Raw genomic sequence first — 137416 nt, forward strand, 5'->3', positions numbered from 1 at the left:
GTTTTCTCACATCCCCCCACCCCCATACACACACAAACTCACTCTCCTGCTGGTAATAGCTCATCCAAACTGACCACTCTTCAAGTTTAAATCCAAGTTAAACCAGAACATCGGGGGGGGGGGGTAGGAAAAAACAAGAGGAAACAGGCTACCCTGCATAATGACGTAGCCACTCCCAGTCTCTATTTAAGCCTAAATTAACACGGTTGTTACTCTGAAACCTGTTCTTAGTATAGTAGCAGGTTTCAGAGTAACAGCCGTGTTAGTCTGTATTCGCAAAAAGAAAAGGAGGACTTGTGGCACCTTAGAGACTAACCAATTTATTAGAGCATAAGCTTTCGTGAGCTACAGCTCACTTCCTCAGATGAGGAAGTGAGCTGTAGCTCACGAAAGCTTATGCTCTAATAAATTGGTTAGTCTCTAAGGTGCCACAAGTCCTCCTTTTCTTTTTAGTATAGTAGCTACTTCCTGTAGAATGGTAAAGGCTGCAGATATTATATCACTTCCTTTTCCATTTATTTATGCTTTCTTTTCTCAGACAGTCTGCAAGAAGAGCTCAAGCCAGTCACAACTAACAATCTACAACTTTAAACAAGGTAATTAAATTCCTTCTTTCTAGTCTGATTTGAATGCCTCACAATGCTCACTTGATCTTCTGAACCACAGTGTTACACTTTTGTTATTTTAACACCCAGGGGACCAGGTCCTGATCCTACTTACACTGGCATAAATCTAGAGTAACTCCCATGAATTCAGTTGAGTTACTGTGGATTTCCCATATGTTAGTGCAAGGGAGAGTGGGTGCTGGCTCAAGAAGGGTGTTGGTGACTGTGAGAGGAGAGAGGAGAGGCTTGAACGCCAGACCCCTGTGAAAGTAAGAGAATTGGGGACTCTCTCTAAGGGCCCTTGGTCTGGTTTAATCTGTTCCTCCCCATTGTTCAAAAATAGAGCCAAATGGGCTCCATTAGAAGTCTGTTGTTATTTTAAATATTTGATAAAGCTAAACTCACTTGTGGTAGGACAGTGTTTCTTCCTAGCTTGCTTCTGGGTCCCCTACTTAAACCTAAGAATCACTAAGAGTTGGGTAAAATCTCAAAAGACTGACCTGCAGAGAGGCAGTTAGAAGTGGCGAGCAGGTAGCTAGTGAGCAGGAGGCTGGCAGGGCCAGAGAGGAATGAACAGCTGGTGGGGCAGCTAGCAAGCAAGATGTCTTCTTCCCTGGGTGGGAGTGAACTCACACAGATGCACCTCTGACCCCTGCAACCTTACTGACCAAGGACAACCACTGTGAGTGGGGTGTGGTGAGGGAGCACAGAGGGGCACAGTAAAGGAACTTTTGGTTGTAGAACTCAGAAATGTGAGGCAGAAGGCAGTGCCCCATGCCCTCTGGGGTGGGTGTCCTGCTCACCGTTTTATGATTATGAATCCCGATTGTGGCATTTTTCCTAATTAATGTCCGGTGATTTCCCTCCTTTCATAAAAAGTTTTTTTTCTATACTCAGACTCTGTGCTTGTGAGTGGGGAAATATTGCCTCTCAGAGGCGCCCAGGAGGTGGTGTGTAATTTTCCCAGGTTCCTGGGTGGGGGCTCATGCGGGTTCTCTGTTGTATTATTGAAAAGGAACCCCTAGATATTGAACCCAGCCCTGGTTGCTGCCGGTTCCACCTGGCAGAAAGTTTACACTAGAAAGGTCTGTTAAATCAGGATGCAGGAAAAAGATAATCAAACCATTTAAAGCATCTCACAATTCCATTGATGGTAACTTGGCCTAAAATCAGGCCTTTGCTAGATTTTAATGCAAGAATACATGATTGAAGTGTGAGCTATTTCGTTGTATCATTACCTTATAACTTCTAAGCAAAAGAATATCAAAATTGCATATTCAGGGACCATAATCAGACCTTGGGGCACCCTAAGGGGCTTGTAATCTAAGTATAAGACAAGAGACAACAGAGGGAAACAGATAGACAAGGAAACAATGAGACAATACTGGTCAGCATGACTGGCAGTGGTCTCAGCGCGTTAGCAGCCTAACCATAGTCAGGTTTGTTATAGGGATCATGGCTGTCATAAATATAAAGGGAAGGGTAAACACCTTTAAAATCCCTCCTGGCCAGAGGAAAAACCCTTTCACCTGTAAAGGGTTAAGAAGCTAGGATAACCTTGCTGGCACCTGACCAAAATGACCAATGAGGAGACAAGATACTTTCAAAGCTGGAGGGGGGAGAAACAAAGGTTCTCTCTGTCTGTGTATTATTTTTGCCAGGAACAGAAAAGGAATGGAGTCTTAGAACTTAGTAAGTAATCTAGTTAGGTATGCGTTAGATTCTGTTTTGTTTAAATGGCTGATAAAATAAACTGTGCTGAATGGAATGTATAGTCCTATTTTTGTGTCTTTTTGTAACTTATGGTTTTGCCTAGAGGGATTCTCTATGTTTTGAATCTGATTACCCTGTAGGGTATTTACCATCCTGATTTTACAGCGGTGATTCTTTTACTTTTTCTTCAGTTAAAATTCTTCTTTTAAGAACCTGATTGCTTTTTCATTGTTCTTAAGATCCAAGGGTTTGGGTCTGTGTTCACCTATGCAAATTGGTGAGGATTTTTATCAAGCCTTCCCCAGGAAAGGGGGTGTAGGGTTTGGGAGGATTTGGGGGGGAAAGCCGTTTCCAAGCAGGCTCTTTCCCTGTTATATATTTGTTAGATGCCTGGTGGTGGCAGCAATAAAGTCCAAGGGCAAAAGGTAAAATAGTTTGTACCTTGGGGAAGTTTTAACCTAAGCTGGTAAAAATAAGCTTAGGGGGTTTTCATGCAGGTCCCCACATCTGTACCCTAGAGTTCAGAGTGGGGAAGGAACCTTGACAATGGTGAAGGAGAGTTTTGCAGAGGGATTTGGAGGAGGATAATGAGTGACTTTTGCAGATGTTTATGGGGAGCACTGCCCAGGCATAAGGGAGTGGTATGGGAGAAAGCACAGAAGTGCTTGTTTGAAAACGTGGCAAGTGGGCAGTGGAGGCTGGGATCATGGTCCAATCAGAGGTGAACATCAGCAGCTTGATAGTGAATGAGAGATGATAGATAAAGGTGAGGATTCACCATAAAGGACCTTGAAAGTGAAGATAAGCAGCTATGTTTGATGTGACAGAGAAGGAGGAGCCAGTGGAGGGACCCCTATCTATGATGCACACTAGTATTGTTTCATTATCTGCTTATACTGCCCTGGTCTGTTTGTAGCCATCTGTTATCTCTTGTCTCATATTTAGATTGTATCTCTTTGGGGCAGGGACTGTCTTGTTCTGTGTCTGTTCAGCGCCTAGCACAATGAGGTTCTGGTCCACAACTAGGGCTCCTAGGTGCTATGTTAATACAAGTAAATTATAATGATGATGAAGAGAGAAAGATGTTATGCAGACAAAACTACACAGCATCATTTCAGGGGACAAGGCAAAGATGCCACGTTTATTATGATAACAATTTATGATGATAACAATAGCCAATAGTTAATACCTATATACACACACATGCACACCCCAAATGTTCTGCAGCTGCTCTATAGTTACCAGTCCTGAATGTAGCTTGAGTCTGTGGCTTGATTTCGCAGCTTGGGTTCTTTGCTTGTGGCGGCTAACTGGCCAGGAAAGCTGGGCACAAGGAAGGGCTGGGTCTCTTTCAGGCACACCCTGATGCCCCTCGATGTTGGCAGCAGAACATCACCCAAAGTCTTTCATCTCACCCAGCCTTTTTTATAGGCTTTTAGTTTGAATCAATAGTCTATAGGTCTTGCTGTATCATGCTGTCTCTGGGTTTGGTGTGATTGATCACCTGTCAATTGCAGATGTGACTTTCAGCCTCAGACTTGGCTTTGATCTTCCTTCAGTTGCACCTTTGTTCTTTTCTTTTAGGATGGACTCTTCTTATTTTGTCAGGGCTGTTGTCTGCATCTTCAGCCATTGGTGTTTGCACTTAACTTTATCAGGACAGGCTGGGGCTGGAGGTTGATTCCATCATCCATGCATACCTCATTCACACATCTGAACTAAACTAATAAGGTTACCGTAGGGTTTTGCAAAATGAAGGTTACAGCAGGGTTTACAAAATGGAGTGAGCATTTTAAAATGGAGTTCGAATTACAATATGGAGTCTTATTAATAATAGTAATTAAAGAAAAGAAACGATTTCAGTGTGGGGCATACAGCCCGGGAATGGCCGAGACACACTCCAACCCCGATGGGCTGCATGTATTTGGGGAAATTAGGTCATAGACAAAAGAAACAGGTTACTCAGAGCTTTGAAAAGAAATGGAAAGGCCCCTAAACCTCTTGTGGCTTAAATTACAAGAAAGAGTATATGAGTCATCCTGAAACCAGGAAATAATACACTAGAGTAGCATGTGATTGCTCTAAAAACATTTGTTAAAAGGTTTCAGAGGGGTAGCGATGTTAGTCTGTATCAGCAAAAACAACTAGGAGTCCTTGTGGCACCTTAAAGACTAACACATTTATTTGGGTATAAGCTTTTGTGGGGTATAACCCACTTCATCAGATGCATGGAGTGAAAATACAGTAGGCAGGTATAAATATAAAGCACATGAAAAGATGGGAGTTGCCTTACCAATTGGGGGGGGGGTCAGTGCTAACGAGGCTAATTCAATCAAGGTGGATGTGACCTATTCCCAACAGTTGACAAGAAAGGGTGAGTATCAACAGAGGGGAAATTACTTTTTGTAGTGACCCAGCCACTCCCAGTCTTTATTCAGGCCTAATTTGATGGTGTCAAGTTTACAAATTAATTCCAGTTCTACAGTTTCTAGCTGAAGTCTGTTTTTGAAGTTTTTTTGTTGAAGAATGGCCACTTTTAAGTCTGCTATTGAGTGTCCAGGGAGATTGAAGTGCTCTCCTACTGGTTTTTGAATGTTACAATTCTTGATGTCTGATTTGTGCCATTTATTCTTTTGCTTAGAGAATGGCCAATGTACATGGCAGAAGGGCATTGCTGGCACATGATGGCATATATCACATTGGTAGGTGTGCAGGTGAACGAGCCTCTGATGGTGTGGCTGATGTGGTTATGTCCTATGTCCATGTGGTTATGTCCCTTGAATAGATATGCGGACAGAGTTGGCAATGGGGTTTGTTACAGGGATTGGTTCCTGGGTTAGTGTTTTTGTTGTATGATGCGTAGTTGTGGGTGAGTATTTGCTTCAGGTTGGGGGGCTGTCTGTAAGTGAGGACTGGCCTGTCTCCCAAGGTCTGTGAGAGTGAGGGATTGTCCTTCAGATCCTTGATGATGCGCTGGAGAGGTTTTAGTTGGGGGCTGTAGGTGATGGCTAGTGGCGTTCTGTTACTTTCTTTGTAGGGCCTGTCCTGTAGTAGGTGGCTTCTGGGTACCCTTCTGGCTCTGTCAATCTGTTTCTTCAGTTCCCCAGGTGGGTATTGTAGTTTTAAGATGCTTGATAGAGATCCTGTAGGTGTTCGCCTCTGTCTGAGGGATTGGAGCAAATGCGGTTGTATTTTAGGGCTTGGCTCTAGACAATGGATTGTGTGATGTGGTCTGGATGAAAGCTGGAGGCATGTAGGTAAGTATAGTGGTTGGTAGGTTTCCGGTATAGGGTGGTGTTTATGTGACCATCTCTTATTTGCACTGTAGTGTCCAGATAGTGGATCTCTTGTGTGGATTGGTCCAGGCTGAGGTTGATGGTGGGGTGGAAATCTTTGAAATCCTGGTGGAATTCCTCAAGGGCCTCCTTCCCCTTGGTCCAGATGATGATGTCACCAATGTAGCGCAAGTAGAGTAGGGGCGCTAGGGGACGAGAGTTGAGGAAGCGTTGTTCTAAGCCAGCTATAAAAATGTTGGCATATTGTGGGGCCATGCGGGTACCCATAGCAGTGCCACTGACTTGAAGGTATAAATCGTCCCCAAATCTGAAATGTGTCTTCACCCACTTGGTAAGGCAACTCCCATCTTTTCATGTGCTTTATATTTATACCTGCCTACTGTATTTCCACTCCATGCATCTGATGAAGTGGGTTATACCCCACGAAAGCTTTTGCCAAAATAAATTTGTTAGTCTTTAGGGTGCCACAAGGACTGCTACATGTTTTCGTTGTTAAAAGGTAAGTTTTATGGCAGCACTAGCTCACACGGGTTAAGTGATCCATTAATCTGTCAATTTGGGATCTATTAGAAATCAAACTACAATTAGGATTCTCCTGCCCCTACTTACATCCAGCTGATACATGCTCTCCTCACAGCCACCCTCCCCAAAACCCCTCCAAGCTTATCAGTGGCATGGAGTGGCAGGGTGGAGTGGGGGTGTGTGGGTCAGAGCAGTATGTATTTTCCTGACCGGGAAAACCGAGAAGTCTGCTGCTTGCCGGGGGCTAAGATTCGCGATGTGACGGAGAGACTGCCGAGACTCATCAAGCCCTCGGATCGCTACCCCTTCCTGCTTCTCCATGTGGGCACCAATGATACTGCCAAGAATGACCTTGAGCGGATCACTGCGGAGTACGTGGCTCTGGGAAGAAGGATAAAGGAGTTTGAGGCGCAAGTGGTGTTCTCGTCCATCCTCCCCGTGGAAGGAAAAGGCCTGGGTAGGGACCGTCGAATCGTGAAAGTCAACGAATGGCTACGCAGGTGGTGTCGGAGAGAAGGCTTTGGATTCTTTGACCATGGGATGGTGTTCAATGAAGGAGGAGTGCTGGGCAGAGACGGGCTCCACCTTACGAAGAGAGGGAAGAGCATCTTTGCGAGCAGGCTGGCTAACCTAGTGAGGAGGGCTTTAAACTAGGTTCACCGGGGGAAGGAGACCAAATCCCTGAGGTAAGTGGGAAAGCGGGATACTGGGAGGAAACGCAGGCAGGAATGTCTGTGAGGGGAGGGCTCCTGCCTCATACTGAGAATGAGGGGCGATCAGCAGGTTATCTCAAGTGCTTATATACGAATGCACAAAGCCTTGGAAACAAGCAAGGAGAACTGGAGGTCCTGGTGATGTCAAGGAATTATGACATAATTGGAATAACAGAGACTTGGTGGGATAACTCACATGACTGGAGTACTGTCATGGATGGTTATAAACTGTTCAGGAAGGACAGGCAGGGCAGAAAAGGTGGGGGAGTAGCACTGTATGTAAGGGAGCAGTATGACTGCTCAGAGCTCCGGTACAAAACTGCAGAAAAACCTGAGTGTCTCTGGATTAAGTTTAGAAGTGTTAGCAACAAGAGTGATGTAGTGGTGGGAGTCTGCTATAGACCACCGGACCAGGGGGATGAGGTGGATGAGGCTTTCTTCCGGCAGCTTGCAGAAGCTACTAGATCGCACGCCCTGGTTCTCATGGGTGACTTTAATTTTCCTGATATCTGCTGGGAGAGCAATACAGCGGTGCATAGACAATCCAGGAAGTTTTTGGAAAGCGTAGGGGACAATTTCCTGGTGCAAGTGCTAGAGGAGCCAACTGGGGGGGAGCTTTTCTTGACCTGCTGCTCACAAACCGGGAAGAATTAGTAGGGGAAGCAAAAGTGGATGGGAATCTGGGAGGCAGTGACCATGAGTTGGTTGAGTTCAGGATCCTGACACAGGGAAGGAAGGTAAGCAGCAGGATACGGACCCTGGACTTCAGGAAAGCAGACTTCGACTCCCTCAGGGAATGGATGGGTAGGATCCCCTGGGGGACTAACATGAAGGGGAAAGGAGTCCAGGAGAGCTGGCTGTATTTCAAGGAATCCCTGTTGAGGTTACAGGGACAAACCATCCCGATGTGTCGAAAGAATAGTAAATATGGCAGGTGACCAGCTTGGCTTAACGGTGAAATCCTAGCGGATCTTAAACATAAAAAAGAAGCTTACAAGAAGTGGAAGGTTGGACATATGACCAGGGAAGAGTATAAAAATATTGCTCGGGCATGTAGGAATGAAATCAGGAGGGCCAAATCACACCTGGAGTTGCAGCTAGCGAGAGATGTTAAGAGTAACAAGAAGGGTTTCTTCAGGTATGTTGGCAACAAGAAGAAAGCCAAGGAAAGTGTGGGCCCCTTAATGAATGAGGGAGGCAACCTAATGACGGAGGATGTAGAAAAAGCTAATGTACTCAATGCTTTTTTTGCCTCTGTCTTCACTAACAAGGTCAGCTCCCAGACTGCTGCGCTGGGCATCACAACATGGGGAATAGATGACCAGCCCTCTGTGCAGAAAGAGGTGGTTAGGGACTATTTAGAAAAACTGGACGTGCACAAGTCCATGGGGCCGGACGAGTTGCATCCGAGAGTGCTAAAGGAATTGGTGGCTGTGATTGCAGAGCCATTGGCCATTATCTTTGAAAGCTCGTGGTGAATGGGGGAAGTCCCGGATGACTGGAAAAAGGCTAATGTAGTGCCAATCTTTAAAAAAGGGAAGAAGGAGGATCCTGGGAACTACAGGCCAGTCAGCCTCACCTCAGTCCCCGGAAAAATCATGGAGCAGGTCCTCAAAGAATCAATCCTGAAGCACTTACATGAGAGGAAAGTGATCAGGAACAGTCAGCATGGATTCACCAAGGGAAGGTCATGCCTGACTAATCTAATCGCCTTCTGTGATGAGATTACTGGTTCTGTGGATGAAGGGAAAGCAGTGGATGTATTGTTTCTTGACTTTAGCAAAGCTTTTGACACGGTCTCCCACAGTATTCTTGTCAGCAAGTTAAAGAAGTATGGGCTGGATGAATGCACTATAAGGTGGGTAGAAAGTTGGCTAGATTGTCGGGCTCAACGGGTAGTGATCAATGGCTCCATGTCTAGATGGCAGCCAGTGTCAAGTGGAGTGCCCCAGGGGTCGGTCCTGGGGCCGGTTTTGTTCAATATCTTCATAAATGATCTGGAGGATGGTGTGTATTGCACTCTCAGCAAATTTGCGGGTGATACTAAACTGGGAGGAGTGGTAGATACGTTGAAGGGCAGGGATAGGATACAGAGGGACCTAGACAAATTGGAGGATTGGGCCAAAAGAAATCTGATGAGGTTCAATAAGGATAAATGCAGGGTCCTGCGCTTAGGATGGAAGAACCCAATGCACAGCTACAGACTAGGGACCGAATGGCTAGGCAGCAGTTCTGCGGAAAAGGACCTAGGGGTGACAGTGGGCGAGAAGCTGGATATGAGTCAGCAATGTGCCCTTGTTGCCAAGAAGGCCAATGGCATTTTGGGATGTATAAGTAGGGGCATAGCGAGCAGATCGAGGGATGTGATCGTCCCCCTCTATTCGACATTGGTGAGGCCTCATCTGGAGTACTGTGTCCAGTTTTGGGTCCCACGCTACAAGAAGGATGTGGATAAATTGGAGAGAGTCCAGCAAAGGGCAACAAAAATGATGAGGGGTCTGGAACACATGGCTTATGAGGAGAGGCTGAGGGAACTGGGATTGTTTAGTCTGCAGAAGAGAAGAATGAGGGGGGATTTGATAGCTGCTTTCAACTACCTAAGAGGTGGTTCCAGAGAGGATGGTTCTAGACTATTCTCAGTGGTAACTGATGACAGGACAAGGAGTAACGGTCTCAAGTTGCAGTGGGGGAGGTTTAGGTTGGATATTAGGAAAAACTTTTTCACTAGGAGGGTGGTGAAACACTGGAATGCGTTACCTAGGGAGGTGGTAGAATCTCCTTCCTTAGAAGTTTTTAAGGTCAGGCTTGACAAAGCCCTGGCTGGGATGATTTAATTGGGGATTGGTCCTGCTTTGAACAGGGGGTTGGACTAGATGACCTCTTGAGGTCCCTTCCAACCCTGATATTCTATGATTCTATGTGGGCAGGGGGCTTGGGGAAGCCATGAGGTGGTTAGGGTGGGATTGATTAAAGCAATGGGTGTGATGGAGGGAATGCTGAAGGAGTTGAAGCAGTGGTGGGGAAAGGGAGGAAGTTGGGGGATTGGAGCAATGAAGGGGAATACTGGGGGTGCTGGAGATGGGCAAGGAAGAGTGGGGTGGAAGGACTGGGTCAGAACTGTGTAATGAGGGATGTTGGGGGGTTCCAGCTCTGCCTCCCCCAGGTGCAATGCATCCAGACTTGTCATTTCTGTCCCCCCTTCAACGCATGTCCCTGCATCCTCTCTCTAGTTCCTTAGCTTGCAGAGCGCACTCCCATGTCCACCCCTGCGGGTGGGGGATGACGACTGGGGAGTGAGGACCAGGCTGTGCTGGACAGACAGACAGGAGAGGAGGAGATGGTGCAGAGGCAGTGAAGGGACTAACATGGTTAAGGTTGCAGTCCGGGGGTGGCATGCACCTTACTCTTCGTTTCCTGGTTTTCAGAGTTTTGAGTGTCACTGAATTTAATGTTCTGGAGAGGCACCACTGGGCAACCTTAACTCTGCATTGACCAAGTTTTTGGGCAGTTCATATAGTGCAATGGAAGCTGGGCTGTATCGTACCCAGGACCCTTCCCATGGACGCAGTGTACTTAGTGGGCCTTACAGTTTCTGTTAACTTAATGTTGTGGTTCACTGGATTTAATAAACAAAGTTTATGACTGTTTAACAGGGGACCCAGCTGTCTAGTGAAGTAAGCTTGATTTTAGAGCTATAAATACTGGAATGTTTGTGTCAGCACTGGAAAGGGTCACTTAGGGTGCAAAAAGTAAGAATAAGGAACCTCGGGGTTACAGAACAATCTTAGAATAGCCTGTGCTATGAGAATGTTTGACAAGGCTTGTTTTTTCTCAAGTATATACCCCACTTCCCAGCAGGAAACCAGCCCCGCCCCGAAGAAGAAAGGAGAACCTAGGGGGAAACAGCAGATAGTAAGAGAAAGAATGTAGGGTGGGAGTCAAGGGGTGGGAACTGGGGAAAAGGGAACAGAAACAGTTAGTAAATAATGTTGTATGTTTCAATAGAGAAGTTTATTTGGCATAGTTGACCTATAAACATAATCCAGTATATCACATCAGTTGTGAGATGAAGGAACAGAAGTCTGTCTCAGCCTAAACTGGTGCAGCAATTAGAAGAGGGAACAGCAAGAGGCAACAGCGATACACAGTGCGAAAATTAAGTGGTGAGACTGAACGTTAAAGCACGCTCCATTGATGTGCATGGTGCGTTAATGTCCAACGCAAAGAAAGTAAGTGAATTGTCAAAGGCAAGGCCAGACATTGTATTTGTCCAGAAAACCCATTATTAAAAAAAAAAAAAAGTTAAGACTCTAAACTAGAATCCAATAATTCTTTCCCTCAGATAAAATAAAGGTAGTAATTTTAATATCAAAGAATCTGCCAGCGCTTAAAAAAAGGAATTAGGTCATTTGTAGATTTATATTTGTCAGGGGCACGGTCTCCAGCGAAGGTTCTACACTAGCCCCAGTCTATTCCTCTAAATCCTGGCAGGAATTGTTTGCTGATGAATTTTTGGCTAATATTGTAAACTTTGCAATAAGCAAAATCATAACTGGAGAAGACCTCAATATGCCATTAAATCACTTCATGGATAAATCAGCTAATAAAAATTGGAAAAGCCATTACAGAAGAGCAAAAGTCAAGGGAAAATGTAATTAAGCTGGGCTTCCTGACACCTGAAGGCACCAGCACCCATCTCAGAGAAATTGTCTTTTTTTCTAACTCTGTAAATTAATGCACCAAGATCAGTTACATCCTGGTCTCCCCATCTTTAGTAACAGACATTATGGAGTCAGATACCATGCCCCCAAGTATGGATATTTCAGATCAATTATGGTGATGCTATAGGAAAGCCTTGGAAGCAAAATTACTGCTTAATGAAAGACTGTTATTTTGGATACTATCAAAAGAGAAACTAAGTCCTATTTTGATACTAATCATAATGGTTAAACATCTAAAAATATTGTTGGGGATGCATGAAAGCAGTAATAAGAAGCAAATTAATTAGCCTGCTGTCCCAGAAAGGAAGCAGAAAAAGTAAAATTAACATAGAAGACTGAAAACCTGTGAACCTTGCATAAAAGAAGTCTATATTAAATGCCTCTCCTTCCTCGAGGGCAACTAACTGCCATACAGAGAAAACTGAAAGGGCTGTCAGCCAGCTGAAATAGAGATATTATTAAGGGAATAAGGCTAATAAACTCCTTGCCTATCAATTATGAGACTAAAAGAATCAAATACAGGCAATAAATGCATCTGCCCTCCTCCCTCCCCTACATAAACACAGTAAAATTTAAGACCAGACAGATTGTTGAAGAATCTAGGAAACTTTTATATAAATCTTCAGGCCTCCAATTATAAAGAGGCTCTGGAGAAAATGAGGGAATGTATTAATGAGGCAGCATGCCCAGGTTAGCTCAGGAACAGTTGATAGGCTTAGAAAGACCAATGCAGGAAGAGGATTTCAGGGGGGGCGAATAAATCAATGCCATCACAAAAATCCCTAAGACTAGATGAGCTCTCAATAGGGTTTTATAAGATGACATGAGATATCACTGCAGGTAAACTAGCCACTCTAATGAATTTGTTAGAGAGTAAAGACAGATTCCCCATACAGTGAAAGACATAGCAGTAATAGCCAATTCACAAAACGACAAGATACTATGTCTCATACAGGCCAATCTTCTTTCTTAATGTATAGATGAAAATATTTTCAAAGACCCTGCCAGAAGAATAAAAGCAGGCAGTTAATACACGTTGGTCAAACAGGTTTCAGACATAATACACAGAACGATAACACTAGACAAATCATAGAAACAATTCATAACATGCAGATAATAATAACGATAATAAGTCTACTGCTGTCCCTAGACACTGAGAAGGGCTTTGATAGAGAAGCGTGGACTTCTATAAAAAGGACTTCCTTGGGTGGGTTTTGAAGACAATATGAAGATTTGGATGAATATATTATATGATTGCTAGGATGAAAGTGAATGGGATACACTTAAGTGAATTTCAGCTACAAAGAGGAACCAGAGAAGGCTGTCCTCTACCCTGCCTCTTTATTTGCCCTCTTTATGGCATTCTGGGCCCGCACACACACAAGTCAGAACAGTAGCATAACAGGTGTTACAATGAATAAAACAGAATATAAAATTGTGCTGTGTGTAGATGATGTGATACGAATGTTACCAATCCGGTGTGATCTATGAGGTGCATTCTGATATCAATTAATGAATTCAGTAGTATGTCTGGCTATGCAATTAATTATATGAAATCTGAAATATTAAATCTAGGGTTGGCAGAATCTATGATTAAGCTGCTGCAAGAGATGTTTGAATTTGCAAGGTCTGGTACTTTGAGATTAGGAGAAATATTAACTCCTGTCAGTTATATGAAATTAATTTTCCTCCCATATTTCAGAACTGAAAACTTGTATGTTTGATTGAAATAAAGTACATGTGTCTTGGCTGTCTAGCTGCGGTTAAAATGAATTTGTTCCAAAATCTTAGTTTCAGGCCCTATCAATGTAGTTACCAAGAAGAATGAGGTCATTCAAAGAGGAATTATTAAGTTGGTATGGGACAAGAAGTTCCTTAGAGTAAAGAAGAAAACTCTCCATAGACCCGCTGTGGGTTTATAAAGTATAAAAAAGGAATATTAAATTCTAGAGAGGATGTACAGGAATAGGGAAAAGAAATAAAAACACTAAGTGTAATTTTCATTCAGGATTGATATTAGTTTTTCATTTTTGTCTTTACAGATGGGCAGCAGTTCATCTAAGGTAAGCAGAAGAGGATTCACTTGGCTTTCCTTCTGTCCATCTAACCTGATTAAGAGTGCCATCTACTAGCTTTTAAGAATATATAGAATGATTTGTAAGTTTGTAGGTTCTATAAAGTTGTTGATCTGCACGGCAAAAGGCTTTCTGAATGCAGCTCTTAACATGGGGTTAGTTGTAAGCAGTGTTGCCAATGCCTGTATTTTTATTGTGATAGTTGGAGTTTTACTTAAACCCCCATCTTCTGGAAGCAAATGGTTATTTGGGAATTTCAGCTCTTTTTTTTTTATTTATTTTTAAAGCAAGTTTCTAACTCTTGCAAGTCTGGAGAAAAGCATGAAAAGATGACTTAAGTGCCCCAAAGGCAAATAAAAAGAATCAAAAATCTATTATTTAAATCTCAGTCTCATGATTTTTTAATGCTTGGAGTTGGCAATACTGAAATACTTACTGCTGTAATTCTTTGTTGATCAGAGGCATTGAGTCATTTCAGCAACGGCTGGGAGCAACATTCCCCTCCTTGCTAAAATGCAAATGTATGGTGGTGGAGAGGTGAAAACTGGAGCTGCTTCAGGGTTGCATAGGCAGACTAGAAGTGGCTGCCATTATCAGGTAAAGAAAGCATGGCAACCAGAGGGGGCCCATTGTTTCCTGGGTTGTCACCATTGACAGTGAGCAGAAGTAGAAAGGAAATTCTAACCAAAATCTTAGTCATTAGAAAAATATGCTGCACCTAAAAGAAATGTAATATAAGAGATGTGTTAAATCTATCGCCCACTGTGCTGTGGTCTCTCTCCATCTCCCTGCTTCTAACTTTGAGATCTTTGGACTGTAAAATAATTTCTCAAGAGAAGTGATAGGAATCCCATTGCCTGAATAATTTAAAACTAGACAGGTCAAAGCCCTGGAAAATACAGCATAAGGTAAGGAGCAATGCCAGGCTAATTCTACAAATAGAGTATCAGGGGGCCCAGCTGGCAGAGCATTCTGGGAGCTCAGCAGCAAAAGAACAGAGCCTGTGATTGTAAACGCTAGGTCTAATCCAAAGTAAAAGAGAAGAATATTCATTGCAGTGGGGAGGAGTAATCATAATGCAAATGGAAAGTCCTCCACCCCAACACCAGTACCCAAACGATCATCACTGGTGATTTTCATGAAAATACAAACACTGTAACATGACCACCATAGTATGTCGCGTCAGAAGAGAACAGTGCAATATTCAATGGAGCTAGATCTCTGCTAGGAACATAGGACCCACAAGACTGGATAACAACCAATGTCCATGTAGCCCAGTGTCCTGTCTCTGGCAGTGGCCAGCACCAAATGCTTTAGGGGCAGGAAAGAATCCTGGAGTAGCAGATGTGGGAAATCTCTGCACCCCCCCCCCCCCATTGATCTCTACTATTTAGAGATTGGCTTTAAGCCTTACAGCAAAAGATTTAATGTCCCTTCCAAAAAAATTTTAGTATTAACTATGACTCTGTATAGCCTTGTTGTTGATAGAAATGTCCAGTCCCTTTTTGAATCTTGTTAAGTTCTTGGCCTTAGTAGCTTCCTATGGCAGTGAGTTCTACAGTTAAATTGCACACTGCACGATAAAGTTTCCTTTTAGCTGTTATAAATTTGCCACCTTTTAATTTCATTGAATGCCCCTATTTCTTGTGTTAGGAGACAGGGAGAACAGAAGCTCCCACTCTACCCTTCTCTAGACCAGTGAGTATTTTATAGACTTTCTTCATGTCCCTGCTTTTTCATCTACTTTCTAAGGTAACAATCTCAGTCTTTTCAATCTCTTTCCCTAGGAGAGCATTTCTAGGCCTCTGACCATTATCAGCCTTCTCTGAACCCCACTAGCTCTGCATTATCCTTCTGGAGATGGCATGCCCCATGTTGCACACAGTATCTAGATGAGGCCAGACCATTTATATAAAGGCATTTGAATATTTACTATGTTATTCTCCATCCCATTCCTTATGCATCTTAACATTATGTTTGCTCTTTTGATGGCAGCTGCGCATTGCAAAGAGGTTTTCATTGAGCTGTCCACAGTGACGCCCAGAGCTTTCTTGGGTTCATACTGTTAACTCAGAACCCGGAAAGGTGTATGTGGAGAGAAAAATGTGAGCTACCCAATGTCCATTACTTTGCATCAATTAACACTGAATTTCATCTGCCATCATGTCACCCATTCACTTAAGTGGGTTAAGTCTCTCTGAAATTCCTCACAGACTTCCATGGTCTTTACTAACCTAAACAATTGTGTGTCTTCTGCAAACTTTGTCACCCCACTTCACATTCAATTTCCAGATCATTAGTAAATATAAAAATTTTATTAAAGCTAATGTTAAAGTTATATAATACACAGGTTAAGGAAAGAGTGTCTGCACATCTGAGTATAGTGCTTAGGTTATCCACAAATACAACGTTTGTTTTAAAAGTCATAAGAGACGACCTAGCCCAGAACTTTGAGGAGACTAGGAGCATCCTAGCCACACACCGAAGGAGGTAATTGTCTCACCACAAGAGCATGCTCCTCAGCCACCCCTCAATTTCCAAACCCAACTCAAAAGTATGATCTAAAGTATGATCTCCAAGCAATAAACCTACAGTAATCCCAGAAAAGAGAGAGAGGTAGATAGCTGCATCTCAATGAACTCATACCATCCGACAATGACTTCAGCTCTGCTTGTGGCTTGAGCACATGCACAGCCTGACTATAGATTGCCCCCTAGTGTGCAGTTTCTTCCATTGCTAATGCTTCATCTGGTATGTGCAGGCCAGATGCTGACTGGAGCTTGGCAAATGCTGCTGCAAATATTTACTGTATTTTTAAAAACAACTTCAATTTGCAGTCTTAGCTCTTCACTTTTCATGAACTTTTGGGCAGGAACTTCACTGACAAGAATGATAGACTCAAGGAGTGCAAGCTATTTAGCTTCACAGAGAGAAAGTTAAGGGGTAATTTGATCAGTCTGTAAGCGCCTACGTAGGGAACAAATATTTGAAAATGGGCTCTTCAGTGTATCAGACAAAGGTAGAACAAGATCCAGTGGCTAGAAACTGAAGTCAGACAAATTCAGACTGAAAATAAAACAAATCTGTGAGGGTAATTCACATTGGAGCAGTTTACCAAGGTTGTGATAGATCGGTCACTGGCAATTTTAAAACCAAGATTGGATGTTTTTCTAAATGATCTGCTGTAGTTCAAACAAAAATTATTTTGGGGAAGTTCTCAGGCCTGTGTTATGCAGGAGACCAGAGTAGATGATCACAATGGTTCCTACTGTCCTTGGAATTTATGAATCTGCTAATATTTGCTGCTTACAAGGATATTAATAAATATTTGAGGCAGGCAAAAAACACTGCCTGAAAATCTCCAGCTAATGGGGTGTGAGCCTTTATTTCTTCTAATTTTCATTTCAATTTTTTCTATTTTAGAAAAGCCAGAGAGTGATGTCACCAATATCATTTACCCTGAAAGCTACATTAAATTATTTGTTTTGCTTCTTTGAAACTGTGCCTAAAGAAAACATACAGCTGGGAGATATCATCTTATTTCCTATGGCCACCTCCCTACAGTCTAGCATCTGGAAGCACGTTGGTGTTTACTGTGGAAACAAGGAAGTTGTACACTTTGACGGTAAGTTAGTAGAGTATTATTACTATCAGTTATTTCTTAGCACGCAAAAGTGTGCTAGATGCATCAGAAAAACATTTAGACAGCTGGACCATGCCCCAAAAAGCTTTCAGACTAAATTAAAATGTGACAAAACAAGTGAAGATGACAAACAAACTAAGGGGATGGTTAGGACAAAGATTACAGTAATACAGAGTTAGTCAGTTAAACTGCTTCTTAAAAAGACTGTTCCAGGGACTCCAAAGTTATCTTCAACCCTAACACCATGAAGTACTGTGTGCTGTAGAAAGCACTTGGAATGACAGTTAGATATGATAAATTGTGTTGTAGGTGGAAGATTCACTTCAGTTGTCAGCACAGTTCAGATATGTCCTTCCCTGTTGGCTTGGTGAGTTCTGAGCTGGGTATGCCACTTCTGGTCTTCCAGGTGATTTCTAGATTTGGGATTCCCCTGCAAATCTACTGGTTACTTTGGGTTTTTCATTAGCTGAACAGTTCATTTGGAAAGAGCCACCACAGGGATGAGTGTTATAAATACCTTTTAATAACAATTAGCACCAAATATGTTTTTTTTAAATATAACAAATGGAAAATGGGGATGATGGTAGCAATGAGTACAAATTGGCAGTTAGGCAATGCAGACAATTGATAAGGGAAGCTGAAGATATGAATGAAAAAAGTCTACGGCCAGTAGGGTTAAGGACAAGAAGAAGGAATTATTTAAATATATCAAGTCCAAGTGAAATCCTAGTATAGGATTTTGGTATAGATCCGATTCTAGACAAAGCTGATAAAATTCCCAGTCATGATACAAAAGAGGCAAAAGTATTCCCTAAATATTTCTGTTCTGTGTTTTGCAAAAAGCAGGATGATGTGTTCATATCTTAAAGTAATAAGATGTACTTTCTATTCCATCAGTAACTAAGGAAAATGTTAAACAGCAACTACTAAAGTTTTATTTAAAAAATGCTAACTCAGCAAGACCCACTAACGTGCACTCGAGTATTAAAAGAAATTGTTTCAGGGGCTCTCTGAACCAGTCATGGTGATTTTTAACAAATCTTGGAACACCTGGGAAATTCCAGAGGACTGGAGGGAAAAAAAGCTAACTGTGCCAGTATTTTGAAAGGTAAATAGGATGACTTGGGTAACTATAGGCTTGCTAGCCTGACATTGATCCTGGACAAAAGTCATGGAAAGGCCTGCACATGATGCAATCTGTAGAGAATTAAAGGATGGCAGCATAATTAAGCCAATCAAAAAAGTTTTATGGAAAATAGAACTTATCAAGTAAACATGAGACAGTTTGTTTGGTTTTTAATGAGACTACAAGTTTGGCTGATAAAAGTAACTGTGTGGACATAATATACCATGACAAAGTTGCTCCTCTGCCTTGGTGGGTCCTGCGCTTATTGGCGGATTTGCTCGCCTCAGAGATTCATGGCAGCCCTCACTTTGGCCACTTTTGCTAGTGGCTCAAACCTGTTAACCTCATTCAGCTAACCTCATCACTGGCCAGCGTGGGGAAAAGGAAGGAGAACAATCCCCGCAGTCTCTGCTTATCCACCTAGTGGGTTGGGGGACAGGCCAGGGACCTTCCCCTCTAGTGGGACCCACAGTCCAGCTCAACTCCTCCTGTATCCAATATGGAGTTGGGGGAATGTGGGGAACCCGGGCCAGCCCTCTACTCCAGGTTCCAGCCTAGGGCCCTGTGGATCACAGCTGTCTACAGTGCTTTGAGTAACACCTGTGTGGCAGCTACAACTCCCTGGGCTACTTCCCCATGGTCTCCTCCCAACACCTTCTTTATCCTCACCACAGGACCTTCCTCCTGATGCCAGATAGCATTTGTACTCCTCAGTCCTCCAGCAGCATGCCCTCTCGCTCTCAGCTCCTTGCATGCCCCTCACTGACTGGAGTGAGGTCCTTTTTTAAACCAGGTGCCCTGATTAGCCTACCTGTCTTAATGGATTCTAGCAGCTTCTTAATTGGCTCCAGGTATCCTAATTAGCCTGCCTGCCTTAATTGGTTCCAGCAAGTTCCTGATTGTTCTGGAACCGCCCAGGGGAAAGGAACCTGCTTAATCTGGGGCTAATATATCTCCCTTTGATCACTTTCCTCTAGCCATCTGGGCCGACCCTGTCACAATACTTAAACTTCTATAAGACATTTCATAGTGGTTAAGGCCAGAAGGGACCACGAGAGCACCCATTCTGACCTCCGATATATCACAAGCCACTAAATACCACCCAGCCACTCCCATCCCAAGCCCAACAACCAGAATTAGAGCAAACTATTTTAGCCCTCTAGAGACTAGACTATGATGTTACCCAAGCAGAGAATAGGAGGGACCAAGATGCACCAATGCACAAAAAATATTGGTGGAGTAGTAAATAATGATGATCACTTGGTAAAATGGGCTCATTTGAACAAGTGTTTTTAATACAGCCAAATGCTAAGTCCGATATCTAGGAACAAAGAATGAGGGGTTTCACAGACTAGGGGACAGTATCCTGGAAAGACATGACACTGAAAATGACTAAGGGGTCAGGACAGAAAACCAATTCACCAAGTTCAAGTGTGATGCTGTAGCTAAGAGGGCAGATGGGCCTTAATCTCTAGTTTTGCTTGGCTCGATAGAGAGCCTTGAGCCCAAATTCCAAGGCTTCTTTGGTTTGATTGACGATCTTAATTTATTTTTCAAGAAAGATATTGAGACTAGCCAGATATATAATACAGGGTGAGAGTTTCAAAGCTGCGTTGGGCATCCAAATCCCCTAAGGTAATGGGATCTGGGCATCCAAATCCCTTAAGCAGCTTTGGAAATTTCAGCCATAATGCATGCTAGGTTTTATTTTAAGGAGGATCCCTATTGTCTAGACACAGTTTTGAACAGATAAAGGTGGGAGGATGGGGAAAGGCCAAGTGAGCAATCAGGATGGCTTTTCTCTAGGTTGGCATCATGTGACTCACCACAACAATGGAAATAGGAGAGGTCCAGAGTTATGTAGTGTCCCACTTTGTCCTGCAGGCCATCTGCTGGGTTTTACTTACTGGATTTCATATTTTGTTTCAGAAGTGCGGTTTTGTTGTGCACATTGAGCGCCAATCCTGCCAGTGATCCTATCTCTCCTATTAGAGTTACGAGATAGCAACTGTGAAAAAACGGGACAGGGGCGGAGGGTAATAGGTGCCTATATAAGAAAAACTCCCCCCCCCCCCCAAAAAAAACCTGTCCCTTTAAAAACGGGGACAGATGGTCACTCTACCTCATATGATATTGGATCTGTACCTCTTAGGAAGGCAAATGCACACATTTCCGTCTCTCTCATATTTGTCTCCTGTCACGTCACAGAGAATGTTAACAGGCCACTGAATGCTATTGGTTCTTTTAAAGGAATCGTCCACAAACAAGGAATCAAAGCTATGGAAAGAGAGAGGGGGGAATATCAGATTTTGAGACTTAAACGAAGAATCAATAAAGACGCTTTCCAGAAGAAGGTAGAGGACATGCTGAATGCTGAGACAACATACCACTGTCTCACAAACAACTGCATCCATTTTGCATTTTCCCTTTTGGATATGGAAAAGTTTTACCATAAAATAGTAAGTACATTAATGGGGCAAACCAAGTGGAGTCGGAGGGGTTGTGAGCTTCATCCACTTTTCTGTTGAAGTGCTGCTGGGAGCCTCTGCAGTCCAGAGAGCAGACTGACATTCAGAGGGCACAAAGTGGTTTAAGACTGCCTTAGGACCCCATCTGCCTGGGCTGAGGGGTCTGAGCTGCACCCCTTGTAGGCACAGCACAGCAACCCCTCTCTAGCATTTAGCCTCTCTCATAATATTTAGTTGTCCTGATGAATTCTCAGGCTCAAGCTTAGAAACAGCCTCCTGAAAACAGCCTCTGGTTGGTGTGGGGATGAGTGGGATTGAGTTTATTCTCTTTGCTTTGTGTCTTACTAGCTAATGCTGATGGCACATGACTGTACCTCTGTGTGATCTCTTTTAGCATCATAAGCACAGGCACCGACTCCATGGGTGCTCCAGAGCTGGAGCACCCACAGGGAAAAAATAGTAGGTGCTCAGCACCCACCAGCAGCCCTCCCATCAGCTCCTCCCCTCTCCCCAGGGCCGCCCACCCCCTGCAGATCAGCTGTTCAGCATGCAGGAGGCACTGGAGGGTGGGGGAGAAGCGAAGGCAGGGCACACTTGGGGGAGTGGGTGGCAGTGGAACGGGATGGGAAGAGGCAGGGCAGAGCGGCAGCAGGAAGAGGTAGGGTGGGGATGGGGGCTTAAAGGAAGGGGTGGAGTGGGGACGGGGCCTGGGGCGGAGTGGGGGTTGAGCACTCCCCGGCAACTCAAAGATGGCGCCTCTGGTCATAAGCACATTGTGAGGACCAACCTAAGATATTGCTTCCCACTCCCACTGCTGAGCAGCAGCCATTTGCACTTTGGTGAGCACTACACAAGGACTTGCATGAACCAAGTCACCATCGCCGTGTGCGTTGTGGGCTGGCCGCTGTATACCTTCTCACTAGCAGCTTGTTCTGTCTCATTCTTTAACACTGGAGCTTGCCCAGCTTCCATGGGGGGAGTCAATCTCAGTGTGAGACATCTATAAATACAACTAGAGCTGGTCATTGTTCTAGCACATCCTTACCAGAACTGCCCTGTACAGGAATTTGGCCAGGGCTCGTCCCTCTCTGGGGTGGCAGGGAACCACACCGCCTCGGTACTTCCTTTCGGTTGTTGACAGGGAATTAGCCTGGCCGCAGGAGTCTCTCACCGTGGCAGCAGTAGAGGCAAACACAAACAGTTATTCACGCCCGGCCCGCGATCGGCAGGCAATAGTGAGTCACGAGCTCAGGACCTCAGGCAGGAGCCGAGCAACTATTATATAATTAGCAGGCCCCGTTCCTGGGTCAGGGCAGGGCAACAGAGCGTCAGTAGCTCAGAGTCTCAGGCAGGGGCTGAGCAAAGGCAGGTAAACAGCAAGCCCAGGCCCTTGGCTCAGAGGGGCCTGGGAGAGGGGGAGACTGCCACCCACAAGTTGGGTGGCGGGGGGATGTAGGCCCACCCACTCCACTGCGTTCCAGCCCGGGGCCTTAGCAGCGGCAGAAGGCCTGCTGCTGAGTCGGTGGGGATCCTGGCCACAACACACTGACATAGGCTCTGGCAGTGCTGCAGCCAGACTAGGGTCAGCTGCCCCTGGGCTACTTCCTAACTCCCTCTCTAGAGGTACCTGGGTCCGGACGATGTCCTCCGGGGGGTCAAATACCATGGGCTCCTCAGGGTAACTGGCAAGGGAGGCTTGACAGCTCCTCCGGGCTCTGGTCAGTGTCAGGTGTCACCAGGTCAGGCCAGTCTTTGGGTCCACCACCGGTTCTCGGGGTCTCCCAACCAGGAGCTAGGCCGCAGGCATCTGGCCTTTCAGGCGGCTGCTCTTCTAGTGAGCTCTGGAGTTAGGCTTTTATACTTCCTGTCCTGTGCCTTGACCTCTGGGGAGCAGGTGCAGGATTCGCTGGCTCTGCCCACTTTGGTATCCAGAGAGACTCATCCCTCTCCGGGGCGGTGGGGAACCACACAGGCTCGCTAAACGCCCCCATGCAGCAATATGCAGTGTTTTATCTCGTTTGTCTGTTTGCAGTCTCCAATACACAGTTATCAGAGAGTAATTTCATAATTTCACCTACAGAGTTGTTACAAACATTTCACAGTGAAATTAATGACCAGTGTGTCAGTAGATTTCAAACAATGTTACATGTCACCTTTTAAATAAGTATCTTGACACCAGTGCAAGCCTGCCTGGGGGGGGCAAGCGGGGCAATTTGCCCCAGGTCCCACAGAGTACAATAGTATTGCAACTTTTTTTTATGGAAGTGGCCCCCGAAATTGCTTTGTCCCAGCCCCCCTGAATCCTCTGGGTGGCACTGCACCAGTGTGAGGTGTAGTGAGTATGTCAGCCCTGACAAGAGGAGTGCACTGCAAAAAATAGCCTTTGTGTCACACCCCACTGGTCTTAGTTCCTTGACAGTCCTGGTTCCCCTTCCCTATGGAATTACAGACAAACCCTGGCCCATGGTGGTACATAAATACAGTGAGACTTAACTTAATTCAATCAGGTTTGCCCAGGATATTTAGGAAATGGGCATCTGTCGCAACCAGCCCTAAACAAAATGCCGAAAAAGAAAGATTCCCCCATGGCACCCAGTTAACAAGCGTCTTTCTTTTGCAGTTTACTCCTATAAAAGATGGCAATGGAAATGATGCAGGAGAACAGGTGAGTATTCCCCACTACCCTACATGCTACCAACCTAGAAAGAGTTACCATTAAATACAACATCACCACCAGTTAAGGCTACCTAAGTGACATAGATTCATAGATTTTAAGGTCAGAAGGGACCATTATGATCATCTAGTCTGACCTCCTGCACAATGCAGGCCACATAATCTTACCCACCCACTCCTGCAATAAATCTCCCACCTATGTCTGAGCTATTGAAGTCCTCAAATCATGGTTTAAAGACTTCAAGGTGCAGAGAATCCTCCAGCAAGTGACCCGTGCCCCATGCTACGGAGGAAGGTGAAAAACCCTCAGGGCCTTTTCCAATCTGCCTGGAGGAAAATTCCTTCCCGACCCCAAATATGGCGATCAGCTGAACTCTGAGCATGTGGGCAAGATTCACCAGCCAGATACCCAGGAAAGAATTCTCCATAGTAACTCAGATCCCACCCCATCTAACATCCCATCACAGGCCATTGGGCCTATTTACCATGAATAGTCAAAGATCAATTAATTGCCAAACTCATGTTATCCCATCATACCATCTCCTCCATAAACTTATTGAGTTTAATCTTGAAGCCAGATAGGTCTTTTGCCCCCACTGCTTCCCGTGGAAGGCTATTCCAGAACTTCACTCCTCTGATGGTTAGAAACCTTTGTCTAATTTCAAGTCTAAACTTCCCGATGGCCAGTTTATGTCCATTTGTTCTTGTGTCCACATTGGTACTGAGCTTAAATAATTCCTCTCCCTCTCCAGTATTTATCCCTCTGATATATTCATAGAGACCAATCATATCTCCCCTCAACCTTCTTTTGGTTAGGCTAAACGAGCCAAGCTCCTTGAGTCTCCATTCATAAGACAGGTTTTCCATTCCTCGGGTCATCCTAGTAGCCCTTCTCTGTACCTGTTCCAGTTTGAATTCATCCTTCTTAAACATGGGAGACCAGAACTGCACACAGTACTCCAGATGAGATCATAGAATCATAGAATATCAGGGTTGGAAGGGACCTCAAGAGGTCATCTAGTCCAACCCCCTGCTCAAAGCAGGACCGATCCCCAATTAAATCATCCCAGCCAGGGCTTTGTCAAGCCTGACCTTAAAAACTTCTAAGGAAGGAGATTCCACCACCTCCCTAGGTAACGCATTCCAGTGTTTCACCACCCTCCTAGTGAAAAAGTTTTTCCTAATATCCAACCTAAATCTCCCCCACTGCAACTTGAGACCATTACTCCTTGTTCTGTCATCTGCTACCACTGAGAACAGTCTAGAGCCATCCTCTTTGGAACCCCCTTTCAGGTAGTTGAAAGCAGCTATCAAATACCCCCTCATTCTTCCGTAGACTAAACATCCCCAGTTCCCTCAGCCTCTCCTCATAAGTCATGTGTTCCAGTCCCCTAATCATTTTTGTTGCCCTCCACTGGACTCCCTCCAATTTTTCCACATCCTTCTTGTAGTGTGGGGCCCAAAACTGGACACAGTACTCCAGATGAGGCCTCACCAGTGTCGAATAGAGGGGGACGATCACGTCCCTCGATCTGCTGGCAATGCCCCTACTTATACATCCCAAAATGCCATTGGCCTTCTTGGCAACAAGGGCACACTGTTGACTCATATCCAGCTTCTCGTCCACTGTAACCCCTAGGTCCTTTTCTGCAGAACTGCTGCCGAGCCATTCGGTCCCTAGTCTGTAGCGGTGCATGGGATTCTTCTGTCCTAAGTGCAGGACTCTGCACTTGTCCTTGTTGAACCTCATCAGATTTCTTTTGGCCCAATCCTCCAATTTGTCTAGGTCCCTCTGTATCCTTTCCCTACCCTTCAGCGTATTTACCTCTCCTCCCAGTGCCTTGTATAACAGTACTAACACCTCCTTATCTCTACTGGAAATACCTTGCCTGATGCATCCCAAGACCGCATTAGCTTTTTTCAAGGCCATATCACATTGGCAGCTCATAGTCATCCTGTGGTCAACCAATACTCCAAGGTCCTTCTCCTCCTCTGTTACTTCTAATTGATGCGTCCCCAGCTTATAACTAAAATTCTTGTTATTAATCCCTAAATGCATGACCTGACACTCCTCACTATTAATTTTCATCCTATTACTATTACTCCAGTTTACAAGGTCATCCAAATCCTCCTGTATGATATCCCGGTCCTTCTCTAAATTGGCAATACCTCCCAGCTTTGTATCATCCGCAAACTTTATTAGCACACTCCCACTTTTTGTGTCGAGGTCAGTAATAAAAAGATTGGACTCAAAACCAATCCCTGAGGAACTCCACTGGTAACCTCCCTCCAGCCTGACAGTTCACCTTTCAGTATGACCCGCTGTAGCCTCCCTTTTAACCAATTCCTTATCCACCTTTCAATTTTCATATTGATCACCATCTTTTCCAACTTAACTAATAATTCCCCATGTGGCACCATATCAAACACCTTACTGAAATCCAGGTAAATTAGATCCACTGGGTTTCCTTTGTCTAAAAAATCTGTTACTTTCTCAAAGAAGGGGATCAGGTTGGTTTGGCACAATCTAACTTTTGTAAAACCATGTTGTATTTTGTCCCATTTACCATTGACCTCAATGTCCTTAACTACTTTCTCCTTCAAAATTTTTTCCAAGACCTTGCATACTACAGATGTCAAATTAACAGGACTGTAGTTACCCGGATCATGTTTTTTTCCCTTTCTTAAAAATAGGAACTATGTTAGCAATTCTCCAGTCATATGGTACAACCCCTGAGTTTACAGATTCATTAAAAATTCTTGCTAATGGGCTTGCAATTTCATGTGCGAATTCCTTTAATATTCTTGGATGAAGATTATCTCGGCCCCCTGATTTAGTCCCATTAAGCTGTTCAAGTTTTTCGCTTCTACCTCAGATATGGTAATATCTACCTGCATATCCTCATTCCCATTTGTCATGCTACCATTATCCCTAAGATTCTCACTAGCCTTATTAAAGACTGAGGCAAAGTATTTGTTTAGATATTGGGCCATGCCTAGATTATCTTTAACCTCCACTCCATCCTCAGTGTTTAGCGGTCCCACTTATTCTTTCTTTGTTTTCTTCTTATTTATATGGCTATAGAACCTTTTACTATTGGTTTTAATTCCCTTTGCAAGGTCCAACTCTACTTGACTTTTAGCCCTTCTCACTTTATCCCTACATGTTCTGACCTCAGTAAGGTAGCTTTCCTTGCTGATCCCTCATGTACAAGTCCTTAAAAGCAGGCAAACAACCAGTGAAGGGAAACGTTGTTCACTTGTCATAAGAATCATCACTGCACTAACCTCTCTCTCACTGAGACTCCAGCCATCCACCGGGAAACTGGTGCACACACCAGTCCTGCAACTCACACTCTAATGCAGACTTTTTCAGACTTTATCTCTTATGTGTTGGAGAGAAATCACATATTCTGATGCTCAAGTCATTATATATTCAAATTACTGCAGTTGGCCTCAGGGTTCTGTGTTAGGGTGTCAGTTACAGGAATGGTGTGTGTTTGTCTAAACTGGGAGTTTCCTGGTGGACAGCTGGAATCTGTCAGTGAGAGTGGTTAGTGCAGTGATGGATGCTATGGACAGTGAACAATTTTTTCCCTGCCTTTAAGGGCTTGCATGTGTGGAGGTGTCATTTAGGCAGCCTTAACTGATGGCTGTGGATGTGTTTTGGTGGTAATTTCCTTGGTTTTTGGCATGCATGTGGCAGGGGGTGAGCGGGACTGTTCAGAAGATTTTGGAGAAGAGGGGTGGACTGGTTACACTTTTGTGGAAGGGGCTCACCTCACCAAGACAGATCCACAGCATCTGAGTGCCCGGGCTTGAAGGGAACAAAGTCCGACAGCGATAAAGAACTAGATCTTCATCGCTCAGAGGTGCCTCTCTTGGGGCATGGTAGCTCCACCTGCACTAAACAGAAGGCGGGGAAGGTTCCTGCGGTTCCTAGGGTTTGGGAGGCACAGGGATCATCAGGTAGGTAAATTGCTAAATCCTGTAACTTGCAGCCACAGATAAATGCTGGCACCGATTACAGTGTCCTTTCAAACTTGGGCCCTAATTGTTGTAGTAGAAATCACTGAAACTGACTAGCTTTAGATCAGCAGTGTCCATAGAAAATGAAAACCAGATAGCCAGGGCACATTGCTTAATGGGGTTGGTGGGGGTGGGGAATCTCATAGGCAGGTCCCAGCCTGTGAATGGCAGCTGGTTTTTCATTAGGGCCAGTTGTCAGAGGAGTTGGGCTGGGCTGGGAATGCAGTTCCTGGGGTAGCCTGAGAGTCAAAGCTTTGAAGGCCAGAATGGACTCTTATGACAATGTACCTGGACGTCCTACATCAGAGGCCAAAGAACCTCTCCTAGAGAACTTCCTCCCTCTGGTTTCCTGTTACCTTGACAACAGGGCAGGCAGTGTCTCTGAAGGGGCCTGAGGAGTCCAGTTTTCAATGTAGCCCCTCATGGTGTGTCTACACCACAATAAGACACCGGCAGCTGGCCTGTGCCAGTTGGGTTGGGCTAAGGAGCCATTTAACTGTGGTGTTGACATTCTGGCTCGGATTGGAGCCACAGCTCTAGCAGCCTGCGAGGGGGGAGGGCATAAAAGCAAATACAGTACAGTGCTGTGTTAAACGTAAACTACTAAAAAAATAAAGGGAATGTTTAAAAAAAAAAAAGATTTGACAAAGTAAAGAAACCCTTTCTGTGTGTGTTTCCTTTTAAATTAAGATGGTTAAAAGCATCATTTTTCTTCTTCATAGTAAAGTCTCAACGCTGTATTAAGTCAACGTTGAGTTGTAAACTTTTGAAAGAACCATAATGTTTTGTTCAGAGTTACGAACATTCTCCATTCCCGAGGTATCTGTAACTCTGAGGTGCTACTGGAGAGCATCCTGTGTCAGATGCACGACCAACAACTATAATTTGGCTGCTCATGCTGGGTACAGCACATATCATAGATATGATTAACCATTTGTGCTGTACCCAGCATGAGCAGCCAAATTAATCAAGTGGCAGCAGTTAAAGCTGCAGCAGTGCTAGCAACCCCAAAGTGGGCTTGTTTCTAGCAGAACTGTGCACCTCACGGTTTTATACTGCTGTCCCTCACCACAGCATCTGACCACCTTCCATGGAAAATCAATAGAAATAATGAAGTTTCTGGTGGACTTCACAGAATCTCTCATACTTCTCCTTTTGGGGTGAAAAAATAAACCCCAAAAAAGGGTATTTTAATTTTTAAATCTTATTCTTTTCCCTCTCTGCATACCAGCAAGAGAGCAGTGAGCGGGGCACGGGCTTCATCTTTTCCAAGGTGCAGAAAGGCCCTCTTCTCCCCCTAACATGTCTGGAGTATTCTGCCTCCAGGCACCCCAACATGGGCAATTCACCGCCTTATCCCCTCTGCTGTGCTGGTGTCCCTGAAGAAGCACTGTTGATGCCATAGTTTGTAAGGCACATGGGGAGCTTTCAGTATGAAAACTCTATACACAGCGATATTTTGCAGTATGCTGTACTTAATGTATTTTACTTATTGCATCAGTACTGCATGATGGGTAGTGGTCTGCAGAGTGAAGCCTCAGGCTTGGTTGGCCACTGCTTGTCCCTTGCATAGAGGTTATATCTTTTATTGGACCAACTTTGGTTGGTGAGAGAGACAAGCTTTCGATCTACACAGAGCTCATCCTTATGTCTGGGAAACGTACTTAGAGTGTCATAGCTAAATACAGGGTGGAACAGATTGTTTCGGATAAGTAGTTAATACATATTTCATGGGACCATTCAAGGTGAAGTGGCCCATTAACAAGTGAAGTGGCTGGTGAAGTGTCCCCTCCAGTCATAAGGAGGAAAGTAAAGGGGAGGAAACAGATGGGGAGTTGTTAATGGGTTATAGGTTGTTGTAATAAGCCATGAATGGACCAGTGTCTGTGTTCAGTCCATGGTTTTTAGTGTCTAGCAGAGTTATGAATTTAAGCTCCCAGGCTCCTCTTTCGAAAGTGGTGTGCAGGTTTCCTTTGAAGATGAGGCATGATAGGACAGATATGGAGTTATCGTTGTGTGAAAAGTGTTCACCCACAGGTGATAGGTTGTTGTCTTTTATCATTTTCCTGTGTGAGTTCATTCGAGAGCTTAGTGATTGTCCAGTTTCACCCACATAGTTGTTATTGGGGCATTTAATGCATTGGATGAGGTATGCTATATGTTGTGATAGGTATGTGTAGGACCCATAGATCTTGAACGTTGCATTGTGGGGGGTGTTGAACACTGTAGCAGTGGAGATATATTTGCAGGTTTTGCATCTGTTGTTCTGGCAGGTTTTGATGCTGCTTTGAGTTGATACGTCCTGGTCTGTGGGGAGCTTGCTTCTGCTGATGAGCTTGCAGAGGTTGTGAGGGGGTGTTTGAAGGCCAGAAGAGGGGGTTCAGGAAAAATTTATTTCAGGATGGGGTCCCCATTGAGGATGGGTTGTTGTTGTTTCATGATACCCTATATGGGCTCCACTGTGGGGTGGTAGGTGACAACTAGGGGTATGCAGTCAGAGCGGGTTTTATTTCTGTATTGAAGCAGGTTCTCTCGAGGCATTTGAGTGGCCAGTCCCATGTTGCAATCTACTTCTCTGGTGGTGTGTCCTTGTTTGGTGAAGGTGGTTTTGAGTTTAAGGTTTATATCCCAGACTTTCTCCTTGGCGCATAGTCTGAGGTATCTGAGTGGCTGACTGAAGAAAACAGACTTCTTGGTGTGTTTGGGGTGGTTACTGGATCTATGAAGGTTGGTGTGGTGATCCAGGGGTTTCTTATATGTATATGGTTGTCTGTTTGGATTCCATTGTTGAAGCTGATCGTGGTATCCAGGAAGTTGATGCTGGTGTGGGAGTATTCCAGAGAGAATTTAATGGATGGGTAATGATTGTTGAAATTGTGGTGGAAATCTACAAGGGAGTTTAAGTCATCTGTCCAGAGGATGAAAATGTCATCAATAAATTTCAGGTATTTCATTGGATTTGTGGTGCTTTTGTCAAGAAATTCTTCTTCAAGGTGGCCCATGAAGAGGTTGGTGTATTGGGGAGCTATCCTATGCCTCTTGCATAGTCATTCAGACAAGTGCAAAGTGGACATAAAAACTAGCAGTCTGACTTGTCAACAATTTACATCCACTTTACACTCAAGGAAAATACAGTGGAGATTCAGGACCATTATTCTGAGGTACAAGATGCTGGGAGAAGTTAGATATCTGAAGACTGTTCTACACTTAAAAGCTAAGTCAATCTAAAGTCACATCCTACAGTGCTGCAGTTAAAATGATCTAATCCCGAGTGTCGACATGGCTAGGTTGACAGAAGAATTCTATGCCCCACAGAGAGGTGGATTACCTACAAAAGCAGAAAAACCCTGTCTTTTGCTGTAGGGAGTGTCTATACCATGGCACTACAGTTGTATAGCACAGACAGAGGTGATGCGTGTGTTGGGGCACATGGAGTCATGTGTTTCCCCCCAGATTTCTGCCCTGGGGAGAGGCAGGAGCAGCTGGGAGATGGAGGGAGAGGAGACTGAGGGTAAGGGAGGACATGACTTGAGCTGTTCTGGGGGGCGGCCAAACCTTTAAATTGTGTCCCCCCACTATCAGCAGGTACAGGTCACCTCTGAGCACAGACATGACTCTAGAGAAGATTTCTATTACAAAGCAGCCCAGAGAATGAAAGCAGGGGAGAGCCACGAGTCCACTGCATTAGTGCTTCCCCTACAGCCATGGGGTTTCTTCTTCATAAATTTGTTGTTTTTTTTTAATTCTATTCTCTTCTAGGTGCCCCTGAACATGACAGGACAAATGGATCAGAATGAGTACAACAGAGCCGGAGAATTTCAGAACAACATGCCACAGAGAGAAATTCCCTTACGCAATATTTCATAAGGACATAAAAAATAATGTTTGGTGGGATATAGATATTCAGCTCTGTCTGTAAAGGCCTATACTTTAAGAATTTACATATATGTTTATCATTTAGCTAGTTATAGAGGTATAATCTGAGGCCCTCTTCTTACGCTAAGATCTCTGGCTAAGCAGCAGAGGTAGCCATAAGCTGGGAAGCAAATGGTCACATCCCCACATTCCAAACCAGTCATATTGAAATAAGGTGCTATTGGGCTGTTAGGCATTATCAGGACAGGATTGTATTCCTATCACCACCAGATAAAGAAAGTTAAAGAAAACTTAATTTGATAGCATCCTGTCTGGCAAAAAATCGTTTCTCAATAGTTGAGGTTGTGAAACCCTCATTTCTGTATATTTTATCTTTATGGCACCCACTTTTCTATTGTTAATTGTTTCTGTCTGCTGTATAATTAATTTTGCTAGGTGTAAGTTAATTAGGGTGGTGGGATATAATTGGTTAGAAAATTATGTTACAATATGATAGGATTGGTTAGGTAGATTTCAGTAAAATGATTGGTTGAGGTATAGCTGAGAATATTACCATATAAATTAGGGGCAAACAGGAAGTAAGTTGGGATTTGAAAATAAGGAAAAAGGAACTTGGATTTAAGCTTGCTGGAAATTCATCCCAATAAACATCTAATTGTTTGCACCTTCGGACTTCGGGTATTGTTGCTCTCTGTTTACGTGAGAAGGACCACAGAAGTGAGAAGGTGAAGGAATAAGCCCTCTAACAATGCTGTACAAAACAGTGTCTGAAGCAGAGGTTGCATGATAGGCTGCATGGTGTAGTAGGCAAGGCACAGTATGCCTAGGCAGTGGTGAGCTGGTTTGCACCGGTTCACTAGAACCGGTTGTTAAATTTAGAAGCCCTTTTAGAACCGGTTGTTCCACGAGGGACAACCAGTTCTAAAAGGGCTTCTAAATTTAACCGGCCAAAAGTGGCAACTTAGGCGCCAACTCCATGGGTGCTCCAGGGCTGGAGCACCCGAGGGGAAAACTTGGTTGGTGCAGAGCACCCACCGGCAGCTCCCCTGGCCCCAGCTCACCTCCGCTCCACCTCCACCTCCTCCCATGAACACGCCGTCCCGCTCTGCTTCTCCGCGCGCCCCCCCCCAAGGCTTCCCGTGAATCAGCTGTTCGCGTGGGAAGCCGGGGCGAGCTGAGAAGCAGGCGGTGGCTTCGCACTCAGGCCCAGGGAGGTGGAGGTGAGCTGGGGAGGGGGGTGAGGAGGGCCGCCCACACCGCAGCAGGTAACTTGGAGGGGGAAGGGGGAGCACGTAGGGGAACTGCTCCTTGCCTCAGCTCACCTCTGCCACCCTCGGCCTGAGTGTGAAGCTGCCGCCTGCTTCTCAGCACTCCCAGGCTTCCCGCCGAACAGCAGATTCACGGGAAGCTGGGGTGGGCGGAGAAGCAGAGTGGGATGGTGCGTTCAGGGGAGGAGGCGGAGCAGAGGTGAGTTGGGGCCGGGCGTGGGGTGGGGAGCTGCCGGTGGGGGCTCTGCACCCACCAAATTTTCCCCGTGGGTGCTCCAGCCCTGGAGCACCCATGGAGTCGGTGCCTAAGACACCACTTTTGATGTGATCAGTGCGGGGAGCGGCCATTCCCCCTGCTCCCCCACTAGCTACGCTCCCCCACCCCAGGAGCCAGAGGGACCTGCCAGATGCTTCCTGGGAGCTGCCCCAGGTAAGCACCTCTGGGACTCCCCACCTTGCCCCCTGAAAGGCGCCTCTGGCTCTTAAAGGTGAGGTGGGGTGGGCACCCACTACGGTGGCCCACGAGACCCTCCTGTCCAGTTCTGGGGGCAGTCAGGGGAGGGGGTGGATGGGGCAGGGGTCTTGGGGGGGCAGCACCAAGGAACATGGGGAGTTGGATGGGGCAGGAGTCCCGGGGGGCGGGGGTGGGCAATGACTCCCTCGTGTGGTGAGGAGGGAACCAGTTGTTAAGATTTTGGCAGCTCATCACTGTGCCTTGGTCTCTTCCCAACTCTGCCACTGAGCCTGTTTGGAGCCTCTAGGTGCTGCTTAACTCAATAAACAAACAAATAATAAATAACCTAGTGTTTCTCAGGAAACCTTGGCCTACGTGTGGTAGTTTGGGGCATTCCAGGGATTTTGTGTTGTGCTTTGTTTACAGTAAGTTGGACGGTGCTGGCTTTTTGTAGATTTAAAAGCCATACATAAATATTTAAAATCCTAATAACAAATTACATCTTGTAGCACCACCTACAATAAAAAAAAACAAAACTGTGTTACAGGTGGCAATTTTCTAAATATTTCACTATCCCTGCAGCCTCTGTGCTCAAGACAGTTCTATAATAATCTTTCCATTTTAGTAGCTTGTGCATCCATTGTCCACACTAAGGTTGAACTTCTCCGTAGTAATTCCCGTAACGGTTCAATGACAGAAGCATAAGTGTGAATAAATTTTGCATACCAGGAGGTAAGAACCAAGAAGGAATGTAAGGTTTGCAAATCTGTTGGAGGAGGAGCATTTGAAATTGCCAGGATATGATCTGGATCAGGTTTTAGTCCAGCCTGTGAAATTGTATGCCCCAGAAAGGAGAGTTCAGTTTGTCTAAATTTGTATTTGGACCTATTGAGCTGGAGGCCCGCTGTGCTGATACAGTTTAGTACAGACAGCAGGTTATTGTCATGCTCCTCAGAAGTATTTCCAAACACGATAATATCATCCAGATAACACTATACTCCATGTTGATTCTTCAGAATCAATGACATCATTTTTGAAAGGCACTTGGGGCAGATGCGAGACCGTATGGAACACGCTTAAAACGAAATAGTCCCTCATGTGTAATAAATGCTATGAGGTCTCTGCTATCTTCTTGCAACATAACCTGGTGGTATGCGCTCTAAAAATCAAGAGTAGAAAACATCTTTGCTCCACGGAGTTCTGCAAATACTTCTTCTATGTGAGGAAAAGGATGGCTGTCAATCACAATAGCTTTATTTGGCTCCCTTAAGTCCACACAAAGACAGATGCCTCCACCCTTCTTCTGCATCACTACTATATGTGAAACCCATTCTGAGGAGTCGATCTCTTCAATAATGTCCTTTTGAACAAGTTTTCTAAGTTTCTCTGAAACAGCTTCCCTGACTGAAAATGGTAAGCGCCGTAACTTCCGTCGTATAGGCATCACATTATTCTGCATTTTAACTTTATGCAGAAATCCATAAGCACAGCCAAGTTTCTCCTCAACTTGGTGTTGGGTCCCAGCTGAAACTGGTGTGTGTACCGCAAGAGTGCTTTGCTGAGGAAGATCAATTCATCCATTAACTACCCTGAGATTTAAAGCAGCCAATAAATCTCTGCCAAGGATAGGAGTGCCTTTGTGGACAATAAATCTCACCACTGTATTTTCCACTGAATGCATCCGATGAAGTGAGCTGTAGCTCATGAAAGCTTATGCTCAAATAAATTTGTTAGTCTCTAAGGTGCCACAAGTACTTCTTTTCTTTTCTTTTTGCAAATACAGACTAACACGGCTGCTACTCTGAAATTTGTGGACAATGTAGAACTCTGCAGTTACACAGCAATCACCAAAAGTAACTCTTACTGGTAGGTAGCCATGTACTGGAATATGTTTTTTCAAATAGCATACCAAGTGAAGTTTGGGTTCAGTAAGAGGCACATGTTTAAAGTAATGCAGATAGATGGAATCGGGTAGTATAGATACTGCTGAGCCAGTGTCCAACATTAGCTGAATAGAGTGTGGTTTTGCCTGAGGGTACGGCGGAAATGTTTACAGTGCACTTTATCTGTTCTAGAATATGTGCAGTAGTAATTTTGTCCATGCTCAGCACAGTAACATCTGGTATTGTAACTGCATGCACCTGTTGATTGAACTGGCTACTGCAACATACTTTAGGAAAATGTCCAATCTTTTTGTAATGATTGCACTGAGCTACTTTTGCTGGACATCCTGTGTAGCTTGCAAGGTGTTGTGGGGATCCACAGTGAAAACGTGCTTTTACTGTATTTTGAATTTGCTGATTTGGTGGTTTTTCATTAGTTTTCCTCTTGCAATTGTGTGTCTGCAGTGGTAGTGAACTTTTCTGCAAAGGAGTCACAGCCTGGACTGTGCCTCCTGTATCCATGCTCATTTTGGCTTCAGCTGTAGCTGACTCAATCTGAGTAGTAATGGTTATTGCTTTTTCTAGTGTAAATTGTGGTTCTAGAAGTAAGCATTCTCTTACATGAAGCATGGTTGTTTTCTCAATGAGCTGGTCTCTAATCATCTCATCTGCCATATTCCCAAAGTCACAAATTACAATCAGACTCCTCAGGGAAGCAATATACTGCATTATAGTTTCCCCTGGTTTCTGCTCATGCTGGCGAAATCTGTAGCGATTAGCTACTACATTCACTTTTGGCACAAAAATTCTTTAGTGCAGTCTCATATTTATCATCTGCAAGGGGAAAAATGTAAAATATACACTGCCCTTCTGCTCCAAGGCAGTGGATTAGCAGAGCATGCTTTCTTACTTCAGAAATCTCTGTAGCACTGATTGCAAGCAGATAAATCTCACACACATGGATCCAGGTAGTGAAAGTAATTGGAGGCTCACCTGGGCTTTGCAGAAAGGGTGCAGGTGGGTTCAGAGGCAGAAGATCCATCCTCGTCGCCAAAATGTTGTATCAACCAGGCAAGGTACTAATAAGCTTCAACAGGACTTTATTTTCAAAGTGGAAACCTCTTTACCAAGCTGCTGCTGCACCCTCTGTAGCTCTCTCCCAGCCTCTCAACTCCTCCCTGCTCCTTCCTGTTTCCTGTCCTTTCAGACTCCCAACAGCGAGTGCTCCCAATTCTAATAATTACAAGCAAGATCTAAACACCACAGGGAGCTTGAAGAGGGCCTCTTCCCTCAGGGACATGGAAGAGAAAAATTGTTGGCAATTGTGTGGGCTGAAATGTCACAGGAATTTCAGGCCAAGCAGTAAAAATCCTTTCTGGTGCTTCTGGGGTGGGGAGTGAGGAGGGGAGGAATGGGGAGTGTGGGGGACAAATGGTGGGGGTGTGTGTGTGTGTGTGAGAGAGAGAGAGTGAGTGAGTGTATGGGGCAGTGTATGTAGTTAAAGGGTTTCTTTAAATTCTGTCTGTCTGGTTACTCATCTCCTCTAGCAGCTATTCCAGCAGCAAGGAGTAGCCAGAGTACAACAGTGTTCCAGCCACACCTCCTTCTGCTGGGAACACCCCCCAGGAGTCATCTATGGTGGGGCAATCCCAGGCCGCTATGTTGCCTTTGCTCCCCAGGGCATTCCAGAGGGGCTGTAGCAGATCCCATGATCTAACTTCTAGACAATAAAGGAAACAAAAAGGGGAAAAAAAGAATCTGCCCCATTCTATCCCCATCCCTCCATGAAAAAAAAATCTTGGAAAGAACAAAGGAAAAGCAGTCCTGCAGGGACCTGGGCCTGCTGAGACAGCCTCCAGTTGGTTCCCTGCGGCAGCAGGAACTGCATGGTGAGAGGGTCTTTTAACTGTGCTCACTCAGGGTGTCTCTACACTGTTCTTAGATCAGGTTAGCTAACCTGTGTCAGCTATCTCAGGTTAAAATAGCCAAAGACATGGCAAGTCGTCTTTTGGGTTGGCAGCTTGAGTCAAAGCCTCTAGGGGAATCTGGGATTGAATTTGAGTAGCTCTGCAGTTAAAAGCAAAGTTGCTGGATCTTCACTGCTATTTTAAGTGTTAATAACGTAGCCTCATTTGTGTAGGTGGGGGAATGGTCCTGCTGTTGTGGGGACAGGTGGGCTGGAACAATTTTTATAGTGGGGGTGCTGAGAGCCATTTAACCAAGCTGTAAACCCTGTATATAATGGAAACCACCTCATAGAATATCAGGATTGGAAGGGACCTCAGGAGGTCATCTAGTCCAATCCCCTGCTCAAAGCAGGACCAATCCCCAATTAAATCATCCCAGCCAGGGCTTTGTCAAGCCTGACCTTAAAAACTTCTAAGGAAGGAGATTCCACCACCTCCCTAGGTAACGCATTCCAGTATTTCACCACCCTCATAGTGAAAAAGTTTTTCCTAATATCCAACCTAAATCTCCCCCACTGCAACTTGAGACCATTATTCCTTGTTCTGTCATCTGCTACCACTGAGAACAGTCTAGAGCCATCCTCTTTGGAACCCCCTTTCAGGTAGTTGAAAGCAGCTATCAAATCCTCCCTCATTCTTCTCTTCTGAAGACTAAACATCCCCAGTTCCCTCAGCCTCTCCTCATAAGTCATGTGTTCCAGTCCCCTAATCATTTTTGTTGCCCTCCACTGGACTCCCTCCAATTTTTCCACATCCTTCTTGTAGTGTGGGGCCCAAAACTGGACACAGTACTCCAGATGAGGCCTCACCAGTGTCGAATAGAGGGGAACGATAACATCCCTCGATCTGCTGGCAATGCCCCTACGTATACATCCCAAAATGCCATTGGCCTTCTTGGCTACAAGGGCACACTGTTGACTCATATCCAGCTTCTCGTCCACTGTAACCCCTAGGTCCTTTTCTGCAGAACTGCTGCCGAGCCATTCGGTCCCTAGTCTGTAGCTGTGCATTGGATTCTTCCGTCGTAAGTGCAGGACTCTGCACTTGTCCTTGTTGAACCTCATCAGATTTCTTTTGGCCCAATCCTCCAATTTGTCTAGGTCCCTCTGTATCCTATCCCTACCCTCCAGGGTATCTACCTCTCCTCCCAGTTTAGTGTCATCTGCAAACTTGCTGAGGGTGCAATCCACACCATCCTCCAGATCATTTATGAAGATATTGAACAAAACCGGCCCCAGGACCGACCCCTGGGGCACTCCACTTGATACCGGCTGCCAACTAGACATGGAGCCATTGATCACTACCCGTTGAGCCCAACAATCTAGCCAGCTTTCTATCTACCTTATAGTCCATTCATCCAGCCCATACTTCTTTAACTTGCTGGCAAGAATACTGTGGGAGACAGTGTCGAAAGCTTTGCTAAAGTCAAGGAACAACACGTCCACTGCTTTCCCTTCATCCACAGAGCCAGTTATGTCATCATAGAAGGCAATTAGATTAGTCAGGCATGACTTGCCCTTGGTGAATCCATGCTGACTGTTCCTGATCACTTTCCTCTCCTCTAAGTGCTTCAGAATTGATTCCTTGAGGACCTGCTCCATGATTTTTCTAGGGACTGAGGTGAGGCTGACTGGCCTGTAGTTCCCCGGATCCTCCTCCTTCCCTTTTTTAAAGATGGGCACTACATTAGCCTTTTTCCAGTCATCTGGGACCTCCCCCGATCGCAATGAGTTTTCAAAGATAATGGCCAATGGCTCTGCAATCACATCCGCCAACTTCTTTAGCACTCTCGGGTGCAACCCATCCGGCCCCATGGGCTTGTGCACGTCCAGCTTTTCTAAATAGTCCCGAACCACTTCTTTCTCCACAGAGGGCTGGTCACCTCCTCCCCATGCTGTGCTGCCCAGTGCAGTAGTCTGGAAGCTGACCTTGTTCGTGAAGACAGAGGCGAAAAAAGCATTGAGTACATTAGCTTTTTCCACATCCTCTGTCATTAGGTTGCCTCCCTCATTCAGTAAGGGGCCCACACTTTCCTTGGCTTTCTTCTTGTTGCTAACATACCTGAAGAAACCCTTCTTGTTACTCTTAACATCTCTTGCTAGCTGCAACTACAGGTGTGATTTGGCCCTCCTGATTTCACTCCTGCATGCCCGAGCAATATTTTTATACTCCTCCCTGGTCATTTGTCCAATCTTCCACTTCTTGTAAGCTTCTTTTTTGTATTTAAGATCAGCAAGGATTTCACTGTTAAGCCAAGCTGGTCGGCTGCCATATTTACTATTCTTTCTACACATCGGGATGGTTTGTCCCTGTAACCTCAATAAGGATTCTTTAAAATACAGCCAGCTCTCCTGGACTCCTTTCCCCCTCATGTTATTCTCCCAGGGGATCTTGCCCATCAGTTCCCTGAGGGAGTCGAAGTCTGCTTTTCTGAAGTCCTGGGTCCGTATTCTGCTACTTTCCTTTCTTCCTTGTGTCAGGATCCTGAACTCGACCATCTCATGGTCACTGCCTCCCAGGTTCCCATCCACTTTAGCTTCCCCTACTAATTCTTCCCGGTTTGTGAGCAGCAGGTCAAGAAGAGCTCTGTCCCTAGTTGGTTCCTCCAGCACTTGCACGAGGAAATTGTCCCCTACATATTCCAAGAACTTCCTGGATTGCCTGTGCACCGCTGTATTGCTCTCCCAGCAGATATCAGGGTGATAGAAGTCTCCCATGAGAACCAGGGCGTGCGATCTAGTAACTTCAGCGAGTTGCCGGAAGAAAGCCTCATCCCCCTGGTCCAGTGGTCTATAGTAGACTCCCACGACGACATCACCCTTGTTGCTCACACTTCTAAACTTAATCCAGAGACTCAGGTTTTTCTGCAGTTTCATACTTGAGCTCTGAGCAGTCATACTGATCTCTTACATACAGTACAACTCCCCCACCTTTTCTGCCCTGCCTGTCCTTCCTGAACAGCTTATATCTATCCATGACAGTACTCCAGTCATGTGAGTTATCCCACCAAGTCTCTGTTATTCCAATGACATCATAATTCCTTGACTGTGCCAGGACTTCCAGTTCTCCCTGCTTGTTTCCCAGGCTTCGTGCATTTGTGTAGAGGCACTTGAGATAACCTGCTGATCGCCCCTCTTTCTCAGTATGAGGCAGGAGCCCTCCCCTCTCATGCGCTCCTGCTCGTGCTTCTTCCTGGTATCTCACTTCCCCACTTACCTCAGGGCTTTGGTCTCCTTCCCCCGGTGAACCTAGTTTAAAGCCCTCCTCACTAGGTTAGCCAGCCTGCTTGCGAAGATGCTCTTCCCTCTCTTCGTTAGGTGGAGCCCGTCTCTGCCTAGCACTCCTCCTTCTTGGAACACCATCCCAAGGTCAAAGAATCCAAAGCCTTCTCTCCGACACCACCTGCATAGCCATTCGTTGACCTCAAGCCAGGGTGTGCAGCAACACCCCCAGCACCCTTAGTTCCAGCACCTATGTGTGGGGAACTTTCCTGGCTTCCGCACTACCCTGGAGAAATTGGCTAGTGACAGGATCTGAGTCCTCGCTCCCGCTCCCTTTTCCCAGAGGCGTGCCTGGCCTCAAGGACTCCCCTTCCACTCTGCCATGAGGTGGGGCCCTCGTCACCCCCACAAGGCTGGGCCCAGGATTCCTGGGGGGCTGAACCCCTGGCCTTGCTGTGGTCACTTAGGACAGGGGCTGGGGTGTCCCCACAGCAGGGTGCTCTCTCACAGCAGCTGCTTCCCTGGCCCAAACAGCTAAGAAAAATTAGGACAAACATGGGAAAGATGAAAGGAACAGGGACCCTGCCCTGTGGGTACAGGGACACCGCACACAGCTGGTTCCTCACCCGCCCCAGGCTGTGGTGACACCACGGGTCAGACCCTGCTCTGGCCACATGCCCTAAGGAGCTAGGGGACAGGACGCTTCTCCCCATCACCTCCCCACCCTTCATTGGGGCCACAATCCCACCCTGAGTCCGGCCTGCAAAGCTCTTGTCTGGCGATGTGTCCCTGCACTGAGCTTCTGCCCAGGGCCCCCTTGCTCTCCCCAGCCACTCACCGCACTTGGCTGCAGGGTTGTGTATGGCACAGCCGGCGCCCGCTGTCACGGTTCTGGCCCCATAGCTCCCCACTGCAGGACAGCCCTGGCTCCCTGTCAGAGCGGCTGGTCTGTGCTGCCCTGCCTCCAGAATAATCCAGCTTCCCAGCTCTACCTCTGGGCTGCTCCTCAGGCCCCTCTGCTTCGGACTGCTGCTGCTCTCCCCTTAGCTCTGCCCAGCTCTGGCTCCCCTCACATGGAGGATGGGACCCCGGGCTCCTGACTCCCTTATTGGTCTGCCTATCCTGTCAATTGGGATAGCCTACAGTGTTGGCTCCTCCTCATTGACCTCTGGGACAGTCTCAGGATCTTGACTTCTCTTCGGCCCTTCCCCTTTCTTTTGGTATTGGGAGAGGGCCAACCAAAAACTCAACTAAGTTTCAGTGAGGGGCCAACAGCCCTCTGGCATATGCAGCGTTGACATCCCTGGAAAATTTAGGGGGAGGCTTGTGGTTTGATCCTGATGGAAATGGCCCCCAGCGGGTCTCATGCAGCAGCCAACACTTCAGATCTCTACAAGTGTTGTACATATACCTACACAGAAAAAAAGCTGGCTTGAGATTCAAAGAAATGCATCAGTGCAATTTACCAATGGCTAGAAGTTGAAGCTAGACAAAAATGTATGTTATTTCCAGTCTGAATTAACAGTGCGGGGTAATTCAGCACTGGAACAATTTACCAAGGCTCATGATAGATTTGCCATCAATAGAGATTTTTAAATCACAATCGGATGTTTTTCCAAAAAGATCTGCTCTGGGATCATCCCCCCGCCCCCCCTTGTCTACAGTTGAAACACTGCAGTGCTTCAGTGAGGATGCTAACTACACCGATATGAGGGGTTCTCCCATTGGCACAGGTAATCCATCTCCCCAAGAGTCAGTAGCTTGGAGAATTCTCCCCCATTAACCTAGCACTCTCTGCACCAGGGTGAGGTTGGTGTAATTGTGTCACTCAGTTGTGTGGATTTTTCATACCCCTGAGCAATGTAGTTATACCAACCTAACTTCCTAGTGTAGACCAGGCCGTTATACATTCTGGGGGTGAAGGAAGGTGTGTGGGGATGGCAGGAAGGGATGAGTTAGCTGCCCTAGGAGAACAGGAAGTGGAGGGAAAGGGTAGGGGAAGAAAACGTTACAGGAGCACTCATCTCTAACAAGCGCATCTCTGTCAGTCTTAGGATCCTGCCTCCAAGTCCTGTTAAACTGTCCCCATTTTACAAACCAGCTCCCCAGTCCTCAACACAGGGAAAATACATCAGTGGTGAGACACTGAAACCCTCCTCTGGCTGGGCTGACTCTTGCAGATGATACTTCTTTCTCTCCCTGGCCTGGCTGGGGGTACCGAGGGTTCCTCAGTGATGTGCATGTGCACACACACACAGTGACAGCAGACTCATGGCGTGTCAAGAACAGGCTTACACTCAATGTGCATCAGACTCTTCATCCTTCTCTTAAGGGCCCCTGACAACTAAAAGCCAAGTCAGTTTTTAAAAAGTGAATTCAAAGTCATGTCGAGAGCTACACCCACCCGAGCCTCCCAGACAATCTTTGTGGTTCTCTTCCTATTTTTTAAATGTTTTTCTATCTATGTTCTTATCTGGCACCTGTCACTGCAGTATCAGAGACCCTTTGCGTGAAAGGCCCACACGAATGAGGGGGAATGGCGGACTAGCTGAACACTAAAACTGACTGTGCAAAAAGTTCTAGCACACTGAAAAGGAGAAAACGATTTCCTTCTCTCATCTCCTTCAGTTACACTCATCTAGGGCGTGTTTGGGACAACAGCCGGGATAACGTAACTCAGAAATGTGGCTTTGAAGGTGATGGAGCCTCTTGAAAATTGCAGATGATTTTGTCAAGGCAAAAGGTCAACTGAGATTAAACGTTGCATTGTCAATGAGGGCCTCAAGGTGGCAGCATCGTCTCACTTTGCAGGCAGCCTCTGGAGAGACAATACTGGCTGTCACTAACACAGGTTATTGCTCAGATGTGACATTCACAGCTCCCCTGTCCTGGCCACTAAACTCACATTGCTGCACAGCTCCTCCTTGGCACTCACACAAGCTGTGAAACTTGCAGTGCAGTGAAACAACAGTGACTGACAGGTGACACGGATACAGAGGACTGAGCAACCCTTCCGCTCTCATCCTCTTACAGTCACATACACTTGCTGGATTTCCAGGGTTTGCTAATGCTCAGGGACCTAGGCTCCCCAGAGCTGCCCTGAGGATGGGGCTGTGCATAGATGGACACAGGATACACATTGGGTTGCATCCTGACTCGCACCCACTGCCATGGAAATGGGGACTTCTGGCTTTCCCATGGGGCAAGAGCTATTCATAGCATTCCAGGCACTGCCTGTGTCCCAAAATCACCAGAAGAACCGCTGATAGGAAGGACTCTGAGATGAGGCAGGGATGGGAGCATCGTTTTTGTTCTGTTTGTGCAGCTCTTAGCACTGTTGGATCCTGCTCCCTGGCTCCAAGGTGCTACCACAATACAAATCATAAGCAATTCTGGAGGTGCTGATGGCAAGTCCAGGATTCAGGTGATTTTAGAAGTTGTCAGTTTAACAAGAGCTTTAACCCTTTATTTTGTAAAAACCTGCTTAAAGTAACAAAACAAAACCCCACAACCACCAAACCCTCAAACTGTGAACTTTGAGCACTATTAGAAATTTTCATGGTGTTTTGGTGAAAGCAGGGGTGATACAGAATACGGATGTAAATATCATTTTTAAAGGTACCTGTTTAAACTATTAAAATTATATCGGTTAACCGTTTAATCTTTAACAAGTTCACAATCTACCCCACCTGGCGGGGGCAGGGTCCAGGGTCTGGGGCTGCCACCTGGCCCCCACAGTGGGGTCCAGGGTCAGGGTTGCTGCCAATCTTTTTTAAACATTAACTGCAATATATTATTGGTAAGACTAATACTTATCGGTTAACTGTTTGTTTAATATTTTACATCCCTAATACAGAAAGAGCACTAAGGGTCCCAAATCACCCGTTTTTGAAGCCTCTCTCTAGATTGACTCACCTTTTCTCAGTCCCGTTTTGCAAGCGCTAGAAAAACACTCGCACTCCAGCACAAAACCATCACAGCAGCCTCAACACTGTTAAGTCAGACTAACTCCCCCAGTGCATGGACTGTGGGACAGGCAGATGTGCTGATCTGTTGATACAAGAGCACCTGGGGTCTCTGTCAAGGATTTGTGCTCCGGTGTGTGTCTGGTGAGGTTGGGGTAACATGTTGCTTTTCAGAATCTGCTGGAGGTAGAAGTGAAAGCCGTGTGGAATGAATTATGGACCCATTTTGTGAAAGCATGTGAAAGCAGCAAGGAGTGTAGGACACTCCTCCTTTCATTTAGTTCCCTGCTTTGAAGATTTTGCATGGGTAGGTGTGTTCTGATGCAGCCCTCACTCTCACTGAATTTGTGTGTTTATCACAGGTAGAGTTAAGGGTGCTGTGTGTCACTAGAGGGCACACTTTCCCAGCGAAAAAGCTTCTAGATGCTCCTTACAGGGCCCAGATCTGGCAGTAGCTTTGTCACTGACCTCAGTGCATATGGGAACAAGCCCCAGGCTGGGTTATAACCTTCACTGCAGGGACTGGACTGCAGGGGAGCCCAGCTCTCTGTGGCTCATTACATGGAGAAATTGGGAAGCAGGTATCCCAAAGAGCTGCGTGTTCCTGCCCGGACCATCCTGCAGATCTGAGCGGCGCTGCTGAGTTTCTCTGTATGGAGAGTCAGCTGGGAACTCCTGGCGCTGCTCCTGTTATGGGCATGGTTGTCTGTAGCTGGTGCAGGCTGAGCTGTGTTAGAGGTGACTGGAGGTGATCCTCACCAGCAGCAGTGCCCAGAGGCAGTCTCCTGTTCCCAGTGACCCTTTGGCAGAGTGGGGCACAAACACCCATCATTGCAGCCAATAGTAAGCCCTAGGAAGTCACCTCTTTTAAACATCGCAAGCAGTGGATCCCTCACCCCACATGCTGGTGCTGTCAGGAAGGGGAAGCAGGTGCCGGTGGGCAGGCCTCCAGGGGGGTTGACTAGCCCCCATTTGGCTGTATCCATATCAGCAAAGCATCCGCTAGTCTGACAGACATGCTGGTATCAGCACCTCTCTTGTGGTAGCCTATGGCCTGATGCTCTTCCCTGCAGGTGAGGAGCGCTGTGTCCAGCTGCCGCAGCGACCAATGCAGAGACTTTAGCCTGCATAAGAAGTCCAATTAACATACAATCCCCAGGCCTCTCCGGTAACTGGGCTATGGAGATGGCTGGTGCTGTTTCAGCCCCATGACCAGGTGTCCTCAAAGCACCCTAGAGATTGGGAGTAGGTCTCACCCCTCTTATCCTGCTTCTGTGCTTGCCACCCTGCTTCTGGGCTTACAGATGTACTGATCGCCATTGTCAATTAGTACGAGTGGCTGGCCGGCCAAGGAGGTATTGAGGAAGGTCCTCCGTGTTCTGGTCCTAACGCTGTGGCCTTCCTGGGGTGTGAATCGGTGAGAAAGTCTCAGCCCTGGGTTCCTGCTGTACACTTTTTCAAACAAGGATTCAGGGCAGATTTCCTTGTCACTCCGGAGGCCTCGCTCAAGGGCAGCTGGGTTAGGCTGGGGTGGCTCTAGGCAAGTGTAATGACACCCCGGCTGGCTGAGCTGTGGGGATCCAAGCCTGAGTCTCCTCTCCCTTCTCCACTGGCCTCCCTGAGTGACTCCTGCCTCACATCCATGTGAGAGTGAACACAGGCCCACGGTCACTATTTACATGACCACATATTAACATGGTTTTGCCTACATCGGAAGGGCTGTTGGAGGGTCTGACGAAGTGGGACTGTTCTTAATGTTTCCTCTCAATAGTGTGGGGGCGCCTCAGTTTCCCCTATGCAGTTCTTAAGTATCTAGGTGGTGGGATAAGGGTGTATGATCCTTGCAGAGCCCTAGAGGGCAGGTGTGTGCAGGGGTCTGGACGCAGAGAATGGCCGACACCCTGTTTCCTGGCAACTGATGGCAGGGCCCTTCCCCCCCTGCAAGGTGAGAGCTAAAGGGGTTGGAGAACAAAGGAATCAGGTGACCTCCTGGCCTGGGAAAGGAACAAAGCCCAGAGGAGGAGGGGCTGGAGGGAGTTTCAGTTTGATGCTGGCTGGGGATATGGAGTGAAGTGCAGACGGGGCTGTCTGGCTCACTGGCCCCCAAAATGGACCCAGCTGAGGGGTCCTGTTCTCTGCACCTACAAGCTCTGTGTTAGACCATGTTCCTGTCGTCTAATAAACCTTCTGTTTTACTGGCTGGCTGAGAGTCATGTCTGACTGTGGAGTTGGGGTGCAGGACCCTCTGGCTTCCCCAGGAGCCTGCCTGGGCGGACTCGCTGTGGGAAGCGCACGGAGGGGCAGAGGATGCTGAATGCTCCGAGGTCAGACCCAGGAAGGTGGAAGCTGTGTGAGCTGTGTGTCCTGCAAACAGTCTGCTCACAGAAAGAAGACTTCCCCAGAGTCCTGCCTGGCTTCGTAGGGAGCAGTTCCAGAGCATCGGCCGGGGACTCCGTGTCAGAGGGGGCCCTGGAGTGTGTCCAATATATTAGTGTCTGTTACGATAATCTTACAGTATAGTGTGCCTGTAGTAACCCAGGATCAGATGCTGCCTAGCAAAGGGGCGCCTCTAACACTGGTTGTCTTCTTCTGCTTTTGCTTTTTAGTTGTGTATCCACTAGACATCTCTCCCTCACCTCCTACCTCCTAGCTTGTTAATAAAGGACAAATAATACTTTGTCTTCGGATATGAAAACAAGGCTTCTGCCCCCAAAAGCTTAAATCTAAGAGTCCAAACATGCAGCTACCTACCCGCGTCACTCATGTCAGGCGTCTCATTGGGGCCAGTTCTCAACTCACATAAAGCAGGAGTGACTCCACTTAAATCACTGGTGTTACACTGCCATGAAACTGGCGAGAGGAGAGAATTGGACCCAACAGGACTAACTCATGAGTAAAATTACTCGTGGGTAAGTGGTTGCAAAACTGGGCCCTAATTGGAGAAAGGGGCAGAGGTGGGAGGTTATAGAAACTGTGAATGGCTTCCTCTCCTGTTCTCCTCAACTATGTTCATGTGGTTTGATTTTTAGACATCTATTTGCCTTTGTAACCCTTGGCCATTTTTCTGGCCACTGTTTTATTTCCCATAACTAGTGAACATGCATTTTTGGCACTCAGGTTTTTATACAAGGTGTGTTGGAAAATGATCTCTCTCCCTCCCCCCCCCCCCCACAGAAAAGTTAGGTGTTTTGTCAAACACCCTTCAACCCCAAAGGAGAAGTTTTCAGGTTTGGGGGGCCAAAAATCAAGAACCTTCCTGTGGGAAATGGCTGAAAACGGGACTCCCTAGTTTGTCACCCAGGCATCAGACAGGGTGGGGTATGCACACACACCCTGGGGACTGTCAGATTGGGGCAAAAGCCCCATTTTTAACTGGGAAAAGAAACTTGGCTGGAAAACTTGTGCCCTGCCCATGTATCGGAAAAGGGCCTAGCCTGATCCTCTGATCTGCCCCCTTCCAAAGACACTGGGTCCCTCCAGGGGGTGAGGATGGCTCTGATCCTGCATCTCCCCCTGGAGCCTTTCTATAGCCCCCTGCCCTGAGTCCCTTTGCCCCATCAGCCCCACCCCGGCATCCTCCATCCTGTGCTGGACAGCAGTCCAGCGCCAGCCACCTCCTGCCTCTTTAAGAGGAGGCTCCCCCTTCCTACCCTGCCTCTCCCGGCCGGGTGGGGGTTGGGGTTTCCCAGCCTACGTAAGCTGCGGCCACATGATGCTGACATCAGCTGCAGCATCCAGCCCTGCTGCAACCCGACCAGAGCATCCCTGATTTACAGGCGTGTGTGGCTTTAAGAGGCTCAGCATCGCCTTCCCCTGGTCGAATCCCCTGCTCCCAGCCATGTCGGCCAGCCCAGCCTACAGCGAGGAGAAAGGGGGCTCCTCCAGCCTGGGGGAGCCGGAGTATGGCCACGATCCGGCCAGCGGCGGCATCTTCTCCTCGGATTACAAACGGTAACTGAGCAGGGTCTGGGAGGGTGCCGGTGCCCAGGCTGCGGGGGCCTAGAAGGGCCAGCTCGGGTCAGCCTCTGCCCTGATTCCCAGGGCATGAGCTATTGGATGCATTTTCCCTTGTGCCCCCCCCCCCCACACACACACACACGCACACCTCCCATTTGGGGCAGCATTTGTTGGCGCTGAGAAAAGCACCAGCCAGGAGGGGCCTGTGGGGGAGGCCATTGCAGTGGCAGGGGCCTATAGCTTCCCTCGGAGGGGACTGGGGTAAAACGGGGACGCCTGGATTGTCTCTAGCCCCTGGGGTGGGGTGGCTGATTTCAGGGAGGCTTTGGCTGAAGGCTAAGAGCAGGGTGAGAATTAAAAATAAATTTTAAAAGATTCCCAGCTAAGCGTGTGATCGCACCTGGGGTTTGTTTGTTCTCAGCTACCAGATGATGTTTGTCTGAGACGCTTTGTGGCTAAACCTACAGCAGAAGGGCTCCTGGGGGGATGCTGGGGGCAGGGAGACACTCATGTTTCTGGCTCAGATTTCCCCTGTACCCTGTGCACTAGAGACGCACAGCGACTCTATAAATCTAGCCCTGCAGACACGCAGCAGCAGCAAATCTTTGGGCTGTATGTGACATCCACACGCAGGTGGAAGCTGGATTCCTAGAGCCCTCTGAACAGATTGCTGTATTTCTCTTACAAAGGCCAAACATCCCATCTTTGCTGCCCTGGTTTTTGCGTGGCATATTTAAGCCCCAGGGAGCTGAATTCACTGGCCAAGTCTTAAATTAAAGGAGAACCCTTCCAGCCCCTGATCTGAAACTGTGTTAAGCCATAAGCATATTTCATGGTTTTTCACCAACCCAAAGTGCACTTTGCAGTGTTTTGCAAGGACACAGTCAGGGCCCCCTGTGTGCTGCTGGGAGCATGATGAGATGATAAAATACACTGCTGGGCGTTGGTGGGAAGACACTCACCTTTAGAAATGAATTCTCTCTGCAAGCTGAGTTTTTTCTAGGAAATCCACAAAAGAACCATGCATATGGTATGCCTGCTTGTGTGTCGCTGTAACTGGAGACCACCAATATCTCATGAGACGGAGAGAAATTGCAAGGCTTTATTGCAAATCTAGTTTATGTGACATATCTTTAAACTCCTAGGGGGAAGTCTGGGCCACACAGAAGTCAAAGGCAAAACTGCCATTGACTGCAGTGGGGCCAGGATTTCACCCCAACTATGTTAGACGTTCCCGTGCAATCTATTCATTCCCACAAATGGGGACTCATGAGGCTGCCTATAGCTAGGGTTAGAAGGTAAGAACAATCTGTGCTAAGAAGCAAACTGGAAACACTACTCTGAACAAGGAATGAAATTAAAACCTTCAGGTGTCAGGATACCCTTACCTCCCCTTCTTGTGTCTAGTCATTGCAGCACATACAGGCCTTTATCATAGTGCTTTGCAATGGCACATCCCTAGGAAAGCAACGTTGGCAAGCAAAGGCTGTTTGTAAATTGCTGTCCATATCTGAGGCATCATCTCAAATCTAGAATTCCTATAGATAGGGTTGTTACTGAGTATGTTATACTGTTAGTGGCTCCGGGGGCCATTTCCTGTGTACTGGATCTGTATAGGGATCCAGTGAAACCGTTTGAAATGACCCCATGAGAAAAGACTAGAGGCCTGAGTCTCATCTCACTGTAAATCTGGATTAACTCCACTGGCTTCCTTGGAGGGATTGGATTTCTGCTGCTATGGCTAAGACTGGAATCTGGCTGTCTGCCTGGGGAAGAGGGGAAGGTGCCAATGGGACAAAGAAGGATTGTGATAGAAATCTGGCTTGCCAAAGGAGAGGTATTCTTACGTACTGCATCAAGGGCTGAATCAGCCAGAATTCCTACTGGGATTCCCACTGTACACTGGGCCTTAAAGCCATAGGCGCCGACTTCCCCGTTTTCCCCTGAGTGCTTGACCCCCTGCCTCTGCTCCCAGCCCTGCCCCCATTCCACCCCTTCCACGTGGCCCTGCCTCTTCCCACTCTGCCCCGCCCCCATTCCAACCCCTTCCCCAAAGTCCCCACCCCAACTCCACGCCCTCCCTGCCCCTATTCCAACCCCTTCCCCAAATCCCCGCGCCGCCCCTGCCTCTTCCCTGCTTCCCTCCCCTGAGCGCACCCCCTCCCTCCCAGCATGCTGCTAAACAGCTGTTTGGTGTCTGCCGGGGGGAAGCGCTGGGAGGAAGGCAAAGGAGTGGGGACGTGGCATGCTTGGGTGGGGAGGAGGAGGTGGGGCGGGGGATGAGTGGAGCTTGGCTGCACCCACTGATTTTTCCCCATGGATGCTCCAGCCCCAGAGCACCCACAGGGTTGTCGCCTATGCTTAAAGCCACAGTATGACCTAGATGCAGATTGCAGAAAGCTGCAGAGGCCTCTAAGGTAACACCCGTTGGAGGGAAGATGATCATATGTGTGCAGAAATACAAGTTCTGAGGACCTGGGTCCTGCTGTGACTAGCAAACTGCAGGGAATGTGATCATGGATGTTTGGGCCCCTACCCTTCTCCCTTATATGTTGGTGTAAATTGGGAGGAGCTCCATTAAAGTCAGGGGCACATTTACACTGATGTCAAATTGGTGTGAGTGAGAGAGCAATAGAGCCCATACGGTGTCATGAAGTACTTTCTCTTGGAGCGGGTGAGTGGATGTCTCATCCCCAGCAGCCAAAGGATCCCTTTAGTTAAAGGGGTTTACAAATCCCAACACCAATGACTAGAGAAGCATGGTCAGAGACTTTCTAAACAGCTGTTTGCTTGTTTATTACTCAAACCTTCCCGGGCAGTGTTGGGAACTCAAACAGCACAGCCCATGGCTAAGCGTTAGAACCAGGAAGTGAAATTAGCTCAGGCTGTAGTCCTGCCTTTGGATCCATCCGTGCAGACCCCTGCATGGCTACTGGGCTCTGAACGGACACCAGGGTCTCCCCAGGCAGATCTGATTGTGCATGTTGTTGTAGGAACCACAGAGTCCCAGTTTTCCACTGAATGCATCCAATGAAGTGAGCTGTAGCTCACAAAAGCTCATGCTCAAATAAATTTGTTAGTCTCTAAGGTGCCACAAGTCCTCCTTTTCTTTTTGAGAGTCACAGCTGGGTCTAAACCAACCATGTTACTAAGTCTACACAGACATGCCCGGCCTAGCTACACATACCCTGCTGCTCTGACGGGTGCTTGTTGGCTTCTTAAACCTAGAACATGGAGCAGGCTACTAGAGGGCTCACAAACTAATTAAAGGGACACTGCCTTATTCCTATGTACTACAGTAGGATTGGGACCTCTCAGTGAAACCCAGACATAACACATAGAAGAAGTGATGGGAGGCAAACGAGATGTGAAAAATCCTTTGCCATTAATAATGTATGGCAGCCTTGGAAAACACTGCAAATGTTTACTAGCCCAGGCACAAAATCAGCACTCTCTTGGGTATTTGTATGGCCCCCATTCCTTAGGATCAGAGAACCTCACAGGCCTGGATATAGTTAGTCTCACCACGTCCCTGTGAGGGAGGGAAGAGCTGTTATCCTGCGGCCCAGAGAGACTAAGGCCCAAATGAACTTCAGTGGGAGTGAGGCTTCTAAATCCCTTTGAGGATCTGGGACTCGTCTTGGACACTCAGGAAGCCTGTGTGGAGCCGGGAATTGAATGTAGGTTCCAGGCTGGCGCCATAACTACTGGGCCATCCTTCCTATCTGTTCTTCACCATGAGTCGGGAGAATGAAAAGCTAAGGAGATTTTCTCTTCATCTCAAAAACGTTACCTCAGGCCAATGGTTAAAATGGTGCCAGGCTGATCTAAAGGATAGGTTTGTTGTTTTTTTTTTAACCGGAGTGAAATGTTGGTAGCAGCTGTCTGAGTGCAACCCACGGTGCTGTTAGTTGGCTTGGTAAAGATGGATTTCTCCCCTGTGCAGAGGAATAGAATCCTGGGCACTACTGGGCGCCTGCATGGGGCTGGATTTCACCCTACCCAAATTTGAAGATACAGCTGCTCACCTTAAAAACCCTCCAGGAATGAGAGCCACGGACTCTCAGCCGAACTCACCAGCACTAGCCCGCTGCTAGCTCTGATCTTTCCAGTGCTGTTTTAACAAAGATCTTGATTTTATTTCCTTGTTTACTGGTAGCCCAGAGTGACAGACTAGCCCTTAAAAGCATGTGTGTGTGTGTGTGTAAATATTAATGAAAATAAAGTGCTGAGCCATCACACTTCCCGCAACACAAAGGTGCGGCAGGAGTTTTACCATCCCTGATTGTGTTGTGTCAGATCTTGGAAGACGACTAGGGCTGTGCTGGGGCAGGAGACCTGCGAGGGGACAATCTGGGTGCCAGCTACGGTCTTGCTGGTGACTCAGTAGGCAGCAATCTTCCTTATGAGTCAGTGCTGCAGTTAGGTGGCAGGGGTGCTGGAGGTGCCCCTTTTGGAATTAGCTGTTAAAGACAGGCTGGGAGCACCTCTGGTTTTTAAATTGTGGGTTCTAGGATGGGAGAGTTGATCCCTGGATTCTGTCAGATTCCAGTGGAGGGGTTTACATTCTGCCTCCCTCAGTTCCCTCGGCAGGATCAGTTGGACAGGATGGTGCTCTTTGCTTACTGCCCTGAACTTTCCTGGGATGTTCAGCTTCTGTGTCCTGCTCCAGAGGTGGCTGCATTTCAGTAGTTAGTGATAGGATTTTGGAGTATATTCTCTAGGTTTAGTACAGTGAGCTCCAGTAGAGCTCACTGCAGTTAAGGGTGGGGCTGTGAGATGTCTGGGTTAGAATGAGGAGCCAGGATCGACACGACTGAATGCCCTTGTCAGGGAATTAAATATAAGCCCCGGGCTTTGGGGTGAAAGCATGGAACTCAGATGCACAGAACCATCCTCAGTCTGCCACTGGCTGGGGGCAAGGGGGCTAGAGGGGTCTGCCTGAATGCAGGGCAGGAGGCGAGAGGCTGCCCGGGCACTGGAAGAAGACATGTCAATAGGAGGTGGTCTGTGTAGAATGCCAGGCAGCCTGTGCAGTGGGTGTGTGGTGCATACCCCAGTATGGAAGGGGAATGGGTGAATGCGGCTCACTGCTAATGCCGAAGGGGGATGTTTGTCTCAGGGCAGCGGGTGGCAGTACTGGGGCAGAGTTAACTGGGAGAGGCCTTTTGTTTGGGAATGTGTCTGATTTGATACAGCCAGCACCGCTTGTAACTGAGAAGGTGGCAGTCTTGCCATCTGCTGTTCGTTTTCTCACTGGAGGGAGAGCAGTGCTTCTGCTGTTTATCATGCTCCCTAGAATAAGTAACGGGAAGTACCCAAGGGTCCATCTCTGGCCTTTTGGAGGCCAACAATCTCCATGAGTTACATGTCCCAAATCCTCAGGGAGGAGGCTGCTCCCTGCTCCTCTGCTCACCTTGCCTTAGCTCAGCTGGTCTGGCTGCTTCTAACGCTCGGTGGCTCGCTCCTGATAGCTTGGATGCCATCAGCACTGACTCAGCGTTAGCATCTGACAAACCTTCTCATCAGGCAGGCAGGCAGCTCACCATGGGCTGGGGGTATGTTGCCGTTTATAAGTGAGGTGCCATTGATTAGGGGCAGAGTGTGGATGGGAATCCCCATCGGAGAACCAGGTGTCAAGGTTCCATATGTTAAGATTCAGCAGGTGGGATTCTCTCCTTTCCATGGCAAACCCCATTTTTCTTCGCATTTTTCTTTTCCCTGCTTGCAATCCAGGTGGGTTCTTACACTATCTCATCACCGTGGTATCTGAGCACCTTCCAGTCGAGCATTAAACAGCCAGACGCGTGGTTTGTACTTTCTCATCCTCTCCCCAGGGAGAGGGCTGTGTGTGAAGCTGATTTGTTTTGGTAGGATTTTGGTTTTGTGTCCGTGCTGCTCAGTGTGGAGTTAGAGAAGGCAGAACTATGTTTTGCCCTTGGAGTGCGAGTGGTATGTTTGGGATGGCCCTTGGTTCCTGGGGGAGGTCGGTCCGCGATCTGGTACTGGCCCCCTGAGAAGCTCTGTCTCTTGCACAGAGTTATTGGAGAGAGCTCCATGGTGCCAGAGATGTTGATCACAATCTTTGCCCTGGAGCATTAGAGGGTCTTTTAGATATGCTGGTTCCAGGCCATTGAGCGCTCTGAAGATCAGGATTGAGACCTGGAACTTGACTCTGTTCTCTATGGGAGACTGGTGTGGAGAGCAGAGGACAGGTTTGGTGTGTGCAGGGTAACTGGCCCAGGTTCCTTAGCATTGCTGGGGATTGCTACAGGCTGGCACCTGGCCTGAATGAACTCATGTGCCTCCCTCTGATTGCCCTGATCTCTTCAGTGGGAAGAGCGCCCTACTAGGATCGGCTTTCTCCCATCCCTGGGCATGGATCCATCGGTCCTCCCCAGCCCTGCTGGAGGGAACTGCTCCGGTACATTGGACAGCTCACTCCTGACCGCAGCCCCAGTGGTGTAGGCGCAGATTTGACTTCCTGACAGACGCCTGCTCAGATGGAAGCTGAGTTCCTGATACTGCTGCAGCCTGGTGCTGGGGTGGGACTGCAGGGACTGCCCCATCTGCCCGATTCCTTCCTCTCTGAGGGGTGTAACCCCCTGCGGGGACGTTGCTGACCCACCACTCGCCTGCCACCTGTCAGCAGCTGCCTGTCTGCCTGCCTGCAGCCAGACGGTGTGAAATGGCTGGACAGCAGCACTCTGCCAGTACCGGTTGGGACAGAGATGGTGCTGAGGATTCAGCAGGAGGTGCTGTTTCCCCAGCAGCACAACGCTGATGCTAATAGCTGGAAGGCGCCTTGCTGCTGGAGGTGCCAATTCTTGGATGAGACGTAAAACCGAGATCCTGCCCACTCATGTTCCTGTGCCACTCTTTGCTATGTCCTACAGCTGCTAACTCCCCCTACAGTCCCAGCTGTACATAGTGGTGTTCTTCACTTCCGGTCCTAAACTGTTGTGCAGAGTAGCTGTGTGCTTTATAACAGCAGCTGCATTCTACCCCAGAGGTGGCTGCATTTCAGTGGTGGGTAAAACAATCTCTGTGTATAGCAGCTTATTGGAATCCCCTGAGATGAAAGGGGATAGAGAGGGTTGGAGAAGCAGGATCCTGGCTGCCTGCTAGTTATCATGCTCCCACCAGAGCTTCCTGCTACCTTTGCCTCCCGCATGTGCAAGGCTCTGCTGCGTTTGGATTTTACATGCTGGCTGGCTGTTCTGCTGGAGAAGGTGGGTGTGGGGAGGACTCAGGGCTGGGGCTGCATCGCTCCAGCATTTGAATCACACAGCTGGGTCGTGTGTGTGTCTGGTGAGGGAAAGCATCCATGCCTTTCTCTCCCAGTTAGACCACTCCTACGCACTGTACGTAGGGCTGTCCTTGAAGGGCATCTGGCAGCTACATCTGGGGCAGGCTGCTGGGTCCCAGCCCCACTCAGCCCCGGTGTACTTCAAGGAGTCAGTTGCCATCCTCTGAGCAGGCTGGGGATGGCTCCTTCCCCCACGTACCATGGAGCACAGCTGAGTTCTGCCCAGGCTTCTCCTCTGCCAGCTTTCTAGACTTGCAGGCGGGGACCAGACCAATGTCCAGGGCTCTATGCAAGGTTTTGGGGCTTCAGAAGGCTTTTGCCCGTTCCCATGGGAGTCTCAACGCAGGTGGAAGGGGTTAGAGGGACTGGCACTGGGGAGGCTGAAATGATGGATCCTCAGAGCCTGCACAGCTGGGCAGCGACTGGCGAGCTCCTGCCCACCGCACCCACCAATAGGCCTCGGTCTGAGCGAGGAGAGGGGTAATTGGAGCCCCAGAGGCTGCCAAGCAGGGTGTAGATTGGTGCCTCTTGTGGTCCCCAGGCCTGTTTCACACAGGTCCCACAGGGAACTGCTCCGAGCCTGACCTGCTGGGCTCCCTGTGGTGGGCTTTGTGCCCCCACACTCTCACTGACTGTACCATGCCCGCTGGGCATGCTCGCTTGGGCAGACTATTTTGAATGGCTCTGTGGGAGTCAGACACTCCCGGTGATGGTCCAGCCGGGCGAGGCCTATGAACCCAAAACTGATGCCTGAGTCTTCTTGCTATGGCCACAGGCCTGCAACCATGGCAGGGGGTGGGAATAACGAGGGAACCCCAGCATGAGGGGTCTGGGACAGCCCCTCCGGGCTGACGCCACCAGGGTCTGTGCAGAGCTGCTGGGGCTGTAAATGAGCCACGTTGCCAGGCTGCCCACAGCAGAGGGGTAGGTACAGTGTGGACTGTGCTCTGCCCCATGCCTGCCTGAGCCCTATTGGGGGTATGGTGCCCCCCTGCTCACTCATCTCCGCTGCCCATCAGATCTAGGGCTGAGTGCTCTCCAGCGCCCCCTGCACTGGGACTGTGGCAAGGCAACCCAGCCAGCATCACTTCCAGGTCTGGAGGGGAGATGATTGGTGGGCCTCTGTCACGTGGATGTTTTAGGCCCCAGGCCCGCACCTTGGCCATCCACCATCACAGTTGAGCTGAGGCTCAGCTGGGAACATGGGGCTCTCCCTGAAACAGTCACGGCCTCCCGCTCCCACTGAGTCTTATTCCCAAATCCTGCACGTCTTCTAACAGGTGCCCCAGCCCCAGGAGGACACCGGATCCCCAGTATCGTTGGGAAAGCAGGGAATGGAGACTCTGCATGTTCCAGGCCCTTCTCCCAAACAGGAGCTTGCCCTGCCCAGGGCTCTGAGATAAACTTCAGGGTAAATGTAAGGGCTGGGAGCGTGGGGAGAGCCTGGCACGGTGCAGGTAGGAGCTGGGCCAGCTTCCAGTCAGCTCTGCCAGTGCCCCTCAATCCTGACCTGCAGCCCCCTGCTACTGCAGTCCTGCCCCCGTTCCCAAACAGCTCCACACAAGAATCCTGTCACTTTCACACTGCTGCTGCACCAGGGGCTTGATCAGTAGGGCAGGGATGGGAGCTATTCATGAGGCAGGGGACCCCTGGAAGCTGTGGGGTAGGTGGAATGGCAGAGAGACCCCCTACACGCACCCTTTTAGGGGGGAGAATAGCAAAGATCCCAGTAACGCTCCAGAGGGGTATGGGGGGCTAAAGTGTCATCTGCCCATTAGCCTTACAGCAGGATAGCTGCAGCCACTTAGTGCAGGCCCAGGATTAACCTTTGTGCAGAGCAATGCTGGGGATCTACGCAGTTCCCCGCTGTCCAGCAATGCTATCGATCAGCCCGTTCTACAGGGGCTGGGCTACGGGGATCTGCGGGAATCCTCACTGCTCAGAGACGGGAGCCAAACTAGCCATGGGCTCAGGGTGAGCTTGTAAATGCTCCCAGTGTCACCCCTGCATTGACTCCAGTGGGGATTCCACTTACAGGGTCGGGCCCAGGAACTACCAGGGTGAGTATTCCCCGCACCAACCACCCCCATGATTGGCACCTGAGTCGAGGGGCTGCTTGCTGGCAGCCCTGATGGGGACCAAGGACTAGCCTGGCCATGGAGACTGAGTGCCCATCTCGCCCCTACTAGCGGGCTCCCTACAGAAGGGGGGGGGGAAGGGGGGCAGTACCTCCCCTGAGGATTTCCTTCTCCAACACTGTCAAGCTGACAGCTGTCACCAGAATTTGGCTCCTCTTTCCACAGTTTCCCCTTCTGACGCCGTCTCTGAACTTTTCCTTCCCTGCTCTCTGTGAGTAACGTGAACCCGAAGGCAGGTTGGATTTCACTGGAGACGTTCTGATACCAGCCCAGAGGTACTGGGAGCGCCATCTACCCTGGTGTCAGGACAGCTTGGGTCCCCCGCACTCAATGGCCCTGTGGGCTAAGAAGGAGTCTGGATGAGTTGGCCTGGCCCTGGCTCAGCAGCACTTGCTGTGGCGCTGTGTGTACAGCGCAGACATGGCAGCCTGGGAAGGAGCTCGGCCGTCCATGGGGCTCCAGCTTCAGTGAAGCACTTTGGGCCTGCTCCTCCTGTCGAGTGCCCTGGGTAAGCCAGGAGGAACCCCACGGAAGCCAGTGCTGCTGCCCCAGGGTAAACCTGGTGTGAGATCACAATCCGGTCTGAACAGCCATCCACGTTTGGAATTTAGCACCTTAGTGCAAAATTCTGGGCTGGGGGAAGGGAGGCACAGGAATTGCCTGGCAGGGGGAGGGTGGGCTTCTGGTTGAGTTGCTGTGCTGGGATTCGGGAGTTAGGTTCTGGGCCTGACTCTGCCATAGACTCCCGGTGTGACCGGGGCAAATCCCTCAGCCCCCCATCCATAAAATAGGGCTAGTGTTGCTTTCTGTGTCTTAGTTATATTGTAAACACAGGGGCAGCCACTGCCTCTTAATACGTGTGTCTGTAACAAGCCCAGCACAACGGGGCACTACGGGCTCTCCTGGAATGCAAACAGAGCTACAGACACAAACAAGGGGGTAAAGCCCGGCTGGGAGGGCGATCATGCACAGAGGCTACTGGATGATGCCGTTTCCCCCCCCAACAGAACCAACCCCACTGGCATCTAAGTGGGGCTCTTGCCCCTCTGTCCCTCCCCTGGGCTGGCGTCTGGGGCGCGGCTCCAGAGGCTGTGACAGCTCCCCAGATGTGTGGTGTGTCCAGGCAGTCTGGGTCCGGGGGCGTCAAACGCCCACACGTCAGCTCAGCTCCCCGTGTCTGTGCTGCAGCCCAGCGTGAAGCTGCATGATGCGCTGGCTGTCGCAGACCCCAGCCCTGGTGACTCATCTGCAGTGCTGGCTGCCCTGACGCCTGTGTGCACGGCTCTGTCCCTGTGTGGCGCTGGCAGGGATGCACCAGGGGAGCACTGCACGGGACAGGGCCATGGATCCGGGCTTGTCCTCTCTCAGGGGTGTCCTGGATGTGATTACGCCTGCCAGAGGCCCCATGAGCCAGGCACTGTCCTCTCTCACTCCTTCACCCAGCCCCCTCTCACCTAGCAGCTTCCTGGGCTGCCTTTCCCTCTGGCCAGCACCTGGGAACCGCACCACAGCTGGCTCCTTCCCTGCCCTGCTTCCTCCTCCCGGAGCGGCTCCATGGCTCCCTTCTGTCCTAGTGCTGTGCCCACCTGCCTCGCAGCCCTTCCGTCTGGGGTGGCTGCCGTGCGTCGGGCCCTCGTGCACAGCGTGGGGAGCGGGAATCACTCCCCGTGACCCCAGCCTGCCCCTGCTGAAATGAATGGAAAATGAGAACAGTGAATTCCCTGCCTGCTCTCGGACAGCTTCGAGCCTGCAGCAAGGGGTTCTTGCTCTCGAAAACTCCTGTCGGGGGTGGCTCTCTGTGGGCTTAATGCATGATGTTCAGCTCTCTGTGCAGGGGATGTCGCTCTGGACCACTCCACAGGCTCCCCCCTAGCTCTGGTGAGGTCGTGGCTGGGTCTTTAGCCAAGAACAGCATCCCTGGCACTGAAGGGTTAAAGGCCAGTGGGTAGCTCAGGCCTCTTTGTCCTACAAAAGAGCTGACCAGGGCTGGAACAACTCTCTGGATGCCTGGAATGAGATCCTCTGGCAGCAGTAGGCATCCCTGTTAAATCCTCTGGGGGCTGCCTCAGTCCATGGCATATGCACAGCGGCATCGCTAGGCTGGAGCAGAACCAAGGTCCGTCTAGCCCAGTGTCTCATCTCTGCCAGTGGCCAGCACCAGATGCCTTAGGGAAAGGTGTAGGAACCCTGCAGTGGCAGATGTGGGGTGATCAGCCCCCATGAATGTCTCCCCTGAGCCCCTAAGACAGAGTAGCTGAAGCTCTGAAGCATGAGGGTTTATCTCACTTCCATTCTCCTTGGTAGCATGACTCTAGATATCCTCGATATCCCTCTCTGTGAGTCCCTCCCTGCACCTAGCTGAGTGCTTGCCAGCCCTGTCCTGCCTGTGCCCTGTGGATGGGAGCTGGTAGCCTGCAAGTGCCCACGGATGGCAGGTACAGTCACCCTCTGGGCCTGATGCTTGGAGGTGCTGAGCACTGGCAGCTAGCATGGACTTAGCTGGGGTCTGCCCTATGTCCCTGCGGGGCAGGGGATGGGTGGCGATCCCCAGGGGCAGAGGGGGGTGGTCGGGCTGGCTCACTCTGAGTGGCAGTTTGTGTGTGGCCAGCAGGAGGCGCTGCAAGCCAGGCGAGGAGCAAGGGCTCCTCTTCAGCTGCCTTCCAGCTGCTGCAGCATCAGATTTCAGCCCAGGGACAGGAGGGCGGGGGCTGTCAGGCGGAGGGGAGCTCGGAGAGGAGGGGAGCTGAGTCATAGAGCTGAGCCAGCTGACCTGCAAACGTGGCTGGGCTGTGCTGAGCGTCTGGCCGGGGGCAGGAGCTGGGGTGGTTGGGACAGCGCAGTGTGGGCACGAGGAGCCTCTCTAGCCTGCTGTGCCAGGGCCAGCCAAGCCCTCCGGGGAGCCCAGAAGCTGCTCCCCCATAGCCATGTGGGTGCTCCCCTCACAGGCAGCCAGCCCCAGCTCCTCGCTGCTGCCTTCCTTCCTCATGCCTTGAATCGCACCCACCAGCTCGGGATCTGGGATTCAGGATCAGAGACGACAACCCTGGGGGGTCCAGAGGGGGTGCCAGTGAGAGAGGGGGCAGGAAGCCCCCCAGCTGTGCTGGAACCCCACGGGGGAGCTTGGCAGAGCCAGGTTAACCCTTTGAGGGCTGGCACACTGACTGCAGAAGAATCAGTGTCCCTGTTGCTGAGGGGCCATCACCTCTCTCTACCTGTCGGCGACCCTTGCTCCCCTCCGCAGCTGCGATGAATCCGATGCAGAAGCTGCTGCAGCTGCCGGCCAGCGCGGTGAACCTGGTGAGGTTCCAGCAGGGGATGGCAAGTGAAGAGGCCAAGAGCCCAGTGCTGACACCTGATGGAGGGCAGCAGGTCTGGTACAATGCTATGCAGGCTGACGAGCTCCGTCTGCTCAAGTCGCCTGAGCAGGTGGCTGCCCCGGAAAACAGCACCAGTGGCAGCCAGACACAGCCACTACGGTAGGGCCACTGGTGGGGAGGGGGGCTCTTGTGAGTTTGGGAGGCAGGGAAGGGACGGGAGTGCTTGGAGGACACAAAACCATTCTCCCCTTAGGAATAAAATGCTAGCAACTTGGTCCTCTTAAGATCTCAACTGGATGGTGGCAGTAGTGGGATGAGATGGGAGGAGCCTCTTCCCAGAGAGACTCTGTCCCTGGGCTCCCCATTGTCAAATTGGGAGTGGGTTTCCTGGTCCTACAAGACCCTGATCCCCACTGAAAGGGAGGGAGAAGGGGAGTGGGTTCTCCACAACACTGCCCCATCACACACCCCATCAGAGTGATGTTAGGAGAGCTCTAGCCCCTTGGCTTTCCCTTCAAAACTCCACCCTGCATAACTCTTCCACTGTCCCCAGCATGGCCCATGGGGAATCTGGCCCTACTGGACTGTAACAGGAGTTGCTGGGTCTGTGTCTGAGACAGAGTCTCTCTAGGACACAAGGGCCTGCATTTCAGTGAGTGTCAAGCATGCTTCAAGTGGTGCTTGCTGGGTGATGGGGGCATGGGGAGGAGGCACAAGGGGCTGCAGGGGGCCATATGGCTACCTATGAGGTGAGCTTGGGATGCTGGGGTAATAGACAAGGGTACAGCTTTAATGACAGCTAGTAAAGCACCTCTGAGCCTTGAGGGCCCAGTGCCACCCTGCTGTGTCCATGGAGCTGTCCAAAGGGCCCATCTCTTTGAGGGTGCGGGTGAAGCTGGCCCAGTGGAATCTGTTTTCTGTGTCCCTCTTCGTCCAGCCCTGCCCCTGCATCCTCAGGGTCTCTCCGTACCAGTTGAGTGGCAACCCTGCCGCACCTTGTCTGCCTGGTGTTCCTGAAGTGGTGCCATCATTCTGTGAGTCCTTCGCTCACCCAGGCCTAGCTCTGGGGGCAAGGGAAGGAGAGGACACTGAGGATACTATAGCAGAACCTCAATACATAGTGCCTTGCTTCATGCTGGAGCTGTGAATCTCCCGCGCTGGGGGCTCCATGTCCGCTGAGCTCTTGACAGCACAAAATGGCAGTTTTGCTGTTCGTTGGAAAGGATTTAGCTCTGGCTTTCCCCAAATCTGCTCCCTTGGAGCCAGGATGAGTCCCTCCAAGTCCTGGAGCCCGGAACCTGTGACTGGGAATAGGGCGTTAGGAGGGAAAGCGGCCAGCTCAGCCTCACCTGTCGCCTGAGCATGGGGGTCCCCTAGGGGTAGCCTCACACTCTGTGACGTGGTCCCAGCTTCAATCGAAGTTTGGGGTTGCATCAGACGACCCCACAGCACGGGAGGTTTGGATGGAGGATTCCAGTTCGGCCTGCTCTAGAGACACTTGGGTCTGGACCAGTCTCCCTGTGCTGTGGGGGCTTGTCTCAGCCCCAACTGCAGATCTCATTGTTCCATTTCCGTCCTTAATACCTCTGTTCCTGGCCCTCTGGGAGCTGGGTACTCCTCCCCCACTGATTACCAGGGCAAGGGCTCCCATGTTGCTGCATGGGCCTTCCCTGTCCATGCTGTGGTGCTACGTTTTGGACAAGCTAGTATCTGTGGTGTGTTTATGGTTAATGGGGGGCCCCCCTCCCTATTTGCGGGGAGGTGCATCCTAGCTAGAAGGTGTGACTTCTTGTCCCCCCACTCCCAGCCCCAGCCCACCCTCCTCCCACTTAGCTCTGACTCAGCCCGGTCCTGCTCTGCAAGTCTTGAGGCTCGAACCTCAGAACACACTGAGAGAGTTCGCGCCAGCTCAGAGGCATCTGCCCTTGAATTGGAGATGTACTATTCCCTGGAAACTCTGGGGCTGCTTTTGGAAATGGTTTGGATTGTTTTGTCCCCATGTCACTTCTGTGCATTTAGGGAGCCTCAGGTGTGCCAACAAAGGGGCTGAACTCTTATAGGAAAGCCCCAGAGAATTGAATCGAGAGTTATACGCTACCTATAGCAGGGGTGGACAAACTTTTTGGCCCGAGGGCCACATCAGGGAATAGAAATTGTATGACAGGCTATGAATGCTCACAAAATTGGGGTTGGGGTGTGGGCTCTGGGGTGGGGCTGGGGATGAGGAGTTTGGGGGGCAGGAGGGTATTCCGGGCTGGGATCGAAGGGTTTGGAGAGCGGGAGGGGGATCAGGGCTGGGACAGGGGGTGGGGGCATGGGGAGAGGCTCAGGGGCTGCAGGCTCCAAGCGGTGCTTACTTCAAGCAGTTCCCGGAAGCAGTGGCATGTCCCTTCTCCGGCTCCTACATGGAGGTGCAGCCAGGTGGGTCTGCACGCTGCCCCATCTGCAGATACCGCCCCTGCAGCTCCCATTGGAGCACGTAGGAGCTGGAGTGGGGCCATGCCGCAGCTTCCGGGAGCTGCGCCCCGGCTGCAGCACAGCTAAGCTGCATGGTGCAGCCCCAACCCAGAGCCCCAGCCAGAGCACCGGAGCGGGGCTAAGCCGCGTGGTGCGGCCCCGCCCAGCACCCCGGCCAGAGTGCCAGAGCAGGGCCGAGCCATGCGGTGCGGCCCCGACCCAGCAACCCCGCTGGAGCGGGGCCGAGCTGCATGGTCTGGGCCCCGACCCAGTGCCCCAGCTGGTCCGGGGCCAAGCCATGTAGTGCGGCTCATGGGCCGGCTTAAAACAGCTTGCGGGCAGTAGTTTGCCCACCCCTGATCTTTAGGGTTTTGTTTAAAAGCACCCTCTAGAATGGAATATAGAATTCTATCCCTGCTACAGAAGTCTATGGAAAGGACGCTATCAAAAGCTGTGACCAGATTCTCAGCTGGTGTTAATTATTCGATCCATTGGAGCTCCACTGATTTACCCCAGCTGAGGCGCTGGCTGGTTTTTGTCCCTATTAAATGCCATCCAACTGGGGACGTGCACGTGGAGCTTCCAGTGACTCACAGGAAGCCCCCTGTGTGATGAGCTCAGACCCCGGAGTGCCCCCTTGCCATCACCGCCATGCATTTGGGTCGCGTTTGGGAGTTTCTGCCCTCGGGGCGGGGTGAAAGTGAGCCGGTACGGGCTGGTATGGCATACCAGTAAGAACCCGCACCAGCCTGGACCCAGCCCAGAGCTTTAATGTCCCTGCCCCTTTTGCCTCCCTTGTTGGCGGCCCTGCTGGTAGGGTCTGTACCGGCAGGGCCGCTGACGGGGCGTGGGGGGGAAGGGGCAGCAACGTTAAAGCGCTGCCGCGGCAAATAACCCTGCACCGTTTTAACGTCCCTGCCCCTTTTGTCCCCTCTCGGCCACCCGGGCCGGGGTGGGGAATTTAAAAGGGCTTGGGGCTCCAGACGCTGCTGCCGATTCTGCAGCAGCGGCATCCGGAGCCCTGGGTCCTTTAAATTGCCCCAGGTGGCACGGGCCAGGCGGCCTGGAAGGGCTGGATGGGGGATGCTGACCCCCCAATGCCGCCCCTTCCACCTGAGGCCCCATCCCTTCCAGGGGCTGGAGCCGGCCCCCGCCCCATACCGGTAAGTGTCCTGAGTTAATTTCACCCCTGCTCAGGGGTCACATTGTGAATGGGAGTTTTGCCCCAGGTGAAACTGAAAAAGAGACGTAGGGACTGGGTCAGTTCCTATTGATCGCCCCGTCAGGGACAGCCCAGGGGGCTGCAGGCTGGGCAGCCCGTACGCTAACCGGTGCTGATGTGTCCCAGCCCAGCTGAGGGTCGGGGGGGCTCTGCCTCTAATTGGCAAGAGTCTCAGTGGGGGCCTGAGTGTCCATTACAGAGAGCTCCTGCCCACTGTACTCAGACCCCCAGTATCCAGGTGGGGGGCGACAGGCCTGGGGGCATCCAGCTGGGGGCAGGAGGGGGATGTTCAGAAGAGATTTCATGTAGCAGAAGCTGGGGGCTTAGCTGAGGACCAGCAAACTCAGCCCATAAGGGACTCAGTGTCCTCCTGGCCCCAGAGGCTGCTGCGAGGAAGGCACCTTGCCTCCCCCCGCCGCCCCCCCGTAAGCGCCCCCACTGTGTGTGTAACCCCAGCTGCCCAGGGCCTGTGAATGGAATAGGTGTAAGAGAAGCCTGGCGTTGAGGTTGCCATGGTGCTGTCAGTGGATTCCTGACGGGATGAATATTTCACAGGTGGCTGCGGGTTGGGTTCCCTGGCCAAGGCAGGCAGCTCTGCAGCCTCCTGGGCCCTGCTCCTTGCAGACTCTGCAAGGGGGGTAGACCCCCCTGTCCACCTCCTCCTGGGCCCCTCAGCCTCTGTGGCTCGTGCTAAGCTGCCCAGCTGCGCCAGGTTCTGCAGCGTGGTGGCGGGGGGAGGGTTTGAGGGGTCTGCCCCACTGTTGGATGCAGAGCTGGGGCTGGGGGCTACTGGGGCTCAGTGAGAAGGGACAGGTTGGGAGGTGAGGGTGGAGGCTGGCCTTGTGTTTGGCACAGGCCTGGGCAGTTCTGACCCATTTCTGCCCCTTATTCACCATGTAGCCTTGGACAGAGGCCCTCCCACCATGCCTTAGCACACCCAGGTAGGGAACCTCACCATGGGCACCTCACCATGGGCAGCAAGACACTGCTGAGCTCCAGTAAGTGCCCCGAGCATCCCCCTGCCGTCCACAACCAAATGATCAACCAAGGCCTCCCCTCCCCCACCACAGCTGGGCCCTGTGCAGAGCCAGAGGTTACAACCAGGAGCCTCTCTTGTTTCCTGGGGTCTCCGGTTTCATTGCAGACTGAATTCATTAACAGAGCTGCGGGGCTGGCTTCCCCCTCCCCCCATTCCTCTCCCTGTGGGGTTGGCTCCTGGCCAGCCCCCTCCCCTGGCCTGGGCCCAGCTCTCTGGGAGCTGAGGGGGGGGCACACTGAAAGTCAGCCACCTCATCCATTCCCATGTGAGACTTGGCACTTGGGCCCTGAGTCCAGTGGTGAACTTCAGGGTTCAAAACTGAACCCCCGAGTGAAGTTCCTGGGGGATGAGGGATGCCAATCAAATCAAGACCCAGGGAATGGCTTTGCAGAGATGCTGTAAAACCAAGCAAACATGGTCTGTGCAGGAATAAGTTGCTCAGATATCTCTGGAAGTTTGTGCAATGTTTTTTATTTGCCTAGTTTAATCACACAACACCAGCCTGTTGTTTATTGCTGACAAGCGGGTAGGGGGGTGGGGGAGATGACTTGCTGCTATTTCCCTGGTGTGGCTGCTGTGCTGAATTATCTGAATGCCTCACTGATATCTACAGACTAGGGTGAAGGGCTCAAATGTGTCCTAGGCCCCACTCTGCTAATAGCAAAGGAAGATTCTCCTCTAGCTCTGGCACTGGGCTTTTAAATCAACAGAAGGTAGGAGCCTAAATACCTTTGAGGATCTGGGCTTAGGAGCCTATGCGTTTGGAGCAGGGGGCTCTAGGCTGTGTGACCAGGGACATGGTGGAAGTCCCATAGGATTGGAGTCCATCTGTGGCTGTATGTCAGGTGGGTCCTTGTTGCACCTGATCCATAGCACCTGTTGCCCTGTGTCTAGAGGATAATAGGGTTATAAAGAATAGCCAGCATGGATTTGTCAAGAACAAATCATGCCAAAACAACCTAATTTCCTTCTTTAACAGGGTTACTGGTCTAGTGGATGGGGGAAGCAGTGGATGTAATATATCTTGATTTTAGCAAGGCTTTTGATACGGTTCCACATGACATTCTCATAAATAAATTAGGGAAAAGTGGTCTAGATGAACTTACTGTCAGGTGGGTTCAGAACTGGTTGAAAGACCTTATTCAACGACTGGTTATCAATGGTTCACTGTCAAACTTGGGGGATGTATCAGGTCTGTACTAGTCAATATTTTCATTAATGACTTCGATAATGGAGTGGGGAGTATGCTTATAAAACTTGCGGATGACACCAAGCTGGGAGGGGTTGCAAGCACTTTGGTGGGCAGGATTAGAGTTCAAAATGACCTTGATAAATTGGAGGATTGGTCTGAAATCAACAAGATGAAATTCAATAAAGACAAGTGTAGAGTACTACACATAGGAAAGAAAAATCAAATGCACAACCATAAAATGAGAAATAACTGACTAGGCAGCAGTACTGCTGGAGAGGATCCGGGGGTTATAGTGGATCACAAATTGAATATGAGTCAACAATGTGATGCAGTTGTGAAAAAAGGCTAATAGTATTCTGTGGTGTGCTAACAGGAATGTTGTATGTAAGACACAGGAGATAATTATCCTGCTCTACTCAGCACTGGTGAGGCCTCAGCTGGAGTATTTTGTCCAGTTCTGGGCCCACATTTTAAGAAAGTTTTAGACGTCCGGAGAAGAGCGACCAAAATGATAACAAGTTTGGAAAACCTGACCTATGAGGAAAGGTGAAAAAACTGGGTATGTTTAGTCTTGAGAAAAAGACTGCGGGGGACCTGATAACAGTCTTCCAATATGTTAAAGGCTGTTATAAGGAGGACGATGATCAATTGTTCTCCATGTCCACTGAATGTAGGCCAAGAAGTAATGGGCATAATTTGCAGAAGAGGAGATTTAGCTTGGATATTAGGAAAAGCTTTCTAACTTTAAGGATAGTTAAATACCAGAACAGGCTTCCAAGGAAGGTGTGGAATCCCCATCACTGAAGGATTTTAAGAATGGACAAATACCAATTAGGGATCATCTAGGTTTACCTGGTTTGGCCTCAGAGCAGGGGCTGGACTTGATGCCCTCTCGAGGTCCCTTCCGGGCCCACATTTCTATGATTGTATGTTCTGAGCCGTGGGAACCTGTTGTATCCTGACTGAAGCAAGTGGTAGTTATGACTGAACTGGATTCTTTAGCCAAATTAACTTGCAAACTATAACCTGCTCTGTCGGCCTGTTGCTTTCCTGGTTCTGCCCCTCTGATCCCCTGATTGTTCCCAGACATGTATTGCATCTACTCACTGCTGCTCTGTTCACAGATTATAAGGCCAGAAGAAATCATTGTGATCATCTTATCTGACCCCCCTGTACAACACAGGCCATAAGGCTTCCCTGTATTACTCCCTGCTTCAAGTACAGTATCTGTGCTTGAACTAGAGCAGATCTTTTTTAGAAAGACATCCAGTCTTGATTTAAAAATTACCAGTGATGGAGTATCCACCATGGCCCTTGGTAAATTGTTCCAACAGTTAATTACCTCATTGTTAAAAATTCACGCCTTATTTCCCATCTGAATTTGTCTAGTTTCAACTTCCAGCCATTGGATCTTGTTAGACCTTTGTCTGCTAGATCAAAGAGCCTGGTGTCAAATATTTGTTCGCCGTGTAGGGCAAAGGAAGAGAAATGATGCTTGAGAACTTACTAGAGTTTGATTTTTTTTTTATGCCTATTTCCTTTGTCTATTTTGACATGTGACGCTGACAATTTATGTTTTAAAGGTTATAAAGCTTTAACTTTCTGACTCTTGACCTCTACTGTCATTAAATAATTGTCTGACCCCCTCTCCCCATATAAGTTTCCACAAACCCGAACAATTAAATAGATAAAAATAGACAGATATGCTTAAAAATGAACATCGATTTTATCAGTTGAAATTATAAAAATACAAACTGCGCTACTTTCAGACTGTGACCAACTCTGCCCTTCCCCTTCTCTTGCACAGCTCCTTGCGTCTCTCCCTGTGAGGCCTGTTCCGTTAGCGCCTGTCTCCTGCAGAGAAGAACAGCGTGTGTAATTCCATCTCTCTCGCAGTTTGAATCAGGTCCATTGTGAGCAGTCCCTGCTGCTGGGAAGTGGCTCTGAGGGGCACCTCTCTGTGACCTGGGGCAGCCTCCTTGCTGTGGCATTGGCAGTGGGGTTCCTGTTCTAGAAGGGAGGAGGAGAGCTTTGGGTGCTGGCCTCCTTAGGCCAGGTCCCAGGACTAACCCCCATCAGGGCTCAGGGGCAGCTGGAAGGACGGATGAAATCCCAGAGCTGGAGGGAAAGGGGTAGTGGAAACTGCTTACAGCTGTGAGCCTAAATACAGGAGAGGCAGGGGGATGGGAGACATTCCCTCTCCTTCCTTCCCCCCCAATAATCCCACCACAAACTCGGCATCCACAGCACATATAGCAGCTGCCATGCTCTGGGCTGGGCCAAGTCCCTGCTGTGACAGCCAGCGATTGGTATGTGGCATGGCCCTGCCCAGGATGAGCCAGGCGCTGTGACCCACTGCTCTGAGCTGGCCCCCTTTCTTTGCAGGGGCCAGTGCTGAGAGAGAAAATGGCTGCTGTGTGCTGTACATGCTGCCTGTGCCTGGCCCCATGCCACAGGTGGGTGGAGTGCCAGCTGCAGGAAAGGTTTCCCTGGGCAGAGTTTATGGCTGCAGCACTGAGCTCTTCAGCTCAGTTTAACTGCTCTGAGGGAGTCTGAACCCAGCCATGCTTTTGGGGTACAGCGTGTGATTGGAATGGGGGGCAGTACTGGCAGGCTTCCATGGATCCTGGATCCAAGAGCAGGGCTGGCCCAGCTCCTTACCCTGGACAAGTGACTTCCCCCAGAGGATCTGGCCTGATCCTTCACCCCACCCAGGCTAAGGTTCGAAAGATCTCCTGACCTCGCTGTCTGTTAATTCCCTGGCTTCCCCAGGACAGAGAGTGGAACCCCAGCTCCCCCAAGGGCTAGAGCAGAACCCAGCAGGCTGGGCGCTCTCTCTTCAACCACAGAGTGCACAGAGCAGCCTGCTGCAGCCAGCGTCAGGGAAAGGAGTGAATTGGCCTGGCTAATGCACATTGTTAGCTGACTCACCCCAGGCCTGAGCACTCTGGGAGGTGGGGGGTGCTCATCCTACCAGCTGGTGAATGCAGTATTCCCACTTCAGCTGTCCAAAAGCCAGGAGTTTGGGCCCCAGAATCATGAGATTTTAAAACCAGTGCATTTGGGGCGGGGGCTGGGGGTTCTTTGCCTTCTGGGTTCTGAGCCTTTCAGTTATGCTTGGATCATGTCCAGCTTTTCTGCACGTCCAGGAGGGCTGCTAACATAACCCTTTCTCTAAATGAAAGCTGAGATTGTCCCGTATTCACAGGAATTAGGCGCTGGGGCTTTGAATCAAATACCAAATATCCTGAAACTCCCAATCAAACTGTGAGAGCTAGCAGCCAGCAAATGGCTCTTTGGTGCCCTGGATCAGGGAACCAGCCAGCAGGCATCCCCAGAATCTCCCTCTGCTGAGCCTTCATGGTCTGACAGTGGATCACATCCCCAGCTATCACTGGGGGGCCAGGACCTTGTGTCAGATATGGGGTATTTCAGATACCCACCAGCTGCTGCCGGGATGTACCAGAAATGAGCCACCCAGAGCCAAGAGGATCCATCAAAGCATCCAGCCTCTGAGGGGCTCGCCAACCCCTGTCCCTGGACAGGAACACTTTCCAGTCTGCCTGTTGCTAGATCGTCCTTGCTATTCCACTGGTACTCTAGTCAGTTGATGGGCCAGAGACCCATAAAGCTTTGGAAGGTGGCAGCATGTCAGATCTGTGGCATGTATACGTCCATGCTGTGGGATGGGGGGCAGAGGGTATGGCCTGTCAGCCTACTAGCAGGGCATGGTCTTCTCTCTGCGGCTGTGTGCATAAGAACATAAAAATGGCCATACTGGGTCAGACCAATGGTCCATCCAGCCCAGTATCCTGTCTTCTGACAGCGGCCAGGTGCTCCAGAGGGAATGAACAGAACAGGGCAATCATCAAGTGATCCATCCCTTGTCGTCCAGTCCCCGCAACTGGCTATCAGAAATTTAGGGACACCTAGAGCATGGGGTTGTATCCCTGACCATCTTGGCTAATAGCCATTGATGGATGTATCCCCCCATGAACTTATCTCATTCTTTTTTGAACCCGGTTATAGTTTTAGCCTTTTGTTTGTTTTAAACCTGCTGTCTATTAATTTCATCTGCGTGACCCCAGGTTCTTGTGTTATGTGAAGGGGTAAATAACCTTTCCTTATTCACTTTCTCCAACCATTCATGATTTTATAGACCTCTATCATATCCCCCCTTAGTCATCTCTTTTATAAACTGAACAGTTCCAGTCTTTCAAATATCTCCTCATATGGAAGATGTTCCAGACACCTAATAATTTTTGTTGCCCTTTTCTGAACCTTTTCCAATTCCAATATATCTTTTTTGAGATGGGGCCACCAGAACTGCACACAGTATTCAGGGTATGGGCATACCATGGATTTATGTAGTGGCATTGTGATATTTTCTGTTTTATCATCTATCCCTTTCCTAATGGTTTCTAACATTCTATTCGCTTTTTTGACGGCCACTGCACATGGAGTGGATGTTTTCAGAAAACTATCCATAATGATCTTTCTTGAGTGGTAACAGTTAATTTAGACCCCATCATTTTGTATGTCTAGTTGGGATTATGTTTTCCAATGGGCATTACTTTGCATTTATCAACATTGAATTTCATCTGACGTATTGTTGCCCAGTTACCCAGTTTTGTGTGATCCCTTTGTAACTCTTCGCAGTCAGCTTTGGACTTAACTATCTTGAGTAATTTTGTAGCATCTCCAACCTTTGCCACCTCACTGTTTACCCCTTTTTCCAGATCATTTATGAATATGTTGAACAGCACTGGTCCCAGTACAGACCCCTGGGGGACACCACTATTTACCTCTCTCCTTTCTGAAAACTGACCATTTATTCCTACCCTTTGTTTCCTGTCTTTTAACTAGTTACTGGTCCATGAGAGGACCTTCCCTCTTATCCCATGACAGCTTATTTTGCTTAAGTGCCTCAAAGGCTTTCTGAAAGTCCAAGGACACTACATCCACTGGATCCCCCTTGTCCATATATTTGTTGACCCCCCTCCAAGAATTCTAAGAGATTGGTGAGACACGATTTCCCTTTACAAAAGCTGTGTTGGCTCTTCTCCATCAGATTTTGTTCATCTATGTGTCAGAATTTATCAGATGCAGTCATGCACCCAGCATTGGGGCACTGGGGAGGGCTACACCTCTGGTGATGGGGACTTCCTAGGGGGTCATTAACAGCCTGGCTTTGCACAGTGATCACAGTGCCACTTGGAATCATGTGGGGCATTATCACACGCATCTGGAAAAAGAGACCGCTTTCTCCTGGCAGTGTGCTAGAACCCAGGAGTCCGGGCTCCTATTGCCAGCTCTGGCCTGGGCTGAGTCACTGCCCTCTCTGCCTCTGTTTCCCCTGTTTCCTTCTGTGAAAGGTGGGTGATGTAGACAATGAATTGTCAAGTGCTGCCAGCTCCTCCATTGGAAGGGGCCAGGCAGAGGGGTATCTGCTTCAGCTGCAGCATTGGGGGGAGGGGTTCCTGCTTTTCCAGGGTCCCCCAGAGAGCATGTGGTCTGAACTCCCTTGTGGGGCAGTGACTCAGCCTGAGTAGCACACGGCTGTGGCTGCAGTTACTGCTCAGTGGCGCCTGTGATGGAGCCCTTGAGCGGTCAGCCTCATCAGCTACCCCCACCCCCACTGGCTGGGGCAGGACTGGGGGCAGTGGCTGTGATGATGCTCACTTGTGGACTGGTGTATGTGGCGTACGCCATGGCTGTGCATGGCTGAGAGCTGCTAAACCTCGTTGCATCTGTGCCTGCTCGGCTGGTGACAAGGCTCCCTGTGACTTGCAGACACGATGACCTGAAGGAGATGCTGGACAGTAACAAGGACTCACTGAAGCTGGAGGCCATGAAGAGGATTGTGGCTGTGAGTGTCTCCCGCAGGGCGGGGTGGGGGTGGGGCACTGAGGCATGGCCTGAGTGCCAGGAGCTCCTGAGTCCCAGCCCCAGCAGTGATAGCGTCACTGTGCAACCTGAGCCAGTCGCTGCCCTGCTGTGCCTCAGTGTCCCCTCTGTGGAGTTTCCCTCCCCACTGTCTTTTGTTCCCAAAGCTCATGTTTCAGGGCTTCACACAGCTACCTGCAGGGGTCAGGAAGGGTCTCTCCCCCACACATTGTAGTCTGGGTTTAGGAGGTTTTTTGGTCTCCTTCCTCTTAAACATGAGAGATGGCCACAGCTGCAGAGGGGACTCTGGGCGGGGTGGGCCAGGCTATGAGGTGGCACTGAGCGCTGTCTCTCTCGGGTGCTTGGCTGCCTGGTTCTTCTCACATGCTCAGGGTCTCACTGATCACCATATGAGGGGTCAGGAAGGAATTTTCCCCCAGATCCGATTGGCAGGGACCTTGGGGGTTTCACCTTCCTCTGCAGCATGGGGGTGCGGGTCACTTGCCAGGATTATCTGGGTGTATCTAATTAACCATTTCCCTGCCATTGAGGGGGCCTCGGGCACTGGTGCCCCTTGGTCGCTCCTGTTCTCTGCCTGTGGCACGTACTATCTAGGCGCCTGTGGACTGTGAATCCTTGGTCAAATTTCAGAGGGTGGGTTTAGTGTGCAGGTGGGGGGTGGTGTATGTGTGAGATGCAGGAGAGCAGACTGGAGGATCTGGTGGTCCCTTCTGGCCTTAAACCCTCGCCACGTATGAATCATCCTCCCCGTTCCCAGATGGGGAGACTGAGGCACAGAGAGAAAAAACCTCCCTGAGATCATGCAGTGAGTCGATCTCAGAGCTAGGAATAGAACTTGATCCCTCCTGGCTCCCAGCCCTGGGCTCGTTTCCCCAGACTGCACTGTTCTGCTATCCCTCCCGCCATGTTAGTAACCCCCCACCCCTCCGACTTTCTAGAGCTGGACAGCAGCCAGCTCCTCTGGCTGTAGCCTGTTGGCTGTGCCCCATTGTTCTCTGCTAAAGGGACTCGGAGCGGATCAGGTGTCTGGGCGCTCATGCCCTCTAGTGGTGGGAGTCCTAGAGTGGGGCTCTGAGACCACATACTGCTGTTATTATCATGTGTATTGTGATGGAGCCTCAGGGCCCCAATCATGGATCAGGGCCCCATTGTGCTATGTGTTGTAAACACACACACCCCAAGCTAGTGGGGTTCTGCTTTCTAGCCCAGGTGCTGGGCACAGGGGCTGTGACGCCTGCAGATGTGTTGTCGGGTCACAGTCTTCTTTCTCATGTCCCCAGATGATCGCCAGGGGGAAGAATGCGTCCGACCTCTTCCCAGCTGTCGTCAAAAATGTGGCTTGCAAGAACATTGAGGTGAGCCTCTCCTTCGGGGTCATAGCAACTTGCGAGCCAGCAGGGGACAGCGTTTGGGGGGGGCGGTATCTGCTGTGGGGTTGCTTGCGGCTTGCATGGGTCTGATCTGCACACATATGCCAGGCAGGAAACTGCTCCCATATGGGGGCACCCGCTCCCTGTCCTAAGTGGCAAGCTGGCTTTGAGGGGCCCCCATAACAGCCAGTGGGATCCTGCTGCCCTCTGTGGCAGCAATGGCCAGGTGGGGTTGCCTGGAGGGCTATGGGCTTGTGGCACCCTGAGACTTGGCAGCAGGGTGGCCATGTGGTGAGAGATGGACGTGGGACGGCATCCCAGCCCAGGATTGCAGGAGGCGCCAGAATCCGGCCCAGACCCCGCCGCAGCAAAGAGGATTCTGGGAGAAGCAGCTGGTGTGATGCACTCGGCTTGCTTAACAGAACTTCCCTGTGACATCCCTCATACCCAATCCCTCTGAGCTCAAGCCCGCCTGCCTCTGCCCCCCGCCCCGATACCCTGGGCCTCTAGATGTGGGGGCAATCGCCCCTCTTCGCTGGCACGGGTGGCAGTGGAGGAAGCCATGGGGGTGGGGAGCAGACAGGATGGGAGGATTTGGAGCCTGGTTGACAAGGTTCGGTCTCTGCCCGCGTGTCTGGCAGGTGAAGAAGCTGGTTTATGTCTACCTGGTCCGCTACGCGGAAGAACAGCAGGACCTGGCCCTGCTCTCCATCTCCACTTTCCAGCGTGGACTAAAGGTCAGGGGTCACGGACGGAGGCGGGGACTGGAGTGTGGGCGCCTCGGGGGCTTATGGTGGGCTGGGGGATGGTGCCACCTGTTTTCCAGCAAGGACAGAAGTAGATGGCTCTGCTGGTGCTCACTGCTGGGATTGGGGTGGTCTTGCTTGGCCTTAGCTTACAGAGCTGGCTTTTGTACGCCCCCCACTCGCCTGCGCCCCCACACACCTGCACCCCCCCACACCCAAGCCTAGACTGAAGGCAATCGAGAAACAGACACCTCGGGCATCCTGCTGTGGCCCTGTAGCTATAAGCCCTCCCCAGCGCGGGGCCCTCCCCGGAGCAAGACTCGGACACACTTCTCTGGCTCCTATCGTCCAGCTGACCTGAGAGTTGCCCTCTGGAATCTCCCCGGCGCAGCCCCCCCAAGATACAGGCAGGCAGGGGGGAAGTGAGGAAGCGAGCGGGCTGGGAGGCCAAACGGGGCCTCTGCTGGAAAGTTAGCAATGCCCTAACTGAGCAGCAGCTGCTGCAGCCCTGACATTTGGGGTTACCCAGTGCCCCAGGGAGCAGCCCCGACTCTGTCCCTAATGAGACACCCCCACGGTGTTGCAGTCTGGACTCATCCATGCACTCCACACATACAGGCCCAGGGGCTGTCAGCTCAATCTGCTGCAGGTGAGGTAAGGCACAGGTCTCCCAGGGGGCAAATTCTGGCCCTGGCCCCACCTGCCGACATTGGACCACGACTCCTGACGCCCAAGCTGCACTCCAGCCTCTCCCAGTTGGACTGACAGAGAACGAGAGATGTAGTGGGGCGCTCTCTCTGAGGATCCTCCCTAGCAGGCACCCGCCCGTCTCATGCCCATGTGTTACCGTCCCAGTGCCACCCCAGTACAACCTGCTGCCCCTTCGCCCTTGGCACAGCCTGGCGCGGGCTCTGCATGTCACTACAGCACCACAGAGTGAGCCCGGGCAGTGCCTAATCCCTAAGTGCTTTGCTGAGGCTGGCCCCAGGGGATGGCTGGCTCTGCTGGGTTCTGGTGCACAGGCATGTTCGAAGCAATTCCTTGCCTTTCTCCCCTCCATACCAGGTGCCCTTTTGGTGCCCAGCTCCCAAGGGTGCTGCTGTGGAGGAGGAGAGAGCACTGCCCCCGCAGTACCTGTCCACATCTCCGCTTCCCCTCTTGGAGGTGCAGATTGCTCAGAATGAAGCGATAGGCACAAGGGGAGGAACCAGATGGCCCCATGGTGAGGGGCTGTGGGTCTTTCAGGGTGTGTCTACACTGCAGTTAAAACCTGCTGCTGGCCTGTGCCAGCTGCCTCAAGCTCAGGCTGGAGCCCAGACTCTAGGACCCTGCAAGGTGGGAGGGTCCCAGAGCCCGAACACCTCCACCCCATAAACAGCCCCTTAGCCCAAGCCCGAGTCGGCTGGCACAGGCCCTTAGAAGTCCAGTCCCTGAGAGCTGATGGTGGGGGGCCCTGCTGTGGATGGTGTGTGCTTCTGTCATGTGGATCCGGGGCTCCAGTGCTACCCTGGGGACTAGTGGGTAGAAAAACTCAAAGGGGCCCCTGGCAGAGAGGTCGCTGCACCCCAGCCGGGCCTTTCCAGGCAGTGGGCAGAGCTCGGCATGTGGGGTTATTGGGCTCTGGGACAGGTGTGAGGCTGTGATGTAGCCGGGGGGAGGCAGGCTGGAGGCAGAGCCAAAGCAGTGGGTTGCATAGGTTGAATGCGCTCGCTCCCTCCCCCTCCCAGCTGCTCACACCTTCCCCAAAGGGTCCCGGTATAAAGCCCTATGTGGGTGGGGGGCCCTACTGGGACCCCTGCCTCTGAGAAGCTATGGGGAAGGCCCAGCTTCTGGCACTGGGAGGCCTGGGGCTCCCATGGGATAGGGCAGGGGTTAGAGAATGGGGTGATGTCAAAAGAGCCAATGCCGGGTTTGTGTCCCTAGCAGATCTGCTATGGAGCCCTTGTGCCCCACTGCTCAGACTGCTGCAGGGACCCCCAGCCATTTACTTCTCCCCACCCCATGGGGCCATCATAATCCTGGTTCCTGGAGGTGCTGAGCAGCACCCACAACTCCAGCTAAATTCCCCAGCACCCCCAGGAGCGAGGCCGGGGATCCGAAGTGGGCACTGGCCAGAGGGATTGCAGATCTGTGTTAAGGAGCGAGAGCCTCGCCTCACAGAGAATCAACTTCCAAGTGCTCAGTGCAGTGCCAAGCGAGTCCCTGGATTCCCTCTGGCAGCCCTGGGTGCTGCTGGGCCCTCACCCTGCCCTAACTGTGTCAGGAAGAGCGATCTGCTGCGAAGCCTTCCTGGAGCTGCCTCCGTGTCCCCCCACTGCAGGATCCCAACCAGCTGATCCGGGCCAGCGCCCTGCGGGTTCTCTCCAGCATCCGGGTGCCCATCATAGTGCCCATCATGATGCTGGCCATCAAGGAGGCGGCGTCAGACATGTCTCCGTACGTGCGCAAGACGGCTGCTCACGCCATCCCCAAGCTGTACAGGTAACTGGGACAATGGGCTGTGTCCCCACCCTTCACACACCGCCCCCCCTCCTGAAATAGCAAAGCTTTTGACACTGTCTCCCACAGTATTCTTGTCAGCAAGTTAAAGAAGTATGGGCTGGATGAATGCACTATAAGGTGGGTACAAAATTGGCTAGATTGTTGGGCTCAACGGGTAGTGATCAATGGCTCCATGTCTAGTTGGCAGCCAGTATCAAGCAGAGTGCCCAAGGGTTGGTCCTGGGGCCGGTTTTGTTCAATATCTTTATTAATGATCTGGAGGACGGTGTGGATTGCACCCTCAGCAAGTTTGCAGACAATACTAAACTGGGAGGAGTGGTAGATACGCTGGAGGGTAGAGATAGGATACAGAGGGACCTAGACAAATTGGAGGATTGGGCCAAAAGAAATCTGATGAGGTTCAACAAGGACAAGTGCAGAGTCCTGCACTTACGACGGAAGAATCCCATGCACCACTAAAGACTAGGAACCGAATGGCTAGGCAGCAGTTCTGCAGAAAAAGACCTAGGGATTACAGTGGACGAGAAGCTGGATATGAGTCAACAGTGTGCCCTTGTAGCCAAGAAGGCCAATGGCATTTTGGGATGTATCAGTAGGGGCATTGCCAGCAGATCGAGGGACGTGATCATTCCCCTCTATCGACATTGGTGAGGGCTCATCTGGAGTACTGTGTCCAGTTTTGGGCCCCACGGTACAAGAAGCATGTGGAAAAATTGGAGAGAGAGTCCAGCGAAGGGCAACAAAAATGATTAGGGGACTGGAACACATGACTTACGAGGAGAGGCTGAGGGAACTGGGATTGTTTAGTCTACAGAAGAGAAGAATGAGGGGAGATTTGATAGCTGCTTTCAACTACCTGAAAGGTGGTTCCAAAGAGGATGGATCTAGACTATTTTCAGTGGTAGTGGATGACAGGACAAGGAGTAATGGTCTCAAGTTGCAGTGGGGGAGATTTAGGTTGGATATTAGGAAAAACTTTTTCACTAGGAGGGTGGTGAAATGCTGGAATGCGTTACCTAGGGAGGTGGTGGAATCTCCTTCCTTAGAAGTTTTTAAGGTCAGGCTTGACAAAGCCCTGGCTGGGGTGATTTAATTGGGGATCGGTCCTGCTTTGAGCAGGGGGTTGGACTAGATGACCTCCTGAGGTCCCTTCCAACCCTGATATTTTGATTCTAAATACATGCTGGACTCACTTTGCCCACACGTTGCACCTTGCGCCATCATTTACACCGGTGCACGGTGGGGACTCACACCGTCAAATCTCAGCCACCCACTTTTTATGGAGGAAGGCATGGGACACAGGGTGATGGTGCCCTGGGGCCTCTTGTGACTTGGTCAGATTGCACGGAATCAGAATTCTGGAATGTGCATGGAGGAATGTGACGTTTTGGGGATCACCCAGACCAGTATGGGGTTCTGTCACCGCCTGCCTTGTGACTTTGGATGCCTTAATGCTGGACTGCTATGACTCAGAGTTCTGAGCCCCTTAGCCAGCCTGCCAGCATAAAGGTCTCACCCTGGCTTCCATCAGCCTAGTTACTCCTGGCAGGGTGACCCCAACAAGCCCTTCTGGTCCTGACTCCCCCCAGATCCATCTGCCTGAGTTCTTAAGTGCCAGACACTGGGACTTTCCTCTCTGGCTCAGCACCCCTGCAGGGGTGAAACCTGGCCCCCGGTTATCAGCTCACTTTGCCACAAACAGGGTGCCCCCTGGAGACCTGCATGGGGCATAGATCAACAAGAAGTTTGTTTAATAGAAAAATCATAGATTCAAAGATAGAATAGTCAGGAAGCAAACAGCCGAGTTACACAGAAAATAAACATAAAGGCACGGCCCTGTCTGTACACTTCTCTAGGAGCTAACTTCCCTTCTCTAATACCACTACCTATTGCCTCTGAACAGTCTCCCCACATGCCCCCTGTCGGGGATCCTGTGTTCCATGGACAACACCCCGCTTAGATGCTAGCCCTTCACTTCAACCCCCTTCCCTCTTAACAGGGTTTCCTTTCTCTCAGACTATGGTCGTTCATGGTTACACAAAGAGGGGAAACTCTCCTGCCTTAGTGTTCCAAGACTTGGGTTTTCTTCTCAGTTTCAATGGCTTTCTATTCACTTTAAAGTTGTAAAGCCGTTGTCTTTCCCTCGGTCGTAGGATGCTACGTGCATGGACAGACAGTGGGTGAGGCAATATCTGTTCTTGGACCAGCTGCTGTTGGGAAGAGAGACAAGCTTTTGAACCACCCAGAACTCGTCGTCAGAGCTGGTGTGGAGTTAGTTTTGTGTGAACAGCTAGCTTGGGAGGCGCGCCTCCCTGCCCTATTGCATCTCCACTCTGCTGTGAGGAGATGCTGCCGTAGCACCCTGGTTACAAGTACAGTGTTCTACATATACAGCCCTGCCTACATTCACAGCCAGAACCTGCATACAGATCTCCTACTGACCATCCAGGTCAGAGCATTACCAGCTTTCAGAAAAGACCCTACCTGACATATATTAATACACAAGAACTTGGTATACAGCCAGTAGATTCAACTGCCTATTCTTTGGGGGTCAGACTCCCTGTTCTCTCTCTGGGGACGCAGACGTGCGAGCCCAGGAGCTCCTGTCCCCTGCTGCTCAATGCCAATACAGAGATGCAGCAGGGCATCCTACTGACCACCCCCCCACACACACACACACACAAAAACCCTTATGAACTGCTCCCCCCAGCACCATGGGCAGGAACCGCAGGCACCAGCAGGGGCTGTGGGTGAGACGTTTCTCCCATCACACCAACAGCAACAAGGAAATGAATAGTAACTGGAAACGAGACCAGCAGCCAAATGCTTCTGTTTGCTAGGTCAAGCACTGACTGCCCAGATAATGCAGCTATGGTAACTGACAAGCCATCTGGATCCTACTGATACATGGCTGGCATGGAAAACGTCTGGAAGAGCCACTATTGGGCCACTGATGGCCAAGATGTAGGGCTTTGAGCGTGTAGGGATTTGTTTACAGTTTTACAAATCCTCCTATTTAATAGGAATGTTTGGACGGATTTCTTAAAAAAATATATTTTTCAAGGAGATCAGATTTGCGCTATTTCTGGGTTTTGGCTTGGATCTAAACCCTAAAGATACATTCTGGTTCAACCACAGACTCTGGGCCTAGTGCAGGGTAAGATTCTCTGGCTCCTGTGAAGCAGGAGCTTGGCCTAGCCAATCCTAATGCAGTCTGGCCTTCCAATCCATGGATCTAGAAGCACTCCCAGGACTGTTTTTGCAAACTTTGCGGCCTTGTGCTGGCATAAGCAAACCCGTGGGGGTTAAACTAGCAAGAAACTGGCTACGGTCTGTTTTTGTTCTTCCAGCAGAGAGTAAAACAGTGGAAGCAAATAAACGGGCGGAATAAGAGTGAAAAGTCAATTTGATTTTTTTTTTTTTTTAATTCTGTTTGTTTTAGCCACTGAGACAGTGTGTGTAATATAGATCAGGAATCTTTGGGCTGAATTCTGGGTGTTTTTGCCCCCTTGTTCATGGTGTAACAGCCCAGAATTTAGCTGTTGGATTTTGTTTCCTGGACATTTCCTTGTCAAAGCCCAGCACTCAAGCCTGCCCCGGGCTATTGGCTCTTTCATAGTCCATAGAATGAATGGACCCAGAAAGCACATGTGGCCTCACAGCATGGATCAATACAGGGCGTAATGAACCAGAGTGGGCAGGACATGACTGTACAATAGGATAGGCTGCTGCAGAAAGGTGACAGAGTGTCTGGTGCTGTCCTAAACTCCAGACAAGAAGGTGCATGTGGGTCAGAGGCAGAGGAATGGAAAGGATAAAGCAGGAGTGACCCAGAATGAACAGTGAATGAACATTCACTGAACCTGGTGTGAAAATCACTGAGTGATTATGTGCCTGCATCTCCCGTGTTAAATGTTTAACCTTTAGCTATTGTTAGAAGGAACCGAACCGCATTAGCTAAGAAAATTAGAATGGCCAAACAGGGTCAGACCAAAGGTCCATCTAGCCCAGTGTCCTGTCTTCTGACAGTGGCCAATGCCAGGTGCCCCAGAGGGAATGAACAGAACAGGTAATCATGAAGTGATCCACCCGCTGTCACTCATTCCCAGCTTCTGGCAAACAGAGGCTAGGGACACCATCCCTGCCCATCCTCGCTAATAGCCACTGATGGACCTATCCTTCATGGATTTATCTAGTTCATTACTTCACCAAACGAAATTAATAGGCATCCCTGTTAGTGTCTTGGCCTTCACAACATCCTGATGCCTATTAATTTCGTTTAGTGACCCCTAGTTCTTGTGTTATGAGAAGGCGTAAATAACATGTCCTTATTCACTTTCTCCACACCAGTCATGATTCTATAGACCTCTATTGTGTCCCCCATTAGTCGTCTCTTTTCCAAGCTGAAAAGTCTCAGTCTTATTAATCGCTCCTCATACGGAAGATGTTCCATATGCCTAAACATTTTTGTTGCCCTTTTCTGAACCTTTTCCAATTCCAATATATCTTTTTTGAGATGGGGCCACCACATCTGTATGTACCAAGATGTGGGCGTACCATGGATTTATATAGTAGCAATATGATATTTTCTGTCTTATTATCTATCCCTTTCTTATTGATTCCCAAAATTCTCTCTGCTTTTTTGACTGCTGCTGCACACTGAGTGGTTGTTTTCAGCTGATACCTAGAGGAGGGAGAAATAAGACCAGCAGCCAAACGCTTCATAGGGACCCCTCTCTAATTGGGATCAAGCTGTTTGCTCTGCAGGGAAGCTCAAAGGCCATCTATTTACTGCTTCTGTGAGAGGGGATGGAATTGGGACTGCTCAGCTATGGATCATTGGCCCAACACTGCTAACAACTGATGGAGATTCTCCTTAGCTCATGGGCTAGCAGCAGGGGGATCTGGGGCCTAGCTGCGCTGTTGCAGAGCTGCAAAGATCTGTGCGGGGCAGCACAGCGGATCCTGCCTCATTCTCTTCCAATTCACCACAGTCCTGCCTGCTTCACTTGTCTCCCCTTTCGCTCAGTGGGGCGGAGGATAGGGCTCTCCCAGTACCTCTCCAATCCCCCTGCTGGTAGCATCATCATCTGACTCTCCCTTGCAGCTTGGATTCAGATCAGAAGGACCAGCTGATTGAAGTGATTGAGAAGCTGCTGGCAGATAAGACCACAGTGAGTGGGGATGGTGTTCCGGGGTAGCCACATTAACCCCATGGGGTGGGGGCAGAGGGGCACTGTATTATTAAAGGATCCCCTTCCCAAATTTCAGGCAAAGGCCCATCAAATGTACAACTCCAGGGCTCCCAGGAAGATAACCGGGGAGCTGGATTCTTAAAGGGCCAGCATCTGGCCACCCTGGGATAGGGTGCTATTAAACTGTAACCTCACTGACCCTGCTTTCCTGTTGGCTGATCCCAGTCTCCTACCCATGTGCCCTACTGGCAGTGCCTTCAGAGCAGAGTCCTGATAGAAACGCTGCCCTGGGGCTGTCCTTCCATGTCAGGGCTGAGATGGAGCCCTCCCCAGAGCTCCCTGGGGAGAGATCCAGAGACTGCTCCAGTCGGTGGGAAGTGTGAGTAGTGCCCCACAGTGCAAATCACATCACTCTCCCTCCTGCCCTGCCCACCTTGCTACTGCTCTCTCCCCTCTGTCCCAGCTGGTGGCGGGCAGCGTGGTGATGGCCTTCGAGGAGGTTTGCCCTGAGCGCATCGACCTGATCCACAAGAACTACCGGAAGCTGTGCAACCTGCTGATCGACGTGGAGGAGTGGGGCCAAGTGGTGATCATCAACATGCTGACCCGCTACGCGCGCACCCAGTTCCTCAGCCCCAACCAGAACGTGAGTCAGACCAGGGCAGGGGACGCATGACCCCAGCGAGGCAGGGAGGGGAGTTCATACCGGAACAGAGTGCTGAGAGGGAAAAGACTGACTCAGGGGCCTACAGCGTCTCTGTGATAGTGCCAGGCCTCCTAGCCCTGACACACGTGGCTGCACTGCCCATCTCAGAGCCACGGGACCTGAAGCAGCGATGCTCAGTCTGAGGTGACCGGGCAGCATCTGGCTCAGGGTGCCCACGAGCCCCTGCGGCTGTGGCTCCTTGGTGGTGCGCCATACGGTGCTGTCGTGTGGTGGCAACGCAGCATCCCCCCTTAGCTTGGACTAGAAACAAGGCACACGCTGGAGCACGTGAGCTAGGGAAGGGATCCTGCATCCCACGGAGACTGTACACAGAGATGGTGTTTTTCCAAAGCTCTGTTCTACTTCAGCCACAAACTGTGCAGAATCCCTGGATGTGGGTCTCCAGTCTGTGCTATGCAGGAGGTCAGCCTGGGTGATTACCACTCCCCTCTGGATCTGTGTCCCCTCTGGATCATGAAACAACCCCCCTGAAGCTGTCCTGGGGCTTGCACAGGCTGGCCCTGATTTCCCTCCCACATCTTGTCCTCACCGATGCAGGGACCCCCTCAGGGTCTTGTCGCTGCTCTGGGCTTGGCTGGGAGACTAGTCCGAGTGGCTGCCAATGGGGCCTGAGAGGAAAAGCCTGAGTTGTAGCAGCTCCTAGTTAGTGTCTCTGGGGTGGGTTTACTGGACTGGGAGCTCTGCCTGGCTGAGGGGGCTGCTGAGCAGGAGTTAGTGCTACATCCCCGCCCATACCCCCCCCCAACTGTGCCTGGCAGGAGTCCCTGCTGGAGGAGAACCCGGAGAAGGCCTTCTACGGCTCCGACGAGGAGGACTCCAAGGACGACAAGCCAGACACAGCCTCTCTGGTGAAGCGCAAGCCCTATGTGATGGACCCTGACCACCGGCTGCTGCTGCGCAACACAAAGCCCCTGCTGCAGAGCCGCAATGCCGCAGTGAGCTACATGGCCCCCTGCCTCACCCTGCCCCCCCACCACAGAGCCGCAACCCCCCAGTGAGCTACATGCCCCCCCTCACCCTGCCCCCCGCCACAGAGCTGCAACACCACAGTGAGCCCCTCGCTTCTCTCCTTCGCTCTGCCCCCCGAGCCCTATGCCCCCCCCAAGCCCTTCTCCTCCCACCCTGCCACAGAGCCGCAACACCGTGGGAGCCCCACGACCTCCTGCCACAGAGCTGTAATGACATGGTGAGCCCCTCCACTGCCCTGCGTCCAGGATCCCGTCGGTGTGACGCTTCCCCTCGTGCCTGAGGAGTGACAGGCAGGTTTGCCGGCGCGTGGGGCTCTCCAAGGAAGGAGACACAATTCACAGTGTCCCTGCAGGAGCATGCGCCCGGTGACTCGCTCTGCATCTGAATGGGGACGCGTAGGCCCCAAGCTCAGCAAGCCCCCTGCCCCGACACCGCCGGAGCTCCAGCGCTCTGCCCAGCTGGCCATTGACAGGGGTCTCGCTGGGAGCGGTGCTCTCCCACTGGCTGCCCTGCACTGGCTGCTGCCCAGGGAAACCTGACACGTGAAGGGGCAGTACACAGAAAATGGGATGCCTGTCTCTGCAGTCAGGTGCTTTAAACCCAGCCCTGGGCAGCACTCAGCCTGTAATGGCTGGCCCATTGCTCGGCGCCCTCCCATGACCTCCTGTCTCTCTCCTCCCCCTCCCACACAGGTGGTGATGGCCGTATCTCAGCTGTACTTCCACCTGGCACCCAAGGCCGAGGTCGGGGTCATTGCCAAGGCACTGGTGCGTCTCCTGAGGAGCCACAGGTCTGCAACTGCTGCAGCTTCTCTTCCTTTCTCCCTTTTCTCCTTCTGTCTTCTGCTCACCCCCCCTCCCCACACCCCCCTTTCTTTCTCTCAAGCAACCACCTGAACTTTCTTCCATGACTTGTTCCAAAGAGGCTGAAGTCTGTGTCACAGGCTGTCAGGGCTCGGGCCCTGCACAGAGCTGCACAGCTCTTCTGATGACTCACCCTGGCAGCCTGACCAGGTGGTTCCTATTGGCTCCATCTCGGGAATATGAAAGTTTCTGAGATAGAACCAGTGAGGTCCTGGAGGGAGAAACCCCTGAAACATCTCGGGGCAGAATATGAAGCTGGGGCTTGTTATTTCAGTGCGGCGGGGGGGAATTTGACCCAGATTGGGTCAAGTGGAGGAATTGTGTAAGAGCAGCCTGTTGCATGGATTCTCCTTGCTGCCTCGCTTCTCCGGGGCCAGCTGATGGATCTCTTTCTCTCCCGGTAGTGAGGTACAGTGGGTGGTGCTGCAGAACGTGGCCACGATGTCCATTAAGCGGCGGGTGAGTCCCGGTTCCCTGCACTTGAGAAATCACCTTTCTTTTCTCTAGAGGCTGGGGCGAGGCTGCAGCATGGGGGCATTTGGGGCTGAGCCCCCACAAGCCTGGGGCTTGGGTCTGACCCATTCCTGAGCTGTATGCAGGGACTCTGGGATGTCAGATCAGTCCAGTCCATGGGGGCCTGTCTCCAATAGGGGCCAGTGCTAGATGCTGCAGAGAAATCCCCCATCATGCACTTGGCCCGTTGCCCTGTCCCCTGACTGACCCCCAGCTGGCACCCAGCAGGGTAACTGGGCTGCTGCTAAAGCTGCTTTGTCCATGCAGGGGATGTTTGAGCCATATCTGAAGAGCTTCTACATCAGATCCACAGACCCCACCCAGATTAAGATCCTCAAGGTGAGTCAAATGCGCAGGACGGCCTGATGCATGTTCACATCGCGGCATCCCCTACATGCCTCCTGGACATAGCCTGGGCACCGAGCTACCCAAACTCCCCTGCCATAGGTGATCTGCCCCCACCATCCCTGGGAGCTTGTAGGTACTGCCTTCCCTTCTAAACACCGTCTGATCCTCTGGACCCCACGGGGAGCTCCATGCGGCCATGTGTCACCTTCTCCCCGAGCCTGGACATGCACAGTCTGCTGCACCCGGAGTCTGGCTCCTCTCACTCTCCCCGCATGCAGGATCCTTGGAGATACCTCTGTCTCTAGGCACGTGGGGGTAAACCTTTCCATCTCTCTCTCACGCGCACGCTCTTGTGCTGCTCTCTCTCCCCCCCCCTTCAGCTGGAAGTTCTCACCAATCTCGCTAACGAAACCAACATCTCCACCATCCTGCGGGAGTTCCAGGTACTCAGGGCAGGGGGCTGGTGGGAGAGCCGGGTGGGGGCGGCATGGGGCAGAGCTGGAAGCATTTCAGCGGTGATGCTGTCAGCATGGGGGTAAAAGAGAGGGGCTTTGGGTGCAGTGTGAGCTCACCTCGATTGCTACCCCCCCCTCAGCCGTGAGCAAGAAAAGAACCATTCACAGCCTGGGAGGAGCTACCTGCTGTGGCGAGTGCCCACTATAGAGAGAGAGGAGACCGGGGCTTCTCCCGAGAGCTCAGGGCTTTCAATGCTGCTGCCCTGCAGGCTCACTCTCACAATCTCATCTCCACCCGCCATTGGGAGCTGTCCCCGTTGCCAGAGCTGGGCAGAAAATGGGCTTTTGGGTGGGGGAAGGAAATGGAAAATGGAATGTTTCAATTTGGGAATGCTGCCGTGGTGCCTCATGGGAGTTGGAGTTTGGCTGTTCATGCTCCCATTCTCCTCCATGGGCTGGTCTCCCTGTGGAGACTACATCTCCCAGGATGCACCCCAATAGTGGACGTTCCTGCATGCATCATGGGAGATGGCTGGGGAGCCTGGCTCTACAGTTCCCAAGAGGCTCCATGACAGCTTAGTGCAATCCAAATACTTTGGTTTTCAGCTGCTTGGTTATTCAATGAAAAAATCTACATTTTTCATGAAAAGTAGAGACAGTTTTGATGGAAAATTTGTGGCCAGCCCTACGTGGTCCTGGAGTCGGCTGGCTCTGTTGGGCTTGGCGGTGGCTGTTTCATAGTTAAACACCAAGACTCTGGGTGTAGGTTTCTGGGGGCCCAAACCCTTCCCACTTTATTAGCAAAACCCCTTTTTGTTTTTACCCTGGCCTTGGCCCAGCCCCTGCTCCTCACTGGGTTTGGCGAATGGGCGTGGAACTACAGCCCTGGAGGAAGAAGCCAGGTTGTTCTGCAATACATGTGGGGGAAAGCATGTGTATTGGGTCTCATGTAGACTCCTTGGGGCAGAGGCTGAGGTGTCTGTACATGCCCACACCGTGGGCCCGATCCTCATCGGGGCCTCTACGTGCTACTGGAATATAAGTAAATTACTACTTCTGCTGGATGGATTTCCCTAAAATGGGGTGGAAAAGAGAAACGTCCAGCCCTGCCAGGGCCTGTTCCCAAACAAGGGGACTACGGGAGAACCGGGCATTACAGACAGCCGTGTGACCTTCGCTACAGCAGCTGCTAGGAACCCTGAGCAAGTGCAGCTGCTGGGAGCCACCCTGCATGTCGTCTGAGGCCGCACCATCAGCTCTCAGATGGGGCTGCTCCAGCATGGTGTCCTGACTCCCGGTGCATGCTGGGAAAGCTGCCATGCCTCTTGTCCCACAGACCTACATCCGGAGCATGGACAAGGACTTTGTAGCTGCCACCATCCAGGCCATCGGGCGCTGTGCCACAAACATCGGGAAGGTCCGAGACACCTGCCTGAACGGCCTTGTTCAGCTTCTCTCTAACAGGGATGGTGAGAGCCTGGGGGCAGAGAGGGGCTAGGGGGAGCTGTCCAGGAACTTCCTACAGGAGATATTGCTTTTCAGAGCTTGCAGTGGAAGATCCAGCAATGAGTGATAGTCAGAACCATTCACAACCTGGGAGGAGCTATCTGCTCCTCCTGTGTCTCGGACCTTCCCGTCACCAGCCCGGGACGATCCGACTGGGTGTGAGGAGGCCATGGGCTGGGGAGAGCTGGCGGAAGGGGCGCCCTGTGCTGGGACATTCTTCTGGGAGTTAAATGTCTGATTGAGCAAATTTCCACAGCTGCATGTTGTCAGCATCCCAGTGTTCGGTAGCACACCCCTGGCTGAGGCCCCTCACCCACTGACATCCTGCACAGCCTCAACAGGGTGGGGAGAGGAACCACCCCGAGCTGGCCGTGGCTGAGTCCTGGCAGTGCGGGGGACGGAGACGTCTCTGCGCTCATTGGCGGGTGGGGATCTCTGTTGCCCGCAGAGCTGGTGGTGGCTGAGTCCGTGGTCGTCATTAAGAAGCTGCTGCAGATGCAGCCCTCTCAGCACAGCGAGATCATCAAGCACATGGCCAAGCTCACCGACAACATCCAGGTACGTCTGGGCTCGGGGCCCAGCTGTTCCCACCGCCAGAGGGGCTGGGGGCTCCAGCTGTATGGGGGCGAGTGTGGAGGGGGCTGTGCTCACACGGAGGAGGAGGGGTTAGTTCAGGGGGGTCCTTGGTGTCCTAAGCTGCCCTCCTTGTGGAAGTGATGCCGCCTGTTGCCCCCTTTCTCCCCAAGGGGTGCTGCACTCCATGTCTGGGTCCCCTGAGTTCGAATCCCCTGTGCCACCAGGGCTGGGACTCCCGTGCCAGCGCTTGCCCCGCGAGGCCGCCTGACTCCAGGAGGGACTGGCCGAGCTCTTCAAACTGCCAGCTCAGCCCCGGCAGGACCCGCTTGCTTCCTGGTGTGGCTGGTGCAGTGGGTGGGCATTGCCAGGCTCCCAGCTGTGTGTGTCCTGGAAGGGGCAGCACTGTGCAGGCCTGCCGCTGTGCTTCCCCAGATGGGCACGGGCAGGCACCCACCTAGGACGCAACCTCGGGGGGCATCGCTGGAATGGAGTGGGGCCATCTTGTCCTCTCAGACCTCTCTCTGCCCTGTCCCCATCCCCCCAGGGTCTCTGTGCTTGGGTCCCAGAATTCCCTGTGCTGGGTGCCCCAGTGCAAAGGATCCTGGATGCGCTAGGCAATGCAGCAGCTGGGCCCTGACTGGGAGAAGGAACTGGCTGGGTTGATGGGACTGGGGAGCAGTGGGGGCATTGGGCAGGACCAGCAAATCCTGGCCTAGGGACTCCAGAGCATAGTGGCTGCAGGGTGTGGGCAGGTCTCCCATGGACTGTACTGCACTTGCACCAGCTCTGGGTGACGCTCCTGGCCCCAGCCCGTCCCTCTGGAGCTTGCCCTGGCTGGGTGCAAGGGATTTTGGCAGAGCTGGGGCACTGCCATGTGCCTGTCTGCAGGTGCCCATGGCCCGGGCCAGTATCCTCTGGCTGATTGGCGAGTACTGCGAGCACGTGCCCAAGATCGCGCCTGACGTGCTCCGCAAGATGGCCAAGTCCTTCACCGGCGAGGAGGACATCGTCAAGCTGCAGGTCATCAACCTGGCAGCCAAGCTCTACCTGACCAACTCCAAGCAGGTAAGCACCATCTGGGTGGGCGGGACAGGGAGCGAGTGGCAGCATCGGCAGCTTCCCAGACTGGCTCCAAGACCCTGCTCTCACCACGCAGCTGGCTCTGCCGCGGCAGGCTCCGTGCAAAGCGGGCATTGCACACGCAATTAGTGCAGGGCTGGCTGAGCCTGTGCCCCCTGCAGTGGCTTCCCCCAACCGCTGCAAGGAAACTGCGACCATCGCAGCTGTGCCTTGCTCCACCCCACACTGCAGGGCCACCTAGCTGGCCAGTCCCCACGGTGACAGTGCTGGGCGCTCTGGGATAGAGGCACAGCTGTCTCCAAGTGTCTTGGCCCCTGCCAGACAGTGGGGTGCTGTGGGGACACTTCCGTCTGAAACAGCCTGGCCGGCCAGCTGAGCCTGCAACCCGTGGGCCCAATCCTGCAAGTAGCTCTGTGCCAGCTGAAGCTGGGGGATGTGGAGGGCACTTGGCACCTTGCTGGATTGGGCCCACAGTCCCTGCACTTAGGGTTGCCCTGCCCAGTGGGTGATGTTTGGGCTGGGCTCAGGGAATCAGCAGAGCTGGGGTGGGTGCCCTTGGGCAAGTCCCTTCCCCTCCCTGTGCCTCTGTTTCCCCATCTGTGGGGTGGGGAAAGGGTCTGCTCAGCGCGGTAGCCCTGTAAAGTCCCAGCTGCCAAGTGTCGCCATAGAGCAAGCTGCTGACCCAGTACGTGCTGAACCTGGCCAAGTACGACCAGAACTACGACATCCGGGACCGGGCCCGCTTCATCCGCCAGCTCATCGTGCCCACTGAGAAGAGCGGGGCCCTTAACAAATACGCCAAGAAGCTCTTCCTGGCGCAGAAGCCCGCCCCCATCTTGGAGTCCTCCTTCAAAGGTATGGCAAGGTGCACTGGACCCTGGGGTCCCTGTCTGACTATGAGAGGGGAGCCAGTTCCTCCCAGTAAGGGCTGGGTGATGTCGAACATGGGGCCTGCTGGGCTGTGAGGCTGGAAGCCCCTAGGGTGGGGAGTGGGGCCAGGAGGGCTGTGCTCTGAACTCTCCCTTTCTGCTGCAGATCGGGACCATTTCCAGCTTGGCTCGCTCTCACACCTCCTCAATGCCAAGGCAGTGGGCTACCAGGAGCTCCCCGACTGGCCGGACGAGGCCCCCGACCCATCCGTGCGCAATGTGGAGGTACGATGATAGCCGGGCTCTGGGAATGGGGCCTCGTGTTGTGCTCCATTTGTGTAATCCCGGGGAACGGGTGCTCACCGCACTACTCGCAGCCTTGGTCTCAGGGGACCCTGGGCTCTGGTGCGAAGCTCTGGGCAGCTGCTGAACCTCCCAGGTGTCCAGAGACATGGGTGGTTCCTGTCCTGATGCTTAGGGCAGGAGGAGTGGGGTACGGGGTGGCAGCGTCGCCCTGCAGCGTCGCTCTGCTCCTGTGACAGCAATCTCCCTCGTTTGCAGGAAGAAACCGCCTTCCCCATTGAAAGCCACATCGGGTTGCTGGGAGAGCTCAGAGAGGTGGCTCGTGTGTGTTTGTTATGGTGTCTTTCCCCTCTCTCTTGCTTTTAACCTCCAGCTCTTGGGAATTGTGTGTGCGCGCATGTGTTGGCTTTTTTCTATAACACACAAAAAGGATCTGACATCTCAGCAGAGAGTAAAAGACAGACCCACATCCCCATCCTCCGCACAAACATGTGTGTAGATTAAACTCCTTTTAATCTCTCGGGGCTAAACTTGAGCCGGGCTGAGCGTGCATTGCACGTGCACAAGCACACACCTGTTCAGGAGCGTAGCCCCCAGCCAGAGTCCTGCCATGCCTGTCTCTGGATCTGCCCCCAGCGCTCGCTGCTGGGTGATCCACCTGTCAAGGAGAAGGCTGGCCAGCTTCATGCAGTGAGGGTGCTGAGAAGAGGGATGGGAGCATGGTCCGTGCATCGCTGTGTGGTCTCCACACCCCCTCCAGGACAGAGTCCCCATGGTACTGACCCTAGGGACATTTTTTTGGGAATCAGCCTGTCCATCACTGCAGAATCCCTTTGGAAGGGCCTGGCCTCTGCGATCTCCTCTCCTTGGGTCAGCTCTCTGCTGTGGGAGGTTCACAGGGGATTGGCATGGTCCTCCCCACGGCTGGCACATGCCTCACCTCCTTTTCTGCTCCCGCGCAGGTTCCGGAATGGACCAAGTGCACCAGCCGGGAGAAGAGGAAAGAGAAGGTGGAGAAGCCATTCTACTCGGATTCGGAGGGAGAGTCCGGGCCCACAGAATCAGCAGACAGCGGTGAGGGACCTGGCCGTCTCCGTGCCGGGCAGCAGGGTGGCACTGCCTGGCCCTGACAGTATTCCCACGGCCAGAGGGCAGCAGGCTCCTGCATTACCTACCTGTGCAGTGCTGAGCGCAGGCGTCTGCTGCATGGGGATGGCAGTGCAATCTGCTCTCATCTGCTAGTGTTGTGAGCTGTGGGCTCTGTCATATTCCTGATGGGGGAAGCATCTGCAGCACCCCTGGGTGGGGGTGGATAAGATGTGTCTGAGAGGCAAAGGGCCAGCCCTTCCAAAGCTTCTCCGCTGTGCATCCCCCACCTTCCCTGCTGGCCCAGGCTGGGCTGCCAGCAGCCTGACTGGAAAGGGCTGTGAGCCCTTGGCCAGCACCCAGATGACAGGGGCTACAGAGCCCTTCTCACTCAATGCCTAGGAGCATTCAGGGTCCTCGAATTGGACTGACCCTCGCTCAGGAGCCCTTCCTCCCTGGGAAAGGCCCAGGACACAATGTGTTGTCTGAAGGGCCCATCCACCCCTGCCTCCTGGCTATTTGTGGGGAGCGGGCACAGCCAGCGTCGCCCACACGGGACAGGGCGCATCTCTGTGCATGTATGGGAATGACATGATGACTCCCTTCCTGCCTGCTCCCCAGCGCACCAGCTGGGGGAACCCCGGCCCAGCGACCATGGCAGTGTAAGGGCCCTGGAGGGAAGGGTCAAGTGCATGGGATGGCAGTGTGGCGTAGCAGCCAGCGGCAGGCTGGGCGGGGCAGTTGTTGGCATGGAGCCAGTGGGTGGGCCAGCCTTGCAGACGGTGCCATGGCAAGGGCTGTGAACCCTGAGATTTTCTCTCTCTCTCCCAGAACCGGAATCGGTCAGCGAGTTGGAGAGTGAGAGCAGCAGCAGTGAGAGCAGCTCTGACTCGGGAAGCCGGGGCGAGGAGAGTGGAGACCAGTCGGAGGAGGAGGAGAAGAAGAAGAAGAAGAAGAAAAAGAAGGGAAAGGAAGGGCCCCGGAAAGCCTGCCTGGAGATCGCCGGGAGGTATCACAGGCTGTGGAGGGGAGACGGGGCAGGAGGTGCCACCGGATAGGGACTGAGGAACACCCCCGGGGATATGGGGGGACTACAGCCCATCCCACCATGTCTGTTTCTCATGCCTTTAACACCCAGCACCTTTGCCCATGTGCCAGGCAGTGATCCCAGGCTGAAAGGCTGGGCCCAGCTACTCCAGTGCCAGCAGGGGGATATGCAGGAGTGTTGGTGGAGGGGATGTCAGTCACTCAACCAGCAGGGGACAGCTCAGGAGTGCTGGGCGTGGGGAGAATGTCAGCCACCCAGGGTGTGTCACAGCTTGGGGTGACATCACCCCAACATTGGCACAATGTGATTGTCCTGCCAGATAAATCTGCCGGAGAGTGTGAGCCTAGCTCAGACGCGTGGTCCCCAGCCGTGGCTCTTACCCATGATATCAAAGTATATAAATTAGCCACTGGTAGCAGGCACCCCCTGGCAGTCCTCCTGTTCGAGGGGCATGCGAGGTGTGGTGGTGCCCTGTGCCTGACCCTCTCCTTCCCGCAGCGACCCCAGCGAGGAGGAGGAGCAGGGGAAGAAGGGGAAGAAGAAGAAGCCGCAGCACGAAGGGAAAGGGGGTTCCGAGTCCTCTTGGGAGGAGGGCAGCGTCTCGGAGAGCAGCTCATCTGAGTCGGACTCAGGCTCCGAGGCAGAGGAATCCCAGTCAGAGCCGGAGAGCAAGAGGAGAACCAAGGTGAGGGGACGGGCTGGGCGTCCAGGGAGGGGCTTGCTGCCGCTGAGCCCTGGCACCACCCATCTGCCCTGCAGAGGTGGGCCGGGGCTCCCATGCACTGGGATGGGACTCAGCTCTTGCCCCTCCCTGAGCATCCTGCACCAAAGGCTCCCCGTGCCAGTGCTGAGCTGGGCCCAGCGATGAGCTGCCAAAATCTTAACAACGGGTTCCCTCCTCACCCCACGAGGGGGTAGTTGCCCACCCCCCGGGACTCCTGCCCCACCCAACCCCCCCGCATTCCTTGAGGCCCCCCCAGGACCCCTGCCCCATCCACTCCTGTCCCCTGGCTGCCCCCAGAACTGGGCAGGAGGATCTCATGGGCCACCGTAGTGGGTGCCCACCCCGCTCCGCCCCTAAGAGCCAGAGGCACCTGCCAGGGGGCAAGGTGGGGAGTCCTAGAGGTGCTTACCTGGGGCAGCTCCCAGGAAGCATCTGGCAGGTCCCTCTGGCTCCTAGGAGCGGGGGAGCATAGCTAGTGGGGAGCAGGGGAAGCAGCCGCTCCCCCACTGATCACATCAAAAGTGGCGCCTTAGGCGCCGACTCCCTGGGTGCTCCGGAGCTGGAGCACCCACTGGGAAAATTTGGTGGTGCAGAGCATGCACCGGCAGCTCCCTGCCCCACACCCGGCTCCAGATCACCTCACCTCTGCTGCCCCCCCCCCACCGCCCCAGCTTCCCGCGAATCAGCTGTTTGGCGGGAAGCCTGGGAGGGCTGAGAAGCAGGCGGCAGCTTCCTGCTCAGGCTGAGGGTGGCGGAGGTGAGCTGGGGTGGGGAGCAGTTCCCCTGCGCGCCCCCCCCTTGGTTACCTGCTGCCACGCAGGCAGCCCTCCTCACCCCCCCACCTCCCTCCCCAGCTCACTTCCGCCTCCCTGGGCCTGAGCAGGAAGCCGCCACTTGCTTCTCAGCCCGCCCCAGCTTCCAGCGCAAACAGCTGATTTGCCGGAAGCCTAGGGGCGGTGGCGAAGCAGAGCAGGGAGGAGGTGGAGGCAAGCTGGGGCCGGGGGTGGGGCAGGGAGCTGCCAGTGGGTGCTCTACACCCACCATATTTTCCCTTTGGATGCTCCAGGGCTGGAACACCCATGGAGTCGGTGCCTAAGGTGCCACTTTTGGCCAGTTAATTTAGAAGCCCTTTTAGAACCGGTTGGACAACCGGTTCTAAAAGGGCTTCTAAATTTAACAACCGGTTCTAGCAAACCGGTGCAAACTGGCTCCAGCTCACCACTGGCTGGGCCTCTCAGGGCCCTGTGCTCCTTTCCCAGCCCTCTGCCCGCACCCCGCCTGCTGACAGTCATACTGCCCCGGCTCTGTCCTCTCTTGCAGCCTCCCAGCAGCAAACCAACTCCAAAGGACGCCAGGAAAGGGACCAAGGAGATCTCCTTGCTGGACCTGGATGACTGTGAGTGTCGCTGCCCCATGGCTTATCCCCACTGCACTATGGGCTGGAAGGCTGGGGCGGGGGAGAGAGTCAGGGAGACTTCTCTTGATACCTTCCCTCCATCTCCCCATCTCTCCTCTGCTTTGCTACCATTTCTCCTCCTCCCTGTTTGGAACTGTAGCTTCCCTGCCTGCCTGCTGCCTGGCTCTCATGGGAGTCAGTGGTGGCATTTGCCCATGGGGGCCTGTAACGATGCTGGTTCTGGTGGGACCCAACTGAGAGTGCCAATTCAGGACAAACTGCTTAAAGCAGGGCAGTTACAGCCCAAGGCTGGGGTTTCTATGCACACCAAGGCAAACCAAACCAGACAGACAGAGAGGACTTTGGTCTCACCCCACTGGCTAACCACAAGTCACACAAGCAATTCCCTCAGACACTCCAGTTTCCCAGTATCACCACCAGTGCCACTCATTATGGGGACAGATAGTTATGAAAACCAATACCCCAGGAAAAGAAAAGAGGTTCTCTCGATCCCAAAGGACCAAGCCCTAGACCCAGGTCAATATACAAATCAGATCTTACCCAGAAATCACGCTGTTGCCAATCCTTTAGCATCTAAAATCTAAAGGTTTATTCATAAAAGGAAAAAGATACAGATGAGAGCTAGAATTGGTTAAATGGAATCAATTACACACAGTCATGGCAAAGTTCTTGGTTCAGGTTTGCAGCAGTGATAGAATAAACTGCAGGTTCAAATCAAGTCTCTGGAGTATGTCCACAGCTGGGATGGGTCTTTCAGTACTTGGTTCAAGGCTTTAGTGTAGCAAAGTCCCTCCAGAGGTGAGAAGCAGGATTGAAGACCAGATGGAGGAGCTGCAGCAGCTTTTTATGTTCTCTTGCCAAGTGGTCTTTCTTTCTTTGTCCCAAAGACAAGCCGTCCATCACATGGCCTGGAAAAACCTCAGAGTTCGGTCCATCGGCATGTCCCTGCATACCTTGCTGAGTCCCAAGGCGTGTCTGCCTTCTCTCAGTGGGTCAGTTGTATAGCTGATGGTCCTTAATGGGCCATCAAGCAAGCTAGGCAGAGCTGACACCAACTTGTCCGGGGTGTCACCCAGAAGCATAGCACAAGTCTGAACTACAGACAGTATAGAGCCAATATTCATAACTACAAAAATGATACACACACGTAGACAGCATAATCATAACCAGCAAACCATAACCTTGTCTGAGACACCTTATTTGACCCCCTTTATACAAGATTTGGTGCCACTACAGGACCTTGGTTGCAACCATGTTCTATATGGTCCCAGTTCAAGTCAATAATTTGACAGGGCTCCCTGAAAAGCTCAATTCTGGGGGCCCTATCTGGGAGGAAGATGGGGACAGTGGGGGACACAGGAGGTAGCTCCCCCCAGAGCCTGTCCTATCCCCACCTCCTCCTGCCTGTGCCTGGCTTGTGCTCCCAGCTGGGGGCTCTGCTGTCCAGGAGGTCCTGCTACTCAGGTCTGGCTCCACCTCTGTGTCCTCCCTGTGCTCCCCTGCCTGCTCCTAGGCTGTAGCATCCCTGCACTGACCCACCTCTGAGCACCCCTCACCGAGGCCTGGGACTGGCACGTGGCAACCTGGAGGCTGCTCTGTAGGGGAGGGAAAGGAGCAACCTGGCACTGCAGGGGAGCACAGGGACTGGAGCCGCTGGCGAAGGCCTTCTGTTTGGCCCGCCAGGCATCAACTGTTCCTTCCTGCTCCCCATTGGGGTTTCTGCTGCTATGTGGCTCCAGCTGGCCCTAGGCAGAGTTGGAGCCAGGCAGCGGGGCCATCCTTACAGCGGACCCCCAGCAGGGAGCGAGGGGGAGCATCTGATGCCCAGTGAGCCAAATAGAAGGCCCTTGTGGGCCAAATCTATCTTTCAGGGAGCTCTCTGGGACTGCAAAGGGGGAATGTGCCTAATGCCACCGGTGCAGTGGGTTAGTCTGTTCTCACTGCCATGCTGGGGAGAGGGGTGTGCAGCAAAGACACAGGGACTCTCCTTGGGACAGACTTTGAGGACGGGGGCAGTGTCACACTCAATGTGTGCACAGGACCCCAGGTGTCCCTTATGGCCTGAGAGCCCTTTAAGAGCAGATGTCCTGGGAAACGTGGCTTCTCGGGGAAGGAATGAGCAAAGGATGAGACAACCCCCTTCAGGAACAGCCTGAGCTCCGTGTGGGGAAGTTGGAGGCTGAGACAAGACTCTGAGGGGTGCCCTAGAGGCTGTGGAGCAGATTGGCTCTGTTATGGGGTCCTGCGTTTGGTGACAGAGTGAGGCCCAGGGAAGGAGACCAGAAGAGGCTGGATGAGTATGACTAGATTTTGTAGTAGCATAGGCTAGTGGTTAGAGAGGGACAGGGAGCCAGGACTCCTGGGTTCCAATTTCTGCCTGTCCTTATGACTTAGAGTGCAACCAGTTGTTGTTGTTGTAGTAACCCTTCATCCTAATACAGCACTTTCCATCCCTAGATCGCAAAGGGCTTCACAGAGGAGGGCAGTATCATTATCCCCTTTTACAGATGGGGAAACTGAGGCACAGGTCAGGGAAGTGACTTCCCAAGGTTGCCCAGCAGGCCAGCGGCTGAGCTGGGAATAGACCTCTGCTCTTCTTAGTCCACTGTGAGATGTAACTAATGTCTCCCTGGCCCTGGCCTAATCATCATTGCCTGCAAAGCACTCTGGGACCTTTGCATGCTCTAAAGGGGTAGCGCCCATGTCATTGGACGGGGAGGGAGTGCTTATGCATATAGTTCTGATATCCCGCCCACTGGGCTCACGAGCTGCCTGCTGATTGGTTCTTCATAGCTGTGTGATCTGTCCATGGTGCTGAGGGAGCCTTGACGTTTCACGGCTACAGATGCTGGGAGCGTGTTCTTCTTCAGGTGCCTAGGCCTTGCCCAGCCCTCTGTACAGGGGGGGAATTTCACCTAGTGTCCCTAGTTCCCACCGTCCTTTTTCTCAGTTTTTGAGTGGGCACCTGGGATCCAGGCAGGAGAGAAACTCCCCCATGGGAATTCACCCTCCAGGACCTTGGGAAACCTTTCTCTAGTTAAGGAGAAAAGAGCCACGTTCTAAGACGAGTGAGCCCATCCCACATAAATAGCACAAGAGCCTACCCCGGCCCCATAATTGTGCTGTGTGGTGCTGGCCCATGTAGGTCAGGTTGGGTTTGTCCCTGGGTGTCCAGGGTGATGGAGAGTGGCCTGTGGAAAGTCTGACTAATAAGCTAAAGACTCTGACATTGCAGCCCTGTGGGCCAGGGGCCAGCTTTTGGTTCTGTATTTGTGCAGCACCTAGCACTCCCAGGCTACCAGAGTACAACTAAACGACTGGGATTCTGATCTATGAAAAATGTTGGCACAAATAATTTTTGGTTTGGATTTAATCTAAGTTGACCAAAACCTGAACAATTTTTTTGTGTTTTGGTTGCTGAGAATTGAAATTTCTGTGTAAAAACAAAAAAAAATTGGTTGCCAGAAACTTGACACATTAAGTTGTTTAGGGTTTGTTACAAAACCCTACAGTTCTGATGGAAGTGGATTTTTTGTGTGTGAAAATATCTGGTTCTGACATCAAAGAAAAAGCTGTTTTCTGTCAAACAAATTATTTCAGTGGAAAGTTTTCAGCCAGTTCGAATTAACGATCCCCTGCTTCTCTCTGGCCAAGAATCTCAAACCACGTTACAAATACTAATAAATCCTTCCCCAACCCCCCAGGGAGGCCTACAGGCAGCATTGCCTAGTGGCTAGGCCTGGGTTCTAGTCCTGGTTCTACACTGCTTTGCTGGGTGACCTTGGACAAGTCTCGTCGCTCTGTGCCTCAGTTTTCCCATCTGTAAAATGGGGGTGATGCTACTGATCACCTTTGTTAAGTGCTTGGATGAAAAGTGCCCCATTGAACTGATGGGGAAACAGAGGCACTGAGGAAAACCTGATTTGCCCATGGTCACCAGCAGAGCTGGGAATAGAGTCTCTTGCTTCCCCTGCTAGAGCTTCACCCACAGAGCCACCCTCACTCTCAATGGGGTGGTGAATTGGGTCTCGGCCCTCTCTGTGTTCCCGTCACAAAACCACTCTCCCAGCTGGCCTCGAACTCCGTTGTCAGGCAAGGGAGCGGGGCTGAGGAGCGAGCGCACCCTGGAGACGGAGCTGCCCTCTCAGTCCTAACGCCCCATCCAAGGCAGGGCTGGGTGGTTCAGCGGGCACTAACCTTGCCACCTACTGTGCTGTGGCTGCTGGGCTGGGCCTGGCACCTTTCAGCACCACTGAGGTGGCTTAAAGCAAAACCAAAGGCTCTGGGAAGCAGCAGAGCGAGCAGTGCCCCTGGGGCTGGGCTTGGGCCTGGATGAGACCTGCCCGAGGGGGCACCACGCTCAGCTCTGCTCTGCAGCTCGTTGTCAGTTTCATAGTCTGTATTCAGGGCAGTGCCCCACCCCCATGCCCAGCGGTTCCCAGACTCCCTGCTACTTCCTGCAGTCTCATCAGGCGGCTGCCAGCCCAACCGGGCTGCTAACAGGGGCAGCAGAGGGCTCTGCTGGGCGTTCCTGGGTGTCCCGCTTTCCAAGCCACTGAGGGTGGGGTCGTGTCCCCCCCAGGCTCTGGGCGATACCTGCACAATCCCCTCCACCACCAACACTGACGGGACGGGAGAACAAACCCCAGGCGTCAGGAGACTCGTAACCCATAACACCCTTCCCGCCCCCATTTGTCCGGTTCTGCCAGGCTGCGCTGGGCTTTCGACAGTCCTGGCTACCACTGGTTCTTAACCCTTTGTTCCCCACTTGTCTCTGCCTTGCAGTCACCCCCGCTCCACCGCAGCCAGCCTCCTCCCCTGCTATCGTCTCCAGCAGCCTGGTGACTGACCTGGAGGGACTCACGCTGACCGACACCTCGCTGGTTCCTACTGTGAGTGACCCCGGTTCTTCATGCTGGGACGGCGGCCCTGTCGCTGGATCCCTCCTTCCAGAGCACCGCGTAAGGAGGCCTAGAAAGCCGCAGTGAGGTCTCCCCTGCACTACACTCTGCTGGGGGATTCCCCCACTTGAGGGGAACTGGGAGTTAGAGATGGGGCAGCAGGTAGGCCCTGGGGTCCCTTCAGGAGAACTAGGCCACCCCAAGAGCATAGGCATGGGAAGTAGGGGTGTGGGGGTGCTGCAGCACCCCCAGGTTTCACGTTCTGCTTCCTGGTCACTGGCCCTGCTCCCCTGCTGCCCAGAGTCCTGGCTGCCTGCCCCGCTGCTGGCCCTCGCTGCCACTCAGCTGCCACTCAGCTGCCAGTCCTGTGCCTGGGGGCTCTGCTGCCAGCCCAGGCTCCCGCTCGGCCCCTGCCCCCCAGGGCTCCACTGCTGGCTCCAGAGTCCCGGCCGCCAGCCCCGCACCCAGGGCTCCGCACCCGCCCCTAGCTGTGGCCCTAGCCTCCACCACCTTAGCCCTGTCCGCGTCCCCCCCTCCCAGAGCCATGACCCTGCTCCCAGCCCCAGCTCTAGGGGGCGGTGAGGGGCATGGACAGGGGTAAGAGGGGTGCAGCTCAGCACCCCCACTCCAAAAACTGTTCCAGCACCATGGCTCAAGAGGGGGAAGAACTTGCAAGCCCAGCCAGCCATCCAGAGTCCTGCTCCCCCAGCCCAGGGCCTCAGGCATCTGCAGGTAGCAATGGAGGTAGGACCAGCTCCTGAAGTGATTCCTTCACTTCCCCTGCCTCGGAGCATAGGGATTGGCTCATCGCTGCTCCCCAGCCTGCGTCTCGCCCGTGGCATGTGCCATCGGCCTTTTTCCCTCCACCCAGATGCTCAGCCCCACATTCAGCACTGTGAAGACCTACGAGCTGCTGCACCGCATGGCGGGCGAGGGGCTCTCGGTGGAGTACTACTTCAACCGGCAGCCCTTCCCCCCCGACCCCCACATGGTGGCCGTGCAGATCCAGTTCTCCAACAATACAGAGTCGGAGGTGAAGAACCTGCGGGTCAGCGATCCCAAGCTGCTGTCCGGGATGCGAATCCAGGAGTTCCAGGAGATCGGTAAAGCCGGCTGGCCTTGAACTGGGATGATGGGGCTCCCAAAGGCAGGCTCACTCTCTCAGGGCTGCAGCCAGGGGTGCTCATGCAGCGAGTTAGTGGCGAAGCCTGGCTCTGCCCACTGAGTGAGGCTTCCTGGCGTGGTGCACGTTCTGGGCTTTGCAGGACGCGGGCTTCACACTGACCAGCGGGAGCCCAGGTGGCCAGCCCCTCCCGCTGCCAGGGCCAGGCTGCAAGCCCCTCAGCTAGGCTGTTGCCACCAAACACTCTGTGTTGGGCAGGGGGGCCCAGCTGCTCAGTTGTGGACTGAAATCAGGGGGGTAGGGCAGAGAAGATGCCCCACGAAGCTTCCTGCCTGGGACACGATCCTGGGCCCCTCTGTCTGCATGTGCTGCAGCTGCTGTCTCCTAGGGGCCATTTCGGGGAGGACTAGAATGGGGCCCTAATTGTCACCCGGGCACACTGTATGGGAGGGAGGGGCGGTCAGGGGTAGTGGTGTCTTTACCTGCACCCCAGTTTGTCATGGGATGGGGGATGGATCCTCACCCCACTGGCACTGGCCTTTCCCAGGCTGACCACCTGGGAGGTCCCAGCCGGAAGCCCCCGGTCAGCCGTGCTGGCCTGAGCGCTTCTAGGTGGCTGAACCCTCCCCCAAAGTGAGCAGCTTTCCTCCCCTGGGGCCCTGTGGGCGGAGTTACAGGCTGGGGGCTGCACATGCTTCCTCAGGACACCTCCCCACCAACCTCGTAGGCTTTCTGGAAGGACCTGGCCTGAGGTGTATGTGCAGCAGGGAGCTGGCTAAGGCCATTGCAGTTCATGCATCACAGGCGGGGATTCCCCTTGGCTCCCTTCCGGAGACCGAGGGGATTCCATGACTGTGTGCATTGCCAGCCTGGCCCAGCCCAGGTGGAGACCGCTATGTCTGGAGTCACGCACTGTCCCTGTGTTTAGAGTCCTTAGCGCCCGGCGACACCGCCAACGTAATCATGGGCATCGACTTCTGCGACTCCACCCAGGCAGCCAACTTCCAGCTGTGGTGAGTTCCCCTCCCTGCCCCCCATGGGTACAGGCAGGAGTTACCCCTCTTAGCATGGCTCCAGGACCCTGGTCAGCGCTCGGCTGGGCTGGTGTCGGCTGGCCACAGATCCGGCCCACCAGACACATCACCTTGGGACCCTGGGGCAGGGCTGTCTGCAGTGGCTCTGCCCCATTCATCTCAGTGGGGTGGTGGCTGTAGAGCCTAGTGGAGCTGTAATGCCAGGCGTTCAGGTGTTACCAGCGCAGGGTGGCTTTGATTCCCCACGTGAGTCCACAGCAGAGCTATTCCAGCCCAAGTGCAGCTGCTTTGATCAGAGAGGGGGCTCGCAAATGGGCCCTACAGAGAGCAGAGAAGGGTTCTTGTTCCTGGCCCCATCAGTCAGTGACTCCCACACCACCGGGGATTTGCTCCCTGGCGCAGCTTGGGAGTCCTCCCCCCCACACCTTAGAAGGGAACTAAGGCAGGGCCTACCTTCTCTTAGGCAGCAGTGGGCACATAGCCTGTCACATGGCACCGCCTGGCACTGAGCTGTTGGGCTGCCCCACTGCCTGACATGGGAGAGCATCTGCTTTGGAACAGGGTGTCTAGTCCCATTCCCCAACTCCCCACTGGCACTAGTGTCTGTCCGGGGTGGATGAGCTCCTTCCCCCCTGCTGTCCAGAGAGCATCAAGGGCTGGGTCATAACAAGCTGCTGCGTTGGCTGCTGAGCGCTGGTGGGGTCTCCTTCTGACCCTCCCTCTGTGCCTCAGTTTCCCCACCCCTATAGTGGGGCAGTGGCACCTTCCCCCTTTGCACAGGGCTTTGGAGCGCTCTTGGAGGAGTGGCTGCCGCTGTTGATGAGCTGGGCCTGGCATGCAGGGCAGAGCATGGTGGGGATTGACAGTTGCCCTCAACTCCCCGGGTTCAACCAGGCTGGGTCCTTCTCACTGTGGTGTGTTTCCTCCAGCACCCACTCACGCCAGTTCTACGTCTCCATCCAGCCACCGGTGGGAGAGCTCATGGCCCCAGTGTTCATGAGTGAGAACGAGTTCAAGAAGGAGCAAGGTGAGTGCTGATCGAGCGTGTTGATTGCCTTTAGAGCGTCTGCAAAGCTCACCCTGCCGTGGGCACCCAGAGCCCACTGGACAGCTCTCCTGGCCTTCCTCCCTGCCCTGCCCAGCCCAAGCAGGGACGTCTCCAGAGTCCAGTGTCCCTGGCACACGGAGCAGGGTGAAAGACCTCGTGACCCCTTCCCTCCCCACCTGGCCAATGACAGGTCCAGGCCTCACTGGCTCACCTGGCCTGATCCCACACCAGGAGGTGCTGACTGGCTGAAGCCAGCTCCCCTTCTGCCTAGACTGAAAAAGGGGTTTGGTGGCTGACAAGACTTCTGGCCCCTAGGCCAGTGCCCCAGGGCTGTGCACTGCACATGGGCATCACTGCTTCCCCAGGAGAGCACAGCTGGGATCTCTGAACCTGTGCTGGGTGTGCTGGCTCCAAGTCAATCTACTTCCATTGTTGCCCGCTCCCTGGCTTTGATGAGCAGCGTTCCCCTGGGTACCACTTGACAGCCGTAGGCTCTGGATGCCACAGATCTACCCCTGGTCAACAGGGGGAGCCAGATATGAGAGCCCAGACCAGCTGGGCGCATCCAAGAGGAGCATTTGCTCAAGTCTCATTTTCTGCCATCACAGCAGGGCCCCTATGGTAGCAGAGGCGGATTAAGGTTTCCTGGGGCCCTGGGCCAGAGCAAGTGGGGAGGCCCCTCCCTTCCCCTCCCCTCTCCTTTCACTTCCTTTGCATGTGAACCTGCCTGTGCCCCACCCCTTTCTGCCCTTTCCCCAAGGCCCTGCCCCTCTTCCACCCAGGGTACCTCCCCATTCTGCCCCCGCACTGCGGCCCCAAGACTGGAGAAGCTCTGTCCCACAGCCACAGTCTGCCGCAGAGAGTGAGAGTTCTCCTAGCCCGGGGCCGCAGCGGGGAGTGAGAGCTCCTCCAGCCCCGGGGCCGCAGCGGGGGTCTTGGTGCTGGGGCTTCCCCTGCTGCCCCCCAGCTTCTGCTGGGGATGGGGTCAGGAGGGCGCGGGGGGCTTACCTTGCCCCTGCACCTGCCCAGCGCTACTGGGGAGCGGGGTCAGGGGTGCAGGGGGCTTCCCCCAGTGCGGACACCAAGTAGTGGGGGCGGGCGGAAGTTTCCCTCAACCGGCCGTCTGTCGGGGAGCAGGGTCAAGAGGCGCAGGGGTTTCCCCTACAGCCCCGCCTGCCCGGCGCTGCTGCCCAGGAGCGGGGTCATGGCGCGGGGGCTTTCCCAACCTTTCCGGGGCTCCAGGGTCCCCCAATTGGCCAGGACCTCTGGGCACAGGCCCCGTAGGCCCAGTGGCTACTCCGCCGCTGCCTGGTAGCACCTCTCAGTTAATGCTTGTGTGACTTCTAGCCCCCGCCCCCGCAGCAACTTAGCACAGGGGGGGCTCCCTGCACTGCACTTGGCGGGACTGTGCCAGTGGCTGATGTTAACACCAGTTTTATCCCCCTCTGCATCCTTGCTTTCCTTAGCACAGCTGTTAAGGACGGGTGCAGGTAAGTCGCAGCTCCAGGAGCTCCCAGAGGAGGAGGTGCTGCTGCCCCCCTTACCTCCCCCACTACCCACCAGCTGTAGCATTAGCTCTGCTGCCAGCCCCATAGTGAGTCCATGGCAGGGAGCTGCTCTCTAGATCAGCAAGCTAGCACTGTTTTAGCCCCCATCCCCAGCCTACGGCCTGGCCTTGGAGATCGGGGCAGGACGGGGAGGAGGTGGTGCAGCACTGCCAGAGGGCTCAGGAGGAGACTGGTTCCCAGGGCACCATGGAGCTCCCCCGGCAGTAAGGAGCATCAGGCAGAATCCAGAGGCCCACATCAACCAGGTCACGGCGTGGGCCCGCCGTATTGGCGGTCTCTTCCCCGGGGGGCTGGCTGGGATCAGACAATACGCTCCCAGCATCCAATGGGCCACCCTGCTACGAGCAGAGGGTGCCCAGAGCCAAGCAGAGCCTTGTATGCTGGGCTGTGTCTCTGCGGGTGCAGGGCTCCTGTCGGCTCCGCAGGCTGCTCTGCCGCATTAGACCAGGGCAGCTGCAGCCTACATTGCAGTATCCCCGGTAAGCATGGCATTGCAGCTCCTCGGGGGGGCTACGGGTGGGTGCCCTCAGCCAGCTCCTGTCCCGCCCCCATCTTCCTCTGCTCAGTGCACATGCCAGGCTGCTCAGGTCACCTCCCCCTGCCCTGCCGTTCTCACCATGCATCACCCTCTCACCCCCTTGCCCTACACGCACTGCTCCTTCTCCTCAAGGTGGAGCACCTAGCCACCGCTCTGCCTCCTCCCCTCCCTCCACAGGGCTCACACCTTCCTCCCGTGCCGGCCTAGGATAGCTCCCCGTTACTGTGAAGCCTGCCCCCACTCCCCACTGTGCCTGGTCTGGACCCTGGGCGCTGGCCCGTCTCTCGACCTCACTGTCCCTCGTGGCTCTGGACTCTCCTGGTGACTCTCCTGGGTCCGTACGGGAGTGGCTGTGTGTGGTCACAGCTTGCCCTCTGGGCTGAGCCTAGTGGAGTCACGCCTCTAGGCCAGTGGTTCCCAAACTGGGGTTCGCAGAACGTTACAGGGGGTTCGCCAGAAACATTTCACTCATGGCGGCCAGAGGACTCCGGGCATTGGCGGCAGCAGGTGGGACCCGGTTGCAGGGCTGGCAGCCCGAGCCCCAGGGAGAGCGGGGCCGGGCGGTTGCAGGGCTGGCAGCCCGAGCCCCAGGGAGAGCGGGGCCGGGCGGTTGCAGGGCTGGCAGCCCGAGCCCCAGGGAGAGCGGGGCCGGGCGGTTGCAGGGCTGGCAGCCCGAGCCCCAGGGAGAGCGGGGCCGGGCGGTTGCAGGGCTGGCAGCCCGAGCCCCAGGGAGAGCGGGGCCGGGCGGTTGCAGGGCTGGCAGCCCGAGCCCCAGGGAGAGCGGGGCCGGGCGGTTGCAGGGCTGGCAGCCCGAGCCCCAGGGAGAGCGGGGCCGGGCGGTTGCAGGGCTGGCAGCCCGAGCCCCAGCAGTCAGTAGGACCTGCAGCCCGAGCTCAGTGGAGATCAGTTGACCAGGGCAGTCAACGGGGTCCAGCAGCAGGAGGAATGCGGAGGAAATTTAAACTTAAATCCCTGGAAATATTCATTTTTAGGAGGGGGTTCACGAGATTTCACAATTTAGTGAAAGGGGTTCGCGGGCTGTTAAACTTTAGGTACCACTGCTCTAGGCCAAGGCCTGACTCTTGGTGCTCAGGTGCCAGGTTCAGCCCCTGGCCCCGGTATTGGTATGTAAATGGCTGGGAAAGCAGACATGCTCAGATACCACAGAGACGCTGCCCTGGTAGCATTCCCAATTCCCACCATCTCCCCCCTGAGCCTGCACTGGGGATGCTTGCAGCCACACTCTGCAGCCCCCCCGAGGTTCAGAGGACCAGCCAGCATCCGGCACGAATGTTTGACCAGCTGCCCTCCTGCATTGCAGCGTTCGGAGCTGTGCTCAGGAGCTGGGTCCCTGGTGTCCAAGTGGGGGCTTCCTGGCAGCATCTTTACCGTAAACATGAGCCCACAGTGCTGTGAGCAGGCCGCACTAGGCCGGAGCCTGCATTGACCCGTGACTGTGGCTTGCACGTGCTCCTGTTCTGAGTGCCGTAACACACCTCAGGCCCAACCATCCCCAGAGCCTGGCTCAGAGAGGGTGGGGAAGGTGGAGGAATTCTCCCCAGTGTGATCCCAAGGGCTACTCCTGTCTAATAGCTCACCTGGAAACAGGTTACAGATCAGGTGGGAGGTGTGATCCAAACTGGGCCATGGACAGAGCTCCAGAGCAGCTGGTGTTGTGGGTACAGGGGTGCAGAGAGAAGTGTGGGGAGCTAGAGGAGATTCATTTAATTGGTGCTGAGGTTCTGGGCGGGCAGCAACTCAGAGAGCCATGGTGGGACATGGAGGGGTTTCCATCCTCCGTGTATAGTTCTGCATCCGTGGGTATGTGTGCCCAGGCTCAGTGCAGCCTCTACCAGAGCTGAGTCTCATGGTTCCTGAGGCCATTGCTGGAGGCAGCTTTACAGCAATGCCCCCTAACAGTCAATCACCCACCAGCCTTGGCGCTGCAAGCATCACCCCCTCAGGCCTGCCCCAGTCGAACAAGCTGGAGCTGGACCCCCTGGGCTGTTTGGCAGCTCCCGCGTGGGGCTGGCTGCCTGCGCTGTTCCACTGGCCCACTGGGCTCGTTAGCCCCTCTCATTCCCACCCCCTCACTGGGGTTTGCCTCTTTCTCCAAAAGCAGGACTTGCTGGGTGATGTCAGAATCCTGGTCGAATGCGATGGAAAAGGCCTGCTGCCCTGTCCAGCCCCTCTTCTGGGGCCAGTGCCAGATTGGTCCCTAGCATTAGCGTTGGACTAGGTGAAATGAGCAAGGGGGCTCCTGCCAGTTCCCCTAGGCTGCCCCATATGTCTCCCTAGGGCAAGTCCAGCCTCATGTCACCCCAATGTGCCAGCTAGGCCCCGCCTGTCCTGTCAGGAAGCCCCCACACCCCCACACCCCATAGCTGGCTGTAGCTGTGCTCGGGATATATAACTACTTTACTTCTTTTTCTGCTCTGCTAGCTTTTTCTCCTGAACCAAATGGGTTTGTGGCCAATAGTGCCATGGCTGGCTCTGCTGCCGGCAGGCTAAGGTCAGACCTCCTGCAGCGGCAGGGGCTAAGCTGGGCGCTGAGCAGCCAGGACAGAACTCCTGTCCTGCTGGACAACAGCGGGAGCTGGCTCGGTGTGGGGGGGGGTTGCCTTCCTTGTGAGGAGCTGCTGGTGGCTATTGCAGGAGGCTGGACAAGAAGGACCCATGGTACAACGCTGCTCACTTGGAACGGGAGCGTTTCACAGCCACCCTGTGCTGGTTTAATGATGATTGTGTGACTTGGGCCTAGGCTAGAGAGCCCTGTTAGCACAGGGCGAAGGAGGGAATTCCCACTTGTGTCCCCCCATGGACAGTGCCTGCAGGACATGGCTGCACAAGATCCAGTAAAGCTAATGGCCTTTGAGCCATTTCTTGTGCAGCGTCAGAGCAATCTATGAGGAGCAGTTACAGTTCAGTGGGATCGGAGCCTGCAGCAAAGTTCCCCACTACGAACACTGCACTGTGGGGACTGGAACTCTGGACCCAGACCCGGCCTTGGGGGTCTGGGATTCAACCGTCCCAGAGATGAGCTCACGCGGGGAGCCCCAGACAGGGTTCAACTCTCTGACTTCATTCAATAACAGGTTGTGGCCAGCCAGTGCAGGAGGCCCAGCCCAGTGTCAGAACCAACATGGGCAGGGCATGGGGAGCTGGCCTGCCCTAGGGAGGGCATGACAGCCCCAGCCAGTGCATGAAGTGCTCCTGGGCTCACCGCCACTCCTTCTCAGCCGCTGTGGGGGTTTTCAGGCCTTTTAAGACCCCAGGGCTTGGGGTGAATTGGGAGGAGCCCCCAAGGGACTATCTCTCCCAGCCCCTGTGAACAGGGACTCTGTGGCCCTCCTGGTTCTCGTTCCATTGACGTAGTACATAGGTAGTATCCCTTTAAATAGTTTGTGGACCTTCTCGTGGCACTCACTGTGTTGTGTGTTTGAAATCAGCTGGAGCAGCAGGCTGTGCCCTTAGGCCTGGCGCATGTATAGTTAGCACGCACTATTCCTGGGGCCCCACGGGGCCGGCTGGCTCCTTCCTCTGATGTTTGACATAAGCTGCAAGGCACAACCGGAGCTTGTTACAGTGCCGCTGGAGTCGGCCCATTGGCCCTGCCCAGCACTGCTCGGCAGGCTTGGAGAGCCTGGGGCTGACACAGACAGCTACCCCGCCTGACTCCGGCCCACGTCATCGCCTGACCCGCCAGCCATGTTCTCGCTGGAGAATCCATTGGGGCGGTGCTGGCCCAGGCAGAAGGAGCCCACCTGGGTCCTCAGATGCTGGGTGGAGCTGGTGTCTGGAAGAGTCATGTGTGGACTGGTCCCTGGCATCGGTTTGTTACCTGCACACTCTAGGGTGCCCCACCCTTACCGTTCTGTGACCTCGAGGCATCACCCAGTTCATTTAGGCACCGCCACCCTTTCCCAATTCCTAGGGCCTGGGCTGAAAGGCATGCACCCTGACCCAGTTCCTAGGGCTCAGGGCGTACTCATCTGCAGGTTTGTGGGGCCTTTTACCAGGGAAAGAGCTTTACACAGTAATATCCTTAACCTCTATTTATTAACAGTTCCCAAAACAGAACGCACATGCTAAGCATACTATGCTCACCACTGACAATAAGGCAGGCAGATTTTTCCTGCTGGCCAGTCAATATCAGGTCATCTGGGGTTCCAGTTTCTGCAAGGTGTCGTTGGCAGGCTGTTGAGGTCTGGCAGCTCTGATCGTGGGCTGCGCCCTGAAGTTAGGTTCCAAAGAATTTCCCTTTGGACCCCAGTATATATAGTTAAAATGTGGGTCCTACTTAACTGTACCTCAACCAATCATTTTAAACTAAAGTCCACAAAACCGAATTTTTCACCCATCCTAGCCCATTATGAAACAATTCTTTAACCAATTAGACCCCACCGCATTAGTCAATTTATACCTTGCAAAATCAGTTGTGTATCAAATACAATCGAAGAACCAGACGGAGACCCTACAGATAAACAATAGCGAAGTAGAGACCATAAAGGCCAAACCATAGAAGTAGAGAGTTCACAGTCGGAATTGTTGAGAAGTGGCTCCTTGCCACCAGACAGTTTTCTTTAGCCACCTGAAGATCTGTTTCTCTGGCGATAGCGGGTGCTATTAGGACAGGAGTGCCTTCTGAACAAGCACCTGTTACACTGGTGTGATGCACTGTAGATGGAACGTGAGGATGTGACTCTGTGTCAGCTCTGCTTACTGCAGGAAAAGACCTCAGCCCTGGGAGCACAGGGAGGGACGGAGCCGTCCCACCCCGCTGGGGCAGTCTGCTGGAGCCCCACTGATCCCTCTGACACCAGGCATCCCAAAGAGAGGGAGCTGGTGCCCTCTGCTGGACACACAAAAGTGCACGAAGTTGTCCTCTGCTCCCTGCGTGGTTTTCGTCCTTGTTGCCAAAGGCGCAGCCCTGCCTCCTCCAGCTGCTGCAGGGAGGGTCCTCGGGCAGCTCAGCCCTGCCATTCGAATCAGGGAAGGTGCCTGTCTCGGGGGGCTGGACGCAGCCCTGGCCACATCCATCCTTTAAACCGGATCAGCCACACAGACGGCTCCGCCCAGCCCTTTGCGGAGCTGCCCCAGGCTGACCCCCCCAATCCCCTTTCCAGGCAAGCTGACAGGAATGAGTGAGATCATGGAGAAGCTGACGCTGCCGGACAAATGCCAGAGCGACCACACGATCGTCCAGCGAGTGACAGCGGCCGCCAACGTCAGCCGCGTGCCCTGCGGAGCAGACAATGAGTACAGGTGGGGGGACCCCAATCTACACACACAAGTCCCAACTGCTGGAGCTGAAAGGAGCAGCCCTGGTAGCCCAGGCTGGAGCAGGTTCCCTCTCTGAGCCGGCCACCCCTAGGGGAAGACAGCACCACACCGAGGAGCTGTGGTTACAGAGGGGCTGTGGCCAGAGCCCCTGTTGCCCCATTGGGAAACAGGCAGGCACTGGCTGGGGCAGGTCCATGTTCTACTCATTCGCCCTCCCTGATCCTGCCGGTGCCACTCTGGGACCCGCCAGCTCCTGGTGCCTTTGGCTGCCGGTTCCTGGGCTAGATTAGTACCAGGGGACACTGTTGTAAAGTGGATGTGATGCTGGCATGCTGCTTGTGGCAGTCCCTTGTCCGGACAGGGGCTCCAGGCTGCGGCCCAGCTCCCCCGTGGTTTGCAAGGCAGCTCTGTGGTCCGCGGGTCTGGCCGCACCAGGTGGGTGAACGGAGCAGCCGTCGGCGGGAAGTCTCTGCCCCCAGTGTGCCCCTTCCGGCGCTATGCAGGCGCAAGGGCTGGCTAAGGCCCAGTGCAGAGGCACAGGCTGTGGCTGCCTCAGGGCCGCCTCTTCTGGCACTGGGCTGCAGCCCCGGGGATGAGCGAGAGCGGCACAGCTGGGTGTTGCCCTAGGCCAGCGCTTTCACACCCCCTCCTTTCCCATGGGCAGGTTCGCTGCCAAGACAGTGACCAGCGGGAGCCTCGTCCTCATCACCTTGGAGCAGAAGGAAGGAGCCAGGGCCCACCTAACTGTCAACAGTGAGAAGATGGTGATTGGCACCATGCTGGTGCAGGACATTAGCCAGGCCTTGGCACAGTGACCAGGAGGCTGCTGCTCCTCCCCATCCCCCCACAGCCTGTGAACAGCACCCTGCCCATTTCCACCGAGATCCCCCCTCCGCACTTTCCGTTGTCCACATCTCAGCCCCCCTCCACTGGCTGGCAGCAGTGACAGACAGACCTGCTCCTCCCACCCCTTTCTGCGGCCTGGGAACCGGGACGGGATGCTCCCGGCTGTCCGTAGCCCCCCTCTTCCCGTCCCACCCACCCACCCTGCCCCTGGTGCACAGTCACTGCCCTGGAGGTTTTTGCTCCCCCCGAGACCTGGCTGCATCCCTAAGGAGCAGGGGATGAGGGAGGGGAGCAGATGAAGGCTGCTGAGCTTGGGGGTGGGTACCGGAGCAGCAGCCAACGGAGGGCGAGCCCTGCTGGTGCCCTAGCAGTGTGCCATGGTCCCTGTGCCGTGAAGTCACTCTGTGCCGGTCTCGCTGTAGCTCTATTTATTATGACCAGGAACCTCAATACAATCCCTTGGAAACTGCCCCGTTCCCCAGCTCTGCCTTGTGTGTGGAATCATTCCTCCAGCCCCCGGTGGGTCTGCCCAGGTGCCCATCCCACTCAGGCTCGGCAGCCTCTCCAGTCCCAGCCAGCTGGCAGCCGGCCCTGTAACGTAGGCCCCAGTCTAAGGGGGTGGCGAGGCTGTCACCTCTTGGCACAGCCTTGCTATGGGAGCGGGTGGGGGCCTTAGCGTCCTGATCTGCAAGATCCAGCGCCTGGGGCCCTGCTGGCAAAAACCCTGGAGGAGAGATGCCATGGAAATATCATGCTGCTTGGAGTGAACCTAGCACAGGAAGGGAGGTGAGGGGAGGTCCAGAGAGCCCCTCTGCCACCTCCTCTGGGCTTGGAGAGGGTAGGAAGGGGGCAGCCAGCCCTGGATCAGTGCTCCCCATGGATGATGCTGCTTTGGGGCGGTATTAGCCCCTCTGCCAGAAGGAGATGGGAGAGTCCGCAGGCCCCTCTGCGCCTAGGGAAGGGTTCTCTGCGCTTTCCGCTCTGAAGAGCCCTGCCCTGGCCTTGGCCCAGCCCCGCCCTCCAGCCAGTGCAGCCATCAGGCCTGCAGAGGGGGGCCCTGGGAGGGAGGGGCAGGAATGCAGTGGGGAAGTGGGGCCTTGGCACTGCAGAGCTCAGGGCAGGGGGGTGGGGAGAGCCCCTGTGTTCGCTAGCCCCCCTCACTGACATAGCCACTCAACACGCCAGCCATACACCAAGTGCACCTCCCCCAACACTGCAGCTGCCTCTGGGGCGCAGGCTAGTGGCCTGTAAGCACCACACGGTGACCCTACATGGCAGCTCTGCACAGGGAGAGGGGAATCCCCATTAACAGCAAGCTGCAGCAAGGGCCCCACTCTTCACCAGGGAGCAGCCCCCCGCTGCAGGGATCTCCATGGGTCCAAGTGAACGGCCCAGCTCAACCAAATTCCAGCTCATCCTGCCCAGGCCCTGCTCAGCAGCCGGGCCTCAGTCCCTCCTGGGACTCTGGGGCAGCTTGTGGGCCAGTCCCTCTGGAGGCCACTCAGTGGCGTGATGCCTGTTGCCCAGCTGCAGCCAAGAGACGAGGCTAATCACCCTGCAGGTGGGGCAGGAGGACTGCCCCCTGGAGGGCGCGGATTTTTGGATCTGCTGCTACAGTCTTCTTCGGCGCCATGTATGGGAGTATGATGGTGCAGTGCAGGGAGAGGCTGGGCAGTCAGCACTCATGGTGAGGTGCCACCCAACTTGGGCCCAGCCCAGCACCTCGACCCAACCCTGCCCCATGAAGCTGGGGGGAGCCTGGGCCCTTTCTTAGGGGTTCTCAAGTGTGGGCACCAGGTTGGCGTGGGTTACAGTGCCCACAGCATGTTCCCAGGAGGTTGGCAGTGGGACAGGGAATCTTTCACCCCAGGTCAGCGCTGAATGTCCGCATCACAGGCCTCCCCACTGCCTTGGGCCCTCCCTGGCTGGCTCAGGAGAAAGGCCAAGAACTGACGCTCTGGCACTGGGCTGAGGTGCACTGCAGGAAGAGATGCCCTGCTGGGCTGCAGCCAAGGGCATCCTTCTCCACAGCAGCTTCTGGCCACCTCCAGGATAGTACTGCCACTGCCCAGATGCAGAAATCGGCCACCCCCTGCCACCAACAAACACTGGCACAGACCAGTCAGGCTCCTGGCGCTGGCCCAGGCTCCCTGCCCATCTCACACCTGGGGACAGGCAGGCTGTGGGAGCAGTGCCCCTGCGAGAAATCTCCTGCTTCCCTCACAGCCTGCCAGGCCAGGTGGCCCCTTTGGCCATGACACCAACCCGTGGGCTGGTCTTGGGCCCTGAGGAAGAAGCAAGGCCCAAGCCCATTAGCATCCAGACTAACACGTGCTGGGACCCTGAACTCAGCTACAGCCCTTGCTGTGTTATAACAACACCCACGTTTGGCTTCTCCCACTGAGGGAACCCAAGCCCTTTACAAAGGTAGGGAAATTGAGGCACAGATGGGCTGGGACTCACCATGGCCACAGAGCCCAGTTCCCTGCTCTAACCACTAGACCATACCCTATAGGTGCCCTTGCAGCAACTTTCAACCAGACTCTAGCAAGGGACTGCATTCCCCAGAGCACCCAGGATCTCACCCATCCCAGGGCCTGGATGGTAGCTCCCTTCGTCTGTTCCCTCTGCAGCAGGCCCATTCTGCTGCCCCCAAGCCAGCCTGGAAACACACTGCACCTCCCCCCCGCCCCATACCTGCAGTTGTTCTCCGGGACGCTGTGTCTGTGGGTCCTGGGGCTGATGCCCTTAGTTCTTCCGGGGGACGGTTCGGCTGAGCACAGGCAGGTTTCTTTGGTGCACCCTGCGGCATTTGAGTAATGCCTAGTGCGCCTGTTGCTCCTCTCCCCACCTCTTGTGGTTTCATGGCACAGCAGCTCCGCTGGGTGGGAGGACCGGCCTGGGCTGGGGGAACGTGGGGTGTAGTGTTCAGTCACCCCGGGGCGGTACTGTGAAACAGTCAGTTGGCTTGAAGGGCCCGGAGGGTCTCCCAGCCCCAGCTGGTGTCTGTGCCAGGAACACGACCCCCTGCAGCGCAGCGACGTTCCCCCTCGTCAGACCGGGGTCTGCGCCACACGGCTCCCTGCCCCACACAGGTGAAAACTGGCATCTGGACACTGCCCGGAGCTGTGGCTGCCAGAGCTGCGATGGCCAGCTCTGGCAAGCCGCCAGGGGACAGCGGAAGTCATTTGATTGCACGCGTGGCCACAGTACCTCGGAGCCCCATCCTGGAGCGGGTTATTATTATTTGTATTACCGAAGTGGCCGCAACAGCTCAGGCGCCTCCTGTGTCAGGTGTGCCCTGAAGGGCTCACGATCTAATACAGGTGCCAGGCACAGGGTGGGGGAGACCCGGAGAAGGGCAGAGGCAGCATGTCCCAGGCTGATGGGGCCCTTTCTGGTCCAGGACCACCTGTGCCTGGCTCAGCTCTCGGCCACAGCTCGGGACAGTTAGCACAGCCACATGACAGGGAGCTCCCACAGCTGAATCAGGCCCAGGCCAAGGGCTGAGCCAGAAATCTGCAGGGAGCCCAAGGCAGCGAAGGATTATCCAGCTTGAAGGAGGCCTGCCCGCCCCCCAGCCAGGTCAGGATTAGAGTGGATGCTCAGAGAAGCCGAGTGGTGGCTGCAGCCAGCTGGAATGATCAGCACAGACTCTGCAGGGCTGAGAGACTCTGGGTGCAGGCGGGGCCGCTTACCGGAGTCATCAGCCTCTCCCAGTCACGCTAAGGACTAAGCCGAGACGCTGTAAGAAACGAGAGCCCTCACAGCCGAATCTTGTCTAGCGTGCTCGGATCTGGGTGCCCAGCAGGGGAGGAGGGGGCAGTGCATCTGCAGGGCCATACTGTGCCCCCAGGGGTGCGGGTCACACAGGGCCCACCCCTGCACCCAGGATCCAGCCCAGTCCACCAGACCAGATGGCTTTCAGAGCCAGCTCCCTGGGCCGGCCAACGTGGCCATGTGGCCCGCAACCAGGCCAGAGATTTGGTTTGAAACCCTTTATTTCAAGAACCTGGCTAATTCCCTGGTGTACATGGCGCTCCTGACAAGGGGCTTAGCTCCCCCCAAGCCAGGGTGCCATGGAGCCAGCCTGCTTTGGGCTTTCACTGGCTCAAGGGAGCTGTTTATTCCCTATTAATGATCATGACTGTTGGTTTATATTCCAGTAACAGCGAGAGGCCCCTGCTGTGATCAGGGCCTTGTTGCAAACACCCAGGCAGAAGTTGTGCCTGCCCCAAGCAGCAATTCTTTAGACGAAGGAAGGATTATTAGCCCTGCTTCACAGATGGGAAACTGAGGCACAGAGAGATTGTGACTTTCCTAAGCTCACACAGGCAGCAAATCTGAAGCAAAGCAGGGCAGTGATCCCTGGTGGCCCAAGCCCCAGGCGGGTGCCAAACCACCAGACACCACACAAGCCTTTTTCCCCAAGGAAGGACTGTGGTAGGCACCCTGAGGAATGGAGTCATACTACAGGGGGATGAGCATGGCTATTTCCCAGAGGCACAGGGTTGACCCCCAGTGGAGAGCACACAATTTCAGGTAGCTCAGTGCTGGCCAAGTGCACACACAGAACAGGTTTAATGCTGTTTCCTTGTAGAAACCTGGCAGCCTTCAGCACTTTTGTACACTAGTATCCCTTAGCTGCGATCTAGGGGGTCTTGAATTCGTCAGCCGCACCCCATACATTCCTCTGCAAATTTGAAAGTCCCCTTCCTGTTTGCTCGGTGATGCGTGCAGTGGTCTTTCCAGATGGCCATGCCAGCTCCATACACCAGGTGATCCCCCGCTTGGAGCAATGTCAAGCTGCTGGACCTCATCAGCATTTGGGGAAAGGAGGCTGTGCAGCCCCAACTGCACTCCAACCATAGGTATTATGATACCTACGGACAGATTTCTAGATGCATGATAGAAAAGGGCCATGACCGGGACACGCTGCGGTGCAGGGTCAAAGTGAAGGAGCTGCAGAACACCTACCACAAGGCACATGAGGCAAACCGCCACCCCGGTGCTGCACCCACGAGCTGCCGGTTCTACAAAGAGCTGGATGCGATACTCAGTGGCGACCCCACCTCCACTGCGAAGACCAATATGGATACGTTGTTCGCTTCGTTGCCAGTCAAGAGTGGACCGAGCCAGGAGGAGGCAATCTTGGACGAAGAGGGGGAGGGGGACCCAGAGGCAGAGGATGACTCGGAGGCCAGAGATGCATGCAGTCAGGAGCTCTTTTCTACCACGGAGGAGCCTAGCCAGTCACAGCTGTCGGAGCTTGGTGAAGCGCAAACAGGAGAGGAGGACCCAGGTAAGTGGATCTGATTTTGGGAATTGCTGAAGCGCGTTGTTGGGGGCAGAAGGGCTGCAGAAAGCAGGCGTCTCCCACCTCATCCCTAGCCTGAGCTGCAGAACAGGCTGTTGATAGACTCCCTCATTCATGGGAATCTCCCTCAGAGATCTCCAGGAAACTCTCGTGGAGATACTGGGCAATCCGCTGCCGCAGGTTCCTCGGCAGAGCTGCTTTGTTTCTTGCCCCATTAGTGGTAACTTTCCTGCGCCACTGTGCCATCATGGGGGGTGGGCCGGGGGAGGGACCATTGCTGCACACAGGCGAGCCGCATAGGGGCCAGGACGGAAGCTGCAGGCTTGGAGAAGACCCTCCCTTGATTCCCTGCTCACCCTCAGCAGCGAGGTATCTTCCAAAATGATCATCTCCTGTGGAAAGTGTGGAGACAGGAATGATTATCAGGCCCACCCTACAGTGCTGGCTCTCCCCAAGTGCCCAAGAGCCCTGTGCCCAGTGTACAGCAGGGTCCGGGAACAGTGATTTACTCTGCCCCTGCGGCTACTCACCATTCTGGGGGTCTTGTGGTTCATGTGTGCTTGCCTGGGGTCAGCCAGTTAGTTAGTGACAGGTGTGTGAATACTGGCTGTGTTTTAAAGCACTGAAACAGTGTTATCTGTGTTTCAGACAACACTGTTTCTGTAAAATGTTGCATTTTAACTTCACAGAGATGACCTTGGGAGCCCAGCCTCCCTTATTGGCAGCAGAACGGCTGTGCAGAATTAGAAAGCAGCCACAAAGAACTAAGGAGGACTTTATGCGTGAGGTTATGTTGCCAGAGAAAAAAGAATAGAAGGAGTGGCGGGACAGTGAGAAGAGGGACCGAAAGGAGAACGCAGCACACGAGAAAGAAACCACGGAGCGGCTCTTAACAGTTATGGAGCGCCAAGTGGACGTGCTCCAGGTGATACTAGCTCTTCAAACCGAGCAGCCCCACGCCTGCCCTACCCTGCAGCCTCTGTCGCAAAACTCTTTCCCATGTGCCCACCCCCCCCACACACACACCAACACACTGTTATCAACCTTCTGACTCCACTCTCTACCTGCAGCATTCCACTCCTCCCTCCTCACAGTCCAGCACTGAGGACTCCCACCACCCACTGCACTCAACACCCATCCCTCTGCAGTTTGGCCCTGCTGAAGTCCAGCACCCGCTGCATCGTACTCCAGAGGAGAAGGCTGGTGTGATCCCTGGACATAAACAAATCTGTAGCCGTCCCGGGACCCCTCCTCCTCCTCTGGAGACCTTCCCTTCCTCCATCCCCCATCACCCTCCCTGTTGATGATTTTTTTCATTTGACTCTCTCCTCTTGTTGCTGTCTTTCAATAAAAGAATTGGGTTGGTTTGAAAGCAATCTTTATTCTGTTAAGTGAAAGCAAAAAGAGCCCTGCAAAGCAACATGCAATTATGTTAAGGTCCCTTCTTGCATCATATGCACCAATCACCTCCTAGCATTACGAGCATAGCAACAAATATTCGTGACTTTCAGCTTCAAATTGCTGCCTCAAAGCATCCATGATCCTTATGGCTCCACGCTGTGCCCCTCTAACAGCCCTGGTCTCTGGCTGTTCAAACTCAGCCTCCAGCTGTTGAGCCTCTGCGGTCCAGCCCTGAGTGAAGCTTTCACCCTTCCCTTCACAAATATTATGGAGCGTACAGCACGCGGCTATAAGCATAGGAATATTGTCATTGGCCAGGTCCAGCTTCCCATACAGGCATTGCCAGCAGGCTTTTAAACGGCCAAATGCACACTCAACTGTCATTCTGCACTTGCTCAGCCTGTTTTTGAACCGCTCCTTGTTGCTGTCAAGTTGCCCCGTGTATGGCTTCATAAGCCACGGCATTAAGGGGTAGGCGGGGTCTCCCAGGATCACAATGGGCATTTTGACTTCCCCTACTGTGATCTTCTGGTCAGGGAAGAAAGTCCCTGCTTGCAGCTTCTTGGATAGGCCATTGTTCCAAAAGATACATGTGTCATGCACCTTTCCGGACCAGCCTACATTAATGTCTGTGAAATGCCCACGGTGATCCACAAGTGCCTGGAGAACCATTGAGAAATACCCCCTGTGATTAATGTACTCGGTGGCTAGGTGGTCTGATGCCAGAATTGGAATATGCGTGCCATCGATCGCCCCTCTGCAGTTAGGGAAGCCCATTTGTGCAAAGCCATCCACAATCTCACGCACGGTGCCCAGAGTCACGGCCTTTCAAAGCAGGATGCGATTAATGGCCCTGCACACTTCCATCAACATGAGTCCAATGGTTGACTTTCCCACTCCAAACTGGTTAGCGACCAATCGGTAGCAGTCTGGAGTAGCCAGCTTCCACAGTGCAATCGCCACATGCTTCTCCAACGGCGGGGCAGCTCTCATTCTCATGGTCTTGTGCCACAGGGCTGGGGCGAGCTCATCACACAGTCCCATGAATGTGGCTTTCCTCATGCGAAAGTTCTGCAGCCACTGCTCGTCATCCCAGGCGTGCATGACGATGTGATCCCACCACTCAGTGCTTGTTTCCCGAGCCCACAGCAGCGTTCCACTGTGGTCAGCACCTCCGTGAATGCCACAAGCAATCTTGTGTCTTAGCTACTACATGTGGCAAGATCAACGTCACACTCCTCTTGCCTTTGTAGTTTAAGGAATAACTCCACTGCCACTCGTGAGCAGCATACTGGTCAGCAGCTCAGGATCCATTCCTGCAGCCAGAACGAGGCAAGGCAGGGCACGCAATACACAAACTGTTGAAAGATGGCGCCAAATGTGTAGGGAAGCACAGGGATTGCTGGGATGCAAAGCAATGCATCTTGGGACAGGACCCAGGATGCCCTGCAACCCCTTCCGCCTTCCCACAAGTCTTAGCAACAAAAGAGAAAGAGGTGCTCTGTGGGACAGCTGCCCAGAGTGCACTGCTCCGAATAGTGCCGCAAGTGTGAACATGCTATTGCACAGGCCGCTATCAGTGTGAACACACAACAGTGGTTTTCCTTTGGCGCTCTCTGAGCGGCGCTGCAACTCCCGGTGCCGTAACATTGCAAGTGTAGACGTGCCCAGAGAAATCTCAAGCCACTCCCTGGTTTTGCTGGAGGGCATCCAGGGGCTGTGTCTTGGAGTCCTTTCACTCCTAAACGGAAAGTAAGGTGTGTTAACGCCTTAACAAAGAGACCCATTCTCCCCACATTGCCTAGGCATTGGTGTTAAATAGGCATTGAAGCTATTGCAAAGCGGGTGGACTACAATCCTCCTGATGGTGTGCAAGTGCCCAATGGCACCATTTCTTGTGTAACCCTGCACAATATGATACTATGGGGAGCTTATCTGGTGGAGGATGTGCTATGGGTGGGGGGAAGCCTGAAAATGTGGTGGTCTTCTAAGGACTGGTCTGCCCACAAACATGTACCATAATAACAAAGTCTTGTTAACTCCCTACCTTAATTAAACTGGTTTAGTTAAACCACAGCACACTCCGGTATGGCTGATCTGATTTAAGAGGGGCTAGTTTTGGTTTAGTTTACACCTGTTCTTAATCAGCTGAAGCTAATCCAAGAGAAATCTGGTTAAACTGAAATACAAGCATCCATACAACCTTTTGCACTGGTTTCATCTTAAAAGCCCACCTGACGTAAAACTAGGGCAGCTCTGTCTGTAGACACATCCTCAGCCAGTTTTATGTCACACCTTTTGTTATTTGGGGGCAGGTCCCTGGGTGGACTGGATACCTATTTTGGACTAAGAGTGGCCTATTTCAGTCGGTATATAAAAAAGAAAGATTAAAGTCAAACAGGACAGTCTTCATCCAAAATAAGCGTGTCCACACAGAGAGACTTTCACTGAAACAACAAAAGATGTGAAATAAAATGGATTTAGTTACTTCACTTCCAGTGGGGTGTAGCCCAGCCCTAGTTATCTCCTTGCAAGTGTACGTGTAATCAGGCCCTAAGTGTGCCTGGCAATTAACCAGCAGGAGAGAAGAGACAGCCTCACTGTCTCTGTGGCCCGCCTCCCAACAGACTCAGGCCAGCAGAGAATACTGCATGCTAAAGCTAAAGGATGCAAAACACCCTCCATGCATGCGCCCAAAGCGTGGGTGGGCAGCTTAGCGCTGAGCTTGATATGCTTGAAAAAGCCAGCAATGGAAAATTCCTGGAGAAGAGAGAACAGAATGGCAACTCACTCCATTACTCCAATAGGGAAAGGATGCTACTGAGAGGAGAGATCATCTCTTAAAGGAAGCTGGAGTGAAGACCCCTGGATCCTGGGGCCACAAGTGGGGCCATGGAATGGGTGGGAGGGATTGAGAGTGTATGAGCCCCACCAAGATCTTAGGCCAGTGCCGCAGGGAATTAATGGAGTTAAAGGGACTTTATTCCTGAGGGCACCCAACCTGCACTTCTTCGTCCTGCAGAACAAATACCAACAAAGCACAGTGCTTTGGAACATGCCCCTTTGCTCCGTAGCCTCAAACAGCAGAATTCAGGGGAGGCTTCTAATGAGCACAGGCCAACAGTCTGGTACCATTACATGCTCTGTGAGATAAACTAGTAACATGTGGGGTCTGCCTTTCAAGGAGCTCAGCACCCGGGTAGGCCCCCAAATAAGGGACAGATCTCCCATGTGCTCAGCTCCCAATGTCACACTAATGGCCTGATTTTCAAAATTGTTCACCACACAAAGTGCTCTTTGAAAGGCCGGCCCCTTATTTTGGTGCTCAGATAGATGCTGAGCTTTCCTATGTCACTGATTGTCTTGTCTAATCTCAGAGGACGTCTGACTTAATTCTGAGATAGCTGCTCCACATAGCTATGTTTGCTTATCTGGGCTTGGTATTTATTACCCACTGGCTTTTGAGCAGGCTGGTCTAATACGCTTTGGATTGTCTGCTCTGTACCAACAATTGGTAGGTGTTAAGTCTAAGAGGCAGCCGGCTACAACCTGGCTAAGACAGGGGTAGAATTATGATGGAATAGAGAGAGAAATTAAAGGGTTTGTTGTCCAAAAGAGAGAGAAATCCTAGCTTGGAATAATTCAGTAATGTCCCCAACACCCCTGAAGAGTTATCTAGGAAAGAAAATGGAACAAACTAAAATGGACAAGATCTTTGACAACTGGTTTTTCTGAAAGCTGAGAAAATGCTGGAATGCCTGCAGTTCAGGAAGAATAATCTTTCAAGCTGTTTGATGGCTTGTAATTTTTTTTAAAGGTTTAAAAAAAAGTTAAAAAGGAAAATGAGGGGTGAGAGTTGGAAGATCAGGATAATAACCATGTTTTCCATCCCTCCGGTCAATTCCACAGTGCACACAACACCACAGTTTAGGACAGGAAGTGAAGAATCCCACATTCTAACTGAAACTGAAGAGGGAATTTTAGGAAAGAGGAATGTGAATTAGGCTAGAACATCGCTGTCTCCCAAGATCTATAATGACTACATCATAGTCTCAGGCTCACCTTTTTGTCAAATACAAAGTATAAGTTCTTTCCACGGCACAGTGCCCCCTAGCCTCACCCTGGGGCATTAGCCCAGTACTGACACAGAGAAAACAGTGCCACCTATTGAATCAGCAATTGCTAACAGAACCTGAGTTTTCTCACCCAAGAGCTGACCTATCCTGCTCTTGCTTCTCTTGCAAAATGCCCCGAGCTCTGAGCAGGCACAGCCCAGGGGAACACAGCTGCTGGCCCCATGCACATCTCCTTCTCTCACGTGACAGGGGTGGGACTCTGTGCTCTGCAGTGATTCATCAGCATCCTCTGGGTGATCCAGCAGCAGAGGTGGGAAAAGAGCAGATTGGGCTCTGCCCAGCAAAGGATTAGCTCAGAGGAAAAGACTCCACAATGAACCAGATACCAAAAGCTGCACTGTGACCATGGCCCCCACGGTTCTGTGATCAGCTCCTCTCCTGTGGAAGATGTAGCTGCCGCATAGGCTGGCAGAAGCCCCTTTGCACTGTGACTGCCCCGTGCGTTTAAAAATGTGATTGTTGCCCCTTTGGCCCAAGCCCTTTGCCGGGATTTGGGGGCTGCAGGTTTGTCTTCCAGTCCTTCTGCTACTCACTTCCCACTTACCTTCTATGCACTGGATGCCAATGTATATACACCCAGTTAGCATTTAACACCTCATTCCACATGACCTGCTTAATTTCTGCCCAGCTCAGTTCAGCCAGAGTGAGAAGATCCTGGAGTCACTTTCCCCAGCGTGCAGCATACTGTCTAGAGGAGCCCACCAGGGCTCTGCTTGCTGTCCAGTGTGAGTACAGCCAGGAGCATGCTTTGGGAAGTTGCCCCCAAAACCACCATTTGGCCGAGAGCATCTCCAAGAGGCTGGAGGAGGAGGGGAACATGCAGACAGCAGTTCAGTGCTGGAAAAGAACTACAAACCTCACAGGTTTCAGAGGGGTAGCCGTGTTAGTCTGTATCAGCAAAAACAACGAGGAGTCCTTGTGGCACCTTAGAGACTAACAAATTCATTTGGGCATAAGCTTTTGTGGGCTAAAACCCACTTCATCAGATGAACAGAGTGAAAAATACAGTAGGGAGGTATAAATATACAGCACATGGAAAGATGGAAGTTGCCTTACCAAGTGAGGGGCCAGTGCTAACGAGGCCGTCAATTAGGGTGGATGTGGCCCATTCCCAACAGTTGACAAGAAGGTGTGAGCATCAACAGAGGGAAAATTATTTTTTGTTGTGACCCAGCCACTCCTAGCACAGGTGCCGACTCTGTAGGTGCTCCGGGGCTGGAGCACCAATGGGGAAAAATTGGTGGGTGCTCTGCACCTACCAGCAGCCAAGCTTCCCGCCCCACCCCACGTGCCCCAGCTCACCTCACCTCCACCTCTGCCTCCTCCCCTGAGCACACCGAGTCCCTGCTTTTCCTTCCAGCGCTTGCCGCCACAAAACAGCTGTTTTGCTGAGTAACAAGCTATGGGAGGGAGTGGGGAGGAGCAGGAACGCGTGCGCTCAGGGGAGGAGGCAGGGCCGGGGAGGGGATTTGGGGAAGGAGTCCAATAGGGGCAGGGAGGGAGCAGAGTTGGGGCAGGGAATTTGGGGAAGGGGTTGGAATGGGGGCAGGGCGGGGGCGGGGGTTGAGCGCTCTCCGGTGCCAGGAGAAGTTGGCGCCTACAACTCCCAGTCTTTATTCAGGCCTAATTTGATGGTGTAAAGTTTGCAAATTAATTCCAGTTCTGCAGTTTCTCTTTGAAGTCTGTTTTTGAAGTTTTTTTGTTGACGAATGGCCACTTTCAAGTCTGTTATTGAGTGTCCAGGGAGATTGAAGTGTTCTCCGACTGGTTTTTGAATATTGCAGTTCTTGATCTCTAATTTGTGTCCATTTATTCTTTTGCATAGAGACTGTCTGGTTTGGCCAAGGTACATGGCAGAGGGGCATTGCTGGCACATGATGGCATATCTCACATTGGTAGATGTGCAGGTGAACGAGCCCCTGATGGTGTGGCTGATGTGGTTAGGTCCTATGATGGTGTCCCTTGAATAGATATGCGGACAGAGTTGGCAACGGGGTTTGTTGCAGGGATTGGTATCTGGGTTAGTGTTTCTGTGTGGTTTGTAGTTGCTGATGAGTATTTGCTCACTTTCTTGTCAACTGTTGGGAATGGGCCACATCCCCCATGACTGAATTGGCCTCGTTAGCACTACAAAAAGTAACTTTCCCTTTGTTGATATTCATGCCTTCTTGTCAACTGTTGGGAATGGGCCACATCCACCCTAATTGATGGCCTTGTTAGCACTGACCCCCCACTTGGTAAGGCAACTCCCATCTTTCCATGTGCTGTACATTTATACCTGCTTGCTGTATTTTTCACTCCATGCATCTGATAAAGTGGGTTATAGCCCACGAAAGCTTATGCTCAAATAAATTTGTTAGTCTCTAAGGTGCCACAAGGGTTCCTCGTTGTTTTTACAACCCTCGTGGGTGCCTACCACAAGGAAAAAGGGGCCAGGCATACATCCAGCAACACCCTGCTCACCTGTGCTTATTTTGAGGAGTTTGGCTGGGTGCTTGGCACCACCCCGACTACAGATTCCAGTGCTGGACATGATGGGGTTTTGAGGCAAACCGGTCTGGTTTTTAGATTGGGGGCAGCGGGGCATTGCCAAAGGATCCCCGAGAGGAGAGGAGCCGGGTCAGATCTCAGGCCTTGAACAGACCGTGCTGCCAAAGCAACTGGCTGGAGTCCATGGCCCTATTTGGGGGGATGTGCCCCAGGAATGGGCAGGAGAAGAAGGGGCATCAGAGCCAGAGACTCAGCTGAGTAAGATGCAGCTGCCATCTTTGTTATTGTTATGAGCGAAATCGGAGCATAAGTGGGAGGGTCACAAAGGAATTACTGTCCTGGAGGAGACAGCATGCTAAACTGAGGGTGGAAACTGTGCCATTGCCCAGCCCCCTTCCTCCACCCCACCCCCAAGATGGCTTCCAAAACGGGGTGGGGTGGGATTTAAACGTGCAGCTAGTGAGTTATTCTAATTAGGATGCATCTGGTTGTACTAGGATGTAATTCAGTCAAGCCTAGCAAACACAAATGCATAGCTAAATACACACACAGAGGCTGCATTCCATTTATAACACCGCCATGACTGTGATGACCCAGAGAGAACATCTGTCCCCCTGGCTGTATTAAGTGGCAAAGTCCCTTGGTGCCGGTGGTGCTTGGCCTCCTGGCATGGCGCGCTGTGCGGGTGAGGGGGGTGAAAAGGCAGATCTGTGGTTCACAAGCTTTGCATCCTAGTTCAGCATCCTGTTTACATTTCCCTGGGGTTTTTTCCCCCTAGTCCTGGCTTATGATGCTTGAGAAGTTTTCATACCAGAGAAACTCAAGTGATAGTGAGATTCCTGGGTAGGGCAAACTTCCCATGCCCACCCTTGTGGTTTACACGCCCTCTCCAGTCATTGCTTTGTTGATCAGTCACCGGGTGACAGAACAGCTTCTTGCAGACAGTCTTCTTCCTCTTCCAATAGGGAATCTCCAGCGATTATCATCTTCCAATGCTGCTGCTGCCTGAAACAGAGTTAAGCCTATAACTGGTAACAGGCCCCTGGTCCAGTGGCCCTAACGGCCCCCTCATGAGGCTCACAGAGCCCTTCTCTGATTTTTGTTTTTAATAAATTAAATATGAAAACCCGCTGTAGTTTCTGTGGGCTGCTAACGTGGGCTGCAGCTGCCCCTGACCAAGCAGATGGTAGAAATGAAATAAAGGCATGCACCGAAGAGATGAAAGTATCCACCTGTGGCCTTGCCATGACAAAGAACGGAGAAGGGAAGATACTTTTCCTTCTTCTTCTCTCTCTTTGACCTCCTGCACCCTCCAGTGCATAGGGCCTCCCCCATTTCTGACAGTTAGTCCGGTCTTGTGCTGGTCTGTCCCGGGTTCTGAGGATCAAATTGGTGGATTTGGCTTCTTTATTGCTCTGCATAATCCTGATCAAGCTATAATACGAGCTGTCATTGTCTTGGCAGGACCTCCCACCTCTGCCAGGCTGACTCAGCCACCAGGGCTCTTGGGGAGAGGAACCTGAATCAGCCGGGGCAAAGAAAAAGGATCAGGGACAACCAGCTGCAAGAAATGCGTAATGGCTTTAGATGGAGCTCAGCCAGGCACCTTGAGTGCCAGACCGAACAGCTGGAGGGGGCAGGGAGAGGGAGGAAAATCTGGTCATGGACTTTGGTGAGGGGGCAGGACCAAGAGCAGCAAAGGAAGCTGTTTGTACAGGTTTATTCCCTGACGGCAAGAAAGCTGCAGACCCCAGCATCAGTGGACTCTCCTCCACCCTGTTGCATCCTGCAGCCAATGCAGGCACTGGCCAGTTCCAGGGTGGGCTGAGTTATGAGTCAGTGATTACATGCCTGGCATGGCAGCGTGCCCAAGCAGACGTGCCCTGTTCATGCCACGCCACCCCTGTGCGGCCAGGAGGCAAGGAGGCCAGGGACGCTGCCAACGTGCAGCTCTGTTATCAGTGAGATCGCACCCATTGCTGTCACTGGTGGTTTTCACTGCACATGACACCGTCCAGTTTTGTTGCCATTTGCACACTGCGCTTGTTGGCTGTTGGGCTACCTGTATGGGTTCTTAGGAGGGGATTTATTGTTTGTTTGATTTTTTAAAATCATGTTTGGTTGTTGTACATTCCCTTGGTGTGTGAGTGCTTGGAAAACAAGGGAGAGGCAGGAAGTTTTATCCAAGGGTGTACACACACACACACACATTTTAATTGTGAAACTAACATGACACTTGCCACCACCCCATGGCATCAGGAGCACCCCATACTCCTGCTAATGCAACCCAAAAACCATTAGCCTTCTTGGCAACAAGGGCACATTGTTGACTCATATCCAGCTTCTCGTCCACTGTAACCCCTAGGTCCTTTTCTGCAGAACTGCTGCTTAGTCAGTCGGTTCAACAAGAACAAGTGCAGACTCCTGCACTGAGGATGGAAAAATCCCATGCACTGCTACAGGTTGGGGCATTGCCAGCAGATCGAGGGAAGTGATTATTCCCCTCTATTTAGCAATGGTGAGGCCACATCTGGAATATTGCGTCCAGTTTTGGGGCCCCCACTACAGAAAGGATGTGGACAAACTGGAGAGAGTCCAGCAAAGGGCAACGAAAATAATCAGAGGGCTGGGGCACATGACTTATGAGGAGAGGCTGAGGGAACTGGGGTTATTTAGTCTGCAGAAGAGAGGAGTGAGGGGGGATTTGATAGCAGTCTTCAACTACCTAAGGGGGGTTCCAAAGAGGATGGAATTAGGCTGTTCTCAGTGGTGGCAGATGATGACAGAACAAGGAGCTCTGAAGTTGCAGTGGGGGATGTCTAGGTTGGATATTAGGAAAAACTATTTCACTAGGAGGGTGGTAAAGCATTGGAATGGGTTATCTAGGGAGATGGTGGAATCTCCATCTTCAGAGGTTTTTAAGGCCCGGCTTGACAAAACCCTGGCTGGGATGATTTAGTTGGGATTGCTCCTGCTTTCAGCAGGGGTTTGGACTTGATGGTCCTGAGGTCTCTTCCAACCCTAATCTTCTATGATTCCCCAGCCTTCAGCAGTGCATGGGATTCTTCTATCCTCAGTGCAGGAACCTGCACTTCTCCTTGTTGAACCTCATCAGATTTCTTTTGGCCCAATCCTCCAATTTATCTAGGTCACTCTGGACCCTACCCTCCAGTGTATCTATTACACCCTATCCTCTGGCATATCTGTCTCTCCCCCCAGCTTACTGTCATCCGCAAACTTGCTGAGGGTGCAATCCATCCCATCATCCAGATCATTAATGAAGATGTTGAACAAAACCAGCCCCAGGACTGACCCCTGGGGCACTCCGCTTGCTACCAGCTGTCAACTAGACATAGAGTCGTCACTATCCATTGAGCCTGACGATCCAACCAGTTTTCTCTCAACCTTACTATCCATTCATTCAATCCATACTTTTTTAACTTGTTGGAAAGAATACTGTGGGAAACCATATCAAAAGCTTTGCTAAAGTCAAGATATATAGTGTCCACCACTTTTCCCATATCCACAGAACCAGTTACCTCATCATAGAAGGCAATCAGGTTGGTCAGGCATGACTTGCCCTTGGTGAATCCATGTTGACTGTTCCTGATCACCTTCCTCTCCTCCAAGTGCTTCAAAGTGGTTTCCTTGAGGACCTGCTCCATGATTTTTCCTGGGTCTGAGGTGAGGCTGACAGGTCTGTAGTTTCCCAGGTTCTCCTTCTTCCCTTTTTTAAAGATGGACACTATATTTTCCTTTTTCCAGTCATCTGGGACCTCCCCCAGTTGTCACGAGTTTTCAAAGATAGTGGCTAATGGCTCTGCAATCACATCAGCCAACTCCCTCAGCACCCTCGGATGCATTAGATTTGGACCCATGTGTCACGGAGTGTGGGGGAGTCCAGGCCCTGCACCCCTCTTCCCGGGATTCACTGAGACTCTCAGCCAGCCAGTAAAACAGAAGGTTTATTGGACAACAGGAACACAGTCCAAAACAGAGCTTGTGGGTACACCCAGGACCCCTCAGTCAAGTCCTTTTTGGGGAGCAGGGAGCTTAGACCCCAGCCCTGGGGTTCCCTGTGTTCCTCCACCCAGCCCCAAACTGAAACTAAACCCACCCAGCAGGTTCCCTGCTGCAGCCTCCGTCCACATTCCTGGGCAGAGGTGTTACCTCCCCCTCCCGCTCCTGGCTCAGGTTACAGGCTCTCAGGTCTCCCATCTCCAGGGCACATTCCCAGGTCAAAACTCCCCCCTCCCTGCTGCGTCACATTGTCACACCATGGACTTGTGCATGTCCAGCTTTTCTAAACGGTCCTTAACCTGTTCTTTCAGCACTGAGAGCTGCTCACCTCCTCCCCATACTGTGCTGCCCAGTGCAGCGGTCTGGGAGCTGACTTTGTGAAGACCAAGGCAAAAAAAGCATTGAGTACTTCAGCTTTTTCTACATCATCCGTCACTATGTTGCCTCCCCCATTCAGTAAGGTTCCCACACTTTCCCGGACCTTCTTCTTGTTGCTAATATACTTGTAGAAACCTTTCTTGTTACCCTTCACATCCCTTGCTAGCTGCAACTCCAATTGTGCTTTGGCCTTCCTGATTACACCTCTGCATGCTTGAGCAATATCTTTATACTCTTCCCTAGTCATCTGTTCAAGTTTCCACTTCTTGTAAGCTTCCTTTTTGTGTTTAAGCTCACCGAAGATTTCTCTGTTAAGCCAAGCTGGTCACCTGCCATATTTGCTATTCTTTCTGCACATCAGGATGGTTTGTTCCTGCGCCCTCAATAAGGCTTCTTTAAAATACAGCCAGCTCTGCTGGACTCCTTTCCCCCTCATATTAGCCTGCCATGGGATCCTGCCCATCAGTTCCCTAAGGGAGTCCAAGTCTGCTTTTCTGAAGTCCAGGGTCCATATTCTGCTGCTCTCCTTTCTTCCTTTTGTCAGGATCCTGAACTCGACCATCTCATGGTCACTGCTGCCCAGGTTGCCACCCACTTCTACTTCCCCTACCAATTCTTCCCTGTGTGTGAGCAGCAGGTCAAGAGAAGCACAGCCCCTAGTTGGTTCCTCCAGCGCTTGCACCAGGAAGTTGTCCCCAACACTCTCCAAAAGCTTCCTGTCTTGTCTGTGCACTGCTGTATTGCTCTCCCAGCAGATGTCAGGGTGACTGAAGACCCCCATGAGAACCAGGGCCAACTTTCTACTCACACAAAACTAAACACCCTTGTCCCGCCCCTCCTCCAAAGCCCTGTCCCTTCTCAGAGGCCCCGCCCCTGCTCACTCCATCCCTCCTCCCTCTGTCACTCGCTCTCCCCACCCTCACTCACTCGCTCATTTTCCCCGGACTGGCTCAAGGGGTTGGGGTACAGGAGGGGGTGAGGGCTCCGGTTGGGGGTGCAGGCTCTGGGGCGGGGCCAGAAATTTGGAGTTCAGGGTGCAGGAAAGGGTTCTGGGGTGAGGCATAGGTGCCAACTCCGTGAGTGCTCCAGGGCTGGAGCACCCATGGGGAAAAACTGGTGGATGCTCTACACCCACCGGCAGCTCACTGCCCCAGCTCACCTCTGCATCTGCCTCCTCTCCTGAGCCCAACTTCCCCGCTTCTCCTCCCAGCCCTTGATGCCGCGAAACAGCTGTTTTGTGGTGTAACAAGCTGTGGGAGGGAGGGGGAGGAGTGGGAATGCAGTGTGCTCAGAGGAGGAGGCAGGGAAGAGGCGGAGCCAGGGCAGGGATTTGTGGAAGGAGTCCTATAGGGGTGGGGGGGCAGAGTTGGGGCGGGGACTTTGGGGAAGGGGTTGGAATGGGGGCGGGGAAGGGGTGGAGTTGGGGCTGGGCTGGGGGCAGGGGGGTGCGAGCACCCACCAGCGCCAGGAGAAGTTGGCACCTATGGGCTGAGGCAGTGGGTTGGGATGCGGGAGTGGGTGAGGGCTCTGGCTGGGGGTGCGGGCTGTGGGGTGGGGCTGGGGATGAGGACTTTGAGGTGCAGGAGGGGGCTCCAGGCTGGTGCAGAGGGGTTGGGGTGGATGGGGGGTGAGGGGTGTAGGCTCTGGGGTGGGGCTGTGCATGACAGGTTTGGGATGTAGGAGGGTGCTCCAGGCTGGGACCGAGGGGTTTGGAGGGCAGGAGGGGGATCAGGGCTGGGGCAGGGGGTTGGAGCACAGGGGGAGTGTGGGCTCTGGGGTGGGGCTGGGGATGAGGAGTTTGAGGTGCAGGGGGGGGCTCTGCGCTGGGGTGCAGGGGGGTGAGGGCTCCAGCTGGGGGTGGAGCCAAGGGTATGGAGTATGGGAGTGGGCTCTGGGCTGTGGCAAGGGGTTGGGATGTGGGAGGGGGTACCAGCTCTGGGCTGGGGGTGCAGGTTCCAGGGTGGGGCCAGAAATGAAGGGTTCAGGGTGCAGGAGGGGGCTCTGCACTGGGGCAGGGGGTTGAGGTGCAGAGGGGTGAGGGCTCTGGCTGGGGGTGCAGGCTCTGGGGTGGGGCTGGGATGAGGGGCTTGTGGTGCAGGAGGGTGCTCCAGGCTGGGGATGAGGGGTTCAGAGGTCGGGAGGGGGATCAGGGTTGGAGCAGGGGGTTATGGGGCAGGAGGGGGTCAGGGGTGCAGGCTCTGGATGGCATTTACCTCAGGCAGCTCCTGGAAGCTGTGGTATGACCCCCTCTCCGGCTCCTATGCATAGATGTGGCCAGGCGCATGCGCCAACACAGGTGTGTTAAATCCCATTGAAGGACACCATCACCTTACAACAACCCAGCCAGAACTTCCTTGCGTCCCAACAGCTGCCGTCCCCGGCTGCTAGGGCCTGCCCAGAAGCAACTGGCAGGTAGCTGCAGCAAGGGCTGGGACATGGGGCGTACCTGACATGGAGCCCAGAGCTCTGTTAAAGAGCGGGTAGCTGCAACGAAGGAGGGTGGGGAGAGGGAACCAGGTCCCCTGCTTGGGAGTATCTTCAAACAGCTACTTGAGGGCTGGGAAGGTGGGAGTGAGCTCATGGGCCGAGGGAGGGGAGGAACTGTGCTGGAGATGGAGTGAGCCACACATGAGGGGCAGCTGGCTCCATGGTGCTCAGTCAGTGCTATGTTCTCAGAACATGAGAGGCCCAGTGGCAAAGGATCCATGAGGGCTATGAACAGATGGACACTACAGTGGGGCAGCGAATCTCAGCCCTGGCACATGCCCCTCATGCCCAGGTTAGTTGTTTCCTATCCACCCTAACAGGAATTTATAAAACAGAGCCAGGATGGTCTTGTGACTAAATCACAGGCTTTGGATTCAGGAAACTGGGTTCTGTCTCCAGCTCCATCAGTTAGTCTCTTTGTGGCCTTGGACAAGTCCTTTTCTCTCTCTACTCCTCAGTTTCCCCATACATACAATGAGGATGACAATATCTCACATGGGGAGGAGATATGAGGTGAAGCTCAATGGCGCTTTGAGATCTTCAGACAGAAGGTGCTATAGTTGGGCAAAGTATTATTATTATTAATTATTATTAAATGCCCAGCATAAAAATCTGCATATAAGTTTAAGAGTGTATGTGTGGACATGATAATATTAGAATCTTACATTCATACAACACTGTTCAACTGAAAGGTCTTCACAAACAGGTAAACTAGCCAAGGATCTCTTTGTCCACAGGTGACGTGCTGCCTGAAGTACAGACCTGCTTACTGTTGCTCAGCAGGAAGCAGAGGAGAACGCTATCTCCCCCAGGCACCAGGGGGATGGAATTAGCAAGCTCAAATTTGTTCACAGCACCCAGACTCTTTCTGAAAGGGCTGGATACAATGTAATGAGCTCATATAGTCGGGACCTCAGTTTTATAGCTCACTCAATGCCCCCTGACACCAGGCTGGGGGCATTCCTCCCTGCCCCCCCCCAAAATAAAATAAAATAAATAGTGTGCTCCCTCCTAAAACAGCAGCACCTTCCTGCAGCTACTAAAGTGTTCCCTCCAAGCACTGACCCAGTTCGATGTCACTGAGTTTATAAGATTTCAGTAGATCTCAGCACCAAGTGGCATGTACAAACAGAACACTGAGCATGAGGGATTACAGGGCAACGTTTTTAATCTGTGTTTTGATGCCATCAGTTCTTACATTGCACTGCATTTCATGAGCGGCTCTTTGGTACTGCTCTGGAGTAAGCTCTGGGGAGACTCCTCTCCCCAGTGAATTCAGGGGGTTGGACCATGCTAGAGTGGCCTCGTTAGCATGAACTGTGGTGAGAATTCTCCTCTCTCTCCTCCTGGCAGCTGTTGACATGGCAGCAGACGGGCTCTGCCCCCAAAATGATGCTCTTTCGCTAATGCCAATGAATGCTGTGCTCCTTCCAGGTGCTCCTACGATGAGTTTCCTGAGGCAGAGTGGACAACTCTTCGCTAACTTAGAGGGACTTTCACATCTGGACAACCTTGATATTAGAAACCATTCAGACATTCTGCTGCTGAGTTCCTGGTTTTCCCCTGCAGCCTCTGTGCTAGTAAAAGAGCCAGCCCCCCTCTCTCCCCAACTCAGCTTCTCCTTCTGCATCACTGCTTTGTGAAATCACAGGCCCTGTATTCAGGACATCACAGTTTGTGGCCATGAAACTAGGCTACTGGCATTTCCAGTCCTTGCAGCTGCAGGATCAAGCAGGCTATGAAGATGGGCTGCTCCCTTCTTCACACAACTGCCTTGGAACATTAGCAAAAGCACAAAGGGAGTTATTAGAAACAGGGAAAGTAAACAGCCCTTGGTTCTAGGAGATTAGGGAATTCTCTCCAGTGCAGCTTTGAGACCAAGTGCATCTTTCCACTTGGGGCCCTTTCCTGCTCCCATTGAAGTCAATGGCAAAGGATCAAGTTAAGTCTCTTTGGAGCTTTGCTTCATCAGCGCCCCCTAAGAGAGCTGCAGCCTAGAAACCCCACTTGGTAATGTAGAGGGCTCAGATTTGTAGATTCCAAGGCCAGAAGGGATCACTGTGATCTTCTAAAAAAAGAAAAGGAGTACTTGTGACACCTTAGAGACTAACAAATTTATTTGAGCATAAGCTTTTGTGAGCTACATCCGATGCATCCGATGAAGTGAGCTGTAGCTCACGAAAGCTTATGCTCAAATAAATTTGTTAGTCTCTAAGGTGCCCCAAGTACTCCTTTTCTTTTTGCGGATACAGACTAACACGGCTGCTACTCTGAAACCTGTGATCTTCTAGTCTGATCTCCTGCATAACACAGGCCAGACACCTGCCCTGAAATAATTCCTGTTTGAACTAGAGCAGATCTTTTACACAAACACACAGTCCTGTTTTACAAATTGCCAGTGATGGAGAATGCACCACAACCTTTGGTAAGTTGTTCCAATGACTAATTACCCTCACTGGTAAACATTTACACATTAGGCTTGTTTCCAGACTAAATTTGTCCAGCTCCAACTTCCGGCCATTGGATTTTGTTATACCTTTGTCTGCTAGATTAAAAAGCCCATTAACAAATAGTTGTTTCCCACCTAGGTACTTATAAGAACATAAGAACAGCCATACTGGGTCAGACCAAAGGTCCATCTAGCCCAGTACCTTGTCTTCCGACAGTGGCCAATGCCAGGTGCCCCAGAGGGAATGAACAGAACGGGTAATCATCAAGTGATCCATCCTCTGTTGCCCATTCCCAGCTTCTGGCAAACAGAGGCTAGAAACCCCATCCCTGTCCATCCTGGCTAATAGCCATTGATGGACCTACCCTCCATAGATTTATCTAGTTCTTTTTTGAACCCTGTTATAGTCTTGGCCTTCACAACATCCTCTGGCAAGGAGTTCCACAGACTGATTGTGCGTTGTGTGAAGAAATACTTCCCTTTGTTTGTTTTAAACCTGCTGCCTATTTCGTTTCGTGACCCCTAGTTCTTGTGTTATGAGAAGGAGTAAATAATACTTCCTTATTTACTTTCTCCATACCAGTCATGATTTTATAGACCTCTATATCATCTTATCATTTTATAGACCCCTTAATCATCTCTTGTCCAAGCTGAAGAGTCCCAGTCTTATTAATCTCTCCTCATACAGAAGCCGTTCCATACCACTAATCATTTTTGTTGCCCTTTTCTGAACCTTTTCCAATTCCAATATATCTTTTTTGAGATGGGGCGACCACATCTGCATGCAGTATTCAAGATGTGGGAGTACCATGGATTTATATAGAGGCAATATGATATTTTCTGTCTTATTATCTATCCATTTCTTAATGATTCCCAACATTCTGTTTGCTTTTTTGGCTGCCACTGCACATTGAGTGGATGGTTTCAGAGAACTCTTCACAATGACTCCAAGATCTCTTGAGTGGTAACAGCTAATTTAGCCCCCATCATTTTATATGTATAGTTGGGATTATGTTTTCCAATGTGCATTACTTTGCATTTATCAACACTGAATTTTAATTATAGACTGTGATCAAGTCACCCCTTAACCTTCTCTTTGCTATGCTAAATAGATTGAGCTCCTTGAGTTATCACTGAAAAGCACATTTTCTAATCCTTTAATCATTCTCCTGGCTCTTCTCTGAACCCTCTCCAATTATTCCACATCCTTCTTGAATTGTGGACATCAGAACTGGACACATTATTCCAGCAGCCACATCAGTGCCAAATATAGAAGTGAAATAACCTCTCCGCTCCTACTCAAGATTCCCGTTTATGTACCAAGGATCACATTAGCCCTTTTGGCTGCAGTGTTGTACAGTAGGACAGTGGGGTGGGAGGAGGTATTGTTTCATATTCTCTGTGTGTATATAAAGTCTGCTGCAGTTTCCACGGTATGCATCCGATGAAGTGAGCTGTAGCTCACGAAAGCTCATGCTCAAATAAATTGGTTAGTCTCTAAGGTGCCACAAGTACTCCTTTTCTTTTTGCGAATACAGACTAACACGGCTGTTACTCTGAAGAGTGTTGTACTGGGAGCTCAAGTTCAGCTGATTGTCTTCAATGACCTCAAAATCTTTTTCAGTCACTGCTTCCCAGGATAGAGTCACCCATCTTGTAAGTATGGCCAACATTCTTTGTTGCTAGATATATGACTTACATTTGTCTGTATTAAATGCATATTGTTTGCTTGCCTTACCTAGTGATCCAGATCTCTCTGCCCTCTTCATTATCTACCACTCCTGGACAGCAAATTTTATCAGGGATGATTTTGTGTTTTCTTCCAGGTTATTAACAAAAATGTTAAATACATAGGGCCAAGAACTGATCCTGCGGATCCTCACTACAAACACACTCACTCAGTGATGACTCCGTTTACAATTACATGTTGAGACCTGGCAGTTAGCCAGCTTTTAATCCATTTATATCTGCCATGTCAGTTTTGTATTGTTCTAGTTTTGTCATCAAAATGTCATGCAGTACAAAGACAAATGTCTTACAGAAGTCTATTATAGCAACACTATACCTTTATCAACCAAATTTGTAATCTATGGGAAAAAATTGAGTTAAGTTGATGGGGTCTATTTCCATAAATCCATGTTGATTGGAATTAATCATATTATCCTCTTAATTCTTTATTAATCAAGTTCTGTATTAACTGTTTCATTATCTTCCCCAGGATCTACAGGGCTGACAAGCCTAAAATTATCCATGTTGTTCCATTTACCCTTTTTAAATATTGGTATGACATTAGCTTTCTTCCAGTTTTTTGTAACTTCCCCAGTGTTCCAAGAGTTATTGAAAATCAACATTAATGGTATAGCTGCTGAGCCAGCTCTTTTAAAACTCTTCAATGCAAATTAGCCAGACCTCCCGATTTAAAAATGTCCAACACTGGTAGCTGCTGTTTAACATCCTTCTGAGTTACGACTGGAGTGGAAAGTGTTTCATCATCATCATCATCATCATCACCATAGGACATGACTATGTCATCTGTTTTTTCACCATATACTGAGCAGAAATATTATTGAACACTTCAGCCTTTTCTGCATTATTATTGATAATTCATAGAATCATAGAATATCAGGGTTGGAAGGGACCTCAGGAGGTCATCTAGTCCAACCCCCTGCTCAAAAGCAGGACCCATACCCAATTAAATCATCCCAGCCAGGGCTTTGTCAAGCCTGACCTTAAAAACTTCTAAGGAAGGAGATTCCACCACCTCCCTAGGCAACGCATTCCAGTGTTTCACCACCCTCCTAGTGAAAAAGTTTTTCCTAATATCCAACCTGAACCTCCCCCACTGCAACTTGAGACCATTACTCCTTGTCCTGTCCTCTTCCACCACTGAGAATAGTCTAGAACCATCCTCTCTGGAACTACCTCTCAAGTAGTTGAAAGCAGCTATCAAATCCCCCCTCATTCTTCTCTTCTGCAGTCTAAACAATCCCAGTTCCCTCAGCCTCTCCTCATAATTCATGTGTTCCAGACCCCTAATCATTTTTGTTGCCCTTCGCTGGACTCTCTCCAATTTATCCACATCCTTCTTGTAGTGTGGGGCCCAAAACTGGACACAGTACTCCAGATGAGGCCTCACCAATGTCGAATAGAGGGGGACGATCACGTCCCTCAATCTGCTCGCTATGCCCCTACTTATACATCCCAAAATGCCATTGGCCTTCTTGGCAACAAGGGCACACTGCTGGCTCATATCCAGCTTCTCGTCCACTGTCACCCCTAGGTCCTTTTCCGCAGAACTGCTGCCTAGCCGTTCGGTCCCTAGTCTGTAGCTGTGCATTGGGTTC

At 52.1% G+C, this 137416-nt stretch overlaps 2 protein-coding genes across 2 annotated transcripts; both read left to right on the forward strand.

Annotated features, from left to right (window-relative positions):
- Positions 1-808: 808 nt before the first annotated feature.
- Positions 809-32124, forward strand: LOC311527839 (uncharacterized protein). The gene is made up of 6 exons (XM_084642227.1): positions 809-874; positions 13613-13633; positions 17069-17270; positions 20665-20873; positions 23503-23547; positions 31344-32124. Exons 2-6 carry the CDS (start codon positions 13613-13615, stop codon positions 31449-31451), a joined length of 585 nt encoding a protein of 194 aa, XP_084498353.1. The 5' UTR covers positions 809-874; the 3' UTR covers positions 31452-32124.
- A 15831-nt stretch (positions 32125-47955) lies between these two features.
- Positions 47956-111875, forward strand: AP3B2 (adaptor related protein complex 3 subunit beta 2). The gene is made up of 27 exons (XM_084641708.1): positions 47956-48169; positions 72643-72718; positions 74037-74111; positions 74768-74863; positions 77193-77353; positions 82482-82548; positions 83033-83215; positions 84055-84231; positions 84958-85055; positions 85533-85587; positions 85909-85980; positions 86370-86432; positions 87781-87913; positions 88399-88508; positions 89415-89591; positions 90275-90461; positions 90642-90760; positions 91741-91852; positions 92696-92873; positions 93411-93597; positions 94957-95032; positions 99839-99945; positions 100826-101057; positions 102006-102090; positions 103041-103138; positions 110392-110530; positions 111213-111875. The coding sequence occupies exons 1-27, from the start codon at positions 48057-48059 to the stop codon at positions 111361-111363; spliced, it is 3327 nt and encodes a 1108-aa protein (XP_084497834.1). The 5' UTR covers positions 47956-48056; the 3' UTR covers positions 111364-111875.
- The last annotated feature ends 25541 nt before the right edge of the window (positions 111876-137416 follow it).

The sequence above is a fragment of the Lepidochelys olivacea genome (genome assembly GCF_965140295.1).
Source record: "Lepidochelys olivacea isolate rLepOli2 genome assembly, chromosome: 10".
Classification (NCBI taxonomy): Eukaryota; Metazoa; Chordata; order Testudines; family Cheloniidae; genus Lepidochelys; species Lepidochelys olivacea.

Excerpts from the sequence above, each read along its gene's own strand:
- LOC311527839 (XM_084642227.1), top strand. The coding sequence starts at position 13,613 with ATGGGCAGCAGTTCATCTAAG. Across the intron at positions 17,271-20,664 it reads GGAAGTTGTACACTTTGACG|GAATCGTCCACAAACAAGGA; the intron begins GTAAGTTAGTAG and ends GTTCTTTTAAAG. Across the intron at positions 23,548-31,343 it reads GAAATGATGCAGGAGAACAG|GTGCCCCTGAACATGACAGG; the intron begins GTGAGTATTCCC and ends ATTCTCTTCTAG.
- AP3B2 (XM_084641708.1), top strand. The coding sequence starts at position 48,057 with ATGTCGGCCAGCCCAGCCTACAGCGAGGAGAAAGGGGGCTCCTCCAGC. Across the intron at positions 85,056-85,532 it reads CGTCTCCTGAGGAGCCACAG|TGAGGTACAGTGGGTGGTGC; the intron begins GTCTGCAACTGC and ends CTCTCCCGGTAG. Across the intron at positions 87,914-88,398 it reads GCTTCTCTCTAACAGGGATG|AGCTGGTGGTGGCTGAGTCC; the intron begins GTGAGAGCCTGG and ends TGTTGCCCGCAG.